Source organism: Ictalurus punctatus, chromosome 17, assembly GCF_001660625.3.
Source record: "Ictalurus punctatus breed USDA103 chromosome 17, Coco_2.0, whole genome shotgun sequence".
NCBI lineage: Eukaryota > Metazoa > Chordata > Actinopteri > Siluriformes > Ictaluridae > Ictalurus > Ictalurus punctatus.
The window spans coordinates 4,786,283-4,896,185 of NC_030432.2; the positions used below are offsets into that span (position 1 = coordinate 4,786,283).

The 109,903-nt window shown below is 37.7% G+C and overlaps 6 protein-coding genes across 10 annotated transcripts; 5 read left to right on the plus strand and 1 right to left on the minus strand.

Annotated features, from left to right (window-relative positions):
- The first annotated feature begins 1,063 nt into the window (after nucleotides 1–1,063).
- On the plus strand, nucleotides 1,064–33,620 carry prkd2 (protein kinase D2). 2 transcript variants are annotated; one of them, XM_017491365.3, is made up of 18 exons: nucleotides 1,129–2,063; nucleotides 17,984–18,122; nucleotides 20,210–20,341; nucleotides 20,520–20,716; nucleotides 22,488–22,671; nucleotides 23,381–23,452; nucleotides 25,302–25,464; nucleotides 25,544–25,655; nucleotides 26,440–26,517; nucleotides 28,181–28,478; nucleotides 28,557–28,609; nucleotides 28,724–28,796; nucleotides 28,920–29,026; nucleotides 29,275–29,436; nucleotides 29,760–29,858; nucleotides 32,008–32,275; nucleotides 32,545–32,630; nucleotides 32,899–33,620. In XM_017491365.3, the coding sequence occupies exons 1-18, from the start codon at nucleotides 1,740–1,742 to the stop codon at nucleotides 33,118–33,120; spliced, it is 2,769 nt and encodes a 922-aa protein (XP_017346854.1). In that variant the 5' UTR covers nucleotides 1,129–1,739; the 3' UTR covers nucleotides 33,121–33,620. The 2 variants fall into 2 exon arrangements, with proteins under 2 accessions (XP_053543155.1, XP_017346854.1); XM_053687180.1 differs by lacking the exons at nucleotides 32,545–32,630; nucleotides 32,899–33,620 and adding an exon at nucleotides 31,340–31,447 and having other exon boundaries at nucleotides 1,064–2,063; nucleotides 32,008–32,124.
- A 3,235-nt stretch (nucleotides 33,621–36,855) lies between these two features.
- serpine2 (serpin peptidase inhibitor, clade E (nexin, plasminogen activator inhibitor type 1), member 2) lies at nucleotides 36,856–47,582 on the plus strand. The gene is made up of 9 exons (XM_017491740.3): nucleotides 36,856–37,381; nucleotides 39,999–40,292; nucleotides 42,535–42,756; nucleotides 42,853–43,050; nucleotides 43,869–44,067; nucleotides 44,277–44,374; nucleotides 44,856–44,942; nucleotides 47,027–47,110; nucleotides 47,316–47,582. Exons 1-9 carry the CDS (start codon nucleotides 37,378–37,380, stop codon nucleotides 47,363–47,365), a joined length of 1,236 nt encoding a protein of 411 aa, XP_017347229.1. The 5' UTR covers nucleotides 36,856–37,377; the 3' UTR covers nucleotides 47,366–47,582.
- A 2,142-nt stretch (nucleotides 47,583–49,724) lies between these two features.
- On the plus strand, nucleotides 49,725–67,319 carry wdfy1 (WD repeat and FYVE domain containing 1). Its single transcript, NM_001329329.1, is given in 12 exon segments — nucleotides 49,725–49,905; nucleotides 52,511–52,578; nucleotides 53,803–53,876; nucleotides 54,068–54,122; nucleotides 57,049–57,199; nucleotides 58,650–58,762; nucleotides 60,426–60,552; nucleotides 63,692–63,797; nucleotides 66,440–66,541; nucleotides 66,640–66,770; nucleotides 66,927–67,035; nucleotides 67,187–67,319. Coding segments are annotated over 12 exon segments (1,227 nt in total). The 5' UTR covers nucleotides 49,725–49,768; the 3' UTR covers nucleotides 67,241–67,319.
- A 5,247-nt stretch (nucleotides 67,320–72,566) lies between these two features.
- Nucleotides 72,567–88,524, minus strand: dhrs12la (dehydrogenase/reductase 12-like a). Of its 3 annotated transcripts, none has more exons than XM_017491430.3 (11): nucleotides 88,396–88,524; nucleotides 85,563–85,677; nucleotides 81,349–81,482; nucleotides 81,111–81,193; nucleotides 78,476–78,571; nucleotides 78,300–78,381; nucleotides 77,941–78,002; nucleotides 77,748–77,852; nucleotides 77,467–77,557; nucleotides 77,239–77,376; nucleotides 72,567–73,522 (listed from the first exon to the last, which is right to left on the minus strand). In XM_017491430.3, exons 2-11 carry the CDS (start codon nucleotides 85,619–85,621, stop codon nucleotides 73,407–73,409), a joined length of 966 nt encoding a protein of 321 aa, XP_017346919.1. In that variant the 5' UTR covers nucleotides 85,622–85,677; nucleotides 88,396–88,524; the 3' UTR covers nucleotides 72,567–73,406. The 3 variants fall into 3 exon arrangements, with proteins under 3 accessions (XP_017346919.1, XP_017346921.1, XP_047017235.1); XM_017491432.3 differs by lacking the exons at nucleotides 85,563–85,677; nucleotides 88,396–88,524 and adding exons at nucleotides 84,310–84,570; nucleotides 84,950–85,507; XM_047161279.2 differs by lacking the exons at nucleotides 85,563–85,677; nucleotides 88,396–88,524 and adding an exon at nucleotides 84,310–84,644.
- On the plus strand, nucleotides 87,295–103,005 carry sars2 (seryl-tRNA synthetase 2, mitochondrial). Its single transcript, XM_017491429.3, has 16 exons — nucleotides 87,295–87,649; nucleotides 87,768–87,863; nucleotides 89,093–89,122; nucleotides 89,564–89,704; nucleotides 91,083–91,137; nucleotides 93,656–93,719; nucleotides 96,151–96,256; nucleotides 97,367–97,414; nucleotides 98,264–98,372; nucleotides 98,606–98,651; nucleotides 98,784–98,871; nucleotides 99,056–99,168; nucleotides 100,666–100,759; nucleotides 101,144–101,236; nucleotides 102,422–102,487; nucleotides 102,784–103,005. The coding sequence occupies exons 1-16, from the start codon at nucleotides 87,299–87,301 to the stop codon at nucleotides 102,925–102,927; spliced, it is 1,644 nt and encodes a 547-aa protein (XP_017346918.3). The 5' UTR covers nucleotides 87,295–87,298; the 3' UTR covers nucleotides 102,928–103,005.
- Nucleotides 103,006–105,149: 2,144 nt separating this feature from the next.
- On the plus strand, nucleotides 105,150–108,583 carry med29 (mediator complex subunit 29). Of its 2 annotated transcripts, XM_017491433.3 has the most exons (5): nucleotides 105,150–105,429; nucleotides 105,566–105,624; nucleotides 106,883–106,915; nucleotides 107,786–107,870; nucleotides 108,156–108,583. In XM_017491433.3, the coding sequence occupies exons 1-5, from the start codon at nucleotides 105,286–105,288 to the stop codon at nucleotides 108,381–108,383; spliced, it is 549 nt and encodes a 182-aa protein (XP_017346922.1). In that variant the 5' UTR covers nucleotides 105,150–105,285; the 3' UTR covers nucleotides 108,384–108,583. The 2 variants fall into 2 exon arrangements, with proteins under 2 accessions (XP_017346922.1, XP_017346923.1); XM_017491434.3 differs by lacking the exon at nucleotides 106,883–106,915 and having other exon boundaries at nucleotides 105,154–105,429.
- The last annotated feature ends 1,320 nt before the right edge of the window (nucleotides 108,584–109,903 follow it).

Here is a 109,903-nt window from a genome sequence, read left to right on the forward strand (position 1 = left end):
CTGTAACGTGATCTCGCAACCACCAAAATTCAAGTGAAAAACAAATAGAAATATTCTAAAGGGAAAAGAAAACGTACAATAACCGGGTTGTGTAAGTATGCACACCCTTTTATAATGATGCATGTGAATATGCTCAGAATGAATGAATCACATTTCCAGCACATTGTGAAAACAGCAACCGATTCAATTTAAGTAACAAACGTATAGAAGCGTTTTAGGAAAATAACCTGGTGTTAATGAATACTTTGGTAAATCACATTTTGCTTCTAATACAGCGCTCAGTATTTTGGGGGAAAGATTTGACCAATTTCGCCTTCATGGTGTTTCATGGTACATCTAATGTTTTGGAAATTCTTTTGTACCCCTCTCCTGATCGTAACGGTTTTCAAACCAATTAAAGGAACCGTATTTTCATTAATTACAAACCATCTAACAAAGGAAATAAAAAGGTTCTTTCTGTTTAAGGCTATTCCATTACGTCAGCAATTGCTAAGGACATTTTACCATCGAGTCTCCAGTACTGCACAGTTGATAACTTCAGTTTGATACTTAAAACTTTTAATCATGCTAATACTCAAGTTCCTTTTAACACACTTAGCACTGCATGGCTTTATAGCATATAGCTATAGAAGTGAAATGATTTTATAATCCTGTTTAATAAGCCCTAAACAGTATTTTTCAAAATAACTTGCACTTTATTCGTGCATTCACATTGCATATTGTGTATCGTTTCTGAGCTGATTCCTATCCTATGACAGCAACAACAATGTGGACTTCTCTTCTCTCTGTCACATTGACTTAACTGTCCACATTCTGAATACAGAAGAATGCTAACATGTGGTTACACAGGCACCGGGATACGGAGAGGGAGGTACAAACACTAGCAATGAAACTGTTCTGGATAGAGAATAAATTGTTTTTCGTGTCCCAAGATAAATACAGAAGGGCAGGCCTTTTCCAGGGTGGGGGAGTTAAAACAAAACAAAAAAAAAACAAAAACAAATGAGTTTCAAGAGAAGGAGGGGCAGATGAGGCTGTAAGGAAAAAGAAAGAACCCTTTATAACTCTTACTCCAGCCAATTGGCTGAGGGCAGTGTCTGTCAGTTCACTTCCTCTTCAGGCAAGCATAGAAAGTTTGAGGTGGAGACAAGAGAGGGAGTGTCTACAAATCCACAAGACTGTACTGTTTAGCTCAACTCGACAAGAAACCGAAACGGCTCAACTTGCAAAGCAAGCTTAACCAGGCGTTCTCTCTTGCCTTCACTATTTCCTGTATTAGGAAGCCATCTTGTTTGGACGAGCTTATGCGACGTTTCTTTTTTTTCCCCCCAACTTAATCTTTGTTGTACTTTTTTCCCTCCCCCCCCTCTCCCCCCTTGGGAGTTTCCTGCTGAAGTTTGGACTTTCTACTTCTCGGAGCAACTTGAGAAGAGCAGGACAGGAAGAGGTAGGGGGAGCCTTAGGGAGAGAAGGAGGAGGCAGGCTCTCTGTGTAGAAGCTAAGTTTAGTTGTCTATCTTCCTGTTCTCCCTACTTTATGAAATGAAAAGCATTTGGTGAAGAACGCAGAAGACGCTACAGGACAGACTTTTTATGTATACATATATTTTGTTCCTGTCGTGTACGGAGAGCTACACAAACAGTTTGAGCGAGTGAACGGTGTTGGCCTGTCTGTGTACTTCTTGCTCCTTCACGCCCCTTGGTCTTGCTCCACTATTTGACTGGCTTTAACATTTCAGGATGGCCAATAGCAGCCCTGTAATGTCCTCAGCACCCCTATCTCAGGTATTCTTCCCTACAGGCGGTTCTTCTCCCCCTGGGTCAGTGGTGACGCTGCATGCCACACCAGTTTCACTGCCTGCTGTCTCTACACCAGGTTTCCCTCCTGTGGAGACAGGGCTTTCCCAAGGGCCCAGTGGCACCAATATGTCTGTCATACCTCCCCCAACAGCCGGAGTGTCTTTCATTATCCAGATAGGACTGACACGAGAGTCGGTGCTTCTGCCCCAAACAGCGGATCTTACATATGTCAAACAGATCGCCTGCTCCATCGTGGACCAAAAGGTGAGTTCCAAATATATGGTTGCAAGTATATTCTTATTCATCACCCAAACTTTTTACATGCTTTTTAAAGATCGTCACCTGGTTGTCAAGTGTCTGCCTTGAAAGAGCCCCCCCCCCCCCCCCCCCCCCCCCACACACACATTTATGTTAATTAGAGATGTTCATATTACAGTGAACGGGTTTGAATATATAAAATAATGCTTCAACATAGATGAAAAAATGTTTCACCTGAATGCAAGCTTTAAATGAATTCGCCTTGTGGCTGTTCTCACATTCTCACACTTTTTTTTTTTTTTTTAAGAATAGCTGTTTTGATTCTTCTATGTTTTGATTCTGAACATTCAGACCGTTCATCTTCAGTGTCCCCTGTAGCAGCAAAGACATTTTAAATGAACCAAGTTGCTTGTTTTCTTTAACTGAACAAAAACCGATTGTAATCCTGCGTCTAATTAGATTCGTTCGATTTGTTTTTGTTTTGTCTGCACTCCAGCGCACCAGCAGAAACAAAGGGCCTTCTGACTCGATTCAAAGAGCTCCCTGTGTTCCACTGATATTTTTCCATTGGGCTGCCAGCATATGTAGCACACACTTCTCTTTGTATTATTATTTAGATGTACGTTTGTGCCTCTTTTGTTTTAATTATTAACATTTGCTATAATAAAATACATAGAAAGGTATATATTTAATTCAAAACTAATTAGTATCCCATCTATAAAATTCTTTAGAATTTTTTCAATTTGTAGATTTAAAAAAAATAAATAACCATATTCACAAATTGCCTTTTTAAATAATTTATTAATTTTTTTTTTAGTAATACCAGGTATGGTGTAACCTCGGCAGTCATGTCTCTTCTAAAACACTATTAAAAGTCTTGGGACAAGTTATGTGTCAGTGAGCTAAGTTAAGGGTAGATCTTTCTTTGATTTGATTATATAGGCTTGAATAAATGAAAACTTCATTTGTTATTTTCGGCGTCTATACAGGAAAAAGCTGAGGAAATCAGTGGAGAAACGTAATGACTTTGAAAAGAGGCTTATTATTGGGGCACAAAGGGTAGGAGCCTCATTCACAAAGCCTTTTCAACTGGCTAGTGTTTCAGTTGAGGTTTAAAGGAGAAATCAGCATTTAGATCTATGAGAGCCACTTTCTATAGATTGGGATGGAAATTGTAGTCAAAAGCACACATTATGCATACTGCTTGTGCATTAGTGCGATATGTGAGGAACAGGTGACTGTTAGGGTCGCGGTGTATAGGACTTCAGTGCTGCATTGTTACTGGTCTACAAATATGTGTAAAATATGTAATATAGTCTGCTGAATCAGTCTACACTATACTGGGGGGTGGGGGGGTGTTGTAGCATGGCATGGTTACGGGTCCATTTATCCTCTTAAAGGGAAGGGTCACTGCAAATCACTACGGTTATTCTAACTGATCACGTTTATCCTGAAGGGACTGTTTCTTTCCAGGATGACTAAGCCCATATCCACAGGCGATGAGGGCCTCACTAAAGAGTTTGACGAGTATGAAAATTGTTAGTCATGTGCTCTATACTACATGTACAAAACATACAAGAGGCTGATGTGACTCAAACAGCTATATTATTAGTTGTACGTGGTACAAAACTGAAATAAGGGAAAGCCTATCCTTGCGAGAATAACAACACTGAGTCTATTCCTGTAATGCCTAACACAATTGGAAAACACTTTCCAGTCTCAGACTATGGCTTGAAAATTTCAAGCTCTTTGTTCTTTTTTTTTTCGTTATTTGCTCCATATTTTTAGGTTTAACTGTGTGGACTGATCATCTTGTTGAAAGCTCTATTTATTGTCAAGTCTGAACCTCCTGGCAAAGGCAATCAGGTTTTGGGTTAAATATCCAAAACTGATAATGCCATATACTACCTGGCACAATACAGCTCCAATGCTGTTACAGTGGATATGGGGGCTTTTCCTTGATTCAAGACCAGTTTTACTTACTGTAAAATGACGCTTGGAAAGTTCTGGTGTTGCATTGTTCTGGGATGCTCTTAGGAAAAGCTTTTTTTTCTGCCTGGCTTCCAAAGAGCTTGTTGTTGTTGTTGTTGTTGTTATTTATGTAGGTGGAGACTAAAACTAGTCATAAAATTACAGGAATCAACTCATGTATAAATCTAAAATTGCAGTACATACAGTAAGAGAAAGTACCATTATTCAATTCAAAATACAATAATTCTTCCCATGAAGGTTCCCTATATTTAGACATGGCATAATGATTTCATTGTAGCAGCTGATTATATTGATCTCTTTTCATACGATACATTTGGGCAATCAATAGTAACAATGCTTTAAAGTGACGCTTCAGTGAGCAATGTTTGACACAAAATCTGACACCGTTTCCTTGTATCCTTCCCCCATGTATTCTTAGGGAGGACTTACAATGCAAGAAGTAAATTAAAAGAAAGAAATGAGAAGCACCCCCTATGCCATTGATCCTTCCAGAGGAATGTCCTGCCCATATATATATATATATATATATATATATATATATATATATATATATATATATATATATATATATATATATATATAATTGAATTGAATATTTACACACACACATAAAATTACAACCCCAATAATGAAAAAGTTGGGACAGTATGTAAAATGCTAATAAATACACAGAGTAGTGATGTTTAAATGTACTTTGTCTTGTATTTAAACAAAGAACGTATAAAGACAAGGTATTTGATGTTATCTAATCAACTGCATAGTTTTTTGTAGGTAAACGTTTATTTTGAAATTGATGCATGCAACACGTTCCAAAAAAGTTGGGACAGGGGCAATTTACGACTAATAGCGATGTGAGAAGTTGAAATAAGAAGGTGATGTGAAACAGGCGAGGCAATCGTCTTTAAGGAACCTCCCAAAAAAAGGCCTAGTCCTTCAAGAGCAAGTATGGGTCAACAATCTGCCAACATATGCGTCAGAGAATAATCCAACACTTTGAGAAGAACATTCCCCAAAGGCAAATCGGTAGGATTTGGGGCATTTCACCTTCTACAGTACACACTACCATTAAAAGATTCAAGGAATCCGGTCAAATCTCAGTGCGTAAAGGGCGAGGTCGAAAACCACTTCTGAATGCGTGTGATCGCCGAGCCCTCAGACGTCACTGTCTTAAAAACCGTCATGAGAAAACCACAAACAGCAGAGCAATTCTGATACAAGACAGCGAAACGCATGTGTATGATAAGATCCTGTGAAGACATAAACCAGAAAAAAGCACCAAAGTTAATTTAATCTTGCTGAACTTCCAGCAAGGCATCCAAACCCGAATCGTTAAAACAGAAGGTGAAGTCACAACAGGAAATTAAAGTCAGTGAAGAAGAGTAACAGAATAAACAGTTTGAGGAGGTCAGAATGAACATCACTGGCCGCTCACACTGCTGATGTAATATTTTTGTGAGTAGTGCAGTCCAGGAGTGAATCAGCAGCTGGCTCTGAGAATGTGGCCTTGGCGGACATTTTCCTAGTCTTGTGCGCTATTGATATATTCACAATTCCATTGCTCAGGTGCTACCATACATAATCATTTTATTATAATAATTGATGTAACGATTATAAAATGTATCACATTTTCCTTTGTTAAATGCTGAATATATCAAATTTACCTTCATACAATCAGTCATAAATCTGAAAAAAAAAGAAGCACATTTCGATAGTGACCATACTGTTTCAACTGCAACCTAAATTTAATTATACAACACTTTCCACTCTTGCCATTTCCATGAGTGCTGATATATCACTACATACAATTCTAGCAACAGTTCATTACACTGAACCCATTACTGCAGTTACTACGGGCTGTTAGTCAGCATTTTAAACATTCTTTCCAGCTGTGGCTTCTTTGGGAACTTTTTTGATGATGCTGCAAAATAAACTAAACATTTGGCCATACCGTGTCCGATATGTCAGTTAGTTGATATTAATTTCTTGTTTATAGAACTGTTGTATAAAAGCAATAGCATACCAGCAATCATGTTTTTTCATGTATTGAAAATCATAACGGTTTTGATCACCTGAGGCCTGAATATTCAGTACATCAGAGCTCTTGCTCGTGTTACATTATTTGATAAGTTTTTGATTTGTTTAAATATTTCCTTCTATTTTTGGTTTTTAATTCCTTCTGTTGATATTCTCTATATTGCATTGGCTGGTATGGGATCCTGTCTGATCCTCATGTTGGCCTCTATTTAGGTTAAATGTTCTCTCTAAATGACCCCTTCAGTCAAAAACGTAAGATTATGATGTATTTTAATGTTCTGTACAATTCACACTGGTTTACAGATAACTCCGGAGCATGTAAATAGCGAGAAGGCCACAAATTGTTTTGGCAATGACCTTGCTGCCCTGATTTCTGGAAACAGTGCACCACAGCGTGTCTGCGTATAACTTAAGTTTGATCTATCTTGTTCTTGTCTGCATTAGTTCAGAGCAACTTTGCATAGCGCAACCGTGTTTGCAGCTGCATTTGTCAGTTTGAATAAATGTCGGCTATTTGAATATGCAAGGAAATACGCACTCGTGTGCCTATTAACAGGAAGTGGAACAGTGCTTGAAAAAGGAACTTGCATTGTTATGGAGGAATGCCCCCTCGCCCCCCGCCCAGCTGAACTCACGGTAATGTTCATAGATCATTGTCAGGATTTGAACTCAGTCCCTAATGATAGGGTGAACTCTTTTCTATTCTTGCTACTCAGGAGTCTGTGTGTTCAGTTACTGTAGCCTTTCAACTTAAGTCCTTGACCTGTATCTGCACGATTTTACTGTATTCATTGCGCTGCTGCCACATGATAGGCTGATTGGTTAATTGCGTGAATGAGCAGCTCTACCGGTGTTCCTAATAAAGGGAGCAGTGAGTGTTTTTTTTTGTTTGTTTGTTTGTTTGTATTTTTAGCCTTCCAACATTGTTGTTATTTCCACGTTTGTCCACCAATTCCTTTAATTGCTCTTCCTTTTGAAATCTTTTTAAAAAATCTTTTTAAGGGCAGTGGTGGCTCAATGTTTACTAATTAACCAAGGGTTACTAATCAGAAGGTCAAGCCCTAGTACCAAGAAGCTACCACTCTTGGACCCTTAAGCAAGGCCGTTAACCCTAGCTGCTCCAGGGGTACTGTATCATCTCTGACCCCAGCTTCCTAACAAGCTGAGATATGAGGAAAAAGAATTTCACTGTGCTGTAGTGTATATGTGACAAATAAAGGATTTGTCTTCTTCTTTATGCTTCTGCCACTAGGTGGTGGAGAAATTATATTTTGGGTTCTCCATGTATCCGTCCATCCATCCTAGATTCTCGTTAGTGCGATAGGTCAAGAGTGAGTAGTTGAATGCTGGTAGGGTTTATATGAAATTATCATTGTAATCAGGAGGTGAACTTATTTGATTTTAGAATTGATCCAAACAGGGTCATGGTCGCAGAAAGTGTCTGAAATAGTTTTTTTTTTGTTTGAGTATTTTTTTTTTTTTTTTTTGAGTAAATGCAAGTATTTTTAAAAGGTATTTGAGATTAATATGAAGGACTAGACTTGCTGGCAGTGGAGTCAGCCCTGTGTCTGTATAAAAAGGCAGTACAGTGATGGTCCTGTGCAATAGGACCGCTTGCTTTAGATTACTAATTGACAGAAGCCCATTTCAAAAACGAGTGATCTTTTAGTGCCCTTTATTTCCTTTCCTCCACACCCTCTTGTGTTTCCAGTCTCATGAACTGAAAGGGATGCTTTGTTTTTGAAAGTCAGCCCTGGGTAGTGAACAAGTTAGATGGCTCTCTAATCCATCGTGAATTCATAACTGTGACTGTGAGTTATTTGAGGGTTTGGTGTACAGTGCATCCGGAAAGTATTCACAGCGCTGCACTTTTTCCACATTTTGTTATGTTACAGCCTTATTCCAAAATGGATTAAATTCATTATTTTCCTCAACATTCTACAAACAATACCCCATAATGACAACGTGAAAGAAGTTTGTTTGAAATCTTTGCAAATTTATTAAAAAAAAAAAAAAAAAAAAAAAAAAAAGCACATTTTAGTAGGTACTAAACACTGCACATCTGGAGCACACCTGGAACACCCCACAAGACCTGCCGTTTTGGAGATGCTCTGACCCAGTCGTCTAGACATCACAAATTTCTCCCTTGTCAAAGTCAGACCCTTACTTCACCTGCTGCATAATATATCCCACCCCTTGACAGGTGCCATTGAATGAGATAATCAATGTTATTCACTTCACCTGTCAATGGTTTTTAATGTTATGGCTGATCGGTGTACATACATGATTACATGATGTGAATCGCACATTCCCATGATGTACATCATCAAATTTTATATTAGAATGAATCATGTCACGCGGTATCATTACACCCCTATGGGATACTGTACCTGAAAGCCCAGGACTATTTGGCATTCCTGTTCTCTGTCTTACATTTTCCACACTTTGACCTCATAAAGGCTAAATATAGCCTAGTGTTTGTTCTGTCATGCAGAAACACAAAAGGGCAGGAAAATTCCCACATCACACCAAATGGTTGTCTAGTGTATGTGAGTGTATTTGCCTGATGTATTTACACTGGTCACCACAGTAATATGCCATTAACCAGTCAGCTAAACCAAAGTGGGTGTGAAATAAATAGCATTCATTTTAATACAGCTTTAAAATTATTTTAAAAAATAAATGCATAAACTGCATATATACCATCTGTGAGGCATTCCATATTGTGGTACAATAATATAATTAGATCGTCATTTTATAATTATAATTCAATAAAATTGAAGGCTGCTTTTTGGCCATGTCCCACATGGTGTCCTAAACCCTCCTCCACGTGTGGACATAAAAAATATATATATATATGGTGAATAAAAAAAATATATGATGCTTTATGTCCACAAGTCTGCATGGTTTAAAAACCAGGTATTTGAGACACTTATCATGAATGGCTTGTTGCAGTGAAAGTGAGTAGCTAAATGCTGCAGCTAAAAACAACTGGTCTTATACGGTTTGTTAAAAAAAAAAAAAAAAAACATGTTTAAACTATTTATTTATTTTGGACCAACTGAGTAATTATTCCAGCACGAGAAGACATTATCATTTGAATCATGAATAAAGGTATGATCGTTGCATATAGGAAACATTTTGGAACATTTTACTGTCTCATTCAGGCTGAAGCTGAAGGTTTTCAGGAAAGGGGTGTTATTGGAAGGCTACAGAGTACTACCTGAGAAGGGGAACCGTGGTAATATAGCAGGTTTTACTGCATTTTTTTTGGTAGTTATTTTTATGCCATTGTGCATATTATTTCTTACTAAAAAACTTTTTTTTTTTTTTTTTAAATCAATACACTTCTTATTCTATACTGTGTAGTGTATGCCCATAATTTAAATAATAGAGTTTATGATTGTGTAACATGGCACATGGCATGTAACACACGTGTATTCCTTAAAGTGCACCTATTATGGTTTTCCAAATATTACATTTCATGTAGTGTGTTATAGAGCTGTTGTGAACGTAAAACATCTGCAAAGTTTCAATAATCAAAGCGCACGACAAACTGAGTTATTGACTCCCAAAAGAAAGAACCGATTCTGAACAGCTGAAATGAGTCGTTAATGATTCCAGACATACTTCCTGTACTGACCTACGTAGGTTTGTAACAAAAAGCCCCACCTCTGGTCTTCATTGGCTGCTCGCAAACAGTTTTGACCCGCCCTCAAACACCACAGCTATAGTTGCTCTGAAAGATTTAGATTACTGTTGTCGCCAGTACCCACTTTATTTGGACCATCTTTCGCTTCTGGATTACAACCTATAAGTATGACTAATTATTTATGTATATATTTTATACCGAGTGTTCCAAATGCATGGTTTTGTGTTGTATACGTGTAAAGCCAGTGCACAGCTGTTAGCTGTTAGCCTCTGCTAACCGGCTAACTCACGTTATTGTCAAACTACATATAAACATAGCACTGAGAAACGTCCTGTTCAAACGTCGTGTTTGTGATGGTGGTTCGGTTTGATCTTCTGATGTATCGCTATCGGACTCCGACTCAAACTGATATTGTTGTGTACATGCAGGCTGTTATTTTGTTAGCTGTAGGCCTCTGCTAACCGGCTAACTCACTAAGTGTTTTTTGACCTCAGATGCATGTAAATCTATTGTATGAGACCTTTAAAACAAAATTAGGCACGTTTCAACACCATAATAGATGCTCTTTAAATCCACACATTCAACTGTGACTGTGCAAATATAAGTGCATGACTTTAAAGTGTCCGTTTGGGGAAAGAAATAAAACACAAAGTAGTGGATCAGTCTACAAATTTTAGTCTTGTTGAAGAAGAATCCTAAGAACACTTGTTTTGTTAGTATTGTAAAAGAATAAGAAAAATATATCCTCCAGATGAACTAATACTATTAAATTGGTACATTAGAGTTATTGATGTCAGTGAGCTGAAAGTATACAGAATTACATCATCTGCATACAGAGAAATGTGATGCCAAGTGCCATTAGTATGTATAGGTCTCTTAGGTTCTCAGGATTCTGTCCTATAATAAATTGCTAGTGGTTCTATGGTATAGCAGTCAGGATTGGAGAAAGGGGGAAACTCTATTGTGTTTCCTTTTGCACCTAAAAAGAGGGGGAGACATTTTGGTTAGTGATGACTGAGGTGAGGGATGTGAATATATTATCTGTGTACATTTCATAAGTTATGGCTTGAATTTCAAATTACTCCTGGTTACACATCAATATTGACTGTTCTATGTGATCAAAGACTTATTCAAAGCATGTAGTGAAATGATAACTGTCTCTGCTGCATGTTTGCTCTACCAGATAGCAAACATTAGAAGTATATAAACATAAACACACATGTGTTTGATCTGTTTGATCATAAACACAAACTACTTTGATCTGTATTTGTGCCTGTTTTAAAAAAAACAAACAAACAAAAAAACTATTAGCTACAAATTTTCCAATTATTTGGGTTTCTATGCATAGATATGATACTGGATGATATGATGAGACCATCAAAGGGTCAGGATTTCGTATGAGAACATTATACTATAATTATACTATAGTATAGAATATTAACTTTAGAGGTTATGGCGGATTAGACACAGAAATGAGTAAGGTGGGGAGTGTAAGAGTCTTGTTAATAATTCTGCCCTGAAAGCACCTGCATTGGGACCTTGTGCAAGCTTATAAGAGTCCCGGGCTCTACGGAAACAATTTCTTTTAGGAGCACTTGTGCTCCTAATTACAAAAATTTAGGAGTATGGTTGAAGTGTAGATTTATTTATTTATTTATTTTTATTTTTTAAAGAGATGATAACGTTAACATGCCACAATATAACGGACAAGTAGGCATGAGAAAACTTGAGCTGGTCAATTATGACAGAATTTAGGAACATTGTGTGAGCCATGACACATTAATTTACCTTCTGATAAACTAAATTTAATATTTTCAGTTCATTTTAGACTGTATGTAAAAAAAAAAAAACGTTATCCTGTTCCACCTTGTAAGCAAATACAATAAACCTCAATGCTCAGTCTTTGAAGTCAGCTCCTCTTAAATATATTTAAAGCTCCACTATTAGGCATTTTCCACTGTCATGGTTCTGGGCTGGAGTCAGTTCTTGAACCGCTCTGTGTGTATTGTGTATATATCTGAATAATCTCATATTGGATGTGATTGGGTGAGTTCATTTACCCGTCAGATGCACAGCGCTTTAGTTTAACGGTAGTCATTACTGACGCTCCGATCAGGAGTTTTACGACTGATACCGATTTCTAGTCATCTTGATCAACCGAAACCGATCCAGATACCAATCGTTTTATTGTTTAAGCTTTAATCAGGAGGTCTATCATAAACAGTTTAATGTAAGCTCTCTGCTCATGGTCAATTGAATTAAAATAATAGCAATGAGAAATGCTGTTAGTTAATTGATAAATAAACAAGCATAAAATATTTATTTTTAAATATCTTGAACAATAAAGAGTCCTAATTAAAGGTAGACTAACATAAAAATGATCCACATTAGGAAAAAGAAGACTAATAGTCTTCTAAGGAAATAGCGAACTAAGATGTTCAAATTGAGATTAAATGCGAATAGTTATTAAACATTATTTCATTTCTCATTTTATGAATTTATTATAACATTTTTTTTTTTTTTACATGAAATGATTTGTTTATAACTAAGCACATTTCCTGTCTTTACATTTTATAAGTTGTTTTTTTTGTGTGTGTGTGTTTGTTTATCAGTTTTAGATGGGTTCCCCCAGAACATTGTTGCCATGTCTGCTGATAATATTGTGTTTTGGGGGATTAATTCACAACATGGAAACTGGAGTTGACTTTTCTCATGATATCTGGCAACCGTGAGTTTAAATGAAGTGAATGCACTGTTAGTGACGTTAGAGTTAGTGTCACTGTTAGAGTTAGTGAAGTGTCTAACAGTGTCACTGTTAGAGTTAGTGAAGAGAGTGAAGGAGAGCGGCAGTGTTCTGTATGTTTACAGACTGAACAGTTGCTACTCTTGATTATAATTGGTGATGAATTATTAAATAAAGAAGTTTGAATTAAACCCACCTTGCAGTGTTATCATCATTATTATTAATTTACTCCGCCTGACGCCGCTCTGTCTACACGAGCAGGTTACAATCACAGGTTCAGGTCATTTTGCGGGATTAATAAAAGATGGCGGTTTGTGAGATCGTGAAGTTGAGAGACACAGATGATGTTCAGTGTTACTCTTGTTCAGTTGCTGCTGTGCATTTTGGACTTCCTGTAGTTTTTATTCCGATTGTATTCTACAACTCCGAACAGGTCACTCACACCGGTGCGAATAAATATTTATTCACAGTCGCACAAAATACTTTTCAGTCGCAAATGCGAGTGAAATGGTCGCACTGTAGAGCCCTAAGAGTGTGTCTGACCTTTTGTGAACATGCTAGTGTGCTTGGTCTCAGGTAGTGTGTGTGGAGTGCTCATCATTAACATCAGGGTGGAGCCATGGTCTGTTCAGCATTAATGCTACCTGTGTAGTCTGTCAGGTGTGCTGCAGTGTCATCCATCACAGTCAGTATGTTTACATGGACAACAATAATCTGATATTACCCCGAATAAGACGATACTCTGATTAATAAACCACCATGTAAACAGCAATTTTTCTATTACCTTAGAACTAAAGTCATACTCGAAGTAAACACAAATGGAATTAAGATGTGTGGAGTATTCCTGTTTTAGTCGCATTATCGACGTGTATTACAGACACGTACACACCTTTAATCACACTATTAACGTCATGTGTGAGTTTTCACCGCATTTTGCGACAGGACACGTACACACACGGCAGCGCTCAACCGTTTGATGGCAAACAAGAGATCACGGCTGCGTCCGAAACCGCATACTTACCTACTATAAAGTAGGTGAAATACATGTATCTGCGCTACTATACAGCAGGTAAGTACACGGATTCGGACGCAGCCCACGGCTTCAAGCAGTCGTCTATTAGCACGTACAACATGACAAATAATTAACTGCACTTGAAGCTTTCATAAAATTAAAAATGAAACACCCAGAACTGTATACGGTTCCATAACGAAGACGAACTGTATGTCAATACGTGAAATTCTGGAGGGGACGTCGGTCGGCGAGGCGCGGGGACGTAATGACACCTGATGTTAATCGATCTATGATCTATAACATGTAAAAGGGGAACATGAAAGGAATATTCTAAAAGCGACTCATGTAAACACCTTAATCAGAATATTGTCTTATTCAGAATAAGGTCAGTAATTAGATTACTGCTGTCCATGTAAACGTAGTCAGTGACAGTCATAGAAAAGCATGCAGGCTTAGATTTGCCTCCTGGCCCAGAACTACTGTCTCTGTCCTGTCTGTAAGCCACACCGGACAGTGAATTGTCTGTCTGTTTACAAACATATTGACTTCTGCCCTGCTGTAGGTGTTCCATATTAGCTGAACCACCTCTTTGTCAATTTTCCAATCTCCAGATACAGCCTTGTGTGGCTTAGTAAGCAGGTATCTCTCAGAGATAGAAGGTGTGACCTCTGCTTATGTCATGAGCTTGCTTGCCCACATCAACAGCGTTGTTTAGAAAGGGAAGTACGCACAGATTTTATTACTGCAGGGAGTCCAAACAAGAATAGAGACTTCACTGACAATACAGTGTGGGAGTAGATCTCAAATATGCTTGGACAGTATTAGCATTGGCAGTATTTTTGGTCACCTCATCCTGTGCTCAAAAGGAGCATCTTGCTGGAAGTGCATGAAATGTGTTGGGGTTTATTTTCCTTGTACCTTAATAATTCTTTGTGGTATACCACCTGCCAAAGTAGATGTCTTCGGTGCTGGTTTTACACTGGCTAATAACTATATAATCTTATACAAACTACTCTGTCATCACATAAACAGTGCTCTGTGTCGCTAGCATCATTTTGACACGACACACTAGTTTGACGGTGGTTGGTAAAAATCCTCACGTCTTGTCGTCAAAGCCGTAAAAGAAAATGTTGGGGACACCCACGCGAATTAGAGGAGTAAAGTTGAGGCCAAAAGAACAGAAGATAAGAGAACAAAAAGGAGAAAGGGGTGGGCCTTTATAATTCATCACAATTTTAACAGGTGCAGCCTCCCAAGAAAGACTGTATGAGAAATCCAATCCTCAATGGCACAAAGCACCCTTAGAAACTGTGCTGTACTGTTTCCAGGCAAATCCTCTGGAGGCACAGATATGATTACAACAGTGTCTATTGTTTGCCTACTGTGCAAACATGCATAGGAACGTTGGCATGAGAATACAATGCATGTGCAATCAGGCTAAGTGACTGGATAGAATATCAAACTGTATTAGAATTGTGTAATGGTGCAGAGAAACAGGCAGACAGGCAGACAGGCAGACAGACATGAGTTGTTTGCTGTTTGGTTGTACAGAATTTGTTTAGAAGACAGACCAGGGTTGGACATATCTCTTTTGGTCGAGAGATTATTTGTGTAGCCGATCACCTCTTTTTTTTTAAGAGCATATATTTTTAGTTAAATATTATTAAAATCGTTATCTTCGCCATGTAGCTCCACCCTAAGGGTGTTTGCTTTGTTTAGTTAATTATATGTATGCTTGCTAGATTGCCTGGATGGTAGAAATCTACTTTATAGTATATATATACTCATCATCCTTTTATTAGGAACACCTGCACATTGATGCAGTTATCTAATCAGCCAATCATGTGGCAGCAGCGCAGTGCATCAAATCATGCAGATGCAGGTCAAGAGCTTCAGTTAATATTCCCAACAAACATCAGAATGAAGAAAATGTGATCTCTTTGACTTTAACTGTGGCATGGTTGTTTATTTCAGATGGGCTGGTTTGAATATTTCAGAAACTGTTGATCTTCTCGGATTTTCACACACACACAACAGTCTCTAGAGTTTATGCAGTATGGTGCGAAAAACATTGAGCGAGTGACCGTTCAGTGAAACATTGAGCGAGTAGGTGGAAACTCCTCGCTGATGAGAGAGTTCAGAGGAAAATGGCCAGATTGGTTGGAGCTGCACGGAAGGATATAGTAACTCAATCACTCTTTACAAGCGTGGTGAGCAGAAAAGTATCTTAATATTCACAAAACATCGAACCTTGAGGTAGGTTGAACATTGGGTTGCACTCCTGTCAGCCAAGATCAGGAATCTGAGGCTGTGTGTAAAATAACTAAAAACCAAAGCAATATTCCTTGCACTGACTTAGAAGACTAGTGGGAAAGGTAAACTTGCATTTTTTGACACACCTTTTCAGAAGACAGGAGGTGTCAGTGTGGGCTTCTGAAGGGTAGTTCTCTTCTCCATTCTACATGAGAAATCTTCCACCTGTTATCTTTTGTCACGTCATCCACTTAATGGCAATTATGACGGATGCAAGTACAGATAAGAGTTTATTTAGAGAGAGACAGGTAGACAAATCCAAAACATGAGACAATAGCGAGGTCAACAAACAGGCGATTGACAAAAAGGCATAAACTAGGCAAGGCAAGAATCGAGGACGAGAAACAAGAAGCAAGATCACTCAATACTTCGCGAAGTTGTGTACAAGCAGTCTCTTTATACTGTGGTCGTGAGTGCTGTGAATTGGATGCAGGTGTGCGATTAGAATGAAAGTGAGTGTTCTGGGAATTGCAGTCCATGGCGGCCATGTTTGTAGACCACAATGCAGGATGGGAAATGTAGTCAGTGGTATGCTGTGATATGACATCTTTAGAGAAAGGTATTTACGGTACTGTATTTACTTTCAAATTGAAGCATGGAATCAACTTCTCTTTAACTGAACTGCTGGTGGCCCATTATTTATTCTTCAGTAACTGCTAATCATAGTCAGGTTTGTGGTGAATCCAGATCCTATCTCAGGAACACTGAGCATGAAGCAAAATTAATTTCTGGGTGCAATGCCAGCCCACTGCAATACTGCTTTTGACTATTTTCTTTCAAAACTATTATAAGCACATGTTCCATATGAATGAATTATTGCTAATGACCTCAAACAAAAGTGGTAATCAAATCTGAGTTAATAATACTATTATGGGACCATGTGTATACCTTTTACAAATTCCATAAAAGTTGATCAGTCTACCTACAGTCACAGTCAAGCGTTGTTCTCTCTTATAATGGAAAGACTCTCTTTTATGGAAACATTTTTGGCATGACTTCCAGGTATCACACTGCATAAGCCAGTAGAACTAACATAAGCAATGCCCTGCAGTTCAGTCTGTTCTAATGACCCGACGAGGTCCATACCAATTCTTTCTATGGAGATCTCAATCAATGGGAGGGGGTGCAGTTGTGCTTTTTGGGGTGGCTGGAGGATTGACCACCTGCGTACATCTACGCAAAGGCTCGGCAAATAGAAATGGGCCATGAGACGGTTTAGTGTCTTATCCTGCAATAAAGGCCCGGCCATAGGATTATGATGAGCTGCAGGAAAATGCTCCTCTGTACCAACAATTTTATAGTCTCTTCTTTATTTTGAATGTCCTACTTCATTTGATATATTGTATCCTTAATAATGGGAAAATGAGTGGGATAATGCAACATTTGGCTGGATTTGCTAGACGTCAATTAGTTTCACTTGGTTGAAGGCACATGCCTCAGGGTTTTGTTATGTGACGGCTCCAAGGGGAATTCCCTGAGAATAATCCCTCAAAGGGTGGATGGGAGGAGCCCTCCCCACCCTCCGTGACTCCCGGACATACAGCTGATGACGACGGCCTCAGCAAAGCCTGTGCATGTCCCACACTGCATCTCGCTACAGCAGAACCCATTCACAAACATTGCCCCTAACAAGTGTCTGAAAATCTGGCCAATTCGTCCTGAGAATTAGTGGATAGGTGAGACGAGGTCTAACCGCTGCTTCTATGCTATGCTTTTATCCCCAGAATTGAATCCTGAATGGCACTAGTGGATATTCATTAATATGAAGGAAAGGTTACTAGAAAACAAAAGTGCATTTAATGAAATTAAACATAATTTAACTAAGTGGTTTTTTCACTGTATTTTATTTTTCATTAAGGCAGACACAAAAGATCCTCGCTATTCTCAGCTCTTGAGTAACATTTCCACAACACAGATTATGATAATATCAGTGATGTTAATCTCTCTCTCTCTCTCTTTCTCTCTCTTTCTCTCTTTCTCTCTCTCTTTCTCTCTCTCTCTTTGTCTCTCTCTGTTTTTCATTTTTCTCTCACTGTTTCTCTCTCTCTCTGTTTCTGTTTTTCCTCTCTCTCTCTCTCTCTCTCTCTCTCTCTCTCTCTCTCTCTCTCTCTCCCTCTCTCTCTCCCTCTCTCTCTCTCTCTCTCTCTCTCTCTCTCTCTCTCTCTCTCTCTCGCTGGCAGTTCCCTGAATGTGGTTTCTATGGGATCTATGACAAAATCCTTCTTTTCAAGCATGACACAAGCACTAATAACATCCTTCAGTTGGTCAAGACTGCAGCTGATATCCAGGAGGGTGATCTTGTGGAGGTGGTGCTGTCTGGTGAGTAATTGTACCTTTCACTTGTTCTATCCTCAAGAGACAAACAATAAAGAATTTTTCATGGCAGATAACATAATGTAAGAAATTACAGAACATCAACTCAAAAAATATTGAAAACAATATTAATGTTTTCAATTTAGCCTAATTAATGTAACCTGAGCAGCACAGTGATGTTGCCACCTATGAGCTCCAGGGTCCACAGTTCAGTCCTGTTCCCATCTCTTTGTGGGTTTCCTCTTAGTTTCACAGTTTCCTCCCACCATCCCAAAAGTATTCTGAAGATGAAAGAAAGATTGAATCAAAAAAGCATATCAAGTGTTTAGATATGTGTATGCACACTTACACGGCATTTTTCCTTCGTTTTTTTTCACTTGCTGCTATATTTTTTCAAAGTATGTTTTCTTGACTAGTCAATGTAGTGGAAAAACAGTGAGGCAGACGGAAACAAGATGCACACAGATGCACGGCAAAGAAAGAAGTCTAAAGATTTCAGACTAAATGAAGCTAATTCTACAGTAAACTGCACAAGACTACAGAAAGGTCTTTTTTATTTTATTTTGCTTTAAGGGACGGTTAACACTGATATACACTGATGTTTGCCAATCAACCTCCAGCTGTTTCTAGTAACACTTACATTTCCAGCCTTTTGTTGCCCCCGTCCCAACTTTTTTGAGACGTGTTGTGGCCATTGAATAGAAATGACCTCATTTTTTCCCTTAAAATGGTACGTTTCCTCAGTTTCAACATTTGATATGTTTTCAATGTTCTATTGTGAATAACATATTGGTTTCGCAAATCATTGCATTCTGGTTTGATTTACATTTTACACAGCATCCCAACTTTTCTGGAATTGGGGTCGTAAATTAAAATCTTGAACTGTGGCATGTTGACGTCTGTTGTGACCAGCTCTGTGTGAAAGAGCATGTTTAGAGCATGGGCTGCCAATAAGAGTAAGAGCAAGCACAGCAGAATGAGCAGGCATATCTATCACAAAATGCGGAGGTATTATTACTTCTCAGTTGTATTTTACTTTTATTTGCAAACAATGCATACTTTTGTAATGTTAATATACGAGTTATTTAGCATTAACAGTAACTGTTTTCACTTTATTTACCATAACAGTTTTAACTTACAACGTTTCAAACATTCTATCCACAGTTTTTTAAAATTATAAAATCAATGCATCATTAATTTATTGGTAAACCTTAATAAATGGTTAGTGTGGTTAAATCATTAACTATAATTTACTCTTCACAGCCACCTTTATGGTGCAAAAGACAATATAGGCAATATACAGTACATTTTAGTGTTTTAGACAAAGTTTCAGTGTGATTCCTGAACAAACACGCAGAAATTATTCTTTTGCCTGGAAGCACATGAATAACACAAGCTGAATAACACATGGACATTTCTTTTTGATTAACCTATTGACACTCCACTGCTCAACTTAGGTCCTTCAGTAGGTTTGGCTCCTGTATAAGAAAATATGTAAGAACGTATGTAGTAACTCTTGTTTATATTGTGTAGTAGCCTAATAATATAATAGCTTGGGACTAACGTGACCCTCCAATAGATCATCATCTTCCATTCTAAGAAATATTATGGCTTAGTGAAAAACATAAACTTTTAGGTGCGTGTAAACTTTTAGAGGGTGTGTGTGTGTGTGTGTGTGTGTGTGTGTGTAATCTCACGTGGGGACACTAGGCATGAAATGGGGACACACCCTAGATGAGATGCCCATGCGCACATACACACTCACACAACACAATTTACCATAGATAATCCACCTGCTAGCATGTTTTTGGTAGGTGGGAGGAGACCAGAGAATGTAATGCATCCCACTGTGCCGTGTAGAAAAACTAATAAAGCATATCCACTTGTTGTTTTTTTTGTTTGTTTGTTTGGTTTTTTAAAAAATGAATTTCTGTTTGTTTCTCTATTATTAACTATGAAATGAGGTGTGTGTGTGTGTATGTGTATATATATATATATATATATATATATATATATATATATATATATATATATATAAATATCCAGTAATGTTTTAGTTTTCTGACACATTTCTATTGTGTATTTTTCTGCAGCGGCTGCTACCTTTGAAGATTTCCAGATTCGTCCACATGCTCTGAATGTGCACTCATACCGTGCCCCTGCCTTCTGTGACCACTGTGGAGAGATGCTTTTTGGCCTAGTGAGGCAAGGGCTCAAATGTGATGGTGAGAGCTACTCATCTGTAGGAAGACTTGAAGCTGGATAAAAATGAATGAATTCCAAATATTTCCATTCTAGATGAGCAATACGATGTTATTTGTGTTAGGTATGCCATTAAAGCATTCACAGTTCTTTGTTGTTATTCATAGTTCTCTTATTTGTGATGGCTACCTCCCCCTTCAGGTTGTGGGCTGAACTACCATAAACGCTGTGCTTTCAGCATTCCCAATAACTGCAGTGGGGCGAGGAAGAGACGGCTGTCAACCACATCTCTCAGCAGCAGCCAGTCTCTGCGTCTGTCCACCACTGAATCCCTCTGTAGTATAAGCACCAGTATAACCTCTGAAGAAACAAATCTGATCCGCTCACACACACAGATGGTAAAGCTCACACCCGTCCACATGCCCAGTCTGAGCTACAGTGCTGTGGAAAAGTATTGCCCCCCTTCCTGATTTTATTTCTGTTTTGCATACAGTGTTTATCACACGTATTTGTTTAATATCTTCAAAACAAAATTTAAACCCGAGTCAACACAAAATGCAGTTTTTAAATGACATGTCATTCATTGATGGAAAAAGGTTTTCCACCATCAACAGGCCCTATGTGAAAAAAGCAATTGCCCCTTAGTTACTTAATCAAATGATTAACCATATTTATTTGATAACTGGATTCAATTACACACACCAAGGCTTGATTACTGCCCTATTGAATCTAAACATCATTTAAATAGAATCATTCTAGCAAAAGTGAAGCAGGGTAAAGGGTTACAAAGGTCTGGGACTTCAGTAAACTACAGTGATAGCCATTATCTTCAAATGGAGAAAATTTGGAAGAGTTGAGAATCTTCCCAGAAAATTCCTAACAGAAGGTCTGTTTCATCTGGCATAAAGAGAACACAAGATCCCACAATTTGAACATCATACCAACAGTCAAACATGGTGGTGGTAGTGTGACGGTGTGGGGATGTTTCGCTACTCCAGGGCCTCAGCAACTTTCCATAAATGACTATGAATTTGGCTCTTTACCAGAAAAGCCTAAATCTCAAGCTCAAGTACAGTTGGGTTAAGCAGTAAGACAATGATCCAAAGCACAAGAAAAAGTCCACCTCTGAATGGCTGAAAAGAAACAAAAATTAAGGTATGGAGTGACCTAGTCAAAGTCCTGACTTCTACCCCATTGAGATGCTGTGGCAGGACCTTAAAAAGGCAGTTCATGCTTGAAAGCCCTCCCATGTGGCTGCATTAAAGCAACTCTGTAAAGAAGAGTGGGCCAGAATTCCTCCACAGTGATGTGAAATATTAGTTTATAAACTGTGGTTTGTGTTTCCTCATATTCTGCTTGTCTTATATTACATTGTATGAGGATCTGAAACCACAAATATGAAGGAAATCAGAAGGGGCAAAAACATTTTCATAGCACTGTATGTTCAAGCTCATGTTTCGCATAAAACTGAATGTAGTCACCATCAGGGTTACTTCATGACATGCAGTACACTGTAACAGAGCATTATTTAAGTTTTAAATTTGTTTAGACTATTTACATGGCAGAGCTTCAGCTGCCAAATTCTGTTAAATAAATAAATAAATAAATAAATAAATTCCAAGTATGGTGGTGGTAGCTGATGCTGTTGGAGGATACTTAAAATATGTGGTCACTTTTGATCAGAAGCAGGCAAGTGCATTTTGTGATATATTTAAATATTTTGTAATATGAGACACTGTAACCTGCTCTTAATGGTATTTCCCTATTTACAATATCATTTGTTTATACTCATTATGTACTCAGACCCAAAATGTAACTCACTTGGAGTTACTTCACAAGTTACCTTAAAGGTACATAAAGCTTTATTTTATTTTATTTTATTTTTTAACAGAATTGCGTAACATAAATGGCTAAGTATTAATTAAAAAGTAATGACTGAAAAAATGTTTTTGATTGCAGTACTTAAGACATAATTGTTTTTATTTGTTATTGCCTTCAAACACTGGTTATTGCAGGATAATAAGCAAAGATCTAGTCTTCTAGAAGACGTTATAGAATAAGCTCATGTTTTTAATTAACTGACATGCTCATATATTTATTAGTTCATCTATTAACACCAAACAGTAAACCTCTTATTTTTTCTTCTATTTTTCTCTAATTGTTACACAGCCCCGAACTCCCAGTGAGGCCCGGCGGTTCTACACAGGCCGTCCTGTCCACCTGGACAAGATACTAATGAGTAAAGTAAAGGTGCCACACACATTTGCAGTGCACTCCTACACACGGCCCACCGTCTGCCAGTACTGCAAAAGACTGCTTCGGGGTCTTTTCCGCCAAGGACTGCAGTGCAAAGGTCTGAGAGTCTGGTTTCAAATGATGATTGGGGTCACTTGAAATTTGAAGTACTTAATGGGAGGGTGGGTGGGTTAGATCTTCATCCTCCTAACTTCAACAGCTATAATGTGGACTTAATTAGCATTAGATGTGGTTGTGCCAATCTTAATCAGATTCACCATGATTTTTGCTTTTACATGTAGCTATAGTTACTCTGATGAATTATAAAGTAGCACTACCTAAGGCAAAGACATGTTTCTGGAGCCTTTTTATGTGCGAGACAACAAAAAATTTGAGCTGATACGTCAAACAAAGGCAGTGCCACACGCCTCTAATGTAGTTTGGTGTGCCTTGAAATGCTTCTTAAAATGGATGCATTTCAGTACACACCAGTGTCAATTCTGCAATTCTGGCCATGAATTTCAGTACAAGCTAGAGCTTGCAGCAGTATTAAATCCAGTTGACCATTGCTTGGTCAGTTATCCTTCAAAACCCAACTCAACATACAGATGAAAGTTTGATGTTACAACTACTTTAGGATAAAATTCACAAAAAGACAACTGTCTTTGGCATTAGTCAGTCTTTTTTTTTTATTTTATTTTGTTGGGTACTGCATTATGTAATATGTATACTATACTACTTAAATGACTTTATCACTAATTTAATTGTATTATATTTTATTGATAACATATTAACATACATGATAACATGTATTTCTCCTCATTCAGACTGCAAATTCAACTGCCACAAGAGGTGTGCATACAAAGTGCCCAATGACTGTCTTGGGGAAACTATTGGAGGTAATAAAACATGCACATGGACTCTTCATCAAAGCTGCATAGAAATAAGCACAGATTCAGGCCCACAGGATTATTTATATATATATATATATATATATATATATATATATATATATATATATATATATATATATATATATATATATATATATAGAGAGAGAGAGAGAGAGAGAGAGAGAGAGAGAGAGAGAGAGAGAGAGAGAGGAAAACATGATCCAAAAGGTTTTCTGTAAGAAACTGTTAAGGTATTTAGGCAGTTGACAACAATAGCCATCTAATAATACTTTTTGCCAGATGTACTTTAGTTGTTAGGTTTCTTACATGCTATAAAGATCAGGAAAGTTCACAGGACATGCTGCCAGAAATCTACTATAAATCTGGGAAGCACTCCCTTCAGTCTCCTCTTCAGGAGGTGAAATGCTCCTCAGTTGGGTTAAGGTCTGGTGATTGACTTGGCCAGTCTAAAACCTTCCACTTTTGCTTCTCCTGGATAAAGTTCTTTGTTGAGTTGGCAGTGTGTTTTGGAGCGCTGTCTTGCTGCATGATGAAGTTCCTCTTGATTAGATTAGATGCATTTCTCTGTAAATTGGCAGACCGAATGTTTCTATAGACTACAGTGAGCCTGTTTCAGAAGCAGCCATGCAAGCCCAAGCCATGACGCTACCTCCACCATGTTTCACAGATGAGCTTGTGTGTTTTGGATCATGAGCAGATCCTTTATTTCTCCACACTTTGGCAGTTCCATCAGTTTGTTAGAGGTTCATCTTGGTTCCAGAAGTTCTAATCTCTGTATTTCTATGTGAAATCCAATCTGGACTTCAGATTCTTTTTTTTAGTCTATTTTAAAGTCTATTTTAAAAACTTTTAACATATTCTATGTAGGCTTTGAAATTAGTATCAGATGTTCCTAGAAAAAGAAGGGCCAACAGAAACCATAAAAATTTGTGTCGGGTAATAAAAAATTTTTGTGCTGATTTAAATTTAAAAAAAAAAGTTTATGAATGGATTTCATTGTTTAGATTACATTTTATTAGATAACGCTGCCGTGATGAGAAACAGGATTATCAAATTGTGATGACGTTTCTCTTTGAAAGCTAGCCAGATAGCTGTAGTATAAGCACAGAGATATGGAGGTGAGACCCGGTGAAGTAGCCTGCTGGAGTTTACTGCAGAAGAAAAGTAGATCAGGATTTATAATATAATGTGTAACTTTCCCCTATTATTAAAATCTATTCATCTTCCATACCGCTTATCCTGCACAGCGTCACGGGGGGCCTGGAGAATATCCACGGGGACTCGGGGCACAAGGCGGGGGACACCCTGGATGGGTGCCAAGCCATTGAAGGGCACAATCGCGCACACATTCACACAAAATACGTTCACACACTACGGACAATTTTCAAATGCAAATCAGCCTACAACACATGTCTTTGGACTGGGGGAGGAAACCCCTGAAGCATAAATGTCCAGATCATGATTTTATTTAGCATATTTCCTCATTCTAACAAAATAAATTTCTGCTTACGCCCCTCCCAGCACAACACATAACGTGCTTCTGAATCATTCATAGACATGAGTTTATTTACATCAGGCACAGCGCACAGGCGTTAATTTGCATTTTGACCACAGTCAAGCCAGCTGAGGTACAAACAGGTAACTGAATGTAACAATAACTGTGTGGTCTTACGCATTATGCTTGTGCCACCTGATTAGCTGATTGGATATTTGCATGAATGACCAGGTGTTCAGGTATTCCTAGCAAGCTGTGTATCTGAATCCATTCTGAATTTTCACTGTGTGGTTTTTTTCCCATGTCCATCTATCTTTTCCTTCTTTTTCTTTCTCACAGATATGTTTAGTCCAGCTGCAGACACAGAAGTACCGATGGATTACAATAATGAATATTTGGATTCAGAAAGAACTTCACTGATGGATGAATCAGATGAGGCCTGCAGCATCCCTGGCTCCTTCTCCCCTGACAACAGTCAGGATGGAGCCGGTGGAGACCAGAGGTCAGACACATACTATCTCGCTCACTCGCTCCCTTTCATTTAAAAAACATTGATTAAGTATGTGTTCTGATCTCCTCAGTGCTAATATTCCCCTCATGAGAGTGGTACAGTCAGTGAGACACACCACACGCCGCTCCAGTAAAGCTATCAAGGAAGGCTGGATGGTGCATTACAGCAACAAGGACACCCTGGTACACTGCTTTTCTAGTTCATACAAATAATTCCCTCTGCACTGAAACAAATAAGAAAAATTAAGGACGGTACATTTCATTACCAAATATGAGACAAATTAACATTATTTCTGTGTGATAGAGAATGCTTGAAATGAAATAAATTGTGACTTGATATGATTTCCAGAAATAAATGGCAAGGTTATTAGTTTGTCAGTATTGTATTAATTGCCTAGATAGAACAATATAGATCAATTATTTGTTCTAGTTTTTCAGTGAATTATTTCTTTATTTCACATCCTTTATCTGCATTAAAAGACACAAACATCTCAGCCTTTACACTTACCTGAGATTCTGCTCTGCACTCTTTTGCATTACTTTTTTTTCTTTGCATTTTATTATTATTTTTTTTTAATTGATGGGTGTTCACGTGTACTCTCATCATCTGATGAGATGTATTAGATGCCACACAAGTAATTGGCGCACGTTTTTTAGCTATCGTCTAGTCTTCACTAGAATTACTGCTGGACGTGTTCTTTAACCAGGTGAACAAAGGTTAAACACATTGGTGAATGAAAAATGTTTACATAGATATATTAAACAGATCTTGCACAAAATTTTTTTTATTTTTTCCATAGTCTCTCCTTCAATCTATGCTTCTTGCTTTCTCTTCTCCTCACATATATTTCCAGCTTATCTTCCTCTCCATGTATCTCTCCTCCTCTCTGTGGGGTGGTACAGCTCTCTTCCTCACTAACATTGACTCCTTGTTGACCTATGATCCCTGACCTTTCACCCCCAACAGAGGAAGCGACACTACTGGCGCCTGGACTGCAAATGCATCATCCTTTTCCATAATGACACCACCAATAAATACTACAAGGTAAGAATTTTACAAACTTACAAAAACAGTAGCAAAAACTTTTTTTTTTTATCTTAATATGAGTAGGCGGTGATGTTACACATTCCCACTGTTTAAGCAGTGTACGTGTGAGACGAAAATAAGAAATTTGATAACATAACTCCTAGTGTCCTACTGTGACCTGTAAACATGTTGTTTCTCTTCTTATGTTTTGGTAATAAATCTGAGAAGCCATATGATTAAGGCGTTAATACCATAGGAATAAGAAACAATAAAGCTTATAAAATGCATTAAAGGGATTTATATGGAGGGCAGTGCTGGTTAGAAAATTACTTTTCATCTGTCCTCTGATTACAGCCATGCCCCCTGATTACAGCTCATAGGGATGTGATTGGACACTGATTTACATTGCATGTGCCCTAAAGGAACCCTAGTGGTTATCTGCAGTTCATAGAACATGGTTACTCTTGCATATGCATGTGAATATCCTCAGTGCTAGAGAGGGCCTGAAATGAACTACAATACCTGTCCCTGTGAGGCAAATCCCTGAAAAAATCTGTGTTTCAGAGCATTAGGATCATGAAGGTATACACTGTGCAGATCAAACAGTCGTGAATCCTGTGGTTGCACGGCTACAAGGACATCTGACAATTTCAGTGTATGGAATGGCAGGGTTTTGGGAAACCTCCTACATTTTTACAAATCAGGAAGTACATTTAGTAGAAACCGTTGTTCTCAACAGCCAACTTTCTTTATTGTGCCTTTGTCCAGGAGGGAGCTAGCTCTTGAAACTGTGCAAAGTTAAATGATTGTGATACCTGCAGTTGTTTGGAAATTTCTCCTAAGACTCGTGGAGGTCCACAACTTTTTTTTGTTGAGTTCTTGGCTGAGTTGTTTGGACTGTTTGAAGTTGTCTTTCCCATGCTTTCAAGGGTAAAATGATACTGAACCTTAAATACAGCTGCAGGCGCACTCCCAGTTAACTCCTAATCATGACACAATCTTCTTAAAGTCATTACATTCATTTCTGGAATCTTCCAGACTCTTTACATAGACGGTGAACTAGATGTATGTAAAGCTTTGACCCAGTGGAATTTTGATATAGTGAATTATATCTTAAATAAATCTGTCTCTAATCGATTGTTATAAAATTTCCTGACATGAAAAGAGAAGATGCACTTGCCAAAAGAACTGAAATGTGTAGAGTTGTGAAAAACTGAGATTGAATATCTTTAGCGTAAGTGTGTATACAATTTTGGCCTCAACTGTAGGCTGATAAACAAATATGCAGTATTTTGTTGTTGTTTTGTCCAACTGAGCATTTGTGCAGAATTGTGTAAAGTTTCTGTAAACACAGAACAAGTGGTTCACTAATAGGGTATAGCCATAGATGCCAGCTAACCACTGTGTATATGATAAACAATACCTAGTACTGGATCCTCTGCAACTCTGACCCAGAGCAAAGCAGCTACTCAAAGTGAGTGAGAGTAATATCATGAAGACTTTTAACTGTGATTCGTTATGCATCTTATTCCGTTGTTATACTGTACATGAACGTCACAACTTAGTCCTGAATAATATAGTTATATTCTATTTTCATAAAGGGTGCTAATGAGTTTGCATGTGACTGTAGATTGATGTGAAATATGACTTCACTGACAGTTCATGTATTTTGTCTTTCCAGGAAATACCTCTTTCTGAAATTCTTGAAGTATGCCCAGCGAGTGATTTCAATCTGGTGCCCAGTGGTGCCAGCCCACACTGCTTTGAGATTGTGACTGGTACTATTCGATACTTTGTGGGCGAGGACTCGAACCCCTCCCAACTACCTAGCATGACAGTTCCCACCTCATCAAATAGTGTAGGACCCATTAGTGGAGTGGGACAGGAAGTTGCCAGAGCTTGGGAAAACGCCATACGTCAGGCCCTTATGCCAGTCATCTTCCAAGACAATCCACCATCTGAAGGCAGCACCCCTCACAGTAAGGATACGATCTCTGAATCAATCAGTTTTCTTTGTGGATGAAAGCTTCGGTGCTTAATTGCAAAATGTTTCTCAGGACAGGCATCAGTCAGTATTTCAGTGTCCAACAGTCAGATTCAGGAGAATGTGGTAAGTGTGCACAATTAAGAGCAATGTTCTGATTAGGAATATTAAGGGTTTTGATGCTGATGTGAACAGTGATGAGGAAAGTAATGGTAATGATGGTGCTGATATTTTCTGTAGGATATTGGCATGATTTATCAGATTTTCGCTGATGAGGTTCTGGGTTCTGGCCAGTTTGGAGTGGTGTATGGTGGTATGTATACTCAAAAGTTTAAAGAAAGTTTTACCAAAATGTGATTCAGTATACCATCTCATTTTCAGATTGTTCTAAATTTCCTTTCATTCATCGTTTATACATTCGTTGTTTATTAAACAGGAAAGCACAGAAAATCTGGAAGAGATGTGGCTATCAAGGTAATCGACAAGCTTCGCTTTCCAACTAAACAGGAGAGCCAATTGAGGAACGAGGTGGCCATACTCCAGGTAGCCATTCTGGGGAAGTGCATTATGGGGGTGTGAAATTCCACTGCAACAGTCATGTGTTTTAGCCACTTTGGTCAAGAATTGCATTTGCATTACCAATGGTTGTGCCGAAATGGTTTAAAAGTCTGCTCATATTTCTTACAAGCTGGTTTTGAGAATGTTCACCTTTTATGTCACCACATAATAAGGGCCTTTGTTTATTTCCTTTCTCACTCTCCTGACCTTTTCTCATATCTCTTCTTTTCCAGAGTCTGCGTCATCTGGGCATAGTGAATCTGGAGTGTATGTTTGAAACTCCTGAAAAAGTGTTTGTTGTTATGGAGAAGCTTCATGGAGACATGCTAGAGATGATCCTCTCAAGTGAGAATGGACGGCTACCTGAGAGGCTCACAAAGTTTCTGATCACACAGGTCCGAAATTCGTTACGTGTAGAGTATATACAAACCATTACAGCTGACTATCATATACATGATCTACTTTTAAGTATTCGTTCAGAATGTGGTTGTATGTGTGTAATGACTCAAAATTGATACCAGACATCTTAATCTAAATGTGCACAGGTGTGTTCAGATTCATACTTGATGGATTAATACTTAACGAGTGTGGACTTGCATCTGCCTTGCTATACTTCTTGTTGTATACAGGTATAAAATTGAATCTTTTGATAAATGAACATATACTTTTCTCTTGTGGTTTTTCCCCTCTCTTTCTCGTTCTCTTTATTGTACTGCAGATCTTGGCTGCCCTAAGGCACCTACACTTCAAGAATATTGTGCATTGTGACTTGAAACCTGAGAATGTGCTGCTATCTTCAGCTGATCCATTCCCACAGGTAATGACCTCATAGCAAACGCAAACCATAACACTTAACAATAAAAGTACAGTGAGAGTTCATAGTTAACATTTGTTTTCTTCTGTCAATTTGATAAGTCATGACTAATAAATAAGTATATAACTGGTTTCTTGATTTTAAAGTATATTCCACAGTGTTGATCTTTACAATAGCTATTAGAGTCCTAACCAAATCCGCTGTTAATGAATTATTATGTTCAGATTTACTAAAGGTTTTTGTGTGTAAAAACACATGCAAACTTGATAGCAAATGCAATATGTGCTAACAGGGTCTCGGCTGATGAAGTCTTTCAAATGATCAAAGTACATGCATTTTTTTTTTTTGCGTGTTTGGCTTAATGAATATACAGTTAAAAGTGCCGGGTGGTGTTAATGCAAACACAGAGGAATGGTGTTTAAATTAGTACAGCTAAAGGACATGTAAATGTATTTAAGCTATAATGGTATAGCTTCTATAGCTAAGGTATAGTTTGTTTCGGCCAATTAAAGAGAAAATCAATCCATTATTTTAATAAAGTGTCTCACAATTGTGTTTCAGTATTTAAAGTAGTTTAAAATTATGAGAAGGTTTCTCAAAGTTATGGCTTTATATTACCATAGTGACGTTTGTTTCATATTAGATATGTTGCACATTAGCAACAGCATTCAAAGTGATCCCAACAGTATGTCAGGTGGCAGAGATGGCTGCAGTTACAGGTAATGCTTTATTTAAAGCAGACAGGCAAATAAATCCAAATCACAGGGTGTACCCCGCCTCGTGCCCGATGCTCCCTGGGATAGGCTCCAGGTTTCCCCGTGACCCTGAAAAGGATAAAGCGGTATAGAAGATGGATGGATGGATGGATGTGGTAAAAACATGGTCAGAACAGGCAGATAATCAGGCAATCATCAAACACATGGAAAAGGACTACACCAGACTCAAGAAACCAAAAGATAAATATCAAGAACAGGATATGGAACACAGTAAACAAAAACTTGGTACATCAGGCATGTACACTGAGTGATACTTCAGATCATGTGTGGTTTTGGAGTCACATTTATAGAGTGCAGGTGTGCTTGATTAGAAGCCAGGTGATGTTGAATGTGGAATTGAAGCATTTTTCTGGGGATTGTCATTCTGGGCGTCCATGTTATAATGGTATAATCTGGGATGTGGAATTTGTCACTGAGTCTAGGATTGACAGGATGTCTAGAGGTGTTGTTAGAGGGACACTTTCTGATAGAGGTTTCAGGGGCTAGGCAGCAGTGAGGTGGCAATTCCAGCATGTAAGTTACCTCATTGGTTCTTTGCATTATATATTGAATGGTCTCATGTAATGGTGGGTCAGTTTTCTTCAGCCTTGTGTGGTGCAAATGTCTTTGTGGTCAAGAGCCTGTGGTCAGGTTTGGGCTGTTTCCTGATAAATGTGCCATGAGAATGCACCCACAAAGCAAGACTGGGAAATATTTGTTGTTTTCCAGTTTCTTTGGGGAGTGCAGGGTGAAGGCATGACGGGGAGTCTGTCTTGGTGTTCTTTGAGCCAGGTCTGCAACAGAGATTGAACCGGAATCTGGCAAAGAAGACTCAAGGTACTCAAGGTTTTTGTGGTTGGTGTAGATGATAAATGGTTGTTCAGCACCCTCCAGCCAGTGGTTCCACTCCTCTAGGGCTAGTTTGACCTTGAGCAGTTGTCTGTTCCCAGTGTCATCATTCCTTTCTCCAGGCGAGAGTTTCCTTGAAATTAATGCCAGAGGGTAAAGCTTAGGTTTCTCTCTGAACCAGTGTGACAACCCTAACCCTAAGCCTAACTCAGCGGTAGAGGGTTCAGTCCTCTATAGTCAGTGCATGGTCTGCCCCCCTTTTTTCCCCACAAAGAATAATCCAGCAGATGCATGTGATGTGGAGGGTCAAATCTAGCCTTGCTTGAGTGATTCCTTGATGTACTTCATAGCTTTATTCTGTGTGGCAGACTAGGGAGATGCGGTTATGAGGTGATGTGGTGCCAGCCATGAGCTCCATGGCACAATCATATGGCCTCTGAGGAGGCATTTATCAGTGGTAGATTAAGTTAAGCACCTTTTATTATTCTACTTTTAATATTTCTCCTTTTTTTTAAATCATGTGTTTCTTTGAAACTCCTTCTTCCCAGGTGAAGCTGTGTGATTTTGGTTTTGCGCGGATCATTGGGGAGAAGTCTTTTCGGCGCTCTGTGGTGGGAACACCTGCTTACTTGGCTCCAGAGGTGCTGCTGAACCAGGGGTACAACCGTTCTCTGGATATGTGGTCTGTCGGAGTCATTATGTATGTCAGCTTGAGCGGGACCTTTCCCTTTAATGAGGATGAAGATATCAATGACCAGATCCACAATGCTGCTTTCATGTACCCACCAAACCCCTGGAGGCAAATCTCTACAGAAGGTATATTTCTTGATAGTAGTACCAGTTTTTGCCTTTGTCAGGTAAATAAGAACAGAACACCAATGCATTTCAGTGATTACTGTACCTACATCGTGTCTGCTCTTCGTATTGCGTTTAATAGCAATTATACGTTATTAAAACATGATTGAAAGCTGAGAACAAGTACCTGGCTGTTGAAATTGTAGAACTGTAAAAAATGCGCAATGAGAGGAGAAATCAGAAGCACAGAACAATACAAATTAAATGTCATCTCTCCTTTTTTTCCATAGCTACTGATCTCATCAATAACCTGCTTCAAGTGAAGTTGAGAAAACGCTATAGTGTGGACAAGAGCCTGAGTCATGTCTATTTACAGGTAACATTAGACACATGCAGAGAAGTGCAGGATTACTGGAATCAAGAACTGAATTAAAGAAATATGAAAATGGCAAGGAAACAGGAAAAGCAATAAATTAGAAAACAAGGTTTTATTGCAAGATACATTTCCAGCAAAGAACAAAGCTGATGCACTCCATACATATTTTGATTTCTATTTACCGTCATTGCCTCTAAATCAGTCTTTCTCTCTTACTCCATCTGCCATTTTTCACACCCCATTTTTCTCTCTCATTCTGTCTTTTAAGGACTATCAGACATGGCTGGACCTGCGAGAACTGGAATCAAAGCTTGGTGAACGTTATATAACCCATGAAAGTGATGATGCTCGCTGGCAGAGGTTCGCTCAGGAGCACACATTGCCTTACCCAGCTCACCTGGTACCTGCGTCGACTGCCTATGATGATGAGCAGAAGGACATTGACGATGCTTGTATGCAGGGACTGACTGAGCGTGTTAGCATCCTCTGAGAAAAGTGGAAGAAGCAGCCAAATGTCAGTTGGAGGGGGCAATTAGCTATCTTCAAAGTTGGCTTGAATAGATTGGACCTCTTCTTCTCCACTTTTTTTTATCTATCAAGTCCCTCTACCTACTTTGCACTATGTACAGCTGTATGCTCCAACACTGTTGATGGAGACTCTACAGCTGTATCTTTTCAGACAGGTAGAGGTTCCTTTATGCCAAACCTTTCCATAGTTTACAGAACACAGGGGTAGTGGGAAGACAAAAGCAAACATAACTGTGTACAGTGCAACCATATTACCATTGTATCATATTTCTTTTTATGCTTCGTTAGCCCTTGATTCAGTTCGCATTGGTGGTAAGTCTATGTTCTTAGTATTACATTATGCAATATGGTTTATTGGATTTGAGTTGATCAGTTTTTCACTGAGATCATATAGTTTGTCAATAGACATAGACATTGACATAGTACATATTCCATACAATAAAGAATATACTTGTCAGACAATAGCATGCTTGTTCATATTTTCCATCTGATAGTTATTCTTAATACATTTTTGATTTTGCCTCACCAAACACTCCATTAGTGGGAAAAGCACAAATAAATACTGTAGATTACAGTGAGAATTTAAATGTACTGTGACCGAATAGTACGATTTAAATAATCCAAAATCATATGGATCAATATATGGACTGTTCTTTAAAACAAGGATTTAGGTGTGTCCTGCTTCATTGACCTTCTATATTAAATTCACAAATAAAGTTACACATGATAAAATACAAGCATCAAACACCCTAGTTTGCCATAAACCTCTATATGCATGATTTTGATGAGTGTATTTGTGGCATGCCAGACATGCAACTATATTTAATTGAAACGCTGTAACAAAAATCCTGACTAAACAAATAGGTTAACAGGAAGCTGGGCGTTAGGAATCTCTGCCTGGTTCCTTTCGAAAAAGAACCTCACCTTTTGATTGAAGTAGATGTGGTGGATAGAGGGCCAGTCGGTCTCAAGTGGTCCAATAATTGTAAAGTTGGTTGCTTGACTGTTTTTAATTTTTTTATTATTATTTTGAGTGGTTAAGCTCTATGTATTAGCATTGGAAAAACACAATTTAAAAAAAAAAAAAAAAAAACTTGGCATCTTTGTGTCATGACACAACAAATTTTCGTTATACAGCTGTTTATGGAAATCTCAATATCTCGGCCAAAAGTATGTCATAACACCTTACTCTCTCACCCACATTCGGGCCATCCCCAAAATGTAGTCATAAAGTTGGTAAATGTGAAGAATGTCTGTGTATGCTATAAAATTAACATTTTCCTTCACTGGAACTAAGGGGCCCAAACCTGTTCCATCATGACAATGACCCTGTACACAAAATGAAGTGCATAAAGACATAATTCCTCACAGCCACATTCCAAAATTGTCTTCCCAGAAGAGTGGAGACTGTTATAGCAGCAAAGGGGGACCTACTCCATATTGACCATCAAGGCCATGGTTTTGGAATTGGATATTCAACAAGGACATACTTCAACAAGGCCCAAATACTTTTGGCCAAATAGTGTATAATCTCCTAGTCCACACAAACGTGTTCTTCTTTTGATGAGCTCTACATCATTTGCTGTAAAAGTGTGAAGTTTATTTGTTCCAACTGTATGGGTATGACTTATTTTGTAGAAGTTGCTTTTAAGAGTACACCAACAGCGAGCAAGGCAAAATTGATGCCATGGCGGCCATTGCACTAGGCAAGATGATAAATTGAGATAATTGGGTGACCATGTTTGTAGGCAACTGTGAGTTCTGGGAGTAGGAATCAACACCCACCAAAAAACTCACTCCAGGAGCAGGGCCCTTCCTAGGTCTCCTCCTGGGGCATGGACCTTGTCTGATTGTCTGATACTCTTGGCAGCATAGTGGGTCACGAACATCCCGGGCTGTCCCAGTACCTCTCCTCCGGTCCATATCCCTCCCAGTCAATGAGGTATTACTGCTGGTCTTCTCGTCATAGTAGTCTAGGATCTCTTTCACGATGTAGGCTGGCTGTCCCTCAGTAAGGACTTTAAGCAGCAGCTGCGAATGGAACGGCTACGGCAACAAGAATGTAAAAATCACTAAGCAACCATAAAGAAGACGGCGCAGTGCAGCATTCAGTCATTTATTGAAATACAATATTGAAATGGTATCTTATACTTGGTTTCAAATGCAATTGTCAAATGTATTTATATGAGGAATTAAAGGTATAGGAAATAATCTTTATAGTAAATAAGCACTTTGCCTGCATCCAAAAGTCTCAAATGTGAAATTCACAGGTCTGTTAATGTCAAATTTCTTCTTCTAAAGTGTTTTGATGGCATATTACACATAGTTTTGTATGCAATTGCCAGATTTGAATAGCTTTATTGAGAATAAGGAAATAATGAGAGTGCAATTTTCCTAGATATAATAGCCTAGTTCTCTCAGGTCAATTCACAGAGCCAGTATTTAACATTTAAAATCAATTTTCTCCATATTGAGTAATTTGATAAAGTGTTAGACGTAATTTCGTGTTCAGCTATGATTTTTTATTAGATAGTTAGGAAACATCAGGTGCAATTTGCCTATTCATCTCACAGTATTCAAAACATATCGAGTTTTTTGATAGTATATTATAGTACGTTTCATATTTCAGATGTCTTAGAAGTTTTGAGAATGAAGAGATAAAGGTGTAGGAGGCAATAAGAGTCAAGTGTATGAAATTTTATTCACAGCTTGTATTCGTGCGCCATCTACAGGCGCGAGATCGTAACTACAGGACCTAATTTCTCATTAACGTAATGTTTTTCTCGTAATAACGCGATATTTCCACTTAACCACTCGTTATTTTCCCCTTAAAACGAAATATGTTTCCCGTAATAACACGATATTTTCTCATAAACACGACATTTTCCTCTATAGTCCAGTATTTCCAGGAAAATAAATAAATTCTCATTCTAACGAGATACTGATTTTTTTAAATTAAAAATATATGATTTTCATCCCTGCTTTAAAAAAAGTATAGAAACCCTCAGAGTTTGTAATGGTTATTAATGGGAACTGCATTGGTTTTAATGGAAACTGTAATGGTCCCTGTGGGTCTCTACTGGTAGGCCTAATTTGTTGCCTTCTAATGGATATGTCTAGTGGATACCATTAAGGACCAATAATGGTAATGGTTAACAGCTGATGGTTTGTAATGGTATTTGTAGTGGAAACCATTTGAATTTCTCTGATGGTTCTGTTTGTTTGTTTGTTTCCAGCAGGGATGCGTGACAACAATGAGCTACTGTACAGGTCTCCAGCTGGGGACAGAAAAGAAGTGTAGCTCTGTTGTTGTTAGTTTAAACACCCCCCAATTACAACTTAGTATAATCATTTTCAGTGGAACTCTCATATATTTTATGGCAAGATTATTAATTAATATAGCGGGATTGCATGAAGGTCCTGACTCAAATTATTAAATAATAAATTCGTACCATCACCGTTCTTATATCCACCCGAAATGCTCGAGCGCATTATTATTATTATTATTATTATTATTATTATTATTATTATTATTATTATTATTGTTGTTGTTGTTGTTGTTGTATAATTGCACAGATGACGTGCTGATTAGTATTTTATTTAGTAGTCTGTATTTCCTCATTCCCCGCCCCCCTGAAGTGAATTCCTGGTCACACTACTACTTTTTTTTTTTTTTTTTTTTTTTTTTTTGTAAAGCTGCAATTTCTTTAGCTAAAAGCGCTATACAAATTGATTATCTACAGTTCCACATCACAGAAAGAAAAATGCCAGCAATAGGCCTACAACAATGCACATTAAAGCCGAATAATGACAAGTATAAGAAAATCCTATGAACAGAACACGTGTCTGTAACTGTGCCACACCTGGAAATAAACACTGAGGCGATTCTAGACTTCTTTTAAACAGTCTACACTATTATGTTTAAGACGCTAGTAATAAAGTGCCACAACAGCCATGAAAAGCCCCAAAGGGCCGTTTCGACTTTGTTGGGGTTTTTCTCGTTGCTCTGAGGCTGAAGTTGAGAGTTATAAATAAACTCTGTGAGTAAGGATGTGAGGGGTAAGTATAGGCTATAAAAGCCTCGCGCGTGCGCGCGCAGCGAAGTGGTGCATTTTGGCACGACTTTATTACCCCCGCCCCGACACTACCGGGAACCTTCCCCGTAGCAAAAGTCATCTCTGCCGTGTTATTTCGCAATCCCTGTCAGAGACACGCAACAATGGGTGAGTTTCACTGTTCTTTGTTTAAACTAAAGCCTTGGATATCTACTCAAATCGCCACGAGCGCTCTTTTTCTTTAGTTTTTGGATGAGGGTAAAAGGTTCACGCTGCAGAGATCATGCACAAACATCTGCAATTTAGTGAAGTTGTTGTTAATAGACGTGTAAATATGGCGTGGAAGTTATTCCGCCTCCTTACAGCTATAATGACTGAATCTGGCGGCTGTGTTGTAGCCAGTCATGTCTCTTTCTTTCAGCACAGTGAGGAAAGATTTTAAAAAGTAGCTCAGAGACATTCAGTTCAGGCGTAAAATACATTTGCGTGTAACGTGCACGGATAAATTGTACAATGATGAGATCTTGTATGTCTAAGGTATGAACAGAATGAGAATGAAATTGGACTTCAGGCATTTTTGGAGGAAAAAGAAATCCTTGATGTGAGATCAGGGCTGAAGATAGCAATTTATTTTATTTTTTTTTAAGAGAGGCACGTACTGCAGAAATGTGAGCCACTTCATACTATTTCATTTTATTGAGTCTCCTCTGGTTAGGGTTAGACCCATCATCAGACTGGTAGTCCTGGAACACAAGCTTTCTGCAGAGTAGATCCCTGGCTTTCCAAAACTACAGAGGTATGGACCTTGGTGTCCCCATTGCTGGTCACAGCCATGTGTGTTACTGCGTCAATATAGGCCTGATTATACACCATTAAAACTAATTAAAATGATACACCTTTTGAGCTCTTTCACAAGATACAACACAAAGTGAGGTTTGATTACATGAATGCCTCAGGTGACAAAGATATTTTTTTCCATGGCACTTATGTGGTCCTACCTTTTTAAGGGACCAAATGCAATTGGACAAACTAACAGAATTATCAATTAAATGGTCATTTCAAATACTTGGTTGGAAATCCTTTGCGGTTAATGACCGGAACCTATAGACATCAATCGCTGGGTTTCTTCTGCTCGGCCAGGCCTGTACTCTAGGTGTAAGTGAAATCCATGCTCAGTTTGCTTCAGGTCAGGTGATTGACTTGGCCATTGCTGAACATACCAGTTTCTTACCTATAAAATGACTTGGGTTGCTTTCAAATGGTGCTTTGGGTTATTGTCCCCTTGCACTGTGAGGCCAATGAGTTTTGAAGTATTTGGCTGAATCTAGGCAGATAATATAGCCCTATACATTTCAGAATTCATCCAGGATCTTTTTTTTTTTAGCAGTCACATCATTAAATACGAGGGAATCGGTTCCACTGGTCGCCATACATGCCCACACCATAAGATGAAGTGGTATACTTTAAATCATGAGCAGTTCCTTCATTTCTTAATACTCTTTTTCTCCCATCATTTTAGTACAAGTTGATCTTAATCTGTCCAGAACTGTAAAGCCATTTTATGTAAAAGCTACATAGTTTACTTAAGTGGAAATTCTGCCCTTAATTTAAATATGTTGATCAGTGTATTATTTTTTTCAGCGTGAAGTCTTATCTTAATTGTTGACTTTGACACTGACATGCCTACGTCCTGGATGGGGTTCTTGATCTGGCCAGATGTGAAAGGGTTTTTCTTCACCAGGGAATGATTTCATCGGTCATCCACTATAGTTGTTTTCCATGACCTTTCGGGCCTTGTGGTGTTCTTGAGTTCACCAGTGTGTTCTGTCTTTTTAACAATGTACCAAATCCTTGATTTGGCCACACCTAATATTTTTGGTATCTCCCTGATTTTTTTTTTGTTGTTGTTGTTGTTTTGATTTTTCAGCCTAATAAATGCTTGCTTCACTGGCAGTGATATCTCCTTTGAGCTTCACATTGAGAATTAACAGCAACAAATTCCAAATGAAAACTCCACACTTGAAATCAACACTAGATCTTTTATCTGCTTACTTGAATATGAAATAATGAAAGAATAATGATGGCCACAGAACAGCTGAGCAGCCAATTGTCCAATTACTTTTGCCCCCTTGAGATACACAAATTTCTCTAACCTCCCCCTGGAAAACTAGTACTGTCTGAACAGGAAGAGGAATCACCCTCCCTGGTTGGTAGCTGTCATGTAATAGGGTGAGGGGAAATGCTTTTCCTGCTTAGATTTACAGTGAAGTTTATGATGCAGTATGTTTTACAGTATTATAAACAATATAGTCAGAAGTATTATTGTAGCCATATAATAAGGTCCTTTGATGTGGTACTGCCAGTACTGTAATTGCATGCATTCATTCATTCATTCATTCATTCATTCACAGCATTTTGGCAGATACCCTTATTCAGAGCGACTTACATTAATCTTATTTTTATACAGCTGAGCAATTGAAGGTTAAGGGGCTTGGTCAAGGGCCCAGCTGTGGGCTGGTATTTGATTTGCTCAGTCCAACGTCTTAACCACTAAGCTACAACTTCCCCTATACCACTATAATTATTTTTGCAGAATATCAGATGGGCTGCTATATACAGTATAACTGTCAAATTCATTGACAGTATTATGCATATCAGACCATTAGTATTTGAATGTTTGTTTTTTACAGAAAGTCCTTACAATGCATGCAAAAGAACATGTGATAAGTATTATGTGGTAGAAATATTGACTATATTTCTCTCTCTGTTTCTCTCTGTCTCTCAGGGTCTCTGAGTAAATCTTCCCTGGCCAGGGTGTGCATGTTTATATTATGGATGCCTGTGCTGCTGGGATTGCATGTTTTGAGTGGCGCTGTGGCTCAGTCAGTGTCTCCATCTTATGGCATGCAAGGTTCAGACTTGGGCCTGCAGGTGTTCCTTCAAATGGTCCAAAAGAAGCCACATGAAAATATGGTGCTCTCCCCTCATGGTGTAGCCTCCATTCTGGGAATACTGTTGCCAGGGGCTCATGGAAATACCAAGCAACAGCTCCTTTCAGGACTCCGATATAACAAAAAAGGTGAGAGAAGGATCGATTTTCCTTTAAAGCCCCTGTTAGCTTACTTAATAACTTTCATCTTCCTATTATCTGTAGCTTCTCTGGTGGATTTACTAGCAGCTGAAGTCGTATATTGAAAGTAGGTGATGTTACTAAATCCACAGGTACAATTTTTTTTTTTTTTGAGCTTTTATAGAACTCTAAGCTATGAAGGGCCCAGCCCTCAGAGGCCTCACTTAATTATTTTTTCAAACTGTCTAATATGTTTTCACATTGGTGTCTTCCTGGTTAAATAATGGCAAAGCTTATGAGTGAAAACCAGGATTAGCTGATGTCAAAGAGTAACAGTGGTAACACTTTTCGTGGTTGGGGGTTGCGCTATGTTTGTGTACACACAAGACCAGATGTTAACGCTCTCCAAAACAAGGCTTCTGCCCGGAGCTAGACCTGAGATCCCAACAGAGTTCAGGAGAAAACTCCAGGGGAGAAGAGCCAGAGCAAAGCTGAGAGCGAGGAGGAGGAGGAGATTTAAACCCTCACTTCTGTCAATCATCATGGGGAATGTGAGGTCTTTGGAAAATAAGATTTGTGAGCTTTCTTGCACTGACTACAGCTTAGAAGTCACTTACTGCTTTAATCACAGGAGAAACAACACCACAGCCCTTTTTATGACCTTCATAAGTAAAACACCCAACTGAACACTGTAAGTCCAAATTTGGATAAAATTTATTCCCACATACCAATTGTACACCTGTACCAACATGATGGATCAGGGTTCTTCAAATCTGGTCCTTGGGGTCCACGGTCCTGAGAGTTTAGCTCCAATTAAAATAAATAAATAAATAAATAAACTTACTGCCCGTGTTATTTCAATACAGTTATTTAAATGCATACATTTTAAATTTCACGATAGCTAATCATAGTTAATTATGGTGAATATACGCTGCTTAACAGAAATGACATACTAGCTAAAAAGGCACTTCTGTCAGTCTATAGGAGTTATTTTGTCTCATATTTAGCTGATGTGAAACCATGAATTACCTGTACAGTGGTGCAGTGAGGACTGTTTTGATAATTAGAAAGAAAACATTCCTGTAAGATGGTATGAGAGCGCTTCTTTCTTATCATATCAATGTACAAAATGAAACTGCTCTGATCTACAATGTCTGATCTGAAGCCTTAGGGTTTAAAACTTGATTTTTAAACTCTCATGATTTAATCAACACAATGAAAATGAGTGATTAAATGAGCTCCATAGTGATGCCTGTGGTGTCACTTCAGGCTGGCTACACAAAGATTTTAAGTCCGATTTGCACCCTCTCTAACGACCGGGGGGGCGGGGGGGTGGCCCGATTCAAGGTTTGTCGCTACCGACTTTTTGTCCAAAAAATCCTCGATTGTGTGGTGTGATTATGATTATTTTACTTCTCGGGATGGAGTCAGAGCCTCCCCGATCCCAAATCGTAAATAGCAAACATGTTTGATATTTAAGACTCTTGACCGATCTCCTGAACCCAACGCCCATGTGCAGCAAATTGCTTTTACCCTGAAAAAAAAATCTCACCAAATTAATATATCTTGATTATAGGCAAATTTGTCTAATATTTCTCATTATCTGATGATAGATGATAATTTGGAAGATAATTTTGCTTATTTCAAGCCTTTTTCCCAGAACGAAGCAAAGTTATCTACCATTAAAGCTTGAAATTAGTAAAGTATCTTGAAATAGGCTTAATAATCTTATACTGTATTTTTTTCATCATCTCACAATGAGAAATCTAAACCTTAGTACTGTAACAGGCCAGAGACTGTTAACTTAGCGGTAGACAACACAATGATATATATGGAAGTTAAAGTAAGGTAACGTAAAGGAAGTTTTAATCCACACCTTTTTAATCTCTGGATAAAACTTTTAATCTGGTAGTGGCAAGGCAGCGGGAACTCGCATGTAATCCTACATTGTACTACCTTTGTCTTTAGGCATATACCATGAGCTAAAAATTCTTGAGTAATTGTACATACAGTGCCCTCCACTAATATTGGCACTCTTGGGAAATATGAGCAAAGAAGGCTGTAAAAAATTGTCTTTATTGTTGAACCATTTGATCTTTTGTTAAAAAAAAAAATTCACAAAAATACTCTGCTCTCATGGATATCAAACAATTGCAAACACAACACAAGATCCCTGTCAGCAGCAGGTGGCAGATCAGAGGCATCACCATTGTTATTGACAATTGAACTAAAATGCTGTGATCTTCCACAGGTCCTGATAAGATGCTACGGAAGCTGCATAAGGCCCTGACATCGAAGGCCAACACCACCTTCATCGCCAATGCACTCTTTCCACAGGAAGGGTTCAACATTCAACCCAATTTCCTGAATACCAGTAGGTACAATTACTTGTGTGATAGCCATGCCCTTAACTACAGCAACCCACAGCAGTCTGCAGATTACATCAATGGGTGGATCAAGAACCGCACAAAGGGTATGAAACACTGTTGATGGACATTTAACCATAATGCTATTATCTAATCAAAAACTCGTGGTGTGATCTATTTCCTCATACACATTTTCCCATCAGGCCACATCCAGAGTCTTTTGAAGCCAGATATGTTGGACCCATCGCTGACCCGGCTAGTGGTAGTAAACTCGATCTATTTTAAAGGAATGTGGAAGTCCCGCTTCCCGGTCCAGAACACCAAGATTAGGAGCTTTACAGGTGGAGATGGGAAGTCTTACAAAGTGCCAATGATGTCCCAACTCTCTCTCTTTAAAACTGGTGAGACTATTTAATTGTGCTGGGAATTATTCTTTTTAATTTACTAAAAAATACACTTTAAAAATAGTCTTAGTGTACGTTAGGTGAATCAAGTTGATAAAATTGCTGTGCCAATCCATTGCAGCGCACTATGCACACACATTCACGCCGAGGTCATGTTATTGTAGCCAGTCTACCTATAGTTGCACCTGGAGCTAGCCCATGCTGACTCGGGGAGAACATGTGAAGCTCCACACAAAAAGTAACCCAAGTTCAGGATCAAATTTGGGACCATGTAGCCGTGAGGGGGCAACGTTACTCACTGCACCACCACGCCACCTCTGGAGAACTGTTTTAATCAAATAATATTTGAATCGATAAGTTTAAATAAGGACAGGTTCCCTTTTGAGTCTGGTTCCTCTTAAGGTTTCTTCCTCATATCGTCTCAGGGAGGTTTTTCCTCACCACCGTCGCCTCTGGCTTCTCATTAGGGATAAATTCACACACTTAAAATCTATATTCTGAGTTTATATATTTCTGTAAAGCTGCTTTGGGACAATGTCCACTGTTAAAAGCACTGTACAAATAAAACTGAATTGAATTGAAATAACTGTTTTGCCCATTGTTTTGAAATTGGTTTGTATTTTCATCATCCCAGTTTTACTTCTCATTTCTACAAAATGTATTTTTGTTACATTCACCATTTAAATTTAGTACTCCGTACATGCTACATACTCAGTTTCATTTTTTAAAAAATGTCAAAATAATAAGTTTATTTATTTGCTATTTTGATCACTATACTCTGTTCTCTTCTCATAAACTGTGTTCTCTTCTCTTAGGTTGGGCAAATACTCCTGATGGTGTGAAATATAGGGTTATAGAATTACCATATCATGGCAACCACACAAGCATGTTCATTGCATTTCCTTCAGAAAGGGTGACACCGTTGTCAACGATCTTACCTCATCTCACCACAGCGACAGTACATGATTGGGCACAGCTGATGCGTCAGGGAAAGATGCGTCTCCTGCTGCCAAAGTAAGAAATGATTTTCAAATGTAAAATAATAAATTCAAACTTTTGTTGTGTTTAGGAATATTAAGTGTAGCAAAATTACCATGGCACTGTACAATATTATTATATAATAAATACCAAGTGTTAAAAATAAAAGCCAATCCGTTTCCGTTTAATGTAGCTTGTATTTATTTTATTTTTTTCTTGATGTCTTTCCTGCTCTCTCTGGATAGGTTCACAGCAGAAATGGAGATGGATCTGAAAGGGCCCTTGACTGCTCTGGGTATAACAGACATTTTTATTAAGGGAAAAGCTGACTTTCGACACCTCAGTGAGTGACAACTACTGCTAAATGTTTTTTCCCCCCAGAAGTGTTAGTTTTATTAATGTCATTATAGCTATAACTAGTCCAATGTAATTGGTCCTGGACTATTTATCAGTAACTGGGATGTGTTTACACTCTGCAGAGTGTTTATCTAGAGTGTAATGATGTAGTTCAAGTCTTTCATAAGTTGATGAAGGAAAGAACACTGCAAAAAATAACATCTTAGCAAATGAAAATTTGGTTTGCACATAAACCATGTTCAATAATCACTTGGTTTCCTCTCATTTTATGACTGATAAATCTAAATCACACATGTTCAAGATATTTTAGTTTTGTCATTAGGGTTTTTCACTGTGGTAGATTTGTGGTTTGTGAAATAGTGAACAGGTGTTATGATGCCATTATACATGGTAAATATTGTGCATAAGTCTGTATGTGCCTCCTTTAATGCGAACACATAATCGTTGTAAAATGGTGCTTTTGTCAGGTTCAGAACCCGTTCATCTCTCCAAGGCCCTACAGAAAATCAAGATAGAGGTTAATGAGGCTGGAACTAAAGCAGCTGCTGCAACTAGTAAGTGTGTGTTAGCATCATCGGATGATGAGGTAAAGTGCCAAAGCTAAACATTTGGTTTATAATAGTCATATCACAGCAAACCAATGACTACATTTCCCATCTTGCACTGCGGCCTACAAACATGGCTGCCGTGGACTACACTTCCCCCACACACGTTCACCTTCACTGGAATTCTAATCTCACACACATCTGTTGCCAATCTCGCACTCACTCACTCCACGCTATATAAGAGACTTTTTGAACACATGACTTTGCGAAGTATTGAGTGTTATCACCATACCAAGCGTTCGTACCCTGTTGCCCGTTTTGATTCGTGTACTTTGATCTTGTTTCTAGTTTCTCGTTCTCGATTCTTGCCTCGCCTCGTTTATACCTGTTTGCAGATCACCCAGATGACCCATTGCCTGTTTTTGACCACGCTCATCATTTGGATTTGTCTGCCTGCCTTTCTCAAATAAAAGTCTTTAACTGCATTTGCATCCATCCTAATATCCGTTACATGGATTACGTGACAAATAATAATAATTATAAACTGTTTGTATAGCACCTTTCATACAAAAAAAAAATAAAAATGCAGCAGTTGGATTCAAGTCAGGTGATTGACTGGGCCATTCTAACACCTTGATTTTTTTTCTCTGAAACCAATTGAGAGTTTCCTTTGCTCTATGTTTTGGATCGTTGCTCTGCTGGAAGCTCCACTCACGTCTCATCATCCTGGTGGATGGCATCAGATTCTTCTCAAGAATCTCCCAGTGAAGGGCTCCATTCATCGTTCCTTCAATTATATGAAGTCTGCCAGTACCATGTGATGAAAAACAGCCCCACACCATGATGCTTCCACCTCCAGACTTCACTGTTGGTGTAGTGTTTTAAGGGTAATGTGCAGTGCAATTTCTTCCCCAAACATGGTGTGTGTATATGACGCACAAAAAGTTCAATTTTTCTCTCGTCTGACCAGACTCCACTCTCCCAGTATTTCATAGGCTTGTCCAAATGAGTTGCAGCAAACTTTAAACGAGCTTCGACATGCCTTTTCTTTAGTAACTGAGTCTTGTGGTGTGAGTGTGAGCAGTGGAGTGCGCTGCCTATTGTTTTCTCTGTGACGATGGTACTACTTACTGCCTCCAAGTGTTTCTGGAGCTCTTTCTGTGTGGTCCTTGGCTCTTGGGCTACTCTTCTGACTATTCTTCTGACTCCCTGCTCAGAAATCTTGCGAGGAGCTCCTGTGCGTGGCCAGTTGATGATTGAGTGATGTTGCTTCCACCTGTGGATATTGGCCCCAACAGTGCTTACTAGAGGATTCAGAAGTTTTGAAATACATCTGTATACTACTTCATCAATATGTTTTGCAACAAAACGGTTGTGAAGGTCTCTGTGTGACACCTTGGTAACGAAAAGTCTTTTTATAGGCCATCAATTTACTAACCCAGATGACATTAATTTGCACAGATTGGAGGTATAATTACTTACAGATTTCAGCTGGTTCCTTGTCTTACCTTGCCTTGGAGAACTGCTTTTTCTTAGCGTGTTCAATACTTTTTTCCTGTGTCATTCCACTTTATTACACACAACTTTATTTATGGACTTTAACGTTGTGAATTCTTTATATTTCCGGATTTCTTGAGTTAACACTGCTGTCTGGTGAAAATTTCATATGAATAACCTCACTGGAAATATATTTACTGAATTTTTTTTGACGCGTTCAATACTTATTTCCCCCCACTGAAGATAGATAGATAGATAGATAGATAGATAGATAGAGACATTTTTATATTTGGTAAATCTGTCACAACGGAGAGTCTGAGACGGATGTAAATGTACTTGAGACCGTTTTAATGAAAATCAGCAAACAGTTCCAAAACACAAGACAAGTTCAAAGTCAAAGGCAGGCAAAGGGTCAGCCAATCAGCAAACAGGATATCGTAGCAAAAACCAGGAATCAGAAATGGTATTAAAAAGTACTTAAGAGTAATAAATATAACTAGCACATGCTATCTGGTCAATTCTTTCTTTCTTTCTTTCTTTCTTTCTGCCTGTCTTTCTTTCTGCCTGTCTTTCTTTCTGCCTGTCTTTCCCTGCAGCTGCAATTTTGATGGCCAGGTCCTCTCCTCCACTGGTGATTATAGATAGACCATTCTTGTTCCTCATCAGACACAATCCTACAGGTATTTTGTACACACAAGATAGCACACCTTTGTTCTTATCTTATACACGCTTCTTAATCGTGTATATGTTTAAACATATATGGTCTTTATGCTAGTACGTTATGTTCATGTTTATAGTTATTCGGACAACCAGCAAGTACCTGATGCATATTAAAAGTGACATTTTTGCATATCAGCTGTCTTTTATTCTTTTTTTTTTTTCCAGGTACTATTCTTTTTGCTGGTCAAATAAACAAACCTCAAGCACGCAAGTGACGAGAACAAGGAGACACTGACACATATACATTTCACTTCAGCTTTGTGTTTGGCTATAGCATTTTTTCTATAACCTTTCCTTGCTATTAGAAAACATTATACAGCAATATTACTTTGCATTATATTTCTATATTCTTGATAATGGGCTGTTTTGTTCACACCAGTACAAGTGTAATTTGCTGGTAACAAATATGAATAAACTTACTAATTTACTGAACTCGTTGTGCATAACTCTGTTTCTATATACACTTACAGGTTTATTTTACACAGTGCTTACACAGTTAGCAAAACACACGTCTGTGTAGGCTGTACAATTAACACTTTCTTGTTGTGTTGACACAAAATGCATACCGTTAACACTTTCAAATACAGTTTAAAATGCTTGAACCCCTTCTTTTACACACAAGCTCAACCAAGACCAAAACGATGGATTTTTACTGCCAAATTTACAAATGCTTTCACACTGTACGTCGGAACGGATAACATCATGTTCTAAACCTGATTTATAGGCTAAAGTCAAAGTGAACAGATGGTCATAGTGTGAATTGAAACACATATATATCCCCTGTATTCTATTCCATTGCTACTCTGAAACAGCTGATTGAAGTTATGCAAATAGATCAATCACAGCTGATTCCCATCTAGGAAACACATTCAGGTATTGAGGTTCTTTCAATTGCATGACCATATGGTACACACTAAAAGAGGACCCCTTTGGGCTGATCTTGTGTGGAAAAGGAAAAATATAGAGCAACAAAAAGAAAGTAAGAAAAATACCTAGATGAGGGAGAGGAAGACGAGTACCAGGACAAGGGTGAGGAATGCCTGGACAAGAACAAGGTAGGGAGAGAGGAGTTAGAATGCATGGTGGTGCTCAGAGAAGGGCCAGCGCTAGGGTACCTGATTAAATAAAAGCTACTATCATAGACCATGTCATAAACCACAGGCTATCTTACAGAAAGTCTGGTGAATGAGTACAACCAAGTCTCAGCCGGGACAGAGTGGAATCCATTGTCCGGATTTTTCAAGAAACCAACAGGTAGGATACTGTATAGATATAAGGGCTCCTCTCACTGCAAAGTGTAAATACAGTCATTTTACCATGTATTACTGTACAGTGACTGTATGGCAGATTAGAAGATAACCTTTTATTATTATTATTATGTGGTCTTTTATGTTTGTATATTTTACAAACCTATATTGCATATTTTTGTTATCTTGCATTAATGTCCTTGTGCAAATAGAGCATTTACTGTCTCTGTCATCTTTTTTCATAAACCGTACATTCTATACAGCTACTCTGCGATGGGTCGTTCATTTTTTGTGTTGAATTTCTGCAGCAAAATAAACAAAATGCATGCATTTACTAAACCCAACAAAACAAAAATGTAGAGAGGCTTCAAAAGAAACTGCAGTGCAAAGCACAATCTATGATCAATACAATATACTGTTTATTGTATCAGGGCAGACCTGACACTTATAAAATGATGAAATGTGAAAACAAGATGTGTTCGCATTTAACTGTGTTACCTTTATGTCTGAAAAGTTTAGGACAAGAAGCTCTTAACTTTGTTGGCTACTTAACTGTGCTTTTTTTTTTTTTTTTTTTTTTTTTTTTTTTTTTTAATGTAGGCTATAATAACTGTAGATTTAAAACTGCTTTTCCACTATTCCATTTGTGTTTAAGCCTTTTACAGTGTTCAGCAGCTGTGCTGGGTTTTATATTTCTTTATTGTTACTGAGAATATGAAGGGGAACTGTTAAAAAATTATTTTAACTGTTAAAAATAATTTTTGTAATGATGATTAAATAAAAAATAAACAATGAGGTAAAATAATGAGGGTTGTCTGTGTAAGACTGGTTAAAGACTGGTTATAGATGAAAGCAGGGTTATTTTATATATAATATATATGTACGGAAAAATTTTTTATCTTTTAATTAAAAATTGAAACATTAAAAACATTTCCGTGACATAAATATATAATATGTAAAATATTTCAATGTTGCTTGAAATAATATAAATGTTAACTAATAAATTATTTAATAAAATTATTTATTAAAAAACATTTATGTGGAAGAAGGGGACCCAAAATTCTGTCCTGCATACCTTTCAAAACTCTTCATGGCGCCCCTGGCCGCCACCTACTGGTGTAATGATGTAACTTACGGATCACGAATCAGTGAATGAATCTTTTTGGTGAAAGGAGTCAAATGATTCGAGTCACTGGGATGGATCGAAATTACCACCGCTAGTCTGGAAACAAGTAGGCTAGCGCAAATTTCATTGGCTGTTTTCGTCTGGGTTTTACGGTATTTTTCAGTGTTATGGTGAACATTCCCTTAGCGGTCAGCTGACTCGGCTTGGCTAATTGCGGGGAGAGGAGATCAAAAAAGAAAACAGCCATGGCGGCCGAGATTCATTCGAGGCCACAGAATTCCAGGCCTGTCCTCCTGAACAAAATCGAAGGGCACCAAGATTCAGTGACTGCCGCGATCTTAATTCCGAAGGAGGACGGAGTCATCACAGTCAGTGAAGACAGGTACAGCCGGGCTGCGACTCCTCTGACATTAGCGGTGCAGGTCCTTTAGCCAGTAAGCTAGCAAGTTAGTTACATAAACACGATTTCAGTTACATTCGTGTTTTTAAAGTGGCCCTGAAAACGAGTCGGTATTATAATTATTATTCATCCGTCATGAGGAAACATTATTATTATTATTATTATTATTATTATTATTATTATTTTTAGTGGGGCTTGAAAAGCACTACCATTGTTCTCTTGCATAATAATAACAGTAGTAATAATAATAATAATAATAATTATTATTATTATTATTAGTAGTAGTAGTAGTAGTAGTAGTAGTAGTAGTATCATCAATATTATTAGTGGTGCTTGAAAGCACTACTATTTTTCTCTTGCATTTATTATTATTATTATTATTATTATTATTATTAGTGGTGCTTGAAAAGAACTACTATTATTCTCTTGCATTATTATTATTATTATTAGTGATAGTAGTATTAGTAGTATTATTATTATCAATATTATTAGTGGGGCTTGAAAAGCACTACTATTGTTCTCTTGCATGCATTATTATTATTATTATTATTAGTAGTAGTAGTAGTAGTAGTAGTAGTATGATTCCTCTGTCAGGAGGAAACCTATAGTTAGTATTCTTCTTCTTCTTCTTCTTCTTCTTCTTTTTATCTTCTTATTATTATTCTCCTTATCTCCCTAAAGTGCGCAATAACTCAAGATCTGAATGGTAAAAAGATTTGAAATTCGGCACATTGTAGTGCTACCCATAGGTAGCGCTACAGGCCATGCCCAAAGTCTCTGTGATTTTTCCCTCCATCCCATAAGTCCAGAATGTCTGAAAATTGGTACATTCAATCAAATTTTATTTGTATAGCGCTTTTTACAATAGACCTTGTCTCAAAGCAGCTTTACAGGAACATATAAACATGGTATACAGATTTTAAAAGTGCAAATTTATCCCGATTGAGTGAGCCGGTGGCAAGGAAAAGCTCCCTAAGATGTTAAGAGGAAGAAAAATTGAGAGGAACCAGACTCAGAAGGGAATCCCTCCTCATCTGGGTATACATGCTTTATTTCTCATGGGGAACAAAAAAGCCATTGGGACCCATAATGTCCGCCATGATAGATTTTCCCCTAATCTTCTCCTCATGAACCATAGGTCTGATTGACTTGAACTGTGTTACATATGTGTGGGATACATGTCTTCCTATAGGCTGATAAGCAATAAGGAATCAAATTAAAATTGGGTGGATTATTTACATATTGGTGAGTTGATAACTGTTGCATGTATTTCTCATGTCCATAAATCACTGGAACGTTCGCCTATGGACTTTGATCTGTGCCACACACAAAGAGGACACTACAGTATGTTAACGTGCGATGGCAACCTCATAGCTCCAAAAACAATGAAAAAGGAATGATAATTTATTGCTAACGATAAAATCATGCTTTACACATCTGCTGGTCATAAAACGGATACTCTGATTCAATCACCAGTTCATATAAAGACTCTTGACAATGTTGAGAACCATGAAGCTTGGTCAATTTTGCCAATTGTGGGCAGTTTTGTTCTACTGTATCATACTGAAAAAAAATAGAGACTAGACTTACACGTCTCAGAAAGCATGGACATGAACAGAGTATAGGGGGCGCTACAGGCCATGCCTCAAAGTTGACATGTTCAAAATGATGACATTTCGACCCTGCCAGGCTGAAATGTCTGAAAGTTGGTAAACATGCCTCGTTGCTCATGCGGAACAAAAAGGTCTCAAGAACCCATAATGTCTGCATGATGGATTTTTCTCTACATTGATCATTTGTGGAAAACTACAAAAATGAACTTAAAATCTGCCATTGATCCAAATGCGTTGAAATGTTGTATCTGTGGGATACATCTTTCTACCATGTCGATTTTGAAATGGTCCGCAATCTTGAGGAGGAATCCGCCATTGCTGCTTGCAGCTATTATTATTATTATTATTATTATTATTATTATTATTGTTATTGTTATTGTTGTTGTTGTTGTTTTACATTTTTCCACAGTATTAAACATTAGTAAATGTTATAACGAGCAAGTTTATATCAAACCTGTCTGGCTTTACTGTTAACCTCTTTACAATTCTTCATGTTAAGACACCAACGAGTCCGAAAAATGTAATATTGTAAACGAGTCAGTTTTTTTTCTGCACATTTTCTATGCTGATTTGAATTTTGCCTTAAATGTGACTGTTCATTTCTTGATAAATTAGTGGGCCAGTGGCTTGATGATGAAGTACAACTAACCGACTTCTATTTACATTGTAAACAAGCCCAGGGGAAAACCCATAATTCCAAACCGATCCTTCCTCAATGGTTAGAAACAAAAACTCAAAACATAGCTAAGATTAAATTACCACATAACAAAGCTTTACATTTACAAGCTTGGCAGCAAACTCCTCTCATAGATAACAACGCACTGTTGCTTATCTAAACTTGCAGCATTACGTCATCAGTAATTATGCACTATTTAGTTGCTAACACTATTTAAGTGTTCTCAATTTTTTGTTACCATTTTGTGTGCCAATAAAGTTTTATGGTCCTGAAATGACATTTTCGATTCTTCTTTCAGGACTATTCGAGTATGGCTGAAGAGAGACAGTGGACAGTACTGGCCCAGCATTTACCATACTGTGTCCTGTGAGTTCAAAGCATACATGAACATTCTGTTTACTGCCCTCAGCATTCAGCATGAACTCTGTACCACCATGATATAAAACATTCTTCCAAGTTGGTCTGTAAAGCTTGATATACCTGCAATCTTTTCCAAAGAATAATTTGCACTCATTGAATAAGTGCAGCTTTCTCTCTTCAGTCTCCTCTTCAGGAGGTGAAATGCATGGTCAGTTGGGTTAAGCTCTGGTGATTTATTTGGCCAGTCTAAAACATTCCACTTTTTTCCCCTGATGAAGTCCGTTGTTATGTTGGAAGTGTGTATTGGATCATTGTTTTACCGCATGATGAAGCTCCTCCCAATTAGATGGGATTCATCTCTCTGCAAATTGGTAGACAGAATGTATATGTAGATTGCTGAAATCATTCTGCTGCTACAATCATGAGTTTCATTATCAATAAATATTAGTGAGCCTGTTCCAGCAACAGCCATGCTAGCCGAAGCCATGACACTAACTTCACCGTGCTTGACCGATAAACTTGTATGTTCTGGATCATGAGCAGATCCTTTCGTTCTCCACACTTTGGCCTTTCCATCACTTTGGTAGAGGTTAATCTTGGAATTTTTCGAATTGTGTCTTGAGGTATGGCCTCTATATTTCTGCTCTTGAAGTCTTCTGTAAACGGTGGATTGTGATACTGTCACTACTGACCTTTGGAGGCTTTTTGGTGCCAAGTTGTTTAACACATCTAGATGTAAATATAAGGAAATGAAAGCTGATCTGTTGTCCCATATTCATATTTTGATCTCAAACCCAAATGTCTTCAGTGTATAACAAAAACAAAGGAATTGGCCTTGCCCTATACTTTTTTATATATATATATATATATATATATATATATATATATATATATATATATATATATATATATATATATATATATATATTATACACTTCAGTAACAAGAAAAAATGCTTTGCTTGAGGAAATCTACAAAGTGTTTAAAAATAGCAGGTCAATATTTATTAAAGCTTCTTTTTCATCACTTGCTGCTGGTCAAGGGGTATGATAGCTCATTAAACTGTATTTTAAATGCCATGTTTTGTTTTAATTAGATTTAGGTGGTTACTTGGGACACAGTTTCTGATCGCTCAACAAACCATAATAATATGTATCAAGATAAAGCATCAGACTTGTGTTAATATTTTTCTCTTATCTGTATTTTGTTTGCATCTCTTGTCTCCCACAGCTCCATGTTCATGCATGGCATACCACCAAGAAAGCAAGCGGATCTTCATAGGACAGGACAATGGATCTATTGTGGTAAATTAGAATCTGGTCCCTTCTACTGATCAATTTAGATGGAGACGTTGTCCTATAGTTTTAAAATTCATGGTGGAATCCATTGTGAGAAAGTGTGTATGTTTATATATATTACACAATACAATATAAATATAACATAGTTTTCTTTTCAGTTCTGTATTTTGACTGTATTTAAATATTTTGCCATGCAGGAGTTTCTTATTTCCGAAGATTTCAACAAGATGAACCATGTGAAAACATACCCAGGTAACATCTACAGAATTTAGCAGATTCCTCTATACAAAATATCTTGCAGAAGTGCTTTGTAGTCTGTATCAAAAACATATACCATTCTCTGACAATACAGTAAAAGCTAAAACCTTATTAGAGGGGAGGTAGTATGAAGGTTAGTTCAGAAAAGAAAGTGGACTACAAGCTTTCCTTATTCAAATGTATAAATTAAAGTACTAATATGATGTGAGAAATATGAGTGCATAAAACAGCAAATTAAATAACTCGCCTTTTTATGCAATTAAAAGTGTCTTTGAAATTTTCTCTTCTGTCAGTTAAGGAAAGATGACGAGCAATGATAGGTGACCTTTAAGGTTAATTCAATTAAGTTAAATTTTAGCAATGGACATTGTCGCAAAGCAGCTTTACAGAGATAGTGCTCATAAGTTAATGCTCTTTTCTTTCTATCCGGCATTTAAGACATGCCAACAAAACTATTATCTACATTGTCAATATTCATTTTCATTTTAATCTGATGATGATTGTGTACTTGATATGAGAATTTATATTTCTCTCGAACTACACAATTCAAAATGTATCACAGACAATCACTCAGAAATAAAAGATGCACATTAATTACACATATAATCCCCTCTGAATGTATTGGAACAGCAAGGCCAATTCTATTCTATTTTCTATATGTTTTCTACTGAAAACATTTGGGATTGAGATCAAAAGAATACGAGACTACAGATTAGAATTTGTTTGAACCCATTTTTTCCCCAAGTGATCAAAAATATTGGAACATGTTTCTTGCTGCCCATGTGTGCCCCGTTAAATAGATTTGTTTACAGAATTAACAGCTCTGAAAGTCTACTCCTAGTTTGAGCCCTAGGTTTCACCTGTGAAGACTGCATTTGTTGTTAAAAAGGCTAAACCTACATGAAGACCAGAGCGCTGTCTATGAGAGAAATGCAAGCCATTTTGAACCTAAGAAAAGAGCGAAAACCTATTAGCACCATTGCACAAGCATTGGGCATAGCCAATACAACAATTTGGAATATTCTGAAAAAGAAAGAAAACACTGGTGTACTAACAACCAGACATGGAACAAGGAAAGGAACAGCATCTGATGACAGAAACATTATGAGAACTGTTATTGTGAACTGTTTTGAAAAACCCTGAAACAGTTAGTGTTTTTCTAGTGAAGGTATCACAATCCACCATTCAAAGAAGACTTAAAGTGCAGAAATATAGAGGCCATACCTCAAGATACAAAGCACTCATGAGCAGTAAGAATCAGAAAGCCAGATTGGAATTCACAAGGAAATACAGAGATGAGCCACAAAAGTTCTGGAACCAATATGAATCTCTACCAAAGTGTGGATAAAGAGATGTGCTCATGATCCAAAACATAGAAGCTCATGTTTGGGCTTACATGGCTGCTTCTGTAATGAGCTCACTAATAGTTATTGATGATGTAACTCATGATGGTAGCAGCAGAATAAATTCAGATCTAAATTAATCCGAGGAACTTTATCATGCAACAAGACATTGATCCAAAACACTCTGCCAACTCAATCAGGGGGGGGAAAGTGGAAGGTTTTAGACTGGCCAAGTCAATCTCCAGACCTTAACCCAATTGCGCATGCATTTCATCTCCTGAAGAGGAGAGTGAAGAGAGAAACCCCCTGAAACAGCTAAATATTAAGTGTTATTTAGTTTAATTTACTTCCTCTTATCTGGTCCTATACTTTTGTTCACGTAAAATTTGGGTGGTCTGATACAAAAGGTTCTATGTTTGTTCAACACATCTAGATGTAAATACCAGGAAATAAAAGCTAGAATCCTTAACTCTGGTTTTATATCCATTTTTTTCTTTTTAAATCTCAAACCTAAATGTCTTTGGTATATAGCACAAGCAAGTGAATTGTCCTTGCCGTTCCAATTTGTTTGGAGGGGACTGTATGAAAGGAAAAATGACACATTCATGATCAAATCTCGCTTCTAAATGCTGATTCGTGATTCATAGTACATTGCCCAAAACACACAGAAAATGTCTTTTAGAAAAAAAAATAGGCTATACTGCTCTGCCTGTATAGGGCTCATTCGTGTAATTAACCAATCATAAGGCAGCAGAGCGGTGGATAAAAATCATACAGATACAGGCCAAGAGTTTCATTAGTGTTAACAGCAAACATCAGAATGGGGTTCGCTCGAATTCTGTCTGAAAGGACTGGAACCCGATGTGGTCTTCCACTGTTGTAGCCCATCCAACTGCAGGCTTGATGTGCGTGTGCATTCTGACGTGCTTTTCTTCTTACCACGGTTGTGAAGATTACCAGACCTTAGATTAAAGTTTGAGTTACAGTAGCCTTCCTGTCTGGCTGAATCTGGCTATTCTCTTCTGACCTTAACTGCATCCTTAATCAACATGATATTTGCCGCCTGCTGCCAAGATATGGTTATAAAGTACTAAATAAAAACATTTCCATGTCATTTGGGTAAAAAATGGTTTTCTTAAAGTACTATATTGAAAAGTATTTTTCAATATAAGTACTGTTATTCATCACAGCAACATCCACTGGATTTTCCCTCTCACATTTCTACACACTGCCAGCCAAGTTTCTGAACAGCTGAAGTGTATGTTTTACTACAGTTTAGTCATTGTTATGGGCACAGATCAAAGTAAATGATTAAAAAAGAGCTATTAAATAAAGAAACATAAATCTTTGTGGAATGTATTAAATGCTCACTCTCAGATCCTACCTGGGAATGTGTACGTTATTAAAAGCATGTAAACCTGGATGGTAACCCTGTTAAACCTACAGTGCTGGTGTCAACTTTAAAGATTTTTACATTCAGAGAATTTAAATTGAGGTCATTTAAACAAAAACATGTTTAAGCAAAAGCTTTTGACTAGTATAATATGTTTGTTGGCTTGTTTACCTTTGTGTTTCAGCTCATCAGGGACGTGTGTCAGACATGGTGTTCTCTTTGCTGAGTCAGTGGGTGGTGAGTACAGGGTATGACAAGAGTGTCAGCTGGATGTGCACCCAGAGCGGCTCCATGCTGGGATGCCACTTCTTCAGCTCCTGGGCCTCATGTCTTCAGTATCTTTCAGCCAGTGGAACCTGATATCTTTGGTTTTCCTGGGATTGTGAATGTCCTGTATCTTTTCTTCCCCTTCCTTTGTGTACAGTGGTGCTTTGCTGTCACTATGTGGTGTGATCCCCTTGTGTAGCAATAACTGCAACTAAATATTTCCAGTAGCTGTTGATCAGTCCTGCACATCGGCGTGGAGGAATTTTATCACATTCCTCAGTACAGAACAGCTTCAGCTCTGGGATGTTGGTGGGTTTCCTCACATTAACTGCTTTCTTCAGGTCTTTTCAACATTTCTACTGGATTAAAGCCAGGATTTTGACTTGGCCATTCCAAAACATTAACTTTATTCCTCTTTAACCGTTCTTTGCTAGAATGACTTGTGTGCTTAGGATTGTTGTCTTGCTGCATGACTCAGTTTTTCTTGAGATTTAGTTCACGGACAGATGTCCTGGTACTTTCCTTCAGAATTCGCTGGTATAATTCAGAATTCATTGTTCCGTCAATGATGGCAAGTCGAAGCAAAACAGGCCCAAACCACGATACTACTACTGCTAGAATTAAGTGTTTCCTTTCTCAAACATAATGCTTCTCATTTAAACCAAAAAGTTCTTCTGATTTGGTCTCATCTGTTCACAAAACACTTTTCCAGTAGATTTCTGGCTCATTAACAAACTGCAGAAGAGCAGAAATTTTCTTCTTGGAGAGCAGTGGTTTTCTCCTTGAAACCCTGCCATGTACACCATTGTTGTTCAGTGTTCTCCTGATGGTGGACTCATGAACATTTAACCTTGACCTCACTGACTATTACATGACGTGCTCTTGCAGTGATCTTTTGTTAGTCGATCACTCTTGTGGGGGGAAACAATGGTCTTGAATTTCTTCCATTAGTACTCAATCTGTCTGACAGTGGATTGGTGGAGTCCAAACTCTTTAGATATGTAAATCGTTTCCAGCCTGATGAGCATCAACAATTTATTTGAGGTCCTCAGAAATCTCCTTTGTTCCTGCCATGATATATTGTAAAGATAAGACTGTTCTTTAAATAAAACAGGGTGCTCACTTACACCTGATTACATAACATTGATTGAAATCACCTGACTCTAATTTCACCTTCAAATTAACCGCTAAGCCTAGAGGTTCACATACTTTTGCCACTCACAGGTATGTAATATTGGATAATTTTCCTCAATAAAGCGCTACAGAAGGGACCAAGTATAATATTTTTGTCTCATTCGTGTAATTGTGTTCTCTTCATCTACTTTGAGGACTTGTGTCCAATCTGATGATGTTTTAGGTCTTATTTATGCAGATATATAGAAAATTCTAATGGTTTCACAGCCTTTCAAGCACCACTGTATGTAAGTCTAATGTGATCTCTTATCAAGACGTGCGTATTTGATATCTGTCTGCCTTGTTTGTAAATTCTCCTATGAACTTCCTTGACTGCATGTTTAGGTATGATGATGATACCCAGCATGCATTTGTTGGTGACTACTCGGGACAAATCACCTTGCTGAAATTGGAAAGACAAACATATTCCACCATAACGACTTTGAAGGGACATGAAGGTAAAGTGCACATAAACGTGTATACTCACTGTCCACTTTCAGGGCTCAAAATGAACTTTTTTACTTGGTAGCACTGGTGCTCCCAACTTTAAAAAGCTAGGATGTGTGTGTGTGTGTATATATATATATATATATATATATATATATATATATATATATATATATATATATATATATATATATATATATATATATATATATATATATATAATGTATATGTGTGTGTGTGTGTTTGTCTATGTATATATGTGCGTGTATGTATGTGTATGTTTATGTGCCATGTTGAACTTCCAGTGACCAGTATGAGGGAGTGTGAGAGCGATGACACCAAATTTAACACACCTGCTCCCCATTCACACCTGAGACCTTGTAACACTAACAAGTCACATGACACCAGGGAGGGGAAAATGGCTAACTGGTTCCAGTTTGGACATTTTCACTTAGGGGTGTACTCACTTTTGTTGCCAGCGGTTTAGACATTAATGGCTGTGTGTGGAGTTATTTTGAGGGGACAGTAAATTTACACTGTTACACAAGCTGTACACTCTCTACTTTACATTGTAGCACAGTGTCATTTCTTCAGTGTTGTCACATGAAAAGATATCATCAAATATTTACAAAAATGTGAGGGGTGTACTCACTTTTGTAAGATACTGTATATTTGTATATACGTATGTGTATATATCTTTACACTTGCATGTAAAGTAAAATTAAAAATAAAAACACCCAAAACAAAGATGAACCGTATGTTGATGCGTAAAATTCTGGAGGGGACGTCGGACGGCGTGGCGCAGGGACGTAATGACGTGCCATTAATCGATCTATGTTCTATAACGTAACGCGGGAACATGAAAGGAATATTCTAAAAGCAACTCATGTAAACACCTTAATCACAATATTGTCTTATTCAGAATATGGTCAATAATTACATTATTGCCGTTCATGTAAACGTAGTCAGTGAGTCACCGGCTTGATGCAGTTATTGCAAACAGGCGATATGCAACCAAATATTAAATGTGATTTACTTTAAGACTATCTGTTTCTATACTTTTGCTCACTTAAAAATTGGGTGGTCTGCCAAAAGTGCCATGTTTTAAGTTGTTTAACACCTCTAGATGTAAAAATCAGGAAGCTGAAATTCTGATTCATAGTCTCATATTCATCTTTTGATCAATGTATAGAAAAAAACAATAAAATTGGCCTTGCTGTTCCAATACTTTTGGAGGGGAGTGTATATGGACAGTCCCCTTTGTATGTATTGGAATGGCTAGGCCAACTGAGCCTATTATATGCATACACAGGGCATGGTAGGAAGTACTTGAGTACTTAATTATATCATGTGAGCCTGTCTGGAAGCATCTGTACTCCATGTGTTTCTTCATCATTTTTCTTTAAATTCAGGATTTTTCTGAACTTTTACTGCATGTTGGTTATTAGTATGTTCCAATTATTCCCTCGATTCTTTTATGGTAATATTATAGGACTACTTTGTCTACTTGCTATCTGCAGGATCCAATCACAAATGTTCATGAAAGACACAGATGAGACATGAAATGCCAAATGTGAATGGTCATACATCCCAGCTGTTCGCTTGTGACTGGATCACCAGAGGCTAATGTAAATATGAGGTCTGAACAGGTCTAAAGAAACTATATGTTTTTAGGAAGTATAGGAGCTCTGTGGTGGGACCCGGTGAAAAGATGGCTGTTCTCCGGTGCATCGGATCACAGTATAATCATGTGGGACATTGGCGGGAGAAAGGGTCGCACACTACTACTGCAGGGACACCAGTGAGTACATACACACAAACTCACTATACTACTGTCTTAAAAGGTATATACACCTTTATATTAACCCGTCCACGACTCTTCTCTTTGAACAAGTCTTAATTTTCTGACTTAAAATTCTGTTGTCTTTCTCTCTCAAACATCTTCTCTCTCTCTCTCTCTCTCTCTCTCTCTCTCTCTCTCTCTCTCTCTCTCTCTCTCTCTCTCTCTCATTGTTATTTTGCTGACATGTCTGTTTTAGTGCTTACAACAGAAACAAGTAGTGATCATCGGTCCAAGAAACATAGTGTTAATAAAGTTTTGATAATTTATATTTAAAAAGCATGATTGCCAGTAAAATTTTAGAGCAACACATAATTGCAATTGCCTGTTTCAGATGGGATTTAGATTTCATGGATTTTAATTTGGAATTGGAATTGTGTAAATCAGGGCTAACCAAACTAGGGTTCTTGGTTTACAAGTGAGGTTGTGAGAGAAACTCTCAATGTCCTTTGTTTAATTTTTGTTTGATTTGATTAATTTCTTTTACTATATTTTTATTTTATAAATATATTTTAATATTAGAAATGTCGCTATAACTATGAATATGGACTTTTGAAGTGTTGCCATGAGTCTCATTCAATTAAGCCTTATTTAAATGAAAAGTGTACACATTATTTTCAAGGGTTTTTTTTCTCCACGACAATGTGAATGGGCAGAAACTTAAGCATTACTTAAGCATTATGGGCCTTTTCAAATGTAATATCTTCATTCATAAGAATTTCCAGTTATCACAGATTAGCTGTACGTACAGTGTCCCATCATGATTTCTTCTAATTTTTTGTATATCTCATATTAAATAGTTTTAGCTCTTCAAACGAAATACAACATAAAATTAAAGCTGCAAGCAGCAATAAACGTGCCCTTTGCACCCTGGTGCACGTTGGGGCTGCTCTGCCAGGGGGAGTCTTTTTAGCACTTATATGTTGTTAGGGGTGTATCACAATGCAAAACATGTCGGAGTACAAGCAAAAATGGAGCAAAAATTAATTTTTGTAAACATTTTTGTAATAAGCTTGAAAATAACAATAACATGAAATCAGTTATTGCTGATTTTTTTTCTATTTGACAAAATAACAAAAATAGTACAACACTGTTAGATTTTTTTTTTTTAACTGTTAATTTATTGTTATTTGATCTCCATGTCACACTTCCAGTCATTTTGCAAACCGTCACTTTGCGCCACCTGGTGGTAATTTCGCGAATGACTTTCGCGGTAATAGACATTCTGGTTGACTACCTACTCTTTTTATCTATCTATCTATCTACCATGTTAAGAAAAAATAAGGCAATTTTGAATTCATAGCTGCAAGAGAGGCAACAAAAGGCTGCAAAAGTAAATGTTACTAAAAAGAAACAGCTGGAGGAACATTTTGCAACTAATTTGTTTAATTGGCAACAGTTCAGTAACATGATTGGGTATAAAAAGAGAATCTTGGAAAGGCAGAGTCTTTCAGAAGTAAAGCTGGGATGGAATTTGGATGGGAGCATACAGTGCATAAGGAAAGTATTCACAGTGCTTCACTTTTTCCACAATTTGTTATGTTACAGCCTTATTCCAAAATGGATTAAATTAATTATTTTCCTCAAAATTCTACAAACAATACCCCATAATGACAACGTAAAATACGTTTGTTTGAAATCTTTGCACATTTCTTAAAAAATAAAAAACAAAAAAAGCACGTATTGGAATAAGGCTGTAACATAACAAAATGTGGAAAAAGTGAAGTGCTGTGAATACTTTCCGGATGGACTGTGTTCACAGACAATGAGTTCTGGAGATGTTTTTGAGCCCATGCAATGATTTCCATTACAGAATCATGCCTGTTTTTAATGCAGTGCCGCCTGAGGGCCCGAAGATCACGGGCATGCAGTATTGATTTTCACCATTGCCCTTTGTGCACAGAAATTTCTCCAGATTCTCTGAATCTTTTGATATTATGTACTGTAGATGAAGAGATATTCATAGTCTTTGCAATTTTACGTTGAGCAACATTATTCTGAAATTGATTGAAATGGACTCTGTCTCTCTAAGATGCTCTTTTTTTATACCCAATCATGTTACTGAACTGTTGCCAATTAACCTAATTAGTTGTAAAATATTCCTCCAGCTGTTTCTTTTTACTAACACTTACTTTTCCAGACTTTTGTTCTCCTCATTCCAACTTTTTTGAGACTTGTTGCAGCCATTGAGTTTCTTTAAAAAAAAAAAAATCTTAAAATGATACATTAACTCAGTTTAAACATTTGATATGTTTTCTATTGTGAATAACATATGGGTTTATGCGATTTAAGAATCATTGTATTCTGTTTTTATTTACATTTTTATTTACAGCATCCCAACTTTTTAGGAATTGGGGTTGTAAATAAATAGATATCTGCCTATCTATTTATTCAACTCGACAAGTATTGGCACCCTATCTGACTGTATCTAATCAACTCTACAGTTATCTATCTATCCAACTCTAAGTATTGGCACTCTGTCTATTTTTCATCTCTATCTTTTACACTGCAGGTGCAACTCAAAAAATTAGAATATCGTGGAAACGTAAATTTTTTTTCCCGTAATGTAATTCACAAAGTGGAACTTTCATATATTCTAGGTTCATTACACATATAGTGAAATATTTCAAGCCTTTTTTTGTTTTAATCTCGATTATTACGGCTTATAGCTCATTGAAATAAAAAATGCAGTATCTCAAAATATTAAAATCTGCTTTTCCTGTATGAAGATATTTTGTTGTCTGTATTAGGCCATAGTTAAACTTTATTCAGGAAAATATCAGTGATACGACACCATTAATAAAAATAATTTTTTAAAAAGTGTTTCAATACTGCTTTGTTGCATTTGTGTCTACAGTGCATTCCAGAATTATTGGTACCCTTGGACATGTGCAAAACTGAATTTTTATTTAAAAAAAAAAAAGAACATAAAGTGTATTTCTGCTTGCACCAACACGCTACTGTTTTGCTTAGAATGGTCCACCATTCAAATAACTTCCAACCAATTAGCTGAGGTAGTGCCTCATGCCACGTATTGAATTATTGAAATGGTTCAATAATTTAAATACAGGTATTGAAAGCTCTTCTGATTTTCTTTCAGTGAAAAGGTGCAGGCTCTGCGGTATCTTCAGCTGTCTAAGCAGTTGGTCTCCTGCTCTGCTGATGGAGCTATTGCAGTGTGGAACATGGATGTGCCACGGGAGGAGGTATATATAAATACACATCGTTTTTTATATGGTTCTGGAATAAAAATATACATGTTATATATCTCTTCATTTAGTCCTAAGATAATGCAAACTTTGTACTCGTGTGTGTGTGTGTGTGTGTGTGTGTGTGTGTGTGTGTGTTATGTTATGTGTATGTGTTATGTGTGTGTTATAAATATTTACACTATAATGTATGAGTAGTGTTTGCATTCTGTTAGGATTAAATTAAGATATATTTTTAATAATAATAATGATGGTTTTATTTATATAGTGCCTTTCACAAACTCATGGTTTGAGACAATAACAACAATATAAAAGAAAAATGTGACTTCAGAGTCCATGCTTGGTGAATGATCAGCAGTAGGAACCATAACAAATTCTGAAGTGCAGTAACATTAATGGTAATCATATATTACCATTTTGACACATTTTCCTTTGTAAAAACGGAGGTCATTTTAGTAAGTAGAGTGTAGTGTACTGCATGCAAAGGATAATAAAGCTCGGGGAGGTTTGCTTGTGGTGCACTGGAATCCCTTTGTTTAACACAATTCTGATTTTATCAAAGCAGTTTACAATTTAAAATTTAGAACAGGCTACAATAACTTGGATAACTGTATAATTGTGGTGAGCAGAAAAAAATCTCAGAATGCAAAACACTTCGAACCTTGAGGGAGATGGGCTACAACAACAGAAGTCCATTTCGAATTCCACTTCTGCCAGCCATGAACAGAAGGCAGAGGCTGCAGTGAGCACAGGCTCACCAAAACTGGACTGTTGAAGACTGGGAAAATGTAGCCTGGTCTGATTAATCTTGATTTCTGCTGTGGCACACAGAAGGTAGGGTCAGAATTCTGTGCCAACTGCATGAATCTATGGACCCAACCTGCCTTGTGTCAACAGTCCAGTGTGAGGAATGTGTTCTTGGCACACATTGGGCTCGTTAATACCAATCAATCATCGTTTGAATGCCATAGCCTATTTGAGTAGGGTTGCTGACCATGTGCATCCCTTTATGGCCACAATTTACCATCTTGTAATGGCTACTTCCAGCATGATAATTCACCATGTCACAAAGCAAAAGTCGTCTCAAACTGGTTTCATGAGTTCATTGTTCTTCAGTGGCCTTCCCAGTCACCAGATTTGAATCCAGAAGAACACCTGTGGAATGTGGTAGAACGCAGCATGAAAGTGTACCTGGGTAAAAAAAAAATGTGCAGGAATTGCATTATGCAATCATGTCATCATGGACCAGAGTCTCAAAGAAATGTTTCCTGCATCTTGTGGAATCCATGCCTTGAACTGAAGTGTTTTGAGAGCAAAGGAAGGCCCTACCCAGTATTAGTATAGTGTTCCTAGTAAACTGTTCAGTGAGTGTATTTATTTTGAGAGATTACGGTCATGTGAAAATATAAGTCTTCAGTTTGTGATGCACAGGAGAGGAATGCAGCTTGTCATCTCGTTTATGCTCTCTGAAAGAATGGTGATGCAATGCATTTAGAAGAGTTTCTTCATGTGTACACAATCTGTCATGGATTTGCTCTCAGGGTTGCAATTCAGTAGCTCTAGAGCAAAGCCTTGTGGAGTAAAGTTACTATTAACATTTACAAAATGATAGTGGTCAGTCAGGTAAGACTCGGTTAGGAAAAGAGCCTGGAAAAGAGTCATTTCCTTATCTCTGACAGCATTTTCTGATATATCTAGAAGAATATTGTGACTACTGTATCAAAAGCTACACTGAGTTAAATACAGGCAAATAATACAAGAAAAGAGACGCAACTTTGCTTGGAGGAAAGTAGTAGATCCTTTACTACATTACCAGTGCTATTTCAGTATTGTTATGGGGCCGAAACCCTGAAATAAATCCTGATGTGACCGAAATTGTCTATGTATATAATTCTTATGCAAGTATGAGCTTAGCTCCTCAGCTACAACATTTTCTAGGATCTTGGAGAGAGAAAAAAGCAAAGTTTGGTTTTGGACTATATTTTGACAGCTTACAAGATTCAAGGTTAGGTATTTAATTTAAACATTAAACAATGATTTGATAACTGATAGTTTAGAAAAATCTATCTACATAGCCAACGTTATGGGAGTTCAGTGGAATGGTTGGGCTTTGATAGAGGATTCAAGGCGGTCCAGTCTTGGCTCGGTAAGGCTGAGGAAAAGACACAAACTATTTTTGACCATGAGTCTGGCTCTATACTTGTTCTTCAGGTACACCAGCAGTGAAAACCCAGCCTCACAGAGATAGGTTGATGCGAAAGGGAGAGTTATTTCCAATTCCATTTCATTGAGTAGTGCACGGATATCCAAAAATCCGCCAGTGGCTTTTCTGTGAACCTCTGCATACAGTCGTTTAAAATAAACATATTCCCATGACCTAAGGACTCATTTCACCACTATCCACAGGACTGGCACACAGACATTAATAAACACAAAACCCATCGATATGAAGACTACTTCAAACTTGAGTTGCATTTGAATGTTCTGATATAAGCATCCTTAGAGCCAGCAAGGCTTTATCTGTGTCATTATTACCAACCGCCTGGCCACCAGTACAATCTTAGACACTAGCTTCTGAGTATTGATTGTTCACCTGTGTTTTGATGATGTTTTGCTGTTCTCTCTCACTCTGCACACAGGCTCCACAGTGGTTGGATAGTGACTCGTGTCAGAAGTGTGAACAGCCATTTTTTTGGAACATTAAGCAAATGTGGGACACTAAGACCCTGGGTCTCCGACAAGTATGTTGCTAAGAGTACTATTGCTAAGACTAGCTGTCTTCAGGCAGTAATGGAGATGTTTTTGGCTGCACCATGAACGGGTACTTTTTGTGTTGTAGCACCATTGCAGGAAATGCGGTAAGGCAATTTGTGGGAAGTGTAGCTCTAAGCATTCAACCTACCCCATCATGGGCTTTGAGTTCCAGGTGAGAATGTGTGATGACTGCTACAACACAATCAAAGAGGAAGAGTAAGTACTCAAAAAGTCACTAACGGTACCACTTCTTCCCATACACACCCCACCGTGTTTTAAATGCCTCTTGGTGTGTGTGTGTGTGTGTGTGTGTGTGTGTGTGTGTGTGTGTGTGTGTGTGTGTTTTTGTTTGTTTGTTTGTTTGTTTTGCAGTCGAATACCTATGGCTATGTTCCATGAAGGGAAGCACAACATATCTCACATGGACATGGACATTTCTAGAGGCCTTATGGTCACCTGTGGGAATGACCGTGTTGTTAAGGTAGCGACTTATTGTTAAGATATGACTGGGGAGACTTCTGTTGGGGTTGGAATTGTCTGTAACTTGCATCAAGAGGCTCACACAGCATAATATACTTTGGAGTGAAGACATTTTGGCCCAGCTGTACTTATCTGATTTGTTATTTTCACAGATGTGGGACATGATCCAAGTGGTTGGCTATAACACTTCAGCAGGCTATCAATGAGTGAATGAAACACTTGAAGCTTCACCCATGCTTTCTTACCACAGAAGCCCATTAAAGGACCTCTCGACTTATGAATCCACAAACCTGGCCTACTCCCTGTAGTTATATTTCTGTATGCCTGTGTAATTGGAGTATGCCATGTCGTCATCAGTCATAACCTATATTGTCTGAATTGCAGTTATTCCTCTTATTCCTGTGGGTGGGTGTGGTTTACATTTTCTCTCTCACTATCCTTGCCTTATTCAACTCAGGTGAAGAACTATGAGTTCTATTTTGACTCTAATAACAGTGACCCATAAAACTGTTTCATTGGATTTGATGACCTATCCTATGTTGCCACGGAAAGATTCTATAGTAAACAATAACAAAGTGTTCATGCATGGCACAATACATCTTGTCCATTTTTATTGGTCGAGGGTCACAGTTAAGTTTGGTGACAGATTAAATGTAAGATTTAGCTTAAAGATTCATCATTTAATGGGGAACATTCTCTTGGATAAGACCATGCCAATGGGTAGGGTATTTGAGCACTACCCTTTTACAGTGACTGGCAACCCTGATTGGAATGACTGTGTAAAGCGTAGGTTCTAGAAAGTGTAAGTGTGTGTGCATATGTATGTATTTAGTCAGATCAATAATATTTGGATATTTGAACAGTATTGTTATTTTAGCTGTCTACCACAGTATATTTGAGTAACAGAAGGTTTACCACAAGATGGAACCCACTGATAATTCTCAAAAAGAAAGCCCTGATAGGAGTTTGCCAAGAACATCTAAAATCCTGTAGAGTTCTGGAACAACATCTTATGGACAGATAACACAAAGATCAGTTTCCAGAGATATCTTGTACCAGAATGAGGGGAGAAGATGAGCAGAGTATGGAAAATGGAAAAACTGGTCACAAGCCAAAGCAAACCACCTCATTTTAAGGTATGGGCAGGTGTAGATGCTGAAGGAACTGGTTTCATTTTCAATGGTGAAGACGTGGAATGTTCATGCTGCAGTGTCAACCATCTGACCTGAATCCGATTGAGCATGTATGCAAAATGCCTGTATAATATCCATTGTGTGTGCCTGTCTGTCTGTGTGTATGTATACACACACACCCACCCACCCACACACAAAAGAAGCACATATTATATATATAATATTTTGTCCGAATCTTTATGGACTGTTAATATGGAGTTAAAATGAAAAAGCCTCTATTCTTCTGGGAAGGCTTTCCACTAGATTTTAGAGTGACACTGGGAATTTCCCATTCAGCCACGAGAGCATTAGTGAGGTCAAGCACTGATGTTCGGTGAGAAGTCTGCATTCCAGTTCATCCAAAAGGTGTTTGGTGGGGTTGAGGTCAGGGCTTTGCGCCGGCAACTCGAGTTCTTTTGCACCAACCTTGGCAAATGCGCTGGTCACCAGATATTTTTTGTTTATAGCTCCTATTTTTTTCTAACTGTTGTGTGTCAGGAGCAGTTTCTGAAATTCTCAAACCAGCCAGTGTGGCACCAACAACCATGCAATGGTCAAAGACTGAGCTGAAACTAAGCTCACGGTTTTCTTTATTCTGCTCTGAACATTAACTTAAGGTCTTGCCTCGTATCTTCATGATTTTATGCATTGCGTCGCTGCCACATGATATGCACATAATTGCATGAATAATATACAGGTGCACCTAATAAAGTGGCCAGTGTGTGTATATGGTACAGCGCCCCCCACACACACACACACACACACTCGCTCACTCACTGAACTTTCTTTGCAATCCAGTGTTTGAGAGTTGCCTTATTGTCTGTGTGTGAGAGAATTTACAAAGTCAAATGATTTGTAAATGTCACTGAGCTGTGCACAAGCTTTGTACCAGGCTATTTGTTTTACCTTTTACTAACCCGGTGGTCATCATCGGACTTGTGTTCATATTTTCTGGTCATATATGTGGGCTGGGTCACATTGTTGACCCTAGGATGTTTTGTAAACTCTAGTAGGGGATGCAGTCATATCAAGTGGGTTGTTGCGACCTCGGTACCATGTCTGATGTTGATGTTAAGTTGAATTTGTTCATGCTGCAGTGCAAGATTCATTGTCAGAAGGAACTTGGCTTTGCCTTTATAAACTCTCCTCTTATATTAAACACTGATTGAACATCTGTGACTCAGTTTATATTCAGCAGATTAGTGGGTATCTGCTCATGCATAGTATTAATAAATAAATAAATAAATATTTTTTTCAACTCACATTAGCTATAGTAAGTGTTGGCATTGTGTAGCGGATTAGTTATACAGCACTGACATGTTGACAAGTAAACAAGCCCCTGCTCCTGACACCTGTTCATAATACAAAGTGTGTGTGTGTGTGTGAGAGAGAGAGAGAGAGAAAGAGAGAGAGAGTGAGGGAGAGAGAGAGAGAATGAATGAATGAATATAAGTGGCAAGTGATTTTGGGCGGCTGTGGCTCAGGTGGTAGAGCGGGTTGTCCACTAATCGTAGAGTTGGAGGTTTGATTCCTGGCCCGCGTGACTCCACATGCCGAAGTGTCCTTGGGCAAGACACTGAACCCCAAGTTGCTCCTGATGTCAAGTTAGTGCCTTGCATGGCAGCTCTGCCACCACTGGTGTGTGTGAATGGGTGAATGAGACACATAAGTATGCCATTTATTTGATTCTCTTTGAAACAGTTCCTATTAATAAAGGTGATACACCCTATCAAATGACACATAAAATTGGTATTTTGTAATAATTTTCACAATTTAAATCAACAAAAACCAGATCAGTCACATGGAAAAAGTAAGTACACCCCTACACACCATCACACCTTCAAATCCATAAAATTAGAATCAGGTGTTCAAGTGCCAGTGCTTAGAACCTGCTTAGGAAGTGCCCTTATTTATACCCCTCTCATATCTAGTATCTGGTGTTCCCTTTGCTATTGAGGTGTGTGGTGTCATCATGCCAAGACCTAAAGAGTTTGATAAGGCCTTTGGAAAAAAAGCATGTGGATGCCTATAAGTCTGGCAACGGATTTACAAAGATCTCCAAATTATTTGAAATACATCATTCCACTGTAAGGAAAATAATTTACAACTGGCACAGATTTCAAGCAGCTGCTAATTTGTCCAGGACCGGCTGTCCCAGAAGATTCAGCCCAAGATCAGACTGTCTGATGCAAAAAAGAAGTCTCCAAGAACCACAAAATTTCATCACAGGTTCTGTTAGTAAGTCTTTCAACTGTTGGTGTCAAAGTGCATGTTTCTACAATCAGAAAGATATTGCACAAATTTGACTTGCATGGAAGGCGTGCCAGGAAAAGCCTTTGCTGCCTAAAAAGAACATTAAAGCAAGACTACAGTTTGCCAATAAGTATAAAGGCAAAGACCAGGCCTTTTGGAATAATGTGCTTTGTACATATGAATCAAAGATAAAGTTGTTAGGCTGCAGTAACAGCAGACATGTTTGGCGTAGACCAAAGACGGCTTTTCAGGAGAAGCACTATATACCAACTGTGAAGCACAGTGGTGGAAATGTTACGGTTTGGGGTTGCTTCGCTGCCTCCGGTAATGGACAGCTTGCATTCATTGATTCAACTCTGAATTCTGCATCATATTAAAGAGTGCTTGAAGACAATGTGAGACCATCTGTCCAAATGTTGAAGTTGAATTGAAAGTAGACCTTTCAACAGGATAATGATCCTAAGCACACTAGCAAATCCACCAAGGATTGACTCAAAAAGAGGAAATACAGAGTTATGGAATGGCCTAGAAAAGGACCGGATTTGAAGCCCATTGTAATGTTGTGAGGGGATTTGAAACGGGCAGAACATGCAAGAAAACCCTCAAGCATCTTGCAGCTGAAAGAATATTGCATGGAAGAGTGGTCAAAAATACCAGCAAGCCTGGTGGGCAATTATTTAAAATGCTTACAAGAAGTTATTTCTGCTAAAGAGGGAAATACTAGCTTCTGAGGCTAAAGCCATTTTTCCACTGCACGGTACGGCTTGACTCGACTCTGCTCACTTTACTTTTCTGAGCTTGCTTTTCCACTGCAGTTTAGTGCTGCCTCAACGTGGGTGGCATCTTCCACTCACCTTCATAATGTTGTATTATCGAAGCACAGTACAAATACACAGTCAGGCTGTATTCCAAACTCTTTTCCTGTTCACTGAACAAGGACCCTATTAACATGTAAAATAACAGCATTCTAGAACCTACATGGTGCTCGATATGACTAAGTTAGATTCAGCTGTGACAGGAGTGACTTTGATAAATGCTCGTTTAGGAATCTGTAAAAATCTAAGACAAAAACCTTTGTTGTAATTTTATGAGATAAATGATACACCATTTTTGATTAATAGAATATTACTATATGAAAAGTATGGTAATATTAAATATAATTAATATTAAATGACACATTTATTCAGGCAAAATACAGAGTTCCCTACTCCCTCCATGTGTGGCTTACATTTAGTATCGGCTCGGCTCACTTGGCACCTCGACCAAGGTGGCACTAAAAAGTACCAGGTACCAAGTACTATCCACAATGGAGAACCCTCAAAAAGCGAGCAGAGTCAGCTCGAGTCGTACCATGCAGTGGAAAAGTGCCAAAAGGTCTACTTGTTTTTTTCCACAAATCATCTGATATTTCTGTTGAATAAAAGACTGAAAAAGCTCATTTTCCTTGTAGTTTTGTTCATCAACTTTATTAATCGGCACTGTTTCAAGATGATCAAATATTTGCTTGTCCAAATATGTCAAAAAAGCTACGAGTGACGCTATGTGTGTATGTATATGTAGCTTTTCTTCAAGGACGTCTCTGTATTTGGCTCCATTCCATCAGTTCTGACTAGTCCCTGCAAACTTTTGTCCAGCTCTATGTCTCAACACAATTTGATCACAGGTCTGCAGATTTCATGGCTTGGATTTTGGGACTTTGGTTCATTGTCAGAACTTATACACACTCTAAATCATGTCCAATCAAATGAATTTGCCAAAGGCTCCAGGCAAGTTCTAGAGATATCTCAAGATAAGCAAAGCAAGCAAGATGCACCTGAATTGAATTTGGAATGCCTTAGCCAAGGGTCTGAATACTTTTATTTTAATTAAGAAATTAATTATATTAATTCTAATTAATAAATTACAGTTGTTTATTTTGAATACATTTGCAAAAAAATCTAACTTTTTTACCTTCGTTATTATAGATTAATTTGTTTTGACTAATGGTCACAAATGTATATTTAATCAATCTTAATTTAAATATATAATACATTCAGGTGTGCAAAATGTGGCAGGGTCTGAATACTTTCTGAACCCACTGTTCATACAGTATATAATAATAATCATAATCAATTCCACTTGTTTATTTTCCATTATCTCTCACACCCATTGTAATACCAGATTTATTCATGTAGGCATTTATTAATTATGCATAAACATGGACCATATAACAGAACAGTTCACAGGTTCAGTTACAATGAACACCTATTTAGTTCAGTTACTTGCTGATTACACGTAGTGAAACAATAAAAAATTACATTACTAATTTTGCATATTAGGCATCATTGTTGAAACATCCTGCACATCCAGATACTGCACCTTTTCAGACAGAATGTACCAGAGACCAGGTCACTGGGTAACTGGGTAAAGAATGAGAGACAGTGATTTTGGTCTGAGCAGGTTCCCACCTGGTCGACCAGATCATCTAAAGTCACTGTACGCAACTGGAAACCCATGGTTAGACCAATGAGATGGTATAAAAGGCTGGAAACAAATTCGGTACCAACATGGACAAAAGGTTTTAATATGAATGCAAATGGATGTATGTCATATGTTTACTGGAAACATTCTATATGTTTGCCATCTGTTTTGCACCCTGAAATTAATGACTTCATATTTACAATGAGTAAGTCCGGTTGGAAACCCAACATTAATGCTAAAGATATTATCAGTTAGCTAATATATTTCCCTGTGTTAATCTGATAAATTTCTAGATGTATTAAAATGTTTAGTTCTGTTTCTGTTTTCTTACCTAATCTGCATAATGTGTGTACATGTTACTTAAATGGCACTGTATGTATTTCAGAGAAACTGTACTCTCTGTGTTGTGTGTATTTGGCCAAAATGTGTGTTGAAGTGCTCTTTGTGAGCTAGCTCAGATTCTAATAACCTGTTTCTGTTTGAATGTTCAATGAGGTTGGAAACTTTTTGCTATCTCCTCCATGACACTCATGAACTTCTCATCTTCTAGTTGGGAACTGTGTGTCCAGGCCAGTGGCAGATGGGCTGATACCATTCTCCGATCTATAACATGCACACACAAAAAATTAAATCAGACAGATTTGTTAATGCAAAATGAGAGGGGAAACCTGTATTAAGATAAAAGAAAATTTTTGATATATTTTTTTTAAATGCCCCCTTTTTTCCTCACCTTCATTTTTTCATACTTATTTTGATGTCATTCCCTTTCTGTCCACATTAAACCTTAAGAAAGAAGCCTTAGAAGAAGGCTTTGTTTATTTCTCACATATATTTTACAGCACAGTGAAATTCTTTCCTTCACATATTTCAACTTGTTAGGAAGTTGGGGTAAGAGCGCAGGATCAGCCATGATATGGCACCCCTGGAGCAGAGAGGGTTAAGGACCCAACAGGGGCAGCTTGGAGGTGCTAGGGCTTAAACCCTAACCCTTCTTATCAGTAAGATTTGGAGATTAGTCTTTGCCCAACAGTTCTGTTCCCTTTTTAAATCGGGAATAACAAACATGATGCGTTTTAGGGTGATTTCCAAAAGCATCGTCATACGGAATCAGTACTGGGTAAAGTGGTTAATGACATTGCTTGCCTTGCATTGAGGATGTTTCTGTTTTGGTAATGTTGGACTAAAATGCTGCACTCAAGACAATGTAACTACAGTCTGCATTCATACAACAACACAAAGTTGCCAGAGAAACAGGGCGCGTTGGACAAAATTCCTTCAACAGGCTGTGATAGACTGACTAGGGAATTAGACCTTGTTTCCTCAATAAAATCTTATTTAATAGACCATTATAACAGTTACTTTTGTATTAATGTAAATTTTTCAGGTCACTGACAAATGAACTGCAGTGTCCCACAATAGAGTGTACTTTTCTCCCCTTAATCTTGCCTTTTACTTGTAGTAAAATATTATACCTTAGTCTGCGCGTATATGGCACTTTTTTAACCTTAGCGGTTCTACAAAGCGCTTTACATGGGTTCTCATTCATACACCAATAGTTGCAGAACTGCCATGCAAGGCACTAGCTTGCCATCTGTAATTACAAGGGAGCAGCTTAGGGTTCAGTGACTTGCCCAAGGACACTTCGGCACATGGAGTTGTGTGGGCCGGGAATCGAACCACCAACGCTGCGCTTTCTGAACAACCCGCTCTACCACCTGAGCCACAGCCGCCCTAATAGCTCAGACACATTTGGCAGCACAGCTACACAAAATGGATATGTTACAGACGTAAAAGCTTGGATGAAGGTTATATTAAGGTTCTTGTCAGCCAGTCTTGGTAGTCTTGAATTCATCTCTTGCTGATATGCAATAAACAATTCCTGCAGTATTATCCCATTCCATGTTCTAAGAGCTGATTCTGGAGGACATTCAAGTGTCCTTTAGAAATGACAAAAATAAACTCAAGAAAGCTTCAACACAGGCTCAGCGGGATGCTATCTTTCTCACTGGCAGACCACCTCTCTTTGTCTGGTAGCAGCTCCCTGCAAGACATACAGCGTATAAATCACCCGACATTCATTCATTAGCACTCTCTTTGACTCCAACTCTCATTCACGCCAACCTGTATCCACTCCCCTGCTTACACTTGTCAAAGGCAATTCCTGCATGCCAGACTCCATGGGGATCCAGCATTTTTAATAAAAGTCTGACAGTTTTTAATATACCCAGCCTGTTCCCATGTCGTTAAGGTTGATCAGCTAGGTATAAAGCAATGTATATAAATTCTGGAATTTGAGAATTCTTCATAATGGGAACTAATGACAATACTATACTGCTCAGTGACATTAAAATCTCACTGTTGTTTAAACCAAGCATGATGGAAATTTTTACTTCTGTCACCTGGACCTGCATTTATAATTTTCTTGTTATAACATGATTTTTTCTCATGCTAACAACACAAGACAGTACAGTAACAACTAAAACAGGACAATGGGCATAGTAAGTGACAGTGTAGCGCCGACCAGGACACGGTTTTAGCGAGGAAGTGTCTGATATAACAGGTAGTGCAAAAGATTGTGCCAAAGAGTAACAATATAATTCAAATGTAAATATAACATAATGCATTATTCAGGTGTGATTTTTGCCCATTCTTCTAAACATATTGTCTTTAAATCTTGTTTAATTGTATTCAAGTCAGGTGATTGACTGGGCCATTCTAGCACCTTGATTTTTTTCTCTGAAACCAACTGAGAGTTTTCTTTGCTGTATGCATCATCCTGGTGGATGGCATCAGATTCTTCTCAAGAATCTCCCGGTAAAGGGCTCCATTCATCGTTCCTTCAGTTATATGAAGTCTGCCACTACCATGCAATGAAAAACAGCCCCACACCATGATGCTTCCACCTCCAAACTTCACTGTTGGTATAGTGTTTTTAGGGTGATGTGCAGGGAAATTTCTTCTCCAAACTTGGTGTGTAGTATGACAGCCAAAAAATTCAATTTTGCTCTCGTCTGACCAGACTACACTCTCCCAGTATTTCATAGGCTTGTCCAAATGAGTTGCAGCAAACTTTAAACGAGCTTCGACATGCCTTTTCTTTAGTAATTGAGTCTTGTGGTGTGAGTGTGAGCAATGGAGTGCATTGCCTATTGTTTTCTCTGTGACGATGGCACCTGCTGCCTCCAAGTGTTTCTGGAGCTTTTTCTGGGTGGTTCTTGGCTTTTGGGCTACTCTTCTGAATATTCTTCTGACTCCCTGGTCAGAAGTCTTGCGAGGATCTTCTGAGCGTGGCCAGTTGATGGCAGAGTGATGTTCCTTCCATTTGCGGACAATGGCCCCAATGGTGATTACTGGAAGATTCAGAAGTTTTGAAAATTTCATGTAAATAGCCTCACAGGAAATATATTTACTGAAAAAAATGTTGACGCGTCCAATACTTATTTCCCCACTGTAAGCCACCACCGCAAGCCTTACCGCACAGAGCTGCATTTTTTTCAGCACAAACCGAACTGTCTATCTAAATGGCGGTGTCAGAACTCTGTCGCTGAGCCATGACTCTGTGAAAACAAAGACGCAGCAGTCTCTAAACTCACGCTGTGTTGCCTGCTGGAGTTGAATGTAGACCAGTTTGTTGTCCAGAGAGCAGACATTGTAGAGCAGGATGGACTGGAGAGCTGGCCAACTAGGGTTTGCTTTTAGCCTAGCATGGACCCCCAGTCTTTTGCCGCTTCTGCTTCCTCGCACACCGCTTATGACATCCCCACCCCCTGCATCAGGCAACACCGAGGACTGGAGGCCTGGTCTCCGTAGCAAGCCGAAATCACGTAGCTTCTCCAGCAGATCATCATGCAGGTTGGTTGTTGCATGATTTCTGTATTTTAGCAGTGTCTGGCGATGGTAGACATAAACATTGCTCTGATGTCCATGTGCTGTAAAAAATTGAGCTACGAAACAAAAATAGCACCATTTTGGATATGGAGAGGCCGCTGCGTGCTACTGCCGTGCCACCATCTTGGATCACAAGCTTCTCCTCTGGTCTCTTTTGTTAAGGTGTTTTGGTCCACCAACATCCTACTCACTGAGCGTTTTGCTATTTTGTACCATTATCTGTCAAATCTAGAGACTACTTTGTCTGAAAATCCCAGAACATCATCAGTTTCTCAGGTACTCAAGCTAACAATCTTCTTGGCAACCATCTTTACACAGTCCTTTAGATTACACGGTATGGTTTGAAAAACAAGTGAACTCATGTCTGCATGCTTTTATGCATTAAGTTGCTGCCCATATATATTTATGCATTGTATATGTATTGTTCATACCTTGGAAGAATCTTCCACTGGGATTTGTGACAGCAGCCTCAGACACTGCGAGCCACACCACAGTGTCGGCCCCCTGTTCGGGTGTTCGCAAACGCTCCTTCATTGACCGGTAAAAGTCAGGCATGGCATTTGCAATCACTAGTAAAACAGAGAGATTAAAACGAGCTGTCATTTCTACATGTAGCTCAATTTCTTTTAACTATATGTATGAGAAAAAATTGTAATTACTTGATGTGTCCACCCAACCAGGGTGCATTACTGAGAAGTGGATGCTGGTGTGAGCTTTAGCAAACTGTTCTGTCATCACCACTTGCTGCCTCTGAAAAAAAACCAACAATTTGAATATACCCATTGCTAAACCACAATGTACCAAATCAGACATAAATGCAGTGCATTAACGTAAATGAATGCACATATCTTATGATGTGGAGCCATTTTAATGAGAATATATCACTTTGGATATATCAAAATATTTATATGTATTCCACAGTGATATTGATTTTGTATACCTTGTTTTGGGCATACACCATGGTGCCATCATATCTGCCTATCTGGGACTGCAGATTTCCTGTGCGTAGTTTCTGCACCAACATCCCCCCAGATGTCACTGTGATCTGAGAGACAGACATTCACTGCAGTCAGAAAGATAGATATTTTTTTGTGTCATGTGTTTGTGTTCTAAGGGATACCACACACACTTACCACTCTGGGGTCAGGGCTCTTTTCCAACATGGGAATTAGGCTCTTGATGAGAATGTACATGGCTGAGAGAAACAGAGAGTGTTAGAAGGCAGGAGAGTAATACAAGGAATGCCATTCAAATTAAAATTACTGCAAGTACAGGATACTTTGTTATATTTCAGTGTTGAGTACTAATCCAAATGATGTTGTTACAGTGAAAACTGTATTCTTGAAATAGCAAATTTTCATACCAAATTCTTTTAATGAAGACACTGTGTTGCAATTGTAATCGTATGGTTTCATTTTTAAGCCACATTTGGAAAATCATACACCACAACGAATGACCTTTACACCAGCCATGTATTTCGTACATCCCTCACCAAGTGAGTTACTGGCAAAACTCTTCTCAAAGCCCTCTGCATTCACTTCTCTCTTAGTCATCATACAACCTGCATTATTGATCTGCAGTATCACAGTAAAATACAATACAAAAAAAGGTCAGTTCATTACTGCATTCCTTATAACTGTATGGGCTGAAGGAAGGCAGATCACTCACCAGTACATTAAGGGTTTTGTATCTTTTTTTGAATGCCTCTGCAAACTCCCATACCTTCCTGGTCTCACATAGGTCCAGGATGTGCACATAGACCTCCTGAAGGAATACACTCATAATCATCAGCGTCATATTATCACAGAACACTCTCTCTGTTACATGGAGCAAAATAAACAGCATAGCTAAAACCCAAGTGAGAATATAACATATAGGTAAAACCAGTGATTTGAATAGGTGATCTGAGTTAAAAGAGAAATAAACAAACACCAAAATTGCAATTGTTACAAAAAGAGTAAAAAAAATATTTATTTAAATGGAAATGTTTGCTTAGTAACTAAACAGTTTTGTAAATTAAGTGATTAATTAAACAAGTATTCAGACCATGTTCTCTGACATTGCAAACTGAGGTAAGTCATATCCAATTTCCACTGATCATCCTTGAGATGTTTCTACAACTTGATTAAATTTCATTTGTTTTTTATGAAGCTTCACAGCTCACAGTACATGATGTAGAGCAAACAACAATACAGGAAGTCAAAAATATTATCTAAAGACCCTTTGAAACAGATTGGTACAACAGTGTTTTAGGGCCAATGTTTGAAAAAGTAAAAACACACGATTTCAAGATAAAAGTCATAATACTATGACAAAATGGTGCATAAACCATTTCTGTGTTGAAATTAAGGACTTTGAGGATTTGGTTACCAGGAGAAATCACTGGTAGTGGTCACCTGTTATTGATAGTTACATCTGCATGCCATTCAAAGAGGGTGTGTATCTATCATCTGAATGATGAGTAAAAAAATTTCAAGTGGAACTCCATATGGTGCTCGGTGTCAAGCCCCGAATGCTTTGTGTCACGTGGACTCGTAAGATAAACTTGAATCCTGAATTATACCAGCGGATTCTAAAGGAAAATGTTAGGAAATCTGTCTGTAAACTGAATTTGAAGAGAAAGTGGGTCATGCAGCAAGACAATGACCCTAAACACACGAGTCGTTCTACCAAAGAATGGTTAAAGAAGAATAAAGTTAATGTTTTGGAATGGCCAAGTCAAAGTCCTGACCTTAATCCAATAGAAATGTTGTGGAAGGACCTGAAGCAAGCAGTTCATGTGAGGAAACACACCAACATCCCAGAGTTGAAGCTGTTCTGTACTGAGGAACAGGCTAAAATTCCTAAAAAGTTGATGTACAGGACTGATCAACAGTAACAGGGAATGCACAAGGGGGTCACACCAGATACTGAAAGCAATGATTCACGTACTTTTGCCACTCACAGATATGTAATATTGGATCATTTTCCTCAATAAATAAATGACCAAGTATGTCTGTTGTTTGTCTCATTTGTTTAATTGGGTTCTCTACTTTGAGGACTTGTGTGAAAATTTGATGAGGTTTTAGGTTATTTATGCAGAAATATAGAAAAGAAAGAAAGGTTTCACAAACTTTCAAGCACCACTGTAGGTATTTAAGTACTATTTTATTTTTGTTGCAATGATGTGCACCAGTCTGTCATAGTACGATGGCTTTATTCTTGACATATTGTGATTTTCTTTTTAAATCTATATTTTTTTTCTTGAAGCAACTTTTTTCTTGAAATATTACAATTTTATTGTAGAAATATTGTGATATTTTCTTGTAACATCATGAATTCTTTTTCAAAATATGATGACCTTTTGCGAGATCATATATTATGACTTTATTTAAGCTGCCAGAAAGACAACCATCTCTGTAGCATTCCACTTAACAGGCATTTATTATTTAGAGACCTTTTAAAGGAATGGTGTTCATACAGTTCCGGATTGGTAGAACCTATGGCATGGCAAACTGAAGCTTTTCTGGCAGCTGGTGGTGGTCCAACACGTTAATAAGACAATTTATTTTTGGTTTGTCATTTAATTTGTCACCTGTCTGTATGTGCAAAAGTCTAGCAGGAGCCTAACTGACCGTACAGCTGCAATCAAATTATTCAACCCCCATTGCAAATCAGGTTTATTGTCAAAATTTACAGACTTTCAGCAAAATTTAAAAAAAACTTTTGAACTTGGGGAAACCACTTGAAGCATTCGTTGTGTTGAACTATTTAAATTCCTTTTGTTTGATTTGTTCATTGCAAACAGCTGAAAGTCTGTGCATTTTTACAATAAACCTGATTTGCACTGGGGTTTGAATAATTTTGATTGCAAAAATAGAATTGATGTGCTTACAGTGATGCACCCCCATCAGCCTGTTCTCCAAATTCCCCAAGCTCATACATAAGAAGATTTAAGTTCTTAAAATTGATGCCAAACGTCCTTGAACTAAGTACAGAGTAGCAGGTTTGGATACTTGTGTAAAGGTTTCTCATTTTCACACATTAAAATAAATGGGCACTGACACCTCTACTCTGATTCTGATGATATCTTTGACCTTGGCTGATCTGCAGTAGCATAACAACAGTTTTTTTCCAAGTAGATAATAGTGCATTTATTTTTCTTGTAAGCTAATGGACAGCATTTTAGTTTGATCTGTGTAAATAGTATATTCTTTGGACTGTACACTGGATTTAGTCTGTACAGAGAAAAACAGCATTGTTGCATATGCCCACAGCTGGAAGTTTGTCTTTAGGACAAATGTTGTAATAATAGTAATCTCACTTTGTTTCCAGACTCCTTGATAATCTCAGCTCTGGTTTCCTCAGCCTTGTCCTTGTTTCTGCATACCATGTGGATTGTCCCACCTGTAATGTGGGTGGTACAACACGTCAACATGTAAATAATAAATGACATATAACAGAATCAGCCACTGATAAGAATATATCAAATCAGTCTGATTTGATATATCCTTATTTGTACTATATGATATATTTGGATTGGTACTACAGACTACACACACCTTTTTTAGCAATGGCCATGGCCACTGCTTTGCCAATGCCACTGTTAGCTCCAGTGATCAAGAAAGATCGGCCTGCCACAGACACTTCTACATCTTTTTCTATAAAGTGTTTCGATGCAGAGTCAAATGCTCCCCTGGAACAAACCCACAAAAAAAAAAAAATTAATTCACACTATAAAGACACTAATTTAAACCAGTTGAGATTATTTTCCATAGTTTTCTCTGTAGCAAAATAGTACCAAATGTCCTGTTAATGTACTAATACATGCACTTTAAAATTTTAACCTACGTTTTCAGTCACTTTTTTGATGCTAATACTAAATCCATCACCCCAAGAAAACATTATTTGGTATTGCAATTAAATATACCTAAAGTTCACTAAATTACATCTTTATTAAATAACAGATGAGTACAAGTAAAAACTAAGATGTTGCTTAGCTAACAAGCACAAGTCAGGACATCTCTGTGATGCCACTCGCAGCATGAATAAGTGGCTTTGTCCACTCAAGCCGGAGTCACCGGGCGGAGGGACAAAGGGCACGAGGTGGCACTGGGGACGCTAGCTCCACTCAGTAAATGAGCACACTGTTAAAGTGTTGTGCAGAGCCTAATGAGGCATATCAGGTCGCTGTGGGTCATGGCAGTAGAGTAAAATGCAAACAAAAGGGATATTTAGATAGAGACAGTAAAAAAAAGGGAACAGCAGCAATTATTGTACATGTGGAAGGGAAAGAGCAGTGTTGGCTCGTCCATAGGGGCAGGTGGAGCAGAGCCCAACCATATATACCAGTCATTCAACAAATGTTAATCTTCATGAAGTCATTATTCACAACGCATACTGTTTAAATTGTTCTGAAGTATTAATTAACTCTTTTCAGTGACCAGTGATTTTAAAAATGCTGTTGTTTTTTTGTTTGTTTTATTTTTACAGGTGTAAACCAATGCTCCATTGATTTCATTGCCTTTCAAGATAGTGCACAGCATGCTCACTCTGCCCCATGCTTGCTCTATTAATGTTTTGTTTATGAGTGGGTGTAGGTCAACGGAGAGGACAGTTACTGATATTACCTCTTGTGTGTTTGTTTCAATATGAACCACACCTGCTGTTACAAAACAATTTTAACATGCATGTTAACAGGCATTACTGTGTAACAGCCCATTCTGTATCGTATCAAGTCCAATATTCATTCATTCATTCATTCATTCATCGTCAGTGTTACCAGGATAGTCTGCAGCAGACTTGGACTCAATCCCAGTAGCACTTGTCACAGGCAGGATGGAATGCACCCTGGATGGGATGGTAGTTTATTGTAGAGCACCACACACACACATTCACACTTGCATAGCCTAACTTATTACATTTTGGGAGGTGGGAGGAAACTGGACAACCCAGAGGAAACTCACATGGACATAGGATGAACATGCAAAACTCTGTACAAACCCCAACTTCCTAACAAGCTGGGATATTCTAATAATTCTAATAAAGATTAGAATTTCACTGTGCTGTAATGTGTACAGTATGTGACAAGTTATGGCTTCTTCTTCTAATGCAAGCTCCAATCTAGAGCTGTGAGGCAGCAACACTACTCACTGTGCCACCTTAAACTCCAAAATGTTTTATTACAACCTTATTTGTCAACTTTGTGCATAGACTAAAAAAAATCTATACGTGAACATTCATTTGTATGTTTTCTCAGCCTATGTGTCAGTGTACCCTAATGACATTCTTTTCCATAACAACCATGTATGACATTCAGATAAAGTCCTTATTAACATAAATTACATTGCACAGCACTGTTACTCCTCAAACATATTTTATGATCTGCAATTTGCTACAATTGATATGGACCAAACACTACAGACAAATCATGCACTTTGTAGATCTTTTCAGAAAGAGGTGTGTATATTTGGTCTTTATACACTTTACACAATAAAGTTATATTTTCCCTCTGAATTTGAATCCCTACTGCAACGTCCAGTAATTATGCAATAGCAGCAGCTTTGCCTAAACTCATGCACAGGGCAACTGCACACTGTAGGCCTCCCATTATCTGCCCCGCTCTCCGATTACTTAGGTTACTTCTTTTGTCTTTAATTTTTTCTATTTTCTATACCTTTTATATTTTCTCTTTCCATTTTCATTAATTTTTACATCTCTCTCTCTCTCTCTCTCTCTCTCTCTCTCTCTCTCTCCCTCCCTCCCTCTCTCTCTCTTTATTTCTTTATTATTTATTACCTCTTTAATATTATTTATTTATTTAATTACTTATTTAATTCTTTCTCTTTCACTCCTTTGTGCGTTTTGTCTATACATTTTTCTTTGTGCTTCTGGCAGGTGCTCAATGCTAAATACTGACTTATTACAAGCAGCATAGCCACATTTTAACTGCTATTGTAATTATAATGGACTCATACTAAAATAATTAATATAAATATATAAATACTATTATGGGTTGTGGGGGGTGGGGGGGCAATGTTCTGATCGATTACTCGAATACCATTTGAATATTTCATAAACAGCTGCAGCCCAGACCTGCAGCCTGTATGAAAAGAGCAAGCAAAAACGTTTTCAGGTATATTATTTTAGTTTGAGAAGTTTAAGAAAGTGCATAACTGGTCAAACAAGAGAAGATAAGTGCCTGTGTGAGCAGCACCCTCCAGTTTGTATTATATATTATTATTATATATAGTTATTATTATTACTGAACATATATTAAAGGTGCGTCTCTGTGCAAGAATGTTTCGAGTTTATTATTATTATTATTATTATTATTATTATTATTATTATTATTATTATTATCATTTAAAGCCTATTCATAATTAATAAATAGGCTAGAGGTAATTAATAATTGCATTAATAAATAGTAATTGTTAATCACACGAACTACAAACTACAAAATAAGCTCTTATTTGAATACCTTAAGCAGTGTACGTGTAAAAGATGCGACAGTTTGTTCTTACTTGGTAAATTCGATGAATCCTTTGAAGAACCACGCCGAGTTACGGTACAGAGACATGGTCAATAACAACGCAATCCGGTGATTAGTTGTCTGTCTGTCTGTCTGTCTGTCTGTCAGTCCCTCGCTGTGACAGCCTGCGCCCGCTGCCCTTTTAAAGGGTCTTCACATGAGCGCGCATGGAAACGCGCACAGGACGGAAACCATTTATCATCAGCCGCCGTCCAGTGCTGAATTAGACATTCCCCCAAAATGATGTCGATTACTGGGTTAAAATGAGTCACAATTAAAAGTGAGCACTAATTATAGAGTGACTGATTCATTTCCTAAAATGTCAAAGAGTACAATAAATATTAAATGAGCTTCTTATTAGTCTAATCCTCCTTTACTAGGCTGCATTTATTTATTTATTTTATTATTTATTTATTTATTTTCATTTTAAATTCTGACATGGTTATCCTTAAAATTCGTTAAAAAGGCTTAAAAACTTTTATGTCTCCAGCTCATTTTCGTTGAATAAAACTTTTTTTTAGCTAATGATGTCAGATGAACTGATGTTGCATAAATTTTGCTTTGTCATTGTATTAGTGGTCGGGGAGGTGTTTGTGGAACAAGCTAGAGGGGTAATGTCTAAGAAGGCACACCTGAGTCCTGTTTTCCTGTTGTGCAGTGGCCGCACAAAGCCCTGACCTCATCTCCACTGAATGGATGAACTGGAACGAAGACCGCACCCCAGGCCTCCACGCCCGACATCACTGTCTGACAACACTAATGCTCTTGTGGCTGAATGGATGAAATTCATGATACAAAATCTAGTGGAAAGCCTTTCCAGAAGAGTGGAGGTTATTATACACTCTTAGAAGTAACGGTTCTATATAGATTATATTCTCTATGGATTCTAAATTATCTTGGGCATTTCATATTTTGAACCCCTAAAAGGTATTATATAGAACCCTTTTTTAAGGGTTCAATCAAAAGAACCCTACAGGGTTCATTAGCCTGTGAAAAGGTTCTAGATATATGGGTCAATTCATTGTCATGGATTTATTTTTTTTATTGGTGCTTTGTACTATACTGAAAATATGTGTGGATTTCTTGAGTTAATACCAAAGTCTGGTAAAAATTTGTGAATATATTTACTGAAATTTAATGTGAATATATTTACTGAAATTTTGACTCATTCAATACTTATTTCCCCCATTGTACTTACACAGTACACTATAATAAAAATATACACAAAATGCCACTTCAGTTTGCCTGATTTTGTTTCCTGCCCCATCTCTGTCAGCAGCTCCCTTCAAAATTTTGGAAACCATCTCTTGGGGGCTCCCCTCTGTTGCCTCTCTTGTAGAGGGGTTCTTTCTTATGCCTCCTGAAATCACAGAAGAATGATCATCAGTTTTTGTTCATCAAAAAGGGGCGATTAATTGATTTATTGACTAGACAGCAAAACGTTATGGTAACGTGAGAAAGGGGGGAAACAGCATAAATTATCTCCATGCTCATCGCTACAAATCATTGCAATGGTTAAACAATGTAGGACTGGGTTAGTTTAGGCAGGTAAATGGCTGGCTTTTTTTAAATTATGGATGGCATGGCAAGTGCATATACTGAGAATTTATCTAAGTATGTAAATGTAACTGTAAGTATGTCAAAGAGAATACTTGCACAGCAGCAGCGATGACCTGCTTACACACAAGAAAAGGTGAGAAAAAATATTTGAGTCAAATGCTGATTTGCCATCATGCATGTGATCAAGCCAATTGGTGACTCCTTGTTTCTGAAGTTTCGATTATTTTTTTCTTGATCGATTAAATTAATGGAAAAAACTGACAGTCATTTATTCATTAAAACCCATCAGCATGGCACAACAAACCTACATTTTCCCCATATAATTATAAAACTGTCTACAAGCTTATCAATAAATCTAGTCTATAATTTAATAACAATCATCATATATTCATATGTCATGACATCTAATAGCCTAATCCCCATTTTACAGTTTATGATAACTGTTTAAGATGACTACTGGTGCAGTAGTGGCTTAGTGGTTAAGGGTCTGGGTTGCTGATTGGAAGGTCGGGTGTTCAAGCCCCAGCAATGCCAAGCTGCCACTGTTGGGCCCTTGAACAAGGCCCTTAACCCTCTCTGCTCCAGGAGTACTGTATCATGCCTGACCCTGCACTCTGACCCCAACTTCCTATCATGCTGGGATATGCAAAGAAAAGAATTTCACTGTGATGTAATGTATATGTGCCCAATAAAGACTCATTATCATTAGAATTCTTTGCTTAAATTGCTAGCATGGATACACCATGTAAGAAGTGTGTGTCTCTGAAAGTTGTCGAAAATGACGTCATTCCAACATTCAGAAAATGTGCTGTAATTGGATAGAGTTGTAAATCTTTTAAAAATGTGTGCCCGGGTAGAAGGCGTGAATTATGTAACCGAGTGAGTATGAATTAAAGGATTTTTCACCCCATAGACATGTGGCACACTCAGCCCAACAATGTTGGTCCTCCTCCGAGTCCACACTTTGGTGATGTCAGCTAATGCAGACCTATGGGGCGGTATTAATTAATAGACAGCTTTTGGGATGGACTGGATGTTGTGATGCCAGAAAGAGGACGATGTTGTGGATTGTTGTTTTCACTGTGGCGCTAGTCAGATGGCATCAGCATCATTTTTTATTTTATTTTATTTTTTAAAATCAGATTAACCATTCACAATGGTCATAGCCTGAAGTTCCATTGCATTTTAATTTACCATAATTTCACTGTTTTTTTTTTCTTCAAACTACATCATGAAATATTATTAAAAACTAGAGCTACAGTTAAATTACATTATAAAATCATTGTTCATTATAAAAACATAAACTTGCACTTAGAAATCCTCTTCTCTGTCATGTTGGCTAAAACCTGCAATCGAAACTCCTCCCCTGCTTTCTGATTGGACAGTTGGCGTGAACCTACAGCACGAGACCGCAAGTCTACATGAAGTGCGCCATTTGGGACAGGGCCGAAAGTCGTTTGGGATTCGGCCATTTTAAAGTCATGCACTGGAGCAAAATGGCGTCCTCCATAGGAACTGTCACACGGTTTCGCTCGCTTTTCTGCTTGACATCAACAGTGAAACAATACGTGTGGAACACACCGGGACGGATTTTCAGCTCGTGTTCCTCTGGTCGTGCCCAGAACAGGAGCAGCCTTTTCGAGCACATTAGGGAGGGCTACAGTGATAAACCCGAGCTGGACATGAGGAGACTCTGTGAACACACCGAACAAGTCATTACTGAGTTGGAGAACAGGAAAGGAGATTTAGGGGCAGGCGATGTCCGAGCTATTGTAAGGATCAGTTTGATGTCACGCCATAAACCTTTACAATGCATAATAACCTCCTGATGATTATTCGTTTGCTCTCCTAACGTTAATTCAAGCTCTCGTGATTTCTCTTGTCTGTTAGATATCAGCGTGGAAGCAGCTGCAGGAGGTGCAGGAAGAGATCAACGAGTTAGAAGAACATAAGAAAATGATCAGTGATAAAGTCCGGACTCTTGTGGTCAGTTGTAGTTTGTAGCTTTTGTATTTGATTTTAAACCAACATGATCCTGAAACACTGCGGTGTGCACGTCATCAGCGATGACCAATGAGAAACACAAACGTCAGTGAGGGAGAATTGAACATTTCTTGCATGGGCGTAACCACGTATTCTTTGGGGGGGGGTCGGGTCCCCAATGTTTAGGAAATACCAATCTGTCGTCGTCGTCCCCAACCCCCCAGTATACAGTACAAAATATTTTCTATATGTCCACATTTAATGAACCCTGCCAACTGATCTGTCTTTTTTTCATCTATTCTATTTATATCTATTCCTTTTAAATATACTTCCCGTTTGTTAAGGAAAATAGATTTGTGCCCCCCCCAACTGTACACTTGGTTGCGCTCATACTCAACGCAAGTTCGTTGATATATTTTAGCAGCTCAGTCTGTAAGAAATAGAGACAGCAGCCAAGTGTTGAAAAGTGCAGCAGAACATACGAGCTTTTTTCAGACAGTAAGTAACTAGATACCTAAATGGTAGGTAACCTTACCTTAGTATAGAAGGCGTCATACCATGGCTTGGTTTGTTCTTCAGAATGTCAATTAACTTTTGATATTTGCACACCCACGAAGTAGGCTAGGCTAACGTCAGTTCCAGTTTTGGACCAATAACGTTACATTCATTTGCATATCCTCCCGCAAAGTTCGTTGGACTAATTATAAAATTTAATTTATTAATTATAAAAAAATAATAATACCCACATATTTGGCTAGCTATTAACTAGTAGGCACAAGATTTTCCACTTTACTGTGTGTGCCTATAATGGTAGCTGCAGTTAAGACTCTGGGTTACTGATCGGAACGTCAGGGGTTCAAGCCCTGTGCTGCCAAAGTCGCTTGCCTTGAGCAACGCCCTTAACCCTCTCACTCCAGGGGTGCTGTATCATGGCTGACCCTGCACTCTGACCCCAGCTTCCTGGCATGCTGGGGTATGCGAAGAAAATAATTTCACTGTGCTCTTATGTATATGTGATAAATAAGACTCATTATATCTAACTGGCCATTTTAGACTTAACACAGCCTGGCCAGTGTTTGTTTTCACCTTTCTGTAAAGTTTATTAAAGGTCACTTGCACTTATTTGGTTCTAAACCCTCGATATGAATTAAAGAAGACAAAGCAAGCCATGCACACAATTCCAGATTCATTCTCTTCATGTGAAATTTGATGTAAATCTTTCTTTGTTGCAGGAGCAGCATGACAAAAAAGTCCTGTCTGGTGTAAGTTCTGTCTTTGACATCATATGCATCATTAACTATAATGTGATATCTGACCTTTCAGACAGAGTAAGCTGTTTTTTTTACTTGAATCAATGCAGTGGAATAGCCAATATGATTTAATTCTCTTTAAAGCAATACGGACCTGTCTACATATTGGAGTTGAGTTTTAAAAATACAAATGAAAAAGACTTTCATTTGTAACCAGACTTGTAAAATAATTGGGCTTTTAATTGAAACATATCATGTTGGGTTAGGATATGAGAATAATATATTTGTGCCCCAAGTCTCCTGGGGTAGGCTTCAGGCTTCCTTCGACCCTGGGTAGGATAAGTGGTACAGAAATGGATGGATGGCTATTTGGGTCTGTTAGTGGTGTTAATGTTTCAGGAGAGAAGAAGAAAGTTGATTTGATTGACTGATTCTTTCTCTTCTTCCTCCCAGCTTATGGCATACAAGTCTTTGAGAGAAGAGGGCCGAAAGATCAGAGTGAGGTTGAGTCAGCTGTACTCAAGACAGAGTGACTTGGAGGAGGAATATTATTGTCGAGCTCTGAGGCTTCCCAACAGAACACATCCAGATGTGGTAGGAGTTCAGTCCCTCTAGCCACTAAAAGAGAACAAAATTCAAGTGTAAAAAAAAAAAAAAGGAAACATTTTATGGGAAAAAGAAAACCAATTACAATAATCCGGTTGAATAAGTGTGCACTCCCCTTACTTTGTTAAAGTACCTTTTGCTTGTAATAAAGCACTCAGTTTTTTGAGGGGTAAGAGTCTAGCAACATGGCATATCTTAATTTGTCAATTTTATTTCACTGATACTTGCAAAAATGCTCCAGATCCATTAAATTGCGATTGGCGGGTCTCCTGTACACTGCCCTCTTCACGTTAGCCCATACGTTTTTTGAAGGGTTTTAACTATAACACATTTTGCCACATGTTTGCGGTATGTATGTTTTGGCAAATGTTAGTTACAGTTACATTTATATAGCACTTTTCTAGACACTCAAAGCGCTTTACATATTATGAGGGGGGGAATCTCCTCAACCACCACTAGTGTGCAGCATACATCTGGATGATGCGACGGCAACCACAGTGCGCCAGAACGCCCACCACACACCAGCTAGTAATTTTCTGTTTCTGACAGAAACAGCTTTTATCCTCTTAATTTTTTTCTTAATCAGAATCAGTTAATTGATGACAGGTGTATGACACATTATAAAAGGTTGTGCACACTTGTGCAACCAGGTTATGTTTTAATTTTCTTTTCCCCCCTAAAACATTTTTATTTGAATTTTGTTGGTTGCTACATTAAAGGTGGAAAAAGATCTGGCATGATTTGTCTTTGTTTAATTTTTTTACATCATGAAAACCTGCAATTTTAACGGGTATGTGTAGAATTTTTATGTCCACAGATTATAGCAATATCTTATCAAGTTTAACATTTTAAACTTGTTAGTGGAGAGTTACATATCATTTACACATTTTATCAGCTCATGGCCCTGAGTTTATTGCTCAATTTTGTCCCAATAGAAGAATAACAGAGAAAAAAAAAGTATTTCAATATGTATGGTCCACAAGACAATTTAATTTAGAATCATTGTAAATTTATTCATTGGATCAGATAACAAGCTTTATACATTATAGTTCCTTATCGCATTATACGTCTTGCTGGTACATTGTCAGGCCACCCATTTTTCATTAAACATCATGATCATTCTGACTGTGGTAGCAAGACACATGTGTAAATACAACAACACATGACTCTCTGAATTCCTCCCTGCCCAGGGGTCACTATTGCAACTCCAAGTTTTAATACAGATTATACTAATTGTATTCATACAGGTTTTTATTTTTTAATAAACAAAACTACCTGATATACATTTGAATAATATTCAAGCAGTAAAATAATATAATATAATACTTGCATTGCTGATTCAGTGTTATCTATCTTCTTTTTTCAGCCTATTGGAGATGAGAGCCAGGCGAAGGTGGTTGAAATGGTTGGACATAAAGCTGGTACATAAATTACACCATATATAACAGCCACTCTGCTTATTTTATCCATTCTTCTAATAGTTAATTTATTCGGGAACATTAGTCATTTTCATGGAACATTTTAGTGTGCTTTCCTTATAATCAAAGAGTAAACTAAGTGTTTTTATTGTCTTTTTTATTTTGTATATTTGTGGATTTCTACTTGTGGGAATTAGTGATAATATACCACTAATATCGGCACCCTTGGTAAATATGAGTAAAGAAGGCTGTGAAAAATTGTTTTTATTGTTTAACATTTTGAGCTTGATCAAAGAATTCACAGAAATACTCTGCTCTTATAGATATCAAACAATTGCAAATGCAGGTTTATAATAAAAAAAAAAAAACTTTGTGTGTGACAGTTATTGTCACCCTTTTAGTCAATACTTTGTGCTACCTCCCTTTGCCAAATCTTCTCCTATAATGTCTGATGAGGTTGGAGAATACATGGCATGGGATCTGAGACCATTCCTCCATACAGAATCTTTCCAGATCCTTCAAATTTCGAGGTCCATGCTGTTGGACTCTTCTCTTCAATTCATCCTAACAGGTTTTCTATAGGTTTCAAGTCAGGGGACTGTGAAGGCCATTTTGTGGTCAGTAAACCATTTTGTGTTGATCATGATGTATGTTTTGAAGCATTGACTACATTTACATGGACAGCAGTAATCTAATTATTGACCTTATTCTGAATAAGACAATATTGTGATTAAGGTGTTTACATGAGTCGCTTTTAGAATATTCTTTTCATGTTCATGTTTTACATGTTATAAAATAGATCGATTAACATCACACGTCATTACGTCCCCACGCCATGCCGCGGACGTTCCCTCCAGTCCGTCTTCGTTATGGTACAGTTTACAGTTTTGGGTGTTTTTATTTTTAATTTTACGAAAGCTTCGAGTGCAGTTAATTATTTGTCATGCTGTACGTGCAAATAGACGACTGCTTGAAGCTGTGGGCTGCTTCAGAAACTACATACTTACTAACTACATAGTAGCCAAAATACATGTATTTCACCTACTATATAGTAGGTAAGTACGCGGCTTCGGACGCAGCCATGATCTCTTGTTTGCCGTCAAACAGTTGAGCACTGCCGTGTGTGAACGTGTCCTGTTGCAAAATTCGGTGAAAACTCCTACACAACGTTAATAGAGTGATTAAGATGTTTGCATGTCTGTAATGCACGTCGATAATGCGACTAAAACAGGAATACTCCACACGATTTGTTTACTTTGAGTATGAATTTAGACGGATTAAGGTCCTCAATAATTGCTGTTTACATGCTAGTTTCTTAATCAGGGTATTGTCTTAATTGGGTTAATATCAGATTATTGTTCTCTGTGTAAACGTACTGAATGTCCTGCTGGAAGATCCAACCACGGCCCTAACCCTTCCAAACAACTTGTGGTGTTGTAGGTGACTTTGTATTGTAGTTTTGGAGACTTTCTGACCCCAAGACGCAACTAACTTCTGCAATTCTCCAGCTGTGATCCTTGGAGATTTTTTGGCCACTCAAACCATCGTCTTCACAGTGCATTGAGACGATATGACACGTGTCCAATTCCAGGTTGATTCATAACATTTCCAGTTGACTAGAACTTCTTAATTATTGCCCTGATGGTGGAAATGGGCATTTACAATGCTTCTGCTATTTTCTTATAGCCACTTCCCATTTTGTGAACCACAACAACCTTTTGCATTTACATTTATTCACTTAGCAGACGCTTTCATCCAAAGCGACTTACAAATGAGAAGATACAAGCAAAGCGATATATCAAGCAGAGAACAATATCAGTAGTGCTACCATACAAGATCCATTAATTGAGTTCCAGAAGAAGCAAAGTGCACAGAGTAGAGGTGTAAGTGCAAAAATTATTTATTTATTTATTTATTTATTAATGCGTTGGTTAGGTGTTCATGGAAGAGGTGGGTCTTTAGCTGTTTTTTGAAGATGGTGAGAGATTCTGCGGTCCGGATTGAGATTGGCAGTTCATTCCACCACTGAGGAACAGTTAGCGTGAAGGTTCTTTTGCTGCACATCACAGCTATATTCTTGGCCTTATCCATTGTTATGAATGACTAAGGTAATTTGGCCTATGTGTTACCTCATGTTTATACTCCTGTGAAACAAGAAGTCATGGTTGCACAATATCCTCTTCCTAGTCACCCAGGTGTACTAGAAAATGTAAAATTTCAATGGGAATATAATTCAAATATGTTTTTCTCATATGAATTCATAGGGGTGCCAATAATTGTTGCACAGCTATATTTAACAAAGATATTGTTAATAAACCTGTGTTGTTTGCAATTGTTTGATATCCATGAAAGCAGAGTATTTTTGTGATTTTTTGTTTTTTTTAACAAAAGATCAAAAGATTTAAACAACAATAAAATTCACAGCCGCCTTTGCTCTCATTTTCCAAGGGTACCGATATTAGTGGAGGGCGCTGTATATACACATCATAGGTCTTATGATGTGGTATTGTATCTACCACAGAGTTTGAATTCAAAGCCAAAGGCCACCTTGAAATTGGAGAAAATCTGGATATCATAAGACAGCGGTAATGTACTTTCTCCATCTATTTTTCTTTGTAATAATGCATTCACAATAGACAATAGAGACAAGTCATTTGTGTTGACTGAGCCGATTGTGGTTTGTCTCTTATGGGTCTGTAGTGAACGCTAATTTTGGTGTTTGTGAGTTTGTACCAATACAGAGTGCAGTATACAATTTACTTTTGTTTAAAAAAAGTATTTAAACTGTTATTATTTTAATAAAGTGAAAAAAGTATGAAAATTGTTTGCTTGATGTACATTACATGCTAGACTTTGCATTTTTATATATATATATATATATATATATATATATATATATATATATATATATATATATATATATATATATATATATATATATATATGTATGTGTGTATATATGTGTGTGTGTGCATCTCAAAAAAATTAGAATTTTGTGTAAAAAAAAATTCTGTAATTTGATTAAAAAGTGGAACTTTCATATATTTTTGATTCATTACACAAAGTGAAATATACCAAGCCTTTTTAAAAAAAAAATCTTGATGAAAAATCCAGTATCTCAAAATTTTAGAATAAAGAATTTTATAATACAGAAATGTCAACCTGAGAAGAGATCTAATCAGCCAATTAACTCAAAACACCTGCTAAGGTTTCCTGAGCCTTTAATCTCTGTCTGGTTCAGTACTTTCAGATTAAAGTAAATATTACATTTCATTTGGAAATCAAGCTCCTAGGGTCTGAAGGAAGAGTGGAGAGGCACAGAATCCAAATACATGCATACAGCCGGGTCCAAATACATGCATACAGCCAGGTCCATAAGTATTTGGACAGTGACCCTATTTTTGTAATTTTGCCCAAATGTGCCGTGTTCCGTGTCTTTAACACATCTGCATATAAACACCAGAAAAAGCTGTTTTAGGGAGAAAAGCAAGTCGAGCTGAGAAGAGAAAATCAATCCGAGGCATTGCACAAACATTGAGCATAGCCAATACAACAATTTGGAATGTCCTGAAAAAGAAAGAAACCACTGGTGTAACAGACACTGAATGGATTGCCCAGGAAAAAAAGTCAGTAGGTACATTTACATGCAACCAAATAATCTGCTAGTAATTAGATGTATCGCTCAATCAGATTGAAAAGCCTTCCTGTAAACACCTCAGTGGATCTGATTGTGCTCGAGTCAAATTAAATTTTGATCAGATTGAAAGTGGTGGAGTAGATCTGAAAAAAATCCAGTAAATAGGAAAAAATAGCAATGTAAACAAATTAATCAGATTTTCTCAATCAGATTAAAAAATACAGTGCAGTGGAATGTGACAACTGACTTGCACAGTAGTTTTGTTCAGAATATATGTAATGTACATGTAAATGAATATTTGAATCAGATTGCAATATTTCGGGTACATATAAACAGTACTTTCGGAATCTGCAATAGGATGGAATTAATTTGGATTGATGAAAATGGCCGCATGTAAACGTACCTAGTGACACCACCAACAACCTCCACAGGTCAGGGGTGACGGTATCACAATCCACCATTCGAAGAAGACTTTGAGAGAAGAAATATAGGGGCCATACCACAAGATGCAAACCACTCATCAGCAGTAAGAATCAGAAAGCCAGATCGGAATTCACAAAGAAATTCAAAGATGAACCAGAAAAGTTCTGGAACCAAGATGAACCTCTACCAAAGTGATGGAAAGGCCAAAGTGTGGGGAAAGAAAGGATCTGCTCATGATCCCTAACATACAAGCTCCTATGTGAAGCATCGTGGAGGTAGTGTCATGGCTTGGGCTTGTATCGCTGCTTTTGGAATGAGCTCATTAATCTTTATTGATGCAGCTCATGATGGTAGTAGCAGAATGAGTTCAGAAGTTTACAGAGAAATGCATCCAAATTAATTGAGAGGAACAGCTCGTCCATCTTTCGATCTCAAACCCAAATGTCTTTGGTATGAATTGGCCTTGTCTGACCAATAGTTTCAGAGGAGACTGTATAAAATGTTTGTCTAAATGGTTTAACACCAATTAAATAATGCAATGATCAGTGTAAAAATTGGTTAACGGATACAAATTGTACTAGCTACAAACACTCTCCAGAGACACCAGTGATCTCTGCAACTTCCTTCAAATTTTTATTTGTCTTTGTAATGTCTCTATATACATTTACTGAGATGTCATATATCACAAGAGATGATAAAATCATGGTTATAGAGTTTTTCTCCCATTTTTTCGAACCAGCCTGTACATAGGAAATAATTGCAGGTTTGAATGAAAAGTGTGAGTGGGGAAATTAAAAACTTAAAAATAAATAAATAAATAGATTAAAAATCTCACATATTATTGGTCTGAGGAATAATTTGATCCAGGTTCGTAAGTGCTGGCTAGTGTGAACACAGTAAATTCGGAATGGGTTTTTTCATCTTTGCTCTTTGTACTGTTTTTATTTCTCTTGCAGACGCCTTGCTCATGTGTCAGGTCACAGGTCGTACTATCTGAGGGGAGCAGGAGCCCAACTTCAGATTGCATTACAGAACTTTGCTCTCGACCTCCTCCAGAAAAGGGTCAGTGTGGCCTGTGGGATAAGGTGAATGCTTAGACTGTTGAATACTCAGGATCCTAGCATGCAGTGTTTTAATTAAATAAATAAAAAAGTCTTCATACTTCCATGTCATCTGAGCATATCCACTAGGGGGCAGTGTCACATGAACCACGCCAGAATTTATGGAATTAAACAGCAAGAAAGAGCATAAACAAAGAAGAGTTCTACGTTTCAATTAATATTTTTCCAACACATCAGGGAAGGGCCATTGCCACTTCTGGTCAACAGTTAAAAAATTGACAAGACACTTTATATTGAATAAAAAAATAATAATTAAATAATAATAATTAAAAATAAAGTTTCCCTGTGTGATGTGCTTGGTGTTGACGATCACCTGGGTACAGTAGCTATCTCAATTGATTCCCACCCCCCACCCCCCCCCCCCCCCAAAAAAAAAGAAGCTCTTGGTGTCCAAATAGATACTGCAGTTTGGCTCACAACTGAGTGAATCATAAAAGGGTTTTTTTGCCCCCCTCATTTTCTCCAAATCTGGTCATTGGCCAGTTACCTCCCAATCCCCCAGTATTGTACTACAGCTGCTTGTACATTAAAAAAAAGCATGTGAAACCAGCCACAAACTTACTGATCTTCCAATGACAGGGCTATTCTCTTGTGCCACTTGTGCCTTATTTATTGCTGCTTTTGTTTTTGTTTATGCCACATTCTTATATTACATTCTAAAATTAGGAAGATTAAATTCTCTGTGATCATAGTCCAGAACCTATTTATCTAAGCTAACCATAGGGGTTTTATGATGCATGTTAGGACATTGGACTTCTGATCTGAAGGTTTGATTTCAAATCCCAGGACCACCAACTGCTCAATTGTATAAAAAAATTAGATAATTGTAAGTCGCTCTGGATAAGGGCGTCTGCCAAATGCCATAGATGTAATGTAAATGTAGTCTGTTGAGAAAGGAGAAATAAGACCATGACAACAGGATAGGAAGTGACTGAACTTATAGAATATTCACATATAAGTAGACTTTTGGGAAATTTGCACAAGACTTGACGTAAGTTCAATATGCTTTAAGTATTTCTGCTGAGGGAGAAATATTTTTTGTACCTTTCAGGGGTTTATCCCAATGGTAGTTCCAGACATGCTGAAAGGAGTCGTGTTTGTAAGTAGCTTTTCATGTCTTTCACAATACCAGAGCAATGTATTAAAATTGTTAAAAATTCTATTTAATTCTATTATCTATTTATATTGTCTATTTAATTATGATGGTTGTTTAATTCTGTTTTCTATTTTTCTGCAATTTGTAATATGTATCATGTCTGAACAAAATGCGCAGAATAGTGCCTTAAGACAACAGCTTAAGTCTTTCTTTCCTCAAAGAGGAAGATTTTCTTTAAGATTTTCTTAAATTTGAACCTGTACCACCCACTTTGAAGAACAATTAAAGCTTGTGCGATAGAATAATTTAATGTTGTCTGTGATTTTACACTACCATGATATCCAGTGACATTACACGATTACGATTATATTCTATTACCAGACCTGCCAACCTTTTATGAATTTTGTGTAGGAGTTCCACAATTTAACATTGCACAGTCTCAGACATGCTTAAACACGTTGAGCTGCAGCTCAGCTTATTCGCTTGCTCACTGTAAAAGGATTATAAACATGCACTGTTTTAAAAATGTTTACTGTGCATTACTAGAGAATCGCCTAAAAAGCCACCATCCAGATTTTCCAGAGTTTCCAAGATTACTACTGGCAGAAAGCCGTTCCCAACTGCACAGCTGATAATATTAAAACACCCTTTTCTTGGTGGAAATGCTTATTTTCCTGTCTAAAATCCTTTTTTTTAAATGCTATTAGTTCTGAACGATTAAATAGTTTATCATGATTTTTTAAATGTGACTATTTGCATTCACCTGAAGTTTGCCAATGGATGTTCAGTTTTATGGATGCCACAAACTTGTAAAGCCACTGTGACCCTCTTGGTTCATGTCCCTTTGCACAGGAAGGTTGTGGGATGCAGCCTTATGCTCACCTCTCTCAGGTTTACTCTCTGGACCCAAGCCGCTTCCCCAACCTTAATCTTGCTGGGACGGGTGAAGTCGGAGTTGCAGGTGAAAAGCTGCAACACCATTTGTTTATAAATATTGCATATGGATTATCACTTTTACCTTCTGATCTCTGTAGCCCCTTTTCTGTAACCTCTGTAGCTCCATTTTCAATCCCGCTTTAAAGAATAAGGAATTGCAGTTTTCAGAAGACTATATAGCTTTTACCATACAATGAAATACATATTGGATTATAGTAAAACACAGTAATTTATGGTTTTCCTGATGCACCTTTTAAGGTTACTTTATGGACCATGCTGTGAATTTGAAAGACCTGCCAGTAAGGTAAGAAAGTCTTGCTGTATGTCCTGATATTTACAACATGGTGCTCTGTTTTAAAATGTTTAAAATTTATTAAATTATTCATGTTTGGTTAAAATTGTTTTCTGTGCACATGTTGTGCTTTTAATTTTGAAGGACAGTGTGTAGTAGTACATGTTACAGAGCAGAAACTGATACAGGCAGAGAAGCCTGGGGCCTCTACAGGGTTCATCACTTTAACAAGGTAATGTAGGGTTGAGTAACAGCAGTTATATTTTAAAATGGAATGAACATAAATGAGGAAAAAATGCATGTCCATCAGAGCCGATTAATGTTGATGTATATGTTATATTTGTTTCTTCAAACATTGCTGTTTTATTTCTGTGAAATTGTAGAAAACAGTCAGCTCATTTCATTTCATCTTTCAGGTCGAGATGTTTGGTGTAACAGCTGATGAATCTGGTCAGGAGAGTTCTCAGTTGTTAGATGAGTTTGTTCTGTTGCAGAAGGAGATTTTCTCTTCACTCAAGCTCCATTTCAGGTTGTCAAGTAATTTAGTACAGTGCTGTGAAAAGGCAGCCTGATTTCTACTTTTTATGTGTATTTCTCGTACTAAATAGTTTCAGAAATGAAAGCAAAATCTAAGATAAAACAAAGGCAACCTGAGTAAACACAGAATATAGTTTTTAAATTATTATTTATTGAAGCAAAAAAGTTATCCCAGACCAACTGGACCGGTATGAAAATGTATTTGCCCCCAAAGTTACTAATTCCCCAAATCTGTGAAACATGCATTCATAATGGGGTTCAGCTGGACTAGACACAACCAGGCCTCATTACTGCAAACTCTGTTCAATCACATCAACACTTAAACAGAACTTTTTCAACAGCATGAAGTTGGTTAAAAGTTCTTACCCAGTAACACACTATACCTAAATTGAAAGAAATTCCAGAAATGATGAGGAAGAAGGTGATTGAAATACATCAGTCTTGGAAGGGTTATAAAGCTATTTCAAAGGCTCTGGGACTCAGATCATCCACAGTGAGAGCAGTTATCTCCAAATGGAAAAACACGGCACAGTAGTGAACCTTCCCAAAAGTGTCTTTCCAAAATTCCTCCAAGAGCACAGCAACTACTCATCCAAGAAGTCACAAAAGAGCTAAGGACAACATCAAAGGACCTACAGGCCTCTCTTGCATCAATAAAGGTCACTATTCATGACTCCACTATCAGAAAGACACTGGGGGAAAATGGCCTCCATGGAAGAGTGGCGAGGTGAAAACCACTGCTAACCCAGTAGAACATTAAGGCGCATCTGAATTTTACCAAAACACACCTTGATGATCCTCAAACCTTTTGGGAGAATGTTCTGTGGACTGATGAGTTGAAAGTGGAACTGTTTGGAAGACAGGGGTTCCGTTACATCTGTCATAAACCAAACACCGAATTCCACAAAAAGAACATCATAAAGCATAACTTATTATTTTCTGTATTATATATAGTGTTACTTGGACTATATATAATTATAGTAACACAAGTTATTTTCAGTATATCACTCACTATAGTGTCCATGATGGTATATTTGCAAGAACATGATCTCAAGAAAACAACCTTTGTTATCTTGAGAGCATGAGAGAAATAAGTTGTGATTTCAAGATAACAGCACAGAAAAATATCAATAACTCACGGCCTTTCTGGTCTTCTGTAGGCAAGTGATCATACTCAATTGTCAAAATAAGATAATGTCTGTTCAAAGAAGTAATTAAACAGGTGAATGAGTCTGATGGATAATTGTATTTATCCAGAGTTTTGATGAACTGTTGAAGGCTTAGGGTTTCCCTATTCACATACTGTAATACTTGCACTACTATTGTGTTGTTTGATGTCACCCATTTCTAAAATGCAAGCTAAGAGCGGATACTGTTGTGCTGACATCTGTGATACTTTGTAGTTCTTTAGCAATTATTTCTTCATGCCATTCCATTCCTGATTTGATCATTTGTTTGAAATAAAGCTCCCTTTTTGTTTCCTTCAAAGAGTTTTGGACATGCCCACTCAGGAGCTGGGGGCACCAGCCTTCAGGAAGTATGACATTGAAGCATGGATGCCAGGCCGTGAAAGTTATGGTGAGGTAAGAATAATAGTAGCAGTCCTAAATGATGTTTCAAATCTGGATTCATCGGCTCTGGATTTCATTTGTATTTGCATTTATTTGATATTACCTTATTTAATCCAAAAATGTCTAATGAGTTCCAGAAATTACAAATTAGAACCTAACTGTAAATACAAGAACATGCAAAGTCACTGCATGTCTACTGATGATATTCTGAGGTATTTATGGTCATTTTATTGTGCATTTAGAACATAACCATATATTTTCTTACCAGTTATGCAAACATAATCATAAACCCTATGGTGAGGCAGCACACTAAGGAACATATAAATGTCTTATTTAGTCTTTATATTTTCCCAAATCATGAATTGTTTCAAATTGTGTTTCTTACCCTTTCGTTAGATCTCCAGTGCATCTAACTGCACTGACTACCAGAGCCGAAGACTGAACATTCTCTATGAGAGAAATGATGGCAGTTTTAAGTATGCACACACAGTGAGTGAAATCTATTTGCTGCCTCAGCAGAGAATGTAACTAAAGGCACAAAGTGATGTATTTTCTGTGGTAGCATTGCATTTTTTAAATGCTTACATTATATTTAGAAAGTGGAGTTAGCAAGAAATACAGTCCCCTCCCAAAGAATTGGAAAGACAAAGACGGTTATTTTGTATTTGCTATATTCTGAAGACATTTAGTTTTAAGACAGTTTAGAACATGACATCTGGGTTTCACCTGTGAAGACTGCATTTGTTGTTAAAAGGGACAAATCTACATGAAGACCAGAAAGCTGTCTATGAGAGAAAAGTAAGCCATTTTTTTCCTGAGCCATTGCACCAGAATCAGGCATAGCCAATAGAACAATTTGGAATATCCTGAAAAAGAAAGGAACCACTGTTATACTAACAACCAGACATTGAACAGATGATAGAAACATTGAGACAGCTGTGAAGAAAAACACATAGACAACTGTCAGTGACTCACTAACAGCCTCCACAGGGCAGGGGTGAAGGTATCACAATCACCACATAAATGTAGAGGTCATACCACAAGATACAAACCATTCATCAACAGTAAGAATCAGAAAGAAAGAATGTAATTCGCAAAGAAATACAGAGATGAGCCACAAATGTTCTGGAACCAAGATTAACCAAAGTGATGGAAAGGCCAAATTGTGGAGAAAGTAATGATCTGCTCATGATCCAAAACATATGAGCTCATTGGTCAAGCACGGTGGAGGTAGTGTCATGGCTTGGGCTTACATGACTGCTTCTGAAAGGGGTTCACTAATCTTTATTGAGAATGTAACTCATGATGGTAGTAACAGAATGAATTTAGAAATCTACAGAAACATTCTGTCTACCAATTTACAGAGAAATGCATCCATTCTAAATGGGGGGAACTTGGTGGCCTGACACCAAAGGTACCATTTTCTAAGTTAACACATCTAGATGTAAATATGAGGAAATGAAATCTAAAATTCACATCCATCATATCATATTCATCTTTTGATCTCAAACCCAAATGTTTTCAGTGCATTGCAAAATCAAAAGCATTGGCCTTGCTGTTCCAATACTTCTGGAGGGGACTGTATTATTTAAGAAAGGTGCCGCATTGAAATAGAAGGAAATACATTCACTGTCACAGAGAATGAAAACCAGCAATATATCTGTTTGATTCTAGGTGAATGCTACAGCTTGTGCTATTCCACGCACCATTATTGCACTTCTGGAAACACATCAAACAAAAGTGAGGTTGCATTTTAATATTCTTTACAAACACACACACACACACACACACACACACACACACACACACACACACACACACACACACACACACTATTTTATTTGATTTGGTTTGTTGCACAGTCATGTTTAGTCACAATAATATCGATTTTAAAAACCTAATTCAAACGTTGCTTATAAAGTCACCATTATTTCATTAATACATTTCTGGAAAACTCTGTTAAGTACTGTTAAGCTGGTTGTAGTTGATTGTAAAGATTAAATTGAGAATTCTTTTTCATCCAATTTTTTTTTTAGGAAGGAACTGTACATGTTCCAGAAGTTTTGCAGCCTTACGTTGGCTTAGAGGTGATTGAAAAGCCTTCATACACTCCCCTGAAATACATCGGACCAAATCAGCCCAACCGTACACCTCGTTCCATTTCTAAAAGCTCCAACTAACATTCATTTTACAATGTTCATTTGCACAGTTTTTTTCTATATTAAAAAAGCCAAAATAAAGTGCGTTTTGATCAGGAAGTGACTGCTTCAACACATTTTTTAAATACCAGAATCCAGTTCACCAGTTCAACCTAAGCTGGGTTGATTGTGCAATAGCTTTGCTGGAGCCCTGTTTATGTTATGATTCAGCTAATGTTCTGTTTGTTTGTCTCAAATTTCTGCTTTTGAGTTTTCACCGTCTAGGCTTATGTGATATTGAAAAATGAGCATACCGTCATTTCCGGTTGAAGGAGTAGGCGAGACCGTAATAATAGGTTATAATAATAGCAATAATATTGTGTACGGACAATAATCTCTTTATATCACACAAGCCTAGTGTCGCCTTTATTTCACATGGACCTCAGATCATTACTGACACTTAAACACAGTTTCACCCATTTTGTAAAGGGATTGGATTCATACGGTTCTCTAACTAAAAGCCTGGACTTGTCATATGTACCTTCATTGGGAAAATATTTCCCAATAAAGGGAAAAAAACACAAATAATTTTAACTTCTATAAACTTAGTGATGCATAGTGATATTAAAACCTATTCCAGTTGTGTACTGTTGCTATTTCTGTCTGCTAGTGCACGTGTCAGATATTGTCTAATGTAATATGAAGATATTATCATGAGTGTTTGCTGTGTTCTTATCATATATAGTTACCTAATATAGAATACCATTAGTCATTTAGTGAATATTCAAGCTGCTAAATAACACTGTAGCCCCCATAGCCTTAGGATGGCTGCTTCATTGTTAGAAATGCTGACTAGAAATGGTAAATACTTGCAACCAAAATGTCATGGTTCATTTAAAGGTTTATCGCATCTATCAGCATGTTGTTTATGGGGTCTCCAGGTACAACTAAACCATCCATCCATTTCACTTGATCTGTACAAATTAATCTGCACATCACTGTTTATACAATATTGTTTCTATAGTAACAACATTCAGCACTCAACACCACCACACAGGGACCTGTATAGCATTTATTTATTTATATAATGTGAACATTACCCAAAGCTCTTGACCTGATTATTTTTGCATGGCACTGATGCGACACGATTAGTTAACTGCATGAATGTGCAGGTGTAGAGGTGTTCCTAATAAAGTGGATGGGAGTGTAAGTTAGTAGGTTTAGATTTAAATCTTTTGTTAACTGATACTTTCTTATTAACTTGCTTTTATGCCAACAATATTTTCAGAACAAAAACACAACAATTCCATTATGACTGAAATTTTATAATAACTCCCCACCCCCAAACTTCTCTAGTCCTTGAACCAGTCAGCTTGTTCACTAGTCATGTCAGACACCCCTTGGGTCATTTGGTTGCAAATCAGCTTTTTGACCTCTCACTTGTGGCCTCAAGTCCACTCGGTTCCTTTTCCGAGTTGCACCACGCTCTGTCTGGATCTCATATGGATGTGGAACCGGTTCTTTTCCCACACACCCTTGTTGCATCCATGTGCCTCTTACATGGTTTAGAATACAAACTTTTATCTCCAGGCTTGAACTTTTGTAGGTTTTTCGCTTTCTTATTGTAATCCAATTTTTGTTTGTCTTTATGTTTTTGTTTTGTGGCTTTGATTTTGTTTGCTCCTGCAGACGTTCCTGATGGATAGATAGGTTAGTGCGTATCGGTTGACCCATCAACATTTGGGCTGGGGACAACCCATTTTGCAATGGAGCACTCCTGTAAATCATTGGACTCCTCTGGAAGTCTGCTTTTCCTTCATGATTCTTTTTCATGAGAGCCTTCACAATCTTTACAGAACTCTCTGCTAGCCTGTTGGAGCTAGGGTAATTTGGGCTTGAACTGGTGTGTTGAAATCCCCACTCTTCAGCAGTTATCCTGCACCTGGCTCACATGTGCATGCCCAGGTCTGTTATCGCTGGCGTCGTTTGTTTATTATTATTATTTAACTCGCCAGTCCCGCTTTCTGACACCAGGTTATGTTTTAGACAACACGATAGAGAGCTTCAACGTCTTTTCAGATACTTTATATAATTTTTAGCATGTACACACACAACATTAATCCAACAATTTGCACCCCTCTCTAAACTGTCCGGTCAGCAACACAGAACCGGAACCAAAATTATGTTATCAGGCATAACATCACATACTTCATTGCATAATTGTCCAGTAGGTGGTACTATTGAGTTATCGTGTACCAGCGGGCTTAACTCGAAGTAGGAGGAGAAGAAGAAGAAGAAGAAGACGAAGACGAGGAGGTAGAAGAAACAACGCGGGGAGGAAGAAGGAAATATTTTAGTGAATGTCTGTGAAAACTGAGGCTCCAGTCGCCTTTTACAGTAATGTCTCAGCAACAACAACCTCCACCAACAAACCCACAGGCGGTACTTCAGCAGCCTCCACAACAACAGCTCAACCAACAGCAGGATTTCGACCCGGTTCATAGATTTAAAATGCTGATTCCGCAATTAAAAGAGAGTTTACAGGTTTGCTTATGGCTTTGTTCGCTATATAAACAATAGACTTTACATTAACGTTGGAGTACATTCGTGTTTACGAAGCGATTTGTATAGAATCCCATTAATCATCTTCGACTGATTTCCTTTTGCGCATTTGTTTCAGAACGTAATGGCCATCGCTTCACAAAACTTTGCACACAATACTGCAATTGATAACGGAATGTAAGTACACATCGTTTTCAACTTAAAAACACACACACACGTATGTATGCATATTTTATACACACACACACACACACACACACACACACACACTGTGCTTGAAGGTTTGAGAACCCTTTCTGCATGAATATGACCTAAAACAACATCAGCTTTTCACACAGGTCCTAAAAGTAGACAAAGAGAACCAAATTAAACAAATGAGTCAAAAATATTATATTTGGTCATTTATTTATTGAGGAAAATGATCCAATATTACATATCAGAGAGTGGCAGTTAATTTGAAGGTGAAATCAGAGTCAGGTGTCTTCAGTCAATGGGATGACAATCAGGTGTGAGAAGGCGCCCTGTTTTATTTAAAGAAGAGGAATCTGTCAGAGTCTGATTTCTAAAAGAAAATGTCAGGCCATTTGTCTGTGAAATGAATCTCAAGAGAAAGAATGGTTAATGTTTTGGAAAGGCCAAGTCGATGTCCTGACTTTAATTCAATAGAAATGTTGTGGAAGGACCTGAAGAAAGCAGTTCATGTGAGGAAACCCACCAACATCCCAGAGTTGCAGCTGTTCTGTACTGAGGAACGGGATAAAATTCCTCCGAGTCGATGTGCAGGACTGATCAACAGTTACCGGAAACGTTTATCTGCAGTTATTGCTGCACAAGGGGGTCACACCACATACTGAAAGCAAAGGTGCACATACTTTTGCCACTCACAGATATGTAATTATATTGGATAATTTTCCTTAAATAAGTGACCAAGTATAATATTTTTGTCTCATTTGTTTAATCGGATTCTCTTTGTCTACTTTAATGACTTGTGTGAAAATATGATGATGTTTTTGGCCATTTATGCAGAGAGAAAATTCTATAGGATTCACAAACTTTCAAGCACCACTGTATGGTTAACGAAGTCAAGTACTCCACTCTAGTTGTATACCTGCTGGAAGTGTTTATGACCTACTACAGATGATTTGAGTAATTGATCTTGTCCTGGTTCAGTCTACTTTGTTTCTGATTTTTATGTTCACTGTAATTAACTGGTTCCCAAAGTTTTAAAGAACCATTTTCAGGGTATGTGTAAAGTATAATGGAAAATGTGTGTTTATTGAGGACAAATATAAGTGGCAGGAATTCGCAGTCATGGTATGAACATTAGCGATAGATAAAGAGGTTGGTGGTTGATGTCTCCAGGTTTTAGTGACATGCATGCCGGTTCTAGTCTTAAGCTGTTCTGAACATGAAGTCTGTGTGTACTTCGTTTTAGTGCAGTGAGGGCAGAAAAGCCACTCTCACCAAGGTAAGTGTTTGAGGACAGTGCACTTGTGAAGTTGTCTAAAAGTCCATCAGTGGTTGTTGTGGTGTTCATTTTTTCAACTCCTCATTTGTGACAGTCTGTTAACTTCTAATGACACAAGTGAAACCCAGCTCATCATATTGCGTCTTTCTGGCATTGCTTGTTGTGAAGTTTTCTTCAACTTCAGAAGATGGGCTTCACTTCGCATTAGACTTTCCTCACCCATCCTTAGTTTTTCTATATTTTTTTAAAGCTTTTTTTTAGCTGAACTAAAGTAGATTCTGATTTCTGTATTTAACCCAGGTAAGACTGATAAATATCTCCCAATGAAGTGCCACGTTTAAAAATTAAGATATTAGCTTTATTATATCTTCTGTTAACATGCACTACAAGTGGACCCACTTGCTACCTCTTAGCTACCTCATAGCTCCAAGTTCCCCAATTTGTTCCTCAGACCAGATTACTGCCTGTGCAGGCTTCTGTGTTGTCGCCATGTTCACACTTTGTGAAAATGTGTACTGAAGATGAATGCATTCAAGCGCAGTATCCCCTTACATATAACCCCCCCCCCCCCCCCCCCCCAAATAAATAAATAAATAAATAAATAAAATTCCAAGCCTTCTAAATGGTGGAGACATTTTTATACAGTTGTCTCTACATTCAATGTGGTACTAACCAGTTAATAAAGAAATGATCAGTTAAATTTACATTGTCTTTGAAACCCATTTCCATCCTAAAGTTCAAACGCTGCTGTTTCTCATACATGCCTTAATGATTTTTTTTTCCCTTTATGCATTAACATAACATCTTTTATTAAAGCCAAGGCATGCCTAGTTTTAGTTACTTAGTTATTGCGTATCTTCTTTTTTTTAGAAAGAGTAATGATTCCACAGTTCAGCGATTTGACAAGAGTTTAGAAGAGTTTTACGCCCTCTGTGATCAACTGGAGCTCTGTCTGGTAAACACCAACTATTAAATTGCATCTTTTAATAAATGTATATGCAGTATTATAATGAAGTATATTATATAGCATCTTCTTTATAAACAGCTGTTTCATAGCATTTTTTCAGAAAACTGCATTCATTTGAATCCATACAATGTAAAAGCCATTCTGTAGTGATCAGGCTACAGTGATGGACTGCATGTCCAATTAAAACTTGAGTAGATTATTGTGAAAATGTAGAAAAATGAGTGATGCTATGTTAAATTGGTGTCCAGCAGACTAATCCTTTGTGTCTTTTAGCGCCTGGCTCACGAGTGCCTCTCTCAGAGTATCGACAGTGCCAAACACTCTCCAAACTTGGTGCCTACAGCAACCAAACCTGACACAGTGCAAACAGAGTCTCTGTCTTATTCTCAGTATCTCAGCATGATCAAATCTCAGATATCGTGTGCTAAAGACATCCATAATGCTCTGCTGGAATGCTCCAAGAAAATAGCAGGAAAGAGTCAGCAGCAAGGCATCCTTTAATGGTGCTGTGTTTCAGATGCTGTCATTAGATTCTCCTGAGAAGGAAAGTGTTTTTATATTGGGGAGGGGCGGGGTTGTAAATAAAAATAACAAAATAAAATTTTGGTTGCAAAACTGTAAAGTTGGACAAGTTTTGGGGATTAAACATGCACCTGCTTGTTGCTTAATTAAACTGTGATACTGTTTGCAATGATCAAGAACCTTGTGTGTGTGTTTATTTCTGAGCTTTATGCCATTTTCTATGAAATTCTGACAGATATATTTTATATATATATATATATATATATATATTTTATATATATACAGATATATTTTTATATATATTATATATATATTTTATATATTATTTTTTATATATAAAATATATGTATATATAAAAAATTATATATAAAATATATTTTTTATATATATATATAACAAGACATGCATAAAATTTAACTAAAATGAAAACTAAATTGAAAGCATTATATTCAACCTTTGGTCATTCATACACTGGACAACAGTTACAGTAAGTAACAGTCAACAAGAAATGTATGCTTACTTTGCTATATTATTTAATACATGTGGGCTAAGTGAACAGATGCATTATAAGGTGCAAAATATATTTCCTTTTGTTAATATAATAACATGAATATCAACCCACCCATGTTGTGGGAAATTGGGAAAGGGACATGATTCATGTAGTGAGGATGAGGTTTATGTTTTAATTCAGTTGGCTGTGCCTCTACAACTATGCCACATTATGAAACTTATAAGGTCAATGTCTGCTGGTGGCTTTTAAATTAGGGGAAGCGCAGGTATCTGTTATTGAAGTAAATGGACACCTGACCATCACACCCATATGTGGTTCTTCCCTTATCACAAAGTTGGAAGCACACAGTTGTATAGGATGTCTTTGTATGCTGTAACATTAAGGTTTCCCTTCACTGGATTAAGGGGCCCAAACATGGTTATATTTACGGCATTTGGCAGACACCCTTATCCAGAGGACTTACCTTTATCTCAGTTATACAACTGAGCAAGTGAGGGTTAAGGGCCTTGCCCAAGGGCCCAACAGTGATAGCTTAGCAGTGCCTGGGCTTGAACTCCTGCCCTTCTGATCAGTAACCCAGAGCCCTGTGACAGAAAGACATGGTTTGCCAAGGCTGGTGTCAAACTTCTGTCCTGCATTGAGCAGTGACCTCAACCCCACTTAACACTTTTGAGATGAATTTGAATTCCAACTGTGCTCCAGACCTTGCTTAAACATCACTAATGCTCTTGTGGCTGATTCAGCAGAAATCCTGTAGCATGGTATCAAATTCTAGTGGAAAGATTTTCCAGATGAGGCTGTGAGAGATCAAATCCATATTAATGCCCATAGTGTTTGAATAGGATGTTCAACAAGCACAAAGGGCCGTGGGGCTGTGATAGTCAGATGGCCACATACTTTTAGTCATATAGTGAATATTTAAGCGATATCACACAAGCAAGTATGCTGTTTTACTGAATATTAGCACAGCTGTGATTTGGCTGTAGTC

Coding starts and splice junctions, on each gene's coding strand:
- prkd2 (XM_017491365.3), top strand. CDS start 1,740: ATGGCCAATAGCAGCCCTGTAATGTCCTCAGCACCCCTATCTCAGGTA. Junction 18,123..20,209: donor TGTGGAGGTGGTGCTGTCTG/GTGAGTAATTGT, acceptor ATTTTTCTGCAG/CGGCTGCTACCTTTGAAGAT. Junction 20,342..20,519: donor GCAAGGGCTCAAATGTGATG/GTGAGAGCTACT, acceptor CTCCCCCTTCAG/GTTGTGGGCTGAACTACCAT.
- serpine2 (XM_017491740.3), top strand. Junction 42,757..42,852: donor GATCAAGAACCGCACAAAGG/GTATGAAACACT, acceptor TTTTCCCATCAG/GCCACATCCAGAGTCTTTTG. Junction 44,943..47,026: donor TAAAGCAGCTGCTGCAACTA/GTAAGTGTGTGT, acceptor CTTTCCCTGCAG/CTGCAATTTTGATGGCCAGG.
- dhrs12la (XM_017491430.3), bottom strand. CDS start 85,621: ATGGTTTCCAAAATTTTGAAGGGAGCTGCTGACAGAGATGGGGCAGGA. Junction 78,382..78,475: donor ACAAAACCCTTAATGTACTG/GTGAGTGATCTG, acceptor GTGATACTGCAG/ATCAATAATGCAGGTTGTAT. Junction 77,853..77,940: donor AGAGCCCTGACCCCAGAGTG/GTAAGTGTGTGT, acceptor TCTGTCTCTCAG/ATCACAGTGACATCTGGGGG.
- sars2 (XM_017491429.3), top strand. CDS start 87,299: ATGAAGTGCGCCATTTGGGACAGGGCCGAAAGTCGTTTGGGATTCGGC. Junction 98,872..99,055: donor GGGTTCATCACTTTAACAAG/GTAATGTAGGGT, acceptor TTCATCTTTCAG/GTCGAGATGTTTGGTGTAAC. Junction 100,760..101,143: donor GCCGTGAAAGTTATGGTGAG/GTAAGAATAATA, acceptor CCCTTTCGTTAG/ATCTCCAGTGCATCTAACTG.
- med29 (XM_017491433.3), top strand. CDS start 105,286: ATGTCTCAGCAACAACAACCTCCACCAACAAACCCACAGGCGGTACTT. Junction 105,430..105,565: donor AATTAAAAGAGAGTTTACAG/GTTTGCTTATGG, acceptor CATTTGTTTCAG/AACGTAATGGCCATCGCTTC. Junction 105,625..106,882: donor ACTGCAATTGATAACGGAAT/GTAAGTACACAT, acceptor ACTTCGTTTTAG/TGCAGTGAGGGCAGAAAAGC.